This window comes from Tinamus guttatus, unplaced genomic scaffold (assembly GCF_059628265.1).
Source record: "Tinamus guttatus ecotype Peru unplaced genomic scaffold, ASM5962826v1 Tinamus_guttatus_pri_ptg000057l, whole genome shotgun sequence".
In the NCBI taxonomy this organism is placed as follows: Eukaryota; Metazoa; Chordata; class Aves; order Tinamiformes; family Tinamidae; genus Tinamus; species Tinamus guttatus.
The window spans coordinates 105,282-236,065 of NW_028288591.1; the positions used below are offsets into that span (position 1 = coordinate 105,282).

At 60.8% G+C, this 130,784-nt stretch overlaps 13 protein-coding genes across 16 annotated transcripts in view; 3 read left to right on the forward strand and 10 right to left on the reverse strand.

The window, feature by feature from the left end:
- Positions 1-31,283: 31,283 nt before the first annotated feature.
- Positions 31,284-33,929, forward strand: CENATAC (centrosomal AT-AC splicing factor). Its single transcript, XM_088540192.1, has 8 exons — positions 31,284-31,568; positions 31,635-31,800; positions 31,882-31,992; positions 32,459-32,614; positions 33,041-33,071; positions 33,213-33,302; positions 33,414-33,546; positions 33,814-33,929. Exons 1-8 carry the CDS (start codon positions 31,285-31,287, stop codon positions 33,857-33,859), a joined length of 1,017 nt encoding a protein of 338 aa, XP_088396318.1. The 5' UTR covers position 31,284; the 3' UTR covers positions 33,860-33,929.
- Positions 33,930-35,214: 1,285 nt separating this feature from the next.
- RPS25 (ribosomal protein S25) lies at positions 35,215-36,673 on the reverse strand. Its single transcript, XM_088540251.1, has 4 exons — positions 36,659-36,673; positions 36,355-36,582; positions 35,833-36,016; positions 35,215-35,348 (listed from the first exon to the last, which is right to left on the reverse strand). Exons 1-4 carry the CDS (start codon positions 36,671-36,673, stop codon positions 35,254-35,256), a joined length of 522 nt encoding a protein of 173 aa, XP_088396377.1. The 3' UTR covers positions 35,215-35,253.
- TRAPPC4 (trafficking protein particle complex subunit 4) lies at positions 36,664-37,931 on the forward strand. The gene is made up of 5 exons (XM_088540193.1): positions 36,664-36,846; positions 36,933-37,107; positions 37,184-37,287; positions 37,355-37,481; positions 37,845-37,931. The coding sequence occupies exons 1-5, from the start codon at positions 36,672-36,674 to the stop codon at positions 37,921-37,923; spliced, it is 660 nt and encodes a 219-aa protein (XP_088396319.1). The 5' UTR covers positions 36,664-36,671; the 3' UTR covers positions 37,924-37,931.
- Positions 37,932-39,372: 1,441 nt separating this feature from the next.
- Positions 39,373-45,190, reverse strand: SLC37A4 (solute carrier family 37 member 4). Of its 2 annotated transcripts, XM_088540217.1 has the most exons (9): positions 45,031-45,190; positions 44,658-44,890; positions 43,011-43,254; positions 42,141-42,299; positions 41,862-41,947; positions 41,460-41,573; positions 40,754-40,819; positions 40,112-40,250; positions 39,373-39,663 (listed from the first exon to the last, which is right to left on the reverse strand). In XM_088540217.1, exons 1-9 carry the CDS (start codon positions 45,179-45,181, stop codon positions 39,497-39,499), a joined length of 1,359 nt encoding a protein of 452 aa, XP_088396343.1. In that variant the 5' UTR covers positions 45,182-45,190; the 3' UTR covers positions 39,373-39,496. The 2 variants fall into 2 exon arrangements, with proteins under 2 accessions (XP_088396343.1, XP_088396344.1); XM_088540218.1 differs by lacking the exon at positions 40,754-40,819.
- A 1,023-nt stretch (positions 45,191-46,213) lies between these two features.
- On the reverse strand, positions 46,214-58,915 carry HYOU1 (hypoxia up-regulated 1). The gene is made up of 24 exons (XM_088540219.1): positions 58,840-58,915; positions 58,669-58,762; positions 57,612-57,690; positions 57,140-57,294; positions 56,981-57,057; positions 56,664-56,845; positions 56,000-56,115; positions 55,104-55,287; positions 54,581-54,715; positions 53,656-53,738; positions 53,424-53,556; positions 52,916-53,103; positions 52,521-52,659; positions 52,367-52,427; positions 51,422-51,504; positions 50,862-51,062; positions 50,199-50,398; positions 49,716-49,803; positions 49,054-49,176; positions 48,529-48,662; positions 47,874-47,958; positions 47,181-47,430; positions 46,819-46,896; positions 46,214-46,598 (listed from the first exon to the last, which is right to left on the reverse strand). The coding sequence occupies exons 1-24, from the start codon at positions 58,913-58,915 to the stop codon at positions 46,537-46,539; spliced, it is 3,006 nt and encodes a 1,001-aa protein (XP_088396345.1). The 3' UTR covers positions 46,214-46,536.
- Positions 58,916-59,670: 755 nt separating this feature from the next.
- On the reverse strand, positions 59,671-73,991 carry PHLDB1 (pleckstrin homology like domain family B member 1). The gene is made up of 24 exons (XM_088540220.1): positions 73,881-73,991; positions 73,356-73,479; positions 72,873-73,043; positions 70,965-71,090; positions 69,406-70,274; positions 68,160-68,417; positions 67,949-68,086; positions 67,686-67,823; positions 65,234-65,362; positions 64,146-64,301; positions 63,960-64,070; positions 63,777-63,866; positions 63,429-63,548; positions 62,829-62,966; positions 62,377-62,504; positions 62,120-62,315; positions 61,833-61,949; positions 61,654-61,756; positions 61,276-61,561; positions 60,847-60,937; positions 60,601-60,747; positions 60,292-60,511; positions 60,092-60,177; positions 59,671-59,841 (listed from the first exon to the last, which is right to left on the reverse strand). The coding sequence occupies exons 1-24, from the start codon at positions 73,938-73,940 to the stop codon at positions 59,701-59,703; spliced, it is 4,143 nt and encodes a 1,380-aa protein (XP_088396346.1). The 5' UTR covers positions 73,941-73,991; the 3' UTR covers positions 59,671-59,700.
- A 4,683-nt stretch (positions 73,992-78,674) lies between these two features.
- Positions 78,675-84,152, reverse strand: ARCN1 (archain 1 coat protein complex I subunit delta). The gene is made up of 9 exons (XM_010228482.2): positions 83,889-84,152; positions 83,100-83,279; positions 82,688-82,893; positions 82,400-82,561; positions 81,559-81,724; positions 80,268-80,415; positions 79,962-80,070; positions 79,632-79,836; positions 78,675-78,839 (listed from the first exon to the last, which is right to left on the reverse strand). The coding sequence occupies exons 1-9, from the start codon at positions 84,084-84,086 to the stop codon at positions 78,750-78,752; spliced, it is 1,464 nt and encodes a 487-aa protein (XP_010226784.2). The 5' UTR covers positions 84,087-84,152; the 3' UTR covers positions 78,675-78,749.
- A 350-nt stretch (positions 84,153-84,502) lies between these two features.
- On the forward strand, positions 84,503-86,955 carry IFT46 (intraflagellar transport 46). The gene is made up of 9 exons (XM_088540252.1): positions 84,503-84,891; positions 84,958-85,032; positions 85,102-85,195; positions 85,358-85,486; positions 85,872-85,993; positions 86,176-86,242; positions 86,325-86,385; positions 86,483-86,568; positions 86,860-86,955. Exons 1-9 carry the CDS (start codon positions 84,503-84,505, stop codon positions 86,953-86,955), a joined length of 1,119 nt encoding a protein of 372 aa, XP_088396378.1.
- A 1,524-nt stretch (positions 86,956-88,479) lies between these two features.
- TMEM25 (transmembrane protein 25) lies at positions 88,480-90,007 on the reverse strand. Its single transcript, XM_088540253.1, has 5 exons — positions 89,653-90,007; positions 89,302-89,574; positions 89,148-89,227; positions 88,802-88,961; positions 88,480-88,718 (listed from the first exon to the last, which is right to left on the reverse strand). The coding sequence occupies exons 1-5, from the start codon at positions 90,005-90,007 to the stop codon at positions 88,480-88,482; spliced, it is 1,107 nt and encodes a 368-aa protein (XP_088396379.1).
- Positions 90,008-90,318: 311 nt separating this feature from the next.
- TTC36 (tetratricopeptide repeat domain 36) lies at positions 90,319-91,005 on the reverse strand. Its single transcript, XM_088540254.1, has 3 exons — positions 90,906-91,005; positions 90,653-90,841; positions 90,319-90,584 (listed from the first exon to the last, which is right to left on the reverse strand). The coding sequence occupies exons 1-3, from the start codon at positions 91,003-91,005 to the stop codon at positions 90,319-90,321; spliced, it is 555 nt and encodes a 184-aa protein (XP_088396380.1).
- Positions 91,006-93,322: 2,317 nt separating this feature from the next.
- Positions 93,323-123,686, reverse strand: KMT2A (lysine methyltransferase 2A). Its single transcript, XM_088540221.1, has 36 exons — positions 123,369-123,686; positions 119,167-119,236; positions 115,713-118,387; positions 115,183-115,360; positions 114,488-114,722; positions 114,031-114,095; positions 113,213-113,584; positions 112,521-112,594; positions 112,109-112,237; positions 111,138-111,251; positions 110,607-110,753; positions 110,254-110,349; positions 110,002-110,122; positions 109,468-109,581; positions 109,175-109,359; positions 108,451-108,624; positions 107,548-107,658; positions 107,231-107,304; positions 106,924-107,117; positions 106,018-106,124; positions 105,657-105,794; positions 105,257-105,415; positions 104,859-104,976; positions 104,689-104,767; positions 104,283-104,443; positions 103,658-103,843; positions 98,753-103,034; positions 98,066-98,140; positions 97,373-97,437; positions 96,622-96,792; positions 95,975-96,049; positions 95,567-95,736; positions 95,125-95,237; positions 94,522-94,605; positions 94,028-94,157; positions 93,323-93,604 (listed from the first exon to the last, which is right to left on the reverse strand). The coding sequence occupies exons 1-36, from the start codon at positions 123,684-123,686 to the stop codon at positions 93,329-93,331; spliced, it is 11,835 nt and encodes a 3,944-aa protein (XP_088396347.1). The 3' UTR covers positions 93,323-93,328.
- Positions 123,687-126,557: 2,871 nt separating this feature from the next.
- ATP5MG (ATP synthase membrane subunit g) lies at positions 126,558-127,601 on the reverse strand. Its single transcript, XM_088540194.1, has 3 exons — positions 127,471-127,601; positions 127,205-127,365; positions 126,558-126,744 (listed from the first exon to the last, which is right to left on the reverse strand). Exons 1-3 carry the CDS (start codon positions 127,532-127,534, stop codon positions 126,646-126,648), a joined length of 324 nt encoding a protein of 107 aa, XP_088396320.1. The 5' UTR covers positions 127,535-127,601; the 3' UTR covers positions 126,558-126,645.
- A 419-nt stretch (positions 127,602-128,020) lies between these two features.
- Positions 128,021-130,784, reverse strand: part of UBE4A (ubiquitination factor E4A) — a 9,561-nt gene continuing 6,797 nt past the window's right edge. For 2 of the 3 annotated variants that reach the window (XM_088540240.1, XM_088540239.1), the window contains 5 exons: positions 130,390-130,564; positions 130,096-130,276; positions 129,433-129,580; positions 128,865-129,022; positions 128,021-128,390 (listed from right to left, as the gene is read on the reverse strand). In XM_088540240.1, coding sequence (XP_088396366.1) covers positions 128,252-128,390; positions 128,865-129,022; positions 129,433-129,580; positions 130,096-130,276; positions 130,390-130,564 — 801 coding nt within the window. In that variant the 3' untranslated portion in view covers positions 128,021-128,251. Of the gene's footprint in view, positions 128,391-128,864; positions 129,023-129,432; positions 129,581-130,095; positions 130,277-130,389; positions 130,565-130,784 lie in introns of those variants that run through there. The other variant, XM_088540241.1, reaches the window with a different exon arrangement.

The following is a 130,784-nucleotide window of genomic DNA, read 5'->3' on the forward strand; positions in this document are numbered from 1 at the left end:
GGCTCCCCGCGGCGCCGCGGAGCTTCGCGACGGCACCGCTGCTGCGCGGCGGGGTGCAGCGCCCACGCGCCGCTCGCCCCGTCGGGGACGCTCCGGATCGCAACGAGCGCACTGTGGAGGGAGAGGGAGCGACGGGGAGAGGTTTGCGCTGCAGCTAAAAGGGGAGATTTAGTAACTGTCGGAAAAAAATGGCTGCTTTATTGCAGGCAGCTTGTAAACCCTGGAGCCTGCAGGTCTGGGAGTAATTTCTCCCTCCCACGTGCTGGGCTCAGTTTGTACTGGGGGTCGGAGGTCAGTGCTTTTCCAAAGCATTCTGGGAAGCGGGCCAACTGGAGCAAGCTGCTGAACACGCTCGGGCGGCGCAGGCTGCACAGGAGCGAGCGCCGCCGCCGCCGCCGCCGCGCGCTTAACCCTTGCGGCCCTCCCCGCAGGACGGCGCCGTCGCGGCACCCGGCAGCGGAGCCCCCTCGGAGCGCGGCGAGAGCTCCGTCCACCTCCCTGCACCTCAGAGCGTCGCCTTCTCGTCCGCATCCCTTTGAGTCGTGTTCACATCCTTCCGATCCAGGGACAGAACAGAAAATTTCCCCGCTGGCCTCATCTATTCTATCCTTCCAAGCTCTTGTTTTCGCGCCCCACCTGCAATCCCTCCAGCTCCTCTTCCAAACCTGCCTTTACAGTCAGAGCTACTGAATCCTCCTTCATCCTCTACCTTCACTTTTGACTAATGCGCATTCCTCAGCTCTCCTCCTGGGCTTTCCCAGAGGTCCCAGCCCAGGACGGCCTCCACGCTCCCGGCTGCTGTTTCCCCAGTTTCAGCAGGAAGGAGCTGCCAATGCTCCCAGCACCCCCTTCAGTGCGCTCTTGCTGCCAGGCCTCCGCGGTCCTTCCGTCCTCATCCTCAGAGCAGCTCGAGCACTCGAAGCACGAGCCTTGCGGCCACGGCACCGTGCAGGAACCCAGGGCAGCAAGAGCGAGGCCGAGAGCACAGGAACGCCGCTTTGCAGGGAGCTTCCTGCCGCCAGGACTGCAGAAGCACCAGGCCTACGGGTTACCGGCAAGGGGGAGGAAGGCACAGCCCTACTTTCTGCATCCACGGAGCAATTCTTCCCACCAGTCAACCGCAGCAGAAAGAAACATGTTTCCCTTCTCCCGGAAGCGGCCAGGGAATACCTGCAATAGCGAACTTTGCCCGTAGCAGCTGCACAGGACAGACGTGGGCCAGACACGAGAGCAGAGCTCCGGCCCCGGCGCTGCAGTCCACACATGACCTTGCTGCATCTGCTCCAGTCAAGTGACCCGGCTCTTTGCCCCAGACGCTGTCTCAAGCCCCGGGCTGCAGCTGGAGAGCTGCCAAGGAGAGGGCTGCCCGTTTGAATCGCGAGCTGGAAGGGGGCAAGCGTCACCTTTAAGCCTTTAAGTGCGGGATGCGCACGGGAGCCGCGAGCGGGGCTCGAAGGCAGCCCGCGTGCCTCTAGGCTCCTGCCTCCTGGGAGAGGAGCTTTGCTCCCTCCCCAGCACACCAATCCTGCCTCGTGGCACTGCCTGGGGTCACGCTCTCCCCACAGATCTCTCGCCGGCCCCGGGATGCCGGGTGCCAAGCAGAGGGCTGCAGCCTGGAACGGCGCCGCGCGCGGCGGGGACTCCTTGGGAGAAGGGGCAGGGCACCCCTGAGCGAGCCCGCTCCATCAGGCACCACAGGGACCATCGTGAGGGCAGAGACAGACTGTTCAAAAGCATCTCAGAACTGCAGAGAAGCCAGCGCTTCTCCCCTCTCGATGCAAAGGGGCCGAGTGAAGCCAGAGGGGTCCTTGGCTCATTAAGGAAGCCTCAGGCTCCTTGTTCAGGCCAAATCAAGCAGTTCTTGCTCTCCTCCTACAGCGTACTGAGACACAGTCTGGCACTCGGGTCCACTTGAGTCCTCTTAAAAAAAAATAATTGATATGCAAATCAGATGAGGCAGCAGATTAGTCTACTGGCCAGGGGCAACGTGGCATTCCCTGCTTTTGCTTCCCAAGCGCCTGTCACAGCTCTCCCACAGCCCTCCTGCCTCCCGTGCGCAGGGTCACCCGCCAGCAGCTGTTCTCAGGAGCAGAGGGGCTGCCCTCGGTGCACGCAACGCGCCGGCAAAGGGAATGCGGGATGGCAACGGCTCCTCCTCGGCCACGCTGCAGAGCTGCGGCCCCCTCCCTGAGCACCGGCAAGCTCCGTGGGACCCTTGCTCCTTGGGACACGTGCCCGCGACCCGAGTTTGCATGTGCTAAGACAGCACAGCTGGACTCACCCATGCACACTGCAAGGGCAGCCGCAGCCCTCGCACCGGCACCGCTGGGAACGGCGTCGAGAACCCCTCAGCACGCGCGGAACCGGGTCTGGAGGAGCGGCAGGGCCGGCACGCGGCGCTGCTCCTGCGCACGCTCACCTGCCCCCTCGCAGCCACGGAACCGTCGGCTCCAGCTTCCTCTTCGGTAATCTTGCTGCAACCCGAGCCTGGGCAAAGCAATTAACCTCTCCCATCTGTTTGCAGTGAGATGAATACAAAACCTGGCAGCATCCTGGCCGGGATCAACACTCCTGAGGGATGCAAACATCATTCCCGTTCTGAGAAAGGGAAACTGTGGAGCAGCGAAGGCTCTGAGCAAGGCGCTCCCGGTGTCGGCATGAGAACTAGAAAACCCTAACGTGCGTGGTTGAAATCAGAAATTTTAAAGCTATGGACGACGGACCTTCAGGGGCCTGCAGGCAACTTCTGAAAGCTCTGTGAAGTTCTGCTTAAAGCAAAGTTAGTCCTTCTATTATCAACAGAAAGTTTAGAACTTCACCCCAGGAAATAGTGACTTTCAACAAGCAAAATAGGAGGGGGTGAGGTTTGTTTGTTTAACATAGGCTCCCGAGCACAGGTTCAGACATGATGAGGATTATTATTATTGCTTTTTACACAGCCTAAGAGATTCAGGGGAGACTAAATTGCACTAAATTCTCCTACTGTACCCCCAGAGCAGGTGGGGTACCTAGACGGAGCATTACAGTGGTACTGACCCGTGGAAACACTATGGAATGAAAGGTGCTACTGGAACTAGAGCCCTGCCCATGCACTTATCAGTTCTGCGTTTCAGTTTGTACCGGTCTCACAGCAAAGATGACAAACAGGGCCCCGGACTTCTCATTTGTAGCATGAAGGGAAGGTGCAATGCGGCACTTTGTACAAGATTCCCCCTGACGATCAGGAAACTAGCTAAGGGAGACTACAGAAACATCCACTTCAGCTCGTCTAAAACAGATACACACAGGTGGCAGCGCAGAAATCAAAAATACTTGAAAAGCTTGTGGAATATTTTGCAATGACACTTCCCAACGTGCTTTTTAGCTTCTCTAAAGCCTTGTTCCCGCAGGACCTACCGCCAGTGCAGGGCACGGGGCAGCCATCCCGCCGGGCACACGGGGCAGCCGCCGCCGGATCACACGCTGAGCGCGGAGCTCCCCGCGGCCGCGCGGCGCCGTGTCCCCGAGGGCAGCCCCAAAGGAGGCTCCGGGGCTGCTCGCGAGCTCTCCTGCTCACGCGCTGGCTGCCCCACAGACAACGCGCTGAAGGGAAGCGAGGAGCTCGGCTTCCTGCTGCAAGCCCCACCGCAGCCGGGGCCAGCGGCGTATTTAGCTCTCAAATGGCTCTCCCCCAGGAAGCTGTTTAAAGGATGTTTAATCCTGGCCTAAATGTTTCAAAACCGGGGTGAGAAAAGGACTGGATGCTCTGCGGAAATCTCTTGCCAGGCTCCCCTGACTGCTGCAGACAGAGATTTCTCCATGAGAATCAAATTACAGCCAGCAGTGCCCACTGGTCCTCAGCCAAGGAGCGGGGCCGTCAGCGGGCAGCCAGGCAGGCCCTGCGCACGGCCGAGGGAGCCGGAGCCCCCGGAGCCACCGGAGCACCCGGAGCACCCGGACAGCTGCCCCGGCACAGCAGCCTGGCCGCCGGCACGGGCGGGATGCGAGTCCCGAGCGGCTGGAGGAGGGGACCGGCCCCCGGGAGACGCCAGGGAAAAGGGAGAGGAGGGCGCAGTTCTTGTGCCCACATGCCACTCTAAAGGCTGCCAGGCCTGCACAGGCTGCCAAATCAAATAGCCATCGAGAGCCGCGGCGCTGACAGGAGTAACAGGCTGAGCCCTCAGAGCGGGGCCGGCGCAAGGCTCCCTCCACCCGGGGCCACCGCTGCCCCCGTTGACGCTCATCCACGCCGACTGGCAGCAGCTGATGCCTACGGATCGCACAGAAACCTCGACCCCTCCCCGGCGAAGCTCCCCTGGCCGCCGTTTCACGTATTCCAGCCAATACCCCCGTGTCTGTCCGCACAGACACCTCCGAGCACAAGGAGGGAGCCGGAGATGCCGCGGGCGCGCACGACGCACGCCCCGCGCCGCAGCAGGCACCAGGCAGCCCCGGTCAGAACCGAAGCTGCGGCCCACGTGCGGGCCAGGCCATAGCCCCAAGGAGCGCAGGAAGAGCACCGAGCCGTGAGGTTAACACCCACCACACGCTTGGACCGAAAGGTTCTGCCCAGGCAAACCCTGCAGCTTCCTGACACTCGCCTCCTTTATGGGGCTGGACAGAAAGTCACCTTTGTCAGGAGTCACAGAGGAGAAGCCCAAGGCAGCCAAGCCCAAAAAGCAGCATCGCACGGGGAACGCGGCCTAGTTACGGTGCCACGAGGATCCTTCAGGAGGACGGCAAGAGGCTGCGCCCCTGCTCTGCCTGTAGCCCAAACACCTGACCAACGGAGGCACCCGTCGGGGCTGCAGCAACACCCTCAGCACGGAGGGGAACCGCAAGGAAGGCGAGTCAAGCACCCGTCTGTGTCCCGGCGCAGCGCTGTCCCTCCGCTCGAGACGGGGATCGCATGGGGCTCCGCTGCTCTGCATCGAGCACGCCAGCAGCGCCCGATCGCCACGTGCGTTCCCAGCGGCGCGGCGCCCGCGCGTCCTGCTCTCCGTGTCCTCGGGGCCAGGGAGGAGCGGGGACAGCGCCCGGTGCCGCCGCTGCCCTCTCACTCAGGGCCTCGCGGGCCGACATCCCACGTCTACGCGAGAGCGCCTCTGCCCGCTACCACAGTAGAAATAACAACATTTGCATTCAGAAGAACACAATTAGCAGAGATTAAACAGGCAGCGAGCGTGCCGGCAGCGGGGAGCACAGCCGCCGCGCGGCACGTCCTTGCAGCAGGGCACCGCAGCTGGCACGGACGGGCCCTCGCGGGGCACCGAGCCCCGTGCGCGCCCCGGCGCGGGCAGGGAGGCACCGGGACGGGGTCACCCCGTCGCACGCCGATCGCTCGAAAGCAGAGCAGGGGCCGGGAGGAGAGCAGCCATCGCGGTGCACACAATCCTTCCCGTCTTCCCTTCCAAACCCACCTTACCCCCACTCGGCTGGGACCCCCTCATAAAAATAAGAAGAGACAGGCCTTTCCTGGCATTTCCTTTTTCTGAAAAGGCTGTAAAATTTTCCAAGCGGAGCCAGAGCCAGAGCAAAGTTTGTCAGGAGCTCAGCTCATTAGGCGGCTGCTCAAGGAGCCCCGCGGGAGGCGCAGGCTGCGTAATTCAAAACAGCTTGGACCCTTGAAAAGAAAATAGAAACCAGGCACCGCGCGCGAGGGGGGCAGCTCCGCGCTGCGAGCGCGAGCCCGGCGCGGGGAGCGCCCCGTCCGCGGGGCGCGCGGGAGCCCTGGCCCCGGCGGAGCTGCCGCGGCCAGCCCAAGAGGAGCTGGCACCAGGCAGAGGAAATTCCAAGCCTGTTGCTTCTGGCAGCCACGCCAGACCCTGGCGAGGACCTCGGCAACCTGGAAAGCAGCTACTCAGCACTTTTCTTGCCATCCGGAGGGCTTGCTCTGAACCACAGCTTCGCTCCCCCGCCGCCCCCCACCCTGCGTCCCAGCCCAAGGGCAGAGCGCGCTGGAGGCCGAACTCGTTTGCTCAGAAGGTCTCGTGAGCGAGGCCCCCCGAGCGCCCCGGAGCCGCCGCGCTCGCCCCGCTCGCACCAAGGGGTGGGCAGAGCAGAGCAAACTTGCTGGGACCAGCCCTAGGTCTCCCCGGTTCCTGTCGCCGCTTGCCAGAGGAAAGTTCAAACGAGGCTGCGCAGACACAGGACACAAGCAGCTTTCAGCCCAGCACAACCGCTGTGCTTGAGGCTCGGCTGCGGCCGGACCGGCTCTGTGCAGGCCCTGTCTGGCCTGATCCTCCAATGCAGAGCCGCGCTGGAACGCGTCCTGCCGAGGAAGTGGTGAAAGCTCCAGTGCTGCAGGGCTTTCCACAGCCTTGGCCAGCTTGCTGTCGGGAAGAGTCACCCAGACATTCATCGCTCCTTGCTCGTTACTGCCCTTTGGAGCTCCTCGACCAGCTCCTCGCGGCCCGGAGCCTGCAGACCTCCAGGGCTGACGGAGACCTACAGCACAGCCGCTGCGGACCCTTCCTTCCGTCCTGTGCGGGGCGCACGTCGCGCAGCCGGGATGCCCGGAGCTCGCACGGCCGGACACGCGGCGGCGCGAGGCAGCGGCTGCTTCACCCACGGCACAAACGCAGGCGCCTCCGAAGCCGAGCGTGGCCACCGGTCACAAGTACAGGGCTACCCAGCTGATTTCTTTTCTCTCCCCACAAAGAGCACGTTACGAGAGCAGTTTCTCTCCGGGAAGTCGGAAACGCTCCAGTGAGCCCTTATCTACAGGACACGCCAACTGACGCACATTTGATGAGACAGTTATCGAGCCTTGGGTGTTAAGTCAAGGAAGACTCTCCATCAAGCTGACTTTAGGAAAGAATACATCACAACCAAGAGAAGCAGCTTCTGTTAAGGCGAACCGTCGGAGGGACCTCTGTCTGGCTGCTGAGATTGAGGCCCAGGGAAGGTGCAAGAGAGAGGGATGCTCCCCGGCGCTCCAGGGGACCCGTAGGTCACCGGCAGCTCCGCAGGTCTCGGGCACCAACCGCAGCTCTGCGTGTGGACGCTCGCCCACGGCGCGCGGGGCTCGCTCAGCGCCCTTCCCCTCGGCTGCTCGCACCAAAGGCTCCGTCCTGTCCTCGGCAGAGCACCCTGAGCCCCCGAGCCACAAAAGCCATGTCCTTGTCCACCCTATAGAAGACACGGCAGTACCTTCACGGAATGGGGTTCTCCTCAGAGAACCAGGTGCTCTATTCACTAGCCAAAGGACCGGATGCAGCTCCTCTGCAGCAGCTCCCTACATCACAGCGCTCACAGCTGGCCGAACCCTCGCGACGGGAGGGTCAGCGCCTTGGGACCGCAGAGCTCACAAAGCATCGAGCTCCTGAGGTCCTTCACAGGGGAAGCTACTGATCTCGAGCTTCTCCGGGGCCTGGCAAGGCCCCCGTTTGGCTCAGCTGACGGAGGTGGCCGAGGCACTGAAGATGCAGCAGAACAACCAGAAAGAATCAGGAATCCTGGCTCCTAGCCCTAGCTCTGCCCCACATTCACTTCCTGTCTTTGGTGAAGTCATTTCCTTTCACTTTTCCTCTCAAACTGCACTTCCAAGGAGGTGAAAACGCGAGCCCATGTTTCCGTAGGGCGCCAGAAGCCTCTCCGGGTCGCGGCAGCGCGGAGCATCGCGACGCTGGAGGCTGGAAGATGCTCAACCCGCGCGGAGCCGTCGTGCTCACACAAACCCCAGCAGAGCCTGGCATTTCCTGTGCTTACATTTCGAGAAGCGCAGAGTCTGTAAACAGTCAGGAGGAGCATCTTTTACACAAACCATATCCTGGCTTGTTCCTCTGCTCGGTCGCTGCATGAAGCAGCAGAACGAGGAGAAAGGAAGGTGCTCGGCTGAAGCGCAACACGAAGAGCAGCGCGACGGCGCGCGGCCCTGCTCCGGACAGCACGCGGGCACGGCGACGGCGTGCGAGCAGCGGCACCACGGACGAGGGGAAGGCTGCGAGGAGAGGAGGGCGCCCAGGACCAACCTCCGGCAGCCGGGAGGGAGCAGGGGTGTCCAAACTGCCCAAGGGGCCGCAGCCCTGCAGCTCCTAGCAGGTCAGCGGTGCCCCCCGCCACACACACATACACGCACCCCTGCGTTAGGGCCGGGGAAGACGAGTAGGCAGAGGCAAGAACAAGGAGCACTCTGTGGTTTCGCCCGGTATTTCAGGACGTCTCTCCTACAGGAGGAGCTCCGCGCTGCTCTCCAAGTCTCGCCCTCTCTGGCACCGCTCGCCAGGCTGGCCCCTGGCCCAGGCCTGGCTCCGGCAGAGCTCCTCGCCCAAGCGGGAGACGCCCCGGCTCTGGGCACAGCGCAGCCCCAGCTTAGCGCCGTCCTGGCGCTGCTCTCGGCAGCACCCAGGGGCTCCCTCGGCTGGGACTCAGGGTCTCGCGCCACAGATAAAACCCGGGCTCTGACTCCTGCTCCCGGGGGAAGCGAAGGGTGGGACGAGAGCGCAGGCGCTCGGCGTTGGGCAGCAGCCGTGGAGTTCGCGGGGACAGTGGCATTCAGCAGCTGGAGGGGGCGTCTTGCTTTCTGCCCCTCCACCGAGGCAGGATGAGCCATGGCGCGAAAGGGGACCTGGCGGGTGCTGGAGTTTTCCCTCTCCCCACCTTTGAGCGAGTTTCAAGGCACGCAGGGGGAAAGCAGAACTTCCTGATGCCAAGGAGATGACCTGGAACACGCACGGCGAGGACGAAGGGCGCCTCCGATGCGCGCCACGCGCTTTGCCTAGCGCTGCCGCCCGGGGAGAGGCTGGGGAAGGGCGAGACGCAGCACCCCAGCAATAACCCTGCTAATAACCCCGGCACGTTCTGCTCAGAGCTTCCCAGGGCGCTGCTCCGAGAATCGGAGGAGAAGCAGGGGAACGAAGAGCGGCCGATGGCCGGACAGAGGACAGCTTCACAGCAGAGCTCAGGGAGAAGACGGGAATCTTGTTCTTCCACCTTTACCTCCCTCCCCAAATCTCAGAATTCATGTAAGCACAGAACCGAGAAGCAAAGGAAATGTAACGCCTCCATCCCATACATCTTGAGCACAGAAATGAACCCCTGAGGGTAGCATTAATCTTTTGGGGGCAAACACACTACACGTAAAGGTCCGTAGGCAAAGCTCCCGCACGACCGATCACACATGAGAGCAACTCCACAGGTATTTGCCAGTCACCATCGTCCTGGGAGGACAGGAACCCAGTCCAGCAGAGCCGGAGTGACACTCAGGCCTGACCTGCAGCAGGTTTGATTCGCAGAAGGGCCATCCCAGCTATCCTCTCACACCTTGCCGCTGCACCCCAAACAACACTGACAAAATATTGCTGTATCTGTGTATCTTCTGTCTATCTCTGTATCGTTCCACATACCTATGTATCAAGGCTTCTGTTAACAAAGTAATTAAAAAAAATGAAAAAAAGTTACAAAAAGTTAGCTCTTCCATTCTTCCCCCCTTTCAGGGCAGGATGCAGACACCGGCGTAACTTGTGGTGTCTTCTCTGCTGGGAGAGCAACAGCCCAGGAAAAATAACATCTGCGGGGCAAATTCTAGGCTTCTGTTGAACTAAGGTTGTGGGGGAACTGCCCGTGTCCCCGGGAAGGTAACACGGCCAAAAGGAGCAGCTCATTCCATTACGGCTGCGGACGGGAGGAGATGGACAGAGGAGCGCAGCCTCCCTGACGTGCCCCGCGCTATCCCGGGGAATCCACACGTGGATAGAGCAGAAGAGAAGCCCTGCGAGACGGAGCCTGGGGAGCAGCAGCTGAGACGGCAAGGAGCTTGAACGGCCGAGTCGGCAGCAGGGGGCCGTGCAGGTGAGCCTGGCCTGGGCTGCATTCTCACAGAGGAACAGCAAGTTTCGGACAAGCTTTTCCATAGCACACCCAACGGGTGCCTGGGGCGCCGGCAGGGACGATACTTAGCAGTGGGTAGAGAGCCCTAAGGGATCAACCCCTGCGAGCCAACTTGGGGCACCCCTGGAGGCGGCTGCAATCTCACTGCCTAAACCCCATCCCTGAGCACATGAAGCACACGACTAACCCCTGCAGGAGCAGGAAACGCACACAGAACCACAGCGGAGCGCTCCAACAGCCACGGCCGCATCCTTGCCACCAGCCGAACGCGACACAATCACCTAGGACAGCACAGGGGGTGAAGGACACCAACGCCGAATCGTAACGTGCACGGAAAAGAGGTCGGACGCAGAAAGCAATTCCAGGACAGTCTTTTCCTTGGAACTCTGCAACCAAGCGAGGACCACGGGGTAAGCCACGAGGGCAGTACCACCCCCAGAAGGATAGGAAGCAGCCGGCGCTTTCGACGCAGCCAATGCTCCCTGAGGAGGGATCCCAACGCCTCCTGTCCAGCTGATGTGCCCCTTCACACCTCTGCACACAGCGAGCCCCGCCGGGAGGAAACGGACGCACGGCCCTTCAGTAGGAAAGATCATCAAGGAAGGGACGGAAAAGCAAAGTTTTTCCCCAGAACAGCAGGTAGGGAGGAAGTCACGCCAGCTGGGTTGACGAGTCAATAGAAAAGTCAAAGACTGAGCTGAACTTAGGCCCCGGGGATGCCAAGGCAACACCAGCTAGGTGTGCAGGCCTGTGCACTTGCGTTAGCCTAAAGTAGCACCAAAGGGTGACTGGAGCGCGCCCCAAGGAGCTGCCCCGCAGCAGAGGGTGCGCAAAGCGCTCCCGGGCCCGCGATGGCCAAGTCCCCTCGAGCAGCCAGTGCGTCCCCTTCCTACACAGCGCAAAAGAGCCACCTCCCAGGAGGAACGGTGCGAGGAGTACACAGAGCACAGGCCTCAAAGCGTTTGTTTTTGTTTCTCTGACAGACCGAAATCCATGTTTTTCAGTCTGAGCAAGCTTTCATTTGGCTGATGCTAGTTTTTGGCGGGGGTCTGGTTGGAGGAAAGGAATTGAAAACTTTCAGGAGTTAAGAGATGTAGTGGCACCGACAACGTTATCACGTGGAACGCACTGAGCACAAGAAGATGGGTTTCCCAGGGATTGAACATACAGGTCAGGGTGGTGGCGAAGAAAACGTCACACTACCTGTGCAGCTGAAATAGCAGAATGCAGGTTGAAAAAACAAAAGAAAAAATCCGTAGCAATTAGGGTATGGGCACTCCGGAAAAAATTCCCCTCTACGATTGACAGCTATCGCAGCAAGGGCCCACGGAAAAGCATCCTTCTGCTGGGGACACGGAGGGAAGCACAGGGCACCACGCACCTCCCGTTCCTGTGCTCGTGCCACCGCAGGCGTCCAGGGCACGCGTGGCCACAGCTGCTGCTCTCACGGGCACCGCAGTCACAGGACTTCTTGCCTGGGTATTGACACAGACCTGCCACGTGATCCCGGGCAAATCACTTCCTCTGTGACTCAGTTTTCTTATCCCTCCCGCTGCGAAAGCGGCGGAGCAGCGCGGCACGCACCCCTGCGCGGGGACACCGCTGCGGGGACGGCTCGCGTGGCGGCACCGTCACCCGGGCCGCGCCGGCAGCAACGGGACACAACGCGCGACACCGCGGCCCTGCACCCGGTCGGAGCGCGCGGGCACCGCGCACGACAGCGCGGCAGCCTGCCCTGCCGCGTAGCATTACTTATGTGCTCAGATATGCATCCTTCTCACATTTCTACTCCAGCAAGTGGTTGCGAGCAGAGCCGAGCTAGGACAAGCACAGCACCTGCTAGAGACGTTTCCCTAACACAACACAGCAAAGGGCTGCTTAACATCGCTTAGCTTCTGTGCACAGCTCAAGCAAAAGGGAAGAACGCGAGGAGGGCAATTTCCTGCCGTGTTCAAAGAGGCTGATACCTGCTTCACCCTCAGAGAGGGCAGAAACGGCTCTGCAAGGGCACCCTGGGAAGGAGAGCGGAGCTCTGCCCTGCGTGAGTCGCCCTCCAGCACGGACTCAAACAGGAGCACTCCTTGCAACCCCGTGTGAACCGCAATGGCTCCACGCAGGTACCACCCCAATTCCAACCATTCCACATGGTCGGGGCTCTCGCAAAATCCACAGCAGCCCCGGGAGGATTGAGCACAGCGCAAGTCAGCTCCTCACACCCAGAGCGGAGCCCCGATTCGGGATCCTAGGTCCTCATGGAATTAACTAGGAATACCAGTGGCAAAGTAAAAGGACCCCGAAAGAGCAGTCTCAAAAATGCAAAAACAAAGTGGGAAGGGCCAGGCTGGAGGTGATGGCCAGGGCAAGCCCTAAAGAAGGCGGCGTGTTGACAACAGCTCCCCAGCCCACACCTCCAGCCGGCAGCTGCTTTCACGTTATAGCACACATGGCAGCAGAGGGCCGAACCTCCCGCACCAAGAGCCAGCGGGCGAGCAGCACGCGCAGCAAGCCGGCTGCGTGGAAAACCGCCCGACGCACGAGACGGTGCCCTTTTCCGCAAGAACTTCTCGTCAGCGCAGCCTGGAAGCCGGCGAGGCTGCTCCGGTGCTGGGGAACGCTCCGGCGCGGGCAGCTGCGGCAGGACGGCTCCTCGGGAAGGCCGCCCAGCGCTGCCCTTTGCCATGAGCTCGCCGCGCTGCCCGCGCGCCCCGCCAGGCCCGCAGCCCGGCGCGACGCCGGCGCGCGCCCACGGCCACGCGGGAGCGCGGAGCCAGCAGGACGACGCGTCCCGGCAGCCCCCGGCGGCTCCGCGCGCCCGCGGGTGACAGCGGGGCCCGGCCCGCGCGAACAAAGGCCCCGCGGGCGGCACTCACCTCGCTCGCTCGCTCCCGCCTCAGGCCGCGGCGCCGGCGGCGCGGGGCGGCTCCGCGGGCTGCTCGGCGGGCGCCGGCCGCGCGGGGCCGCCCGTGCGGGCGCCGCTCATGGCGCGCCGGGCGGCCCCGCGCCCGCCCGCGCCGCTCCCGCCGCCGGCGCCTCCAGCCCGCGCCGCGCGGCAACTTCCCCGCCGGGCGCAAGTTGCGCGGCGCGTCCCCGCGGCGCGGCCGGGCTCGCGCTGCCGGGGGGCCGCGGGGGCCGCTGCGGCGCCGTGGCGAGGGGCAAGGCTCTGCGTGCCGAGTGCTCCTTTCTCCGCCGGAGCCTGAATAATCATTTGGAGAAACAGGATCATTCACTTTCCTCCGTGCAAGGAGCCAAGCGCTGCCCTGTCAAAATAAGAGCCCCGCTCGCTGCGCCGCTGATTAACCGCTTCCTAATCGCGGCTCCGCGCCGGCCTCCAGCGGCCTGGCGGGGACGAGCACCGGGAGGCGGCGCCGAGGGGCGCGGGGCCGCGGGCATCGCTCCGCCCGCACGGCCCCTGCCCGCCCGGCGGGGCGCGAACCGGGCCGGGCCGGCGCCTCCGGACCCCGCGGGGCACCGCGCGAGGCCCGCGGACAAGATGGCCTCGCTGCCACGAGCGGGCGGCGAGGGAGACGCTGCCGCCCCAGCCACGCGCGTGGCAGGGCCAGGCCGGCGGCGCAGCAAAAGACAGGGGGTCTCCCAAGGAGAGCGCTCCCCGTGCTGCCCCCCTGCAGCGGGCTCGGCCGAGGAGCAACCGCAGAAAGGAGAGGGGCAGCACACCCAGAATCGGGGCCTCTCCCCCTAAAAACAACAAGTGCTCATGGAGAGCAGGGCAGGAGAGCGCCGGCACCGCGGCTGAAAGTTGCTGGTGACCCCAAGCTGCCTCTCTGCGAGTGACCATCCAAAGACCTGCCTGACCAGAGGGGCAGAAACGTTACATATAGCCGGCTATGCCCACAAACACCATTACAGATGGGTGCGAGCTTTGCTGCCTCCGCACCAGCACTGCACACACGTGCGCCCCAGGCTTCCCTGTGAGAGTGTCGGCACTTCCGCTACGGAGCATCCCTCTGTCGCTGCAGCTGGGCGGATCCGCCGAAACGGGAGCTTGCTCCGGTCCACACCTCGCATAGCCCTCCTCCCTTCTACAAGCCCCGCAGCCCACCGGGCGGATGCGCCACGGACCCTCGCTGTGCCGGGGGTCTGCACCGGAGCCGCTCTGCCGCGCGTCCTCCTGCCTACGCGCCGGGCACACTACAAGGCTGCCCCATGCCTGGCACTGGCTGTTTGCTTCTGTTTGTGCCACCAAGTTCTCCTCCCCCTTCAGAAACCCACACCAAGGACCCCAAGAGGGAGCCAGCCTAGCTCTCCTGCTGCGTCGCAAAAGCTTTCGGACACTTACACCATGCCCATGTCCTGGGACCTGACTGGCATCTTCACCCCTCTTCTAATGAGAAGGGAAACGATCCCAAAGGGTTCGCAGCATGGTCTGAGCGAAGGGGGCACTCTGCCCCCTGAGCAAGCCTGCAGCCAAGTGCCCTTGGAGCACCGGGGTGTTGTGGGGGTGACGCAGGTGAGACCAGCGACACGACTGTAGCGAGCTGGCTCCAAACACAGGTGGAAGCAATGTCCCCTGCAAACGCACCGTTTGCTTCAGCTGGGTGGCAGGAATACCGCCCTCGGAGCAGCGTATGGCACAGGGCTCTGGAGCTGCAGCCCAACTGGGAGCCTGCTGCTGCTGCTGCTGCTACAGGCGTGATGAATGCAGCTGAGAAAGGCCACAGCTGGCTGCCTGTGCGCCCTGCAACAGCCTCCCAGCCCGCTCTGCGAGCAGAAGGGAGCTGTACAAATGCACACACATGAGGCTATTAAGCCAGTCCACCCGCTTCTGGATGATGCCAGCAGCATCCTAACCAGGATGTGTCACCTTCCTGTCTGCAATGCACTAACTGTTCGGGGGTGGGCTGGGAGGAGAAGAGAGGGCTGGAGGCAGGGACCACTTGGCAGCATCTTAAAGCATTGCAGAGCTAAAGGGGATCCAGGGACAAGCAATCAATCTCAGCTGATGGGAAGCAGCAGCCCTAATTGGAAATGAAAATACACCTTTCCCTCTCGCTCTGCGTGCATGTACAGCAGCGGCCACGGGCGGACCAGGCCCCTCGGTTATTAACCCTCCCCGGGCTGGGAGCAGCGCAGTAAACGCGGCGCGGGGAGCCTCGCGCGGCAGGCGACACCGCCGTCCCAGCAGGACGCTGCCAGCCGTGTCCTCGCACACCTCTGCCGGGCTGGGGCTGCGTGTGACGCGGAGGGGACGCGCGGAGCCGCCTGCTCTCCGGGCTCCTTCATTCCCTTGCCCTCGGCCTGCCAGGCTGCCTACATCAGAGCCCCCCGCGCCGCTCCCAGGCTGTACACATGAAAGCGACGGAGTGCGACGGGAAAGGTCAGCGGGAGGACCAGCCGCTGGCGGCTCCGCGCGGAGCCTCTGTCTTTAATTAACATCTGCTGGGCTGGCCGCCCTCCCTACACTTGACTCTGACTCCGGCTCCCCTGCCCTCCTCTATCATTACGCCCACGCTTGCTGAGACAGGGAGGGGAGGAGATGGGCAAGCAGCGGCCTCGGAGCCCCTCGGAGCTCCCGCACGCCAACGGCCCTGCGCACCCGGACCGGCCCTGCCCGCGCCTGCACGGGGCTTCCCTGCCTTTGGGCTGCGGAGAGCTGTCTTACGCACTTTCTCCTAGCCAATCGATGCTAATGAGAAGAGCTCGGCAGCTCTGGAGACAAGGGCCTGCCCCCTCGTTACCAGGGCAGGGTACGCGCAGGTCATTTCCCACAATATGCCAATTCTTCTCTCCCCAAGGTAGATTCCCCTAGCAGCAAAAGTTTGGCCTCCCTGGCTCTTGCAGCCGCCGCCGCCCTGCGCACAGCACTGCAAGTGCAACAAGCAAAACTGATGCACAAGAGCTCCGTGTGCCCCAAAACTAGTCTCCCCAGGGCCAAGGAACAAGGGGCGGCTCCCTGGGACCACAGGAGGAATGAGGAGCAGCAAGTGGCACATTTCACTTTGCTGAGATACGTGTCACGCTCTGCAAGGACCCCAGCATGCAACGAGTCCCACCGCGAGTCTCCCTGGTGCAGTTAGCAATGGAAATGCCCCCGAGGAGGAGCTGGCGCAGGTCCAAAGCTGCCCTCCAGGAACACAAGGGTTAATTGTCCAGGAACAGACTAAGCTGGACTCATCACATGATGCTGCTCAGTTGTGAGCTATAAAGCCTGGGAAGTTTTGCTTTGTTTTGAAGCGTGATGCACTACCGCAGTTTCTATTCGACGGTGCACCCTTTTCTCGAGGCACCCTGTGAGCTGAGCTGTACAGCTCCTCGAAGAGAGCGTGCACCCTTCATGCCATGAACGCAGATATATTCAGCCCTCACGTCTCTGGAGTTTTTATTTGGTAGAAGGAGGAGATAGAGCCAGGCCACAAAGTTCAGGTGCAGATTTGAAACCTCCTCAGCATCTGCCCTGTTGACTGCTTGCTTCAGGTGAGCCTGTGCAAATACCTATGTGCTTTGTTCTGCTGAGAAACCTGGGCAAAGAGCTTGGGATGGGCAAGCTGGGCAGCACTGAGCAGGAGACTGAAGGTGGGATGCAGAAGATACCAGGCTGCAGGGCCACAACCACCTGCCTGACCCTCTTATGCTCTTGCTGATAAGGACATACGGCGTAAATGAAATCCAGCTCCCGAGCAACTTGAATGCCCTGGGATTTGTTCACTCCTATCAACTCTCCAGAATGCCAGCCCCAAGCTCAATCCTTTGCAAGACCCCTGTGGGCAAGGCCCTCATTACATTATGAATATGATTAATTAGGTCCAATTAACTGTACTGGAGTTAATGATGTGATTCTCAGTTAGTTGGAGCTGTCTCTCTGTGAAGTGTTTCCCTCGTGGCTCTCTCCAACCCCAGATCATCGCCAGCAGAGACCCTGGAGATGGAGGAGCCCCGATGACTTGGGACGAAGGGGCTGCGAAACGCCCGCTGCAGCAACAACCGTCTGCACTTTGCCAGCCCACGCATGGGAGCACGGAGAGGCAGGAAAGGCTTTGCCCAGTCCCACGGCCATGGGCAGCTCTGGCACAAACAGCCAGGCAGGCCCTTGCTTTGCAGCAAAAGCATCTGCCATAAGACGCAGTGCGAGGAGCCTGTGGCAGCTCCGGTGCCAAACCCGCGGACCTGGACTCGCTCCATGTTTCCCAGGAAAGGCAAAAGTCCAGAGAGGGATAGAAGAGGTTTCAGCTCCGCCCTGGAGCTAGTCTCTGGCTCCAAAGCATTTTGCCAGCTCTGCCCGAGGTGCCACCCTCAGCCCTCCCTGCCAACCTGTCTCTGTACAACCTCCTGGCACCGGAGCTCCCCGTCGCCCTCAGCCCCTGGCGCAGGCTCCAACCCGCAGCCCCACAGGTTCCTGCGACGTCTCCCTCCCTGCCAGGCTGCACTGCGAGCTCCGCGTCTCGCTGCTGCTCTCACGGCACCACAAGCTGCCGCTCAGGGAAAGGGGGAAAAAGGCAACGGAGCAGAGGCCGCGGGTCTGAGGAGCCTCTGCAGCTGCCTTGGCCAGCTGGAGAGTCCCAGCCTGTCCCACAACAGGGCAAGGCCACGTGCCCGCGACGGCCAAAAGAACCCGTGAAACAGAAAGACACCTGAAGTTGGCCACATAGCCAGAGGGAAGCACAAACGCTCTCGTCCCCTGCTCAGCACCCTGTTCGGACTGACCTGGCGGGTCCTGGACCCCCCTCCATTCTCTGAAGGACTTTCGGATGCTGCAGTTCTAAAGGCAAAACGTAGCTTGTGCTGGAGCAGTGGTAGAGGCTGATTTCATCAAGCTAAGCAGTCCTCCTCCCACAAGAAAATGCACTGCTGCAGTCGCAGCGCAGCTGACACGCTGCCTTCCTGGAAAGGCTTAGACTCCCGACGCGTTCCTGTATTCCAGGAACGCAGGGACATTGAGGCATGTGCATCCTGCATGTGTTGCCATCACTGCAATATCAGAATGCTCTCGATGCCTGTGCGGTCCCGAGCACGACACCGTTCCACAAACCTCCTTTCCTTACTGTTACTGCCATGTGAATGGCCGTGCCAGCGCAGTCCTCCCGCGATCTCAGGTGCTCACCACAACCCAGGGGAAGCCTTTTTGGCTCACTGTGTTGTCTGCAGACGCCAGCTATTGCAGCGATTGTGGCACAGGAAACCAGCTTAACTCCTGCTAGGGCAGCCTGGCCTCGGGTGGCCTCCGAGACACGGTTTAGCTGCAAAAAGCTGAACATCCGCAGCAAGAGAGGCCGGCGCCAAGTGCTAGAAAACAGGTAGTTTGGAAGTTGAACCGTCGGCTGCCCCGTGCCATCCTGCCCGCAGGTGAGGCAGGACACGTAGGAAGTGCTTCCAGGGCCGGGCTGCCGACTGCAAACGGCCCTGCACAGACATTTGCTCTGCAGCAGAGCAGAGCTCAGCAGAGCCTGCGGGGAGCAAAGGGTTAAAGCATTTAGCAAGGCCACCAGTGTGATAAATGCAGCAATCAGCAGAGACAGCACCTCCCACTGCCACCCAGGGCTCGCCTGGCTGGGAAGCTGGGAAGGTGGCAGGGAAAGGGGTGGGTGGGGAGGACTCTTATCCTGATATGGCTCCTTCCTTCCAAGTGAGGGTTTGGAAAAACTGAGCAGGCAGGGTTGGCTCTGAAATCACAGCGCCTCAGTGACACAAAGCCGGGCAGATCCCCCCTCCGAAAGGAAGGGGAGGCGGCACCGGGGCGGCGGGGGGCCCGGACACCCCCGCGGGCGCCAGGGGAGCCCGGCGGAGCGGGCGGACACGGGGGGCGCGGGAGGAATGCGGCGCTCCCCCCGGTTTCCCAGCGACATTCCTGGCCGGCGGCGCAGGCACGAGCAGGCCCTGCGCGGGCTGCGGGGGATTTGGGGTCTGTGCAAACAGGCGGGCGGCCCTCGGCGCGGCTGCCTGGCTGCGGCCGCATTCCTGAGCTCCCCTGCGCCGCGGCGGCTCCTCGGGCTGCAGGTGCCCTGCGCCGGCGACGCAGGCGCGCGGGGGGATCCCGCACGGCGGGCGGGCCGCGCGCTCGCACGCCCGCTGCTGCACGGGGTATGCCGGGTTTGTGCACACAAGGGACCGAAGACACGGTGCCCGAGCACACTTGCTTTCTGCAGCGCACGGAGGTACCTGCAGCACAGACAGACGGTGCAGCGCACGCAGCACAAACGTGTCACCGTCCCCCAAAACTACGCAGAGCACCAGGAGTCTGCTGGGCATTGCTCTTACCGGGAATGACCAAAGGCTCGGGATGCACGGACGGGGTTTGCTGTCCTAGCTACTACGGCCTTGCAGTGGGGCAGAGTTAGCAGCGGCATAATCGCTCCCTTGGATTTATTTTCTTCTTTTACTTCCAGTCTCTTCTACCCCAGATGAATCCTAGAAGCTTGGTCATTGCAGACACTTGAGTCTTTCTGTCTGCAGGTTCCAGGGCCAGGATCTGGGCAGTTCTGTGTGAGGTCACAAGCCTGACACAAAGGCAATTTTGTGCAATATCTCTATTAGTATTTGGGGTCACTCAGAATTACTGCTCACTAAATGGGGTCACAGCAGACAGAGTTGGCGAGTTGCTGCTTTGCACCATCTGCCAGCGCGACAAGACCCTGCGTTGCCGGTAGCCTGGACTAGCAGGCACTACCCGCGTTCCCGCACAGACACACGGCCTCTGTTCCCAGGACGGTCACGTGCACCTTAGCGCGAGCCACACTTTAACCAAGCTAATTTCTAGCTGTGGGAAAAACATCACCCCAGCATCTCCTGGGCAGAGCTGACAACCAAGCGGGCACTTTCGCCAGACTCAACAGTTACAGGCTGCCAGAGAGGTCCAGCACTGGTGCACGTGCTAGGAAGGGGCACGATCTGAGCGAAGCCACAAGCTCTACTTGTGTGCTCAAGCTCTGCTCCTAGTTCTGCTCCTTTGGCCTTCACGCATGCTCTTCCGTGCCCCCGTGTCCCAAAGCACCCGTACACGTACAGAGACCTGATGCTAATTTCCTGCCAGGGGAACGGAGCACCTTGGCTTCACGGCCAAGAAAAGTGCCCTTTGCGGGTGCCCCTGCAGACGCCGGTGCACAGCGAATGCCAGACTGCCTTTCCAAAGCGCACAGCAAGGTAAGCGAAGTGCTAGAGGAGGCAGCATCTCCAGACCGCTTAGCACTCCTCCCTCTCTCCAGCACTGCCAGAGAAGAGCTTGCAGGGCCAGTCATTCTTAAGGGAGGTTTTTTCTCTATTTTGTTAAAATGGGGGGAGGAGAAGGACCTGCCATAGTCCAGAGGCAGAAATGGGGAGAAAACCAGTCAGGGGTTCAACTTCTTGCACTGTGTCACTCCGGGACAGGTTCCCAGCCCTCCAAAGAAGAACATCTTGCTCCAGGAGAGCACAAAAGGCGGGGAGACCTTTACAACCGTTCCCCAAAAGCCCATGTCCAAAAGGTGCCGCAGTGGTAGCGCTTCCCCACGTCCAGACCATCAAGTGTTCCTACAGCCCTCCGTGCTCCACGGGGAAGGCCTTGCAGGGGCGGCCGCGGCGGCGCCCGGGCACCCCCGTCCCGCAGAGGACACGAGGGGGAGGCCAGCGCGGCTGCCCCGCGCGCAGGACCCGGCCCCGCCACGGCCCCCCCGGTGCCCCGGGGCCGGCGGCGCCGCCCGGCGCGGAGCGGAGCGGCCCCGCGGGCGGGCGCGGCGGCGCCACCTGGCGGCCTCACCCCGGAGCCGGCCCGGGAGCGGCGCCCGGGGCCAGCGCGGCGGGAGCGGGCCGGGCCGAGCCGAGCCGGGCCGAGCCGGGCCGAGCCGAGCCGAGCCGAGCCGAGCCGGGCCGGGATGCTGCGGGGAGCGGCCCCGGCCCCAAAACGCAGCGCCCTCGTTCCTCGTGGGGAAAGCTGGCCTGCTGCAGTCGGTCAGGTTTCCCCGCACCTCCAGAGCGGGAAAAAGAAAAGCTAGAAAACACGTGTCCTTGCTCCGTTTACCCTATTTTCTCTCTCAGGTGATGCAAAGGAGATTGAGCCGACTCTGGAGCTGTGCATGCCAGAGCAACAGCATGGGTGCAGCAGGAAGGGATGTTTTAATCATGAGGAGAAGCAGAAATTGCAGCTCTAGTGAAAAATGCCAAACAGAGCTTTAGCATGGAGACACAGAGGTGATAAAACGGACTTCATGGCATGAAACACACCCTTGTTCCTGCACTGGATATGAACAGCCAAACAAACACTTCAGTCCAGAGCAGTGGCTTAAAGCTGCTACATGGGCTATTAAATCATTCCCTCTTGCACAGACAGCCCTTCTTTGGTATCTGTGACACGCATTTGCATCCATCCTGATGCTGCATCCTGGGAGCCCCCATGCAGTATGAGACACCTCTGGATGATGGATACACAGCTCTGCAGACAGTAGGTGTCCAGGACACTCTTTCATATCTGCAGGATGCAGAGAAGACCAAGGAGCAGGCCCAATAAGCAGAATTACTTCCCCTAATCCCTGAAGACCTTGCCATTTTCCCTAAATCCTCCTTATAAAAGCGACAGTAGATGGAGCCTGTCCTTGCTCCTAGGGCAGGAGACCGCACAGCCTTCCCCAGCCTCCTCTGCATCCCAGTTATCGGAATCCTGGCAAACTTCCCCATCCTCTGACAGCCACGGCTCCACGCGCAAACACGGAAAATGGGAAACAGATAAGGTGAAAGGGGAAAAGGAGTCTCTCCAGAAGCCAATGAAATGCAACTATGAACATAGTTCCCATGGTAACAGCAGGATCCAGAGGCAGAAGAGGGGATATAAATCGGATTATCAAGGGGACAAACAGGGCCCACCAGCCCAAACCTCTCCAACAGCAGCTCACCTGCCTGCGCGCCCGAGAGGCATCAAACCCTTCCTCACCCTAAGAGGAGCAGGGCCAGGACCCCCTCCTAGGCCAGGAACGGTGCCACAGGGTCCAGGACCTTTCCTCAGACCGAGGTGGCCTCCCGACAACTGATGTGATGTGTTATTTTCGCTGCCTGACATCTTAACCGTAAACGAGGAGTAGGCCCGAAAACGTGCCGACCACAAAACTGCGAGAGAAGGAACTCACGAGGACCAAGGCTTTAACTCTTTTCCCCCGACACCAGGGGAAATAAAATAGACCTGCGTGACGCTCAGCAAGGACTCGGACGCGGCGGAACAGATGGCGAGCAAACTTCGAGCAGCGCCAGGAGAGGACGGCAGCTCACATGAGACGGATTAACCCAGCGCAGCCGAGAGCAGGAGAGCCCGTGCCCCGCGTCTCACCCTGCGGCAGCGTTCCCAAGTTTGGAAACCACCTTCCCAGGCTGGGAAAGGATTAGAGAAGCTCTGCTTCCCTCTGCACCTGGTACCCTGCTCACACTGCTTCTATTGGTGCTGCTCTGCCTGGAAGGGTTAAGGTTCAAAGGCTCCCCGTTTGCATAGCGCACTAGCCCCAAAATACAACAGGTAGCCAGAGACAAAAGTTTATAATAACTGGAGGTCGGGTTTCCCCGCAGATGAATAGGGGGAAAGGAAGCAGCTTTCCTCCTCTTGCCACATGAGTGATAGGTAGCCGGTTTGCCAGCACTGTCCCTGGCAGACAAGAGCCAAACGCTTTAAATTCAGCGCTGCAGCGGAAGCCAGATTAGCTCTGTCCAGGCTAGACAGCACTAAAATCTCCCCAGGCTAGTTCTAAAGAAGTAGAAACACACAGGATCCAATCGCAACCAGAAAACTGATCTCTAGTGGGGCTGGACTGCATTTGACAAACCGGAGGGACCCCTTCCATTCCGACACTCAACAGCACGTCTCACGTCAAAAAAACAGCTGGGTTGGAGATCTCTATTTTGACTCTCCTCATCCTGTCGAGTCTCTGAAAGCCTGACATGAAAGCAGCAGGGCGACCCCGTGTCTCCAGAGGCTGCAGATGGGGAGAAGGGACTGACAGGCACAACAGAGACAGGACTGCTTGCAGCAAGGCCAAGGTCGAATCCAACGCTCTCCTCCTCATTTTCCCAAAGAGCAGTATAGAGCAAGGACAACATATCGTGGTAACAGAGCAAAACAATCGGGAACCATGCAAGTGACACGGGAGAGAGTATTTTACTCCCAACGGCATTACCTAGCAGAGCGGATTATGAACATGTATTTCTACCAGCAATCCTGTGTGCAAGCTCATTCAAGTCCCTGAAATTTCATCACTCACAGCAACGCCAGCAGGAGGGATGAGCACGATTTCTGCAAAGGGAGCCCATGGAGGACCACAGCTCCGGAGTTAATTGAGGCAAAGCTGCTTCGCGTTTCTTGGACGTGAATTCGAGTGGGAGGTGTTTGTTGCTGCCAATACGTTTCTCCCAATATGCAGTTCTTCCACATGAGGTTGGACTGTCAAGCGTTGACAGTGCATCTGTTAAGACTGGCTCTGGAAACCAAATGTTCTTGAAAATAAAGACAGAAACACACTGTGCTTGCCTTTCGGCTTCCCGAAATTCCATGGAGAAAAAAGAAAAGCCATCCAGAGCAATGCACCTGCACACAGATGGCCCGAGAGCGGCAGCGTTCAAAGCACTCCCCTGCGCAGAAGGGGAGACCCACTACAGAAGAACAAGTTTCCCCAGCGGATAAGGCTCAGCTAAAGGGCACCGCCTTGGGACAACGAGACAATAGGAGACTTCAGGGGAAGCTCCCGGATTTTCCGAAGGACAAGGGCTCTTCCTCAAGTTTCAAATTCCTCTCTTTTGTTTCTACTACTGCATTTGTTCCCTGCCTCCAACTACAGCTACTCGGGGCTTCCAGCAAGCAGCCTGAGCTTCTTCAGAACGTGCCCATACTCACGGGCTGGGCAGAGAGCGGCATCACTGAGAGCTACAACCCCTGCAAGCGATGAAAAAAGATGTTCCTCCAAGGTCAGGAAACGGTTCCTTCGGCAGAAGAAAAAGAGAAAGGCCAGTGCAGCCTCCTCACTTGACTCCCTTTAATTAGTAACCCTCTGGTTTTGCAAAGGGCTGCCAACCAATGTCGAGCACTTGGCAAGATTCCTGCGCTGCTGCTCTCCTAACTTCACTTCTTAGAAATGTTTCAAGACCTGAGATGCCATAAGGAAACTGAAGGCAAAGGAGAAAGCGCATAACTGAAATAGAAGGGCAAAAATGCAGTACAGTCTGGTGGACAAGGCAAGATATTACCGAGCGCTCGGAACAATAACTACCCTCCGGAAAACGGGAAGTAACGCTCACCCCCGTACGTCGGAGGCCAGCCAATATCTGTTCCGATGAGGAGAACCACCCCATCAGTTCGGAAAGGAGCCTGCACCGGGGCTACAAACCAACACTGCCGGCCCGGCGCTGGCGAGGAAAGCGCTCGCCGAACCAGCTGCGCGGGAGGAACCCTAGTGCCTCGAGCACCGTGTTTCAAACAAGTCCCTACAAATCCCGTGCCATTTTCTGCAAGTCGGGCTGTTAGACTCAGGGTCCTAGCCAAATTGTGGCTCCGGTATTACCTTCCACCTTCCTAAAATTCCCTCCTCCACCTGGATTTCTTCTTCACTGTGCAACCGCTCCGTGTGTCAGCAGTTACAGTGTTCCACGCCACGGCAGTGCCCATCCATGAGGGATCAGAAAGGACAGCCTTACAGACCGAGTGTGTGGCACTCTCTGGATAGAAGCTGTAGGACTCTTGCGTGGTTTTTGCATTGGTCTGCTCGAGTTTTCTCATGCTACGCCCTCCTCCCAGAGGGTATAGGAATACTGCTAATCCAAGCGAGATCGTAGTGCGGGCCCAACTGGGATTACTATCGGCCTCTTCTCCTCGAGTCACAGCAGTCCCGTGAGTCCGGGGAGGGAAGGAGCTGCTAACAGGTTGGCACGACACATCGCCAGGACTGGATGGTGCCGGCAGGCTTTGGCCACAGAGAAGGGAATGAGAATCCAAGGAGGAACAGAAAAACTAAGGAAATTGAGGGGACCATTTCAGAATCGCAAAGCGTTGCCGGGGGCCCCTTCCCTGCTAAAGACCCATCGCCAAACAGTGCTTCCACAAGGCGCTGCAAACGCTTCTAGGAAGTGCAGCGTTCAAATCCAGCTGATTCGTAGACCTATGCGATAAAAACATCGGAATACTTTCTACCGAACCTCCAGGTGCTCAGAGGTGCTGCCGCTATGAAAGCGATCACCTCAGCAAACCAGCAAGTGTCCCAGCCTCTGGAGAAGGTAAAAATGGCGAAATTCCTCTGAACACAGCCAGGTGAGAGCAGGCAAGGAGCTGTTTATTGAAGCACGGAGCCTGCTGCGCTCACCCTGCCCGGAAGGCTGACGGACAAGCAGGCTCAGACAGTCTGTCCAACGGGAAGCCAAAGCAGTGGGTGCCCCCGCTCTTCTCCCGACTCGGCTAATCTCAGCCCGAGGCAATCGGTCCATATGGGCGTATAGAGTGTTGCAGAACGTCGCTCTTAGATTTGCGGCCTTGAAACCAGGATCAGCTCTCGGACTGTTTGTTTTATGGAGCCTACCAAAACTCAGCGGTGAGCAGTTGCATTTGTCCAGGTCCAGGGGCCAGGAAATGAGCTCTTCATCGGTTGCTACTTTGCACCTCAGGCTCCATAAAGGATAAATCTCAAGCCCTGCTGGCTGCAACGCAATACGAAGGGAATATCAACTTACGTAACGCTGGCCTTAGTCCGCGGGCAGACGGAAAATAGCGAGCTGCCCACCAATGGCCCTGTTGAGAAAAATCCTACGAGAGGCCACAAAACCGTAGAGATTTGCATAATCTCTTTGGAGCAGCGGTTCATAGTGCCATCTTACGTGGCAGACACTTGTTTCCCAGTGGGACTCGGCATAAAGACACGCCGATCCCCAGCGCAAAGGTGGGGGGCACACGTCTGGCCTGTGCTCGGGCCGTCTCTAAAAGCAGACAGCAGCAAGAATTAAGCTATTGAGAGATACTTCGCAGAACCCAGGGCCAGAGGAGCGGCACAGAGGCAGCACTCGAGGTGACTGCAGCACGAAGAAAAGGTGCGAGTGAAGGACTAGAAGTTCAGCGTGGAGCTGCCCACACGAGGACTGCCCTAGTCAAAGATACACCTAAGCACGTCACGCACAACGCAGCCACAAAGCAGAGCCAGAAACCCTCGGTAGGACCGAAAGCGGGAGCGGCAGGAGTGCCACGAGCACCGAGCGCGTCTCTGCTGCCGGCTTCTCCTCCTCCTAAAACGATGCGAGCAAACCAAGCGATTCCCGAGCGGCAGCCCGTGGATGCGTGCAGCGGGAAGGAGGCAGTGTCCCTTTAAATGGCACTAAAGTGTTGTCAATGGATCTGCCATGGTAGGAGAGTTAATCCCCCCCGGCCCCCCCAGCCCCTGTGATGGGATAATTAGATGCGAGGGCTCAGCACAGACGATGCTCCGGTCGCCTAGCAACTAATGGTTTCCCTGGCAACGGCAAAGCGCAGCCTTGGAGCAGCAAGTGAGCAGTGCAGCAGGGCAGGGAGCGATGCCTTAAACTCCCGCCTGATCCGCTCCTCGGGAATCACTCGGAGGCCGGGAGGTATTAGGGGAATGCGAAGGGGGTGCCTTAAAGACGCAGCATCCCCCCTTCAAGGAGCGCTAGAAAGAAAAGGTCTTTTCCGCAGACGAAACTTTCTAGCGAGCGGCCCTCAGGATCGCAGGGACTCTTCCAGAGCTCGGCTGCATCACACTGCATTACGTCCTGCGTGAAAGCTTCTGCCCTGATATGTGGGTCACGCTGCTCCAAGGAGGTGAACGCGATCCTGGCGTCGGTCCTCGCCTCCAGGGAAGGAGGGGCGAACACGCACGTTAACGTGTTGGGATCTGCCCCGTAAGCAGGCGTCCGGGAGGAGATTTCCTCCTGATCCTGCAGCTCTGCAACACGCAGGAGGGTGTCGCGGGCTATAAGACATGGTCTGTCTCGCCAGAAAAAAACAGGGAGCAGACTTATTAACATTCACCCAAAGTCTGTCACGTGTTATTTCTCTCAACACAACCGGTTCCTACAGCTTCATTCTCGTGGCTCTCTGCACTCAGCATCCCAGCGTTTCCAAGCACTGCAGCTATGACCGGTCTCCCTTGATCAAGCCTTGCACACACTGGCAGTGCAAACTGCGAGCTGGCCCCCTCGAAAGCGGAGCAGAGACAAGCTGTCTGTGCTTCCATAAGAGACCCCCGAGACGTGGCACGCGGGGGCCGCAGATTTGAGCAGCAGGTCCTCCCTGCGCTCATGCCCAGGGTGCTGCAGTGAGCACCACACGACAGCAGCAAAGATCGTACAGCACGGGCTCAGAGCCCTGCACCAGCACCATCCTGTGCAAGAAATGCACTCACCCGACGCAGCGGGTCTGCACCACTGTCTGCTTGCAGTGACATGCCAGCGCGCAAAGCTCTGCAAACACCCTCAGCTCTGGTGCCCAGAAGGCAGCATACAAAGTGGCATCTCTGATAGAGGCCCCGCTCCCCTGCCCTCACCTCCATGGAGCCTTGCGCTCGTAACAAGAAGGGCCCCTCACAGCGAGGGGCAACGTGCTGCACTTCTGGGGCACTTGCTGCAGCGTACACAGACAGTGACGTCCCTACTCCCATCGGAGACGAGACTGGCAGGATGCGCTCTACTGTTCAACATCTCTTCTTGGCAAAAAGGATGCAAAGTGGAAGCAATGTGCCTACGGAAGAGGCCCCTTCCGGAGCCAGTGGCCGAGCGGGGAGAAGCTCGAGGCCCTGGAGACCCCCCATGCACCCCCCAGTCCGTCGGCCTCCCCTTCGCACACGTTCCCCTCGACTCCCTTTCTCCCTTTATGACGACTGGCACTTTGTCCTCGTCACAGACTCTAGGATTGCGGCTCTTAGCACCCCTGAGCCCCAGCAGAAGCCACGCCAGCCGTGCCCCTTCTGCACAAGCCCTGCGAACACGAGGGCTGCCGGGGCAGCGCGATGGCCCCCGGTCCAGAGCTACAGCTTCCCCGCACGGGAAGAGCCCCGCGACCACGAGGTGAGTTTATCTGCCGGCCCAGTCACTCGAGGACCTTCCCGAGCGTCAGCCTGTCTGCGACTGTCAGCTCATTTCCCTGTGACTGAGGTCTCCTCCCTCAAACCACTGCCCTCCAGTCAGTGTGTCTCTGATCCACCCTCATCAGAGACCTGCACTTTAGGAAGATATCAGAGCACATTTACAGAAAAAAAAAAAAGTGGCAGAGCATTTCAAACTCTCTTCCCTATTCCTTTCAAGAGAGGAAATCAAAGGGAAATGGCATGCTTTGTTCCATGGGGGGGCAGCGCTAAAGGTGAGCGGCAAACCCAGCAGAACCACTCGTTTGAATCATCTGCCAAGTCAACTTTGAAGTGGTTTGGAAAATCTCAGAGGAGGGGCAAAGATCTGAGTTCAGCTCTTTTGCTGCAACTTCACAGCATTTAAGGATGTGGGGGGTAAAAGTTTGCCCTTCCCCCTCCAGAAAAATAGTTTCTGTGTTCAGAGCGAGCCCGAAGCCAGGCCACGCAGGGAGCAGACGGGATTTGGGGCGGCAGAGCACTGCAGCGGACCGGCAGCTGCCCGAAGCTCAGGCGGGCGCAGGGTCCGTCTCCCTCGCGTCTCCTTGCACGCTGCCTCCCCTGCGCCCTGAGACGCTCCTGCAGGATGCGAGGACCGTCCTTACGGTGCACGGACAACCGAGCGGCACCCTCGCTCCCAGACAGGAGCCTTACCCTCCTACCTGGGCAGCAATAAGCGCTGGGCTTTAATCCCACCTTCAGGAGAGACTTGGCGTTTTCACAGATCCTTCGACCTGTATTTGCTGAGCATGGCTAATAACCATCAAGTATTCAGCTACCTCTGCTGTGCCCTAAGGTCACGAGGAGGCTACAAATAAGTTCAGACATGAGCAGCATCTACCTACATGACATACACAGGGACACACAGGCAGTGACAGGTAGCCACGAACGGACACGGTCTCGGGTCCATCAGCCACAGGACCACTAAGCAGCGTCAACACGGCACGAGTGACCGCAGGCTGGATGATGAGGGGATGTATTGCAGACAACACTCTGCAGCTCAAACCGACGCCCTCCCAAAGCTCAGCTAGGCCAACGAGCCCGGAGGCGACCCTGAGTGAAAATACGGGAGCCAGGTTGTTCCCACATAACATCTCACACCCCTCCAGTGCTACCGAGGCTGCTTGGGCATGCAAATACCCTGACACAGTCCTGCCACGCGGACCGCGTGCCTGCGCTTTCACCGTTTATAACTGCAGCTGAAGCAACATTCCCCACAGTAATTTTCTTTTATATGTATATGTATATATATATGAGGTTGGAGCATCTCTGCCCCTGAGCACTGAGCCACATTTTAGACACCTAGCACACTACTAACGACAGCCCTGATCGCCAAACGCTGCTTCTCCCTCTGTGTCTTCCACAATCGCCGCACGGCACCCGAGGAATTAACCAGAGACTCAGAGGTCACACTCAAATGACAGCACCGTGTTGGAAGCAAAGTTATAAAGCTGTCCTATGCTTGAAGGAGCGAGTGAGCCTACACACCCCCTTAGAAACAAGAGCAGCTCCCGTTTCCTGCCTTTCCAAGAAGGCGTCACACGGCACGTTCGCGTGCACGCACGCGCACAGGAAATCCGCAGTCTCCAAAAGCCTCCCTGGGGTTCTTGGAGTTACAGAAGCGTAGCGGGAGCTAGTCAGACTGGTTTCCATCCCGTCAGCTGGTGTCTGTGCAGATGGGACTGACCTGAGAAGAGCTGGCTGTGAGGAGTCCCGGCGTCCTGAGCCGCTGCGCCTCCAGCTTGTTTCTTACCGCAGTCTCAGCTGTCTTTGCGATGCAGACACTGGCTCGTGGGACCTTCTGCCTGTTCTCCGGGGGGACCAAGTCATCTCGTTCTCTTCGGCTCCGGCGACATGCTAGAGGGTGATCACAAAAACAGAGATGATTTTAGGAGGGAAGCATGAGATCCTAGTTAAACTAGAGAGGATAAGGATTGAGCACTCCTAGACCTCACTTATCACAGATTCGCAGTATTGATTTGATCAAGATCCTTCCCACCCTGGAAAAACACAGCTAGGAAGATTCTCAGGGACTGTAAACGTTGACCCAAAGAACCTAGCATACAAAATGATGGGATTCAGAATCTCAAAGGCCCTAAAAGCGAAATAAGGCCTATTATTCTCTTCTTATACTTAAGGGAAAGGTCTGTGGTTGTTACTGTTTGTATGTAACACATTTCTGGGCTCTGTGTCGGAAATCTAAGACTTCTGTTCCTGGTCCTGCTAGTTTCTTTGCATAGCCCGGGCCACGCATTTCATTTCCATGCTTTCCTCACTCTGTCCATGCTGTGGAAGTCTTTTAAGTGTCCATCAGTAAGCAGTAAACCCTATCACTAGGTTTTCCACCCCTAGAGCAGCACTAACAAGCTCTTTCCACTTTCTTCTTGCTCGGGGTCCCAGCGCCGCTGCCCAGGGCTCCTAGGGGCGGAAAGCCGCGCGCCTCCTCCTCCCCAGCGTTACTCACCGGCTGCACAGACCAGCCATCCTTCCCCGCGGGCACTGAAACTTCGTGGGGAGGAGAGCAGGGCAGCTCCAGTGACTGCACTCGCTGCCTGTGTTCCTCTGCCCTGGCTTTCGGTTGCCTGCCCGCACCCAGCTGGGGCAGAACCGGTTCTGGAGCAGCTTCAGGTGAATCCGTCACCTCACCCGGGACACAGGAACTATCAGCTCTCCCAACCACCCTCTTCTCGCGGCTCTGCCAGCTGTGGGTGACCTGTGGAAGCAGTGAAGGGAACGGCCTGTGGTGCCTTCCAGGGACAAGCCTCCCCTTTGGTACTGCACAGGCTGTAGGGAAAGGGGAGGCATTAATTGAGGGTGCACAGATGATGATGAGCTGAATTAATTGCTAGGTCTCGGATGCTGCATATGAATTTGTGCTGCACAAGAGCTCAATTGCAAACAGAAGGGGAAAGCAACACGGTGGTGCTCAGAGCGGGTCAAGTGACTTGCAGTAAATTGTTTCCTAGCAGTTGAATTGTTTGCTACGCATCCCAAGGCAAGCACGAGGCTGCAGTTCCAGGCAAGGAGAAGGTTTCCATTTGGGCTCCTTCAAGCCCCATCAAGAGCATCCCCACGCACCCGGGTTCCCAGAGCAGAGCCGTGCGCTGAGGAACCCCGAGCACGCAGCGCTGCAACCCGGCGCACGGCATCTCCCACTACCGAGCGGCGGGACGGGGGGCCGCTACCGGGGGCCTCAACACCCTGCGGGGACCCCCGCGGCGGCGGCGGGGCCTCCCGCGGAACCGCCGGGACGAGGCGCCTCCATCGCCACAGCGGCGGCGCATGCGCGGTGGGGTCGGACACAGGGCCGGGGCGGCGCCTGCGCGGTGGGGCGGGCTCGGGGCGGCGCCTGCGCGGTGGGGCGGGCCCGGGGCGGCGCCTGCGCGGTGGGGGCGGGCCCGGGGCGGCGCCTGCGCGGCGGGGCGGGCCCCGTGCCGGTCCCGGTCCCGGTCGCGGCGGGGCCGCCATGGCGCCGCGGTACTGCGGGCTGTGCCGGCGCACGTCGTTCGGCGGGCGGCGGCACGTGTACAGCGCCGCGCACCGGCAGCGGCTGCAGCGCGCGCTGGGCCGCCTGCTCGACAAGGTGGAGGCGGCGCGGGCGGCGCTGCGCGGCGCGGCCGTGCGGCGCGGCGCGGCGGGCGAGCCCGAGCGGCGCGTGTGGTGCCTGTGCTGCGGGCGGGACGTGCCCCGCGACGGGCGGCGCGGCGCCCTCGAGCTGCCGCACGCCGCGCTGCTGCAGCACCTGGCCGGGTAGGCGGCGGCGGCGCGGGCGGGCGCGCGCGGGGCGGCGGGGCGGCGCTAACGGCTCCGCCGCAGGCCCGAGCACCGGCGCGCCACGGAGCGCTTCTGGCGGGAGCAGCGCGCCGAGGCGGCGCTGCGGCCGCGCTTCCTCGTCACGGCCGAGGAGTACGCGCGCTTCAGCGAGGCGCTCGCGCGGGCCCTGGCCGCCTACGAGGAGCAGGAGGACGAGCGCATCCAGGAGGTGAGCGCGCCGGCACGGCACGGCACGGCCCGGCACGGCACGGCACGGCCCGGCCCGGCGCTCACTGCGCCTGCCCCGCAGATGGCGGCCCGGATCCGGGAGGCGGAGCGGCGGCAGCAGGAGACCGTGCGGGCCGCCCTCGAGGTTGGTGGCGGCCCCGCCGCGGAGCCGTATCCAGCCCCGGGGGCGGCCGCGGGGCGGGAGGGGGCCGGGGCGCACCGGGGCCACGGCGCCTTTTTCCTGAATCGACCTCAGGCAGAGCCGCCGCTTCCCGACGGAGCCGCTCGCGACGGCTGCGCTGGACCGCAGGAAAGGTAAGAGGAGCCGCCGCCTGCGCACAGCTCTGCTGCTAAAGGGGACAACGGCGTCATCACCAGATCTTTCAGTCACTCGAGCCCTCACAACCAAACTGTCCTGGGCCAAAGGCGGCTGCCCAGCCGCGGGATGACGCTGTCACCGCTGCACACCCAGCTAAGGCCCAGCAGCCCTAAAGAGCCACCGCAGCAACACCGTATCAGCAATACCAGCACGGGCAGAGCACATCGCTGCTCCTCCTGCGCCCCGCCACGCTGCCCAGCCACACGCACGTTGCTGCCCCTGGCACAATCAAGCTTCACCCCTTCTCTTGAAGCTTCCGGGCAATGAGGACCTTGCCGAGCTCTCGGGTGTCCTCACCTCTCCGGCTGCCTTTTGCCTCTGTATTCCAAGGGACAGCGCTCGCGATGCGGAGCAGCCAGGCCCCAGTGGGATGCAGGAGGTACCTGATCTGAACTGGATGGAACCAGGCCACCCTTTGACCTTCATTGGCCACCAGGTAGGGATGGTCCTTACCTAGCTTTGCTAATGAATGTGGTTATTTGAATAAAGAAGCCAAAGACATTGACACGCTACCAAGCAAAACAAGACTTGCTGAATGCCAGTTGCTGCAAAAGAAGGGCAGTTTGGCCGATTCAGTCAAGTAACTACCACAGAGTTTTGGCCATGCCATGAAAAGCAGAGTCTCCCCCACACACATTCTTAAAAACTCCCTGCAAAACACTTTGTAAGCAAAGTAGGGAAATGCCCCTGGGCCTTTGTGCAAATACTCGATATTTGATAGTGGAATTTGCACTCTTGGAAGCCTGATTTTTCTCCTTCTCTTCCATGTATCACAATCTTTTGTCACGCACATACTAGAACAGACTTTATATCATTCTTAAAACATCAGTTTCTAACAGGTGCCTTGTGTTTCTGCTAACAGGAAACAGAAGGGAAGGGAAATGTTCACACAGGTAATTTCTCCTACTGCTTGACTCTGTTGCTGCTTTCTTTATGAACCTCAGAGCAGATTGCTTGGCAGGGTGGGCTGCAGTTATAGGGCAAGGGGATGTATTTCCCCACGTCAGTGTATGCGGTTTCCCTATGATTTCTAGGAGCCAAACCTCCCTGGCTGATCGAGGAAGAGGAGGAGATAGGAAGTCAACAGCAAATTGGACCATCGTATGAGGAATTTCTCAAACAGAGTGAGTGGCTTCTTGATGTGGCCGATAACTTGAAGCTCACTGCAATACTGCAGAAGAGCAGCAAAAGCATTTTGGCTGACAAACCTTCACTAAAGACAAATCTATTTTCAGAGGAGAAGCAGAAACTGAAGAAGCTCCCAGCGGACCGTGTCGGTGCCAACTTTGACCATACCTCTCAGACGGGCGCCGGCTGGCTCCCTTCCTTCGGGCGGGTGTGGAACCAGGGCCGGAGGTGGCAGTCCAGGTGAGCTGAGCTCAGGGCGTGCGGATGCCACAGATCTGTGTGTTAGCACCTAGGCAGAGGCTTGTCCTGCCCGCAGCTTGAGGTCCGCTCAAAGTCTTTGTCAACTAGCTGAGAAGACTGCTAGGAAGCAGCTCAGTGAAAGAACTCACTGAGGAACACTTCTGTTCTAAAATGCTTTGCCAAGCACTGCTACTTGGTAGGCACTGCAGCTTTCGTTACCACTTGGAAAAGGCTGTTGCATTCTTATATCTATCCTTTCTTTTTCAGGCATCAATTTAGAGCTGAATCGGGGGAAAAGAAGAAAAAAAGGTGATGAGGAAAAGAGCACAACAGAGGCCAAGCTCAGAGCCTTGTGGAAAGGTGGAGCCGCGGTAGCTGCAGCTCTCAGCAGCGGTGCTGCCACCGCCAGGTTTGGCTCTAGGTGCCCACGTAGTTGTGTCCAGGTCCCTGGAGAACAGGGAGGGCCCAGGACAAACCCCCCAGCCGAAAAGTTTGGCGCCAGGAGAGGTAGCACTGGACACGTTCCCCTTGTAACGGACGTATCGTACCCGTCCAGGTACTGCTTTTCCAAGGCCAAAACCATGCCAAGGCAAAAGCTGCCAGCAAGGGACGTCTCCTGCCTGGCTGCTGTTGTGTATTTTTTTTTTTTATTATTAAATTAGGAAGCCTGTCTTATACAGCACAGATTGTACAGCATGGAATTTCTTTAAATAAACTTGTGAGAAACTTTTTTTTTTTCCCTGGTAATTATGAGTGTTGATAGTCCAACAGAAAGTGGTTTCAGAGGCAGAAGCAGCATGCAGGGCTGCAGATGCCCCCGCTGTATTGCTTTTGCTGCCTCAAAACGTAACTTTAAGGGAAAGGAGCCCTGTTCTCCTTTGTGGTGATCATAGCCCTCCCTCAAGGAAAGAAGGTTCAAAAACCTTCTCTGGGATCAGCCGTTCACCTTAGCAAAACACTTAGAGCCTTATTGAGAGCTGGTTACCTGTATTGCCCACCTGATACTGACCTGATGGATGCTGCTTCCTTGCATGCACTGAAATGGGAGGGCACTGCCTGTTTGCCTGGAGTTTAAAGGAACTGTCATAACACTGCCATTAGCACCTTCACTGTCTAGAAAGTAAGAAACCCAAAGTTTACTTTCTATTCCTACTAGGATAACTGAAAACACTTTGTATTATTCTAGCACCCAGCGGTTTTAAAGTTCTTCCCCCATGCTACAATACAAACTGATACCTAGGGCTATGCTAGAAGCCTGCCAGAAACTGGCTGCTATGGGAGGATACCAGTGACCCGTAGTACTATCAGTGGGGTACATAATAGCGAACACATCAATAATGAAACGTACACGTTCTTGAAAAAGGAACAAAGAGTTATTTCAGTAATTTTATTGTGTGCACCAACATAAGACGTATTGTCGGAGGCCGCTGGAGAACCTGCAAAGCAAGAGGGACCCGATGAGACACGGAGCTCAGCACAAAGCGAGCGATCCAGCAGGGAAGCGCCCCGGGGCGCAGCCAGGACCCCCGTGTGCGTGAGCGGTGGCGCTCGGTGCCGAGCAGCGCGCCCTGCTCTCCTCCCGGTGCTGGCCCCGGGCAGCACAGCGAGCTCAGGGAGAGGCCCGTGCTGCCGTTACCGCAGCCAGCACGGTGCTGGCCGCTGCCAGGGCCCAGCGCGGCGCCCAGCGCACCCTGTGCCCTCACCTTCCTACGCGTCTTCCCCAGCAGCCGGCGCGTCGCCACCTTTGGTGTTCCTGGTGTAGATCACCTGGGCTCGGTGCTTGGACACGAGCTTGATCAACCCTGGTGAGAGGAGACGAGGACGTCAGCGCGTGGGGGACGCTGAGCGGCGTGACTTGGGACAGGTCTGGCAGGCGGCAACCAAAGGTGCCCACGTACCTAATAGCTGCTACTGCGCTCACCCACCTCGTAGCGGCCGCTCCAAGGCCCCGTGCAAGGCACAGCTGGGCCAGAGCTAACAGTGGTGGCTAACAGTGCTAACAGGAGCTGGCCCGGCACGTGGGCTCGCACGCAGCTTCTAAGAGAGCCCAGGAGCCCCTGAATTGCAACCTGGTCCCTGGGCAGAATGTTCCTACCGCAGCAGTGCTGCTAAACACGACACAATCCCGCTAAATACTTTGGAGCACTTTGGAAATACAGACTAAGAGCTGTGGCTTCAACAATAACGTGCCAATCTGTGCACATGAAATGTAGCGCAAAGTCCTCTTAATAAAGACAGAAATGTGTCCAGCCAGCGTAGGGTTTTTCCACGATTGGGAGTATTTACCTTTGCTAAGCAGTTCCTGAAGAGCGGCTCTAGCCAGAGAGCCCCGGATCTTGAGGCGTTCTGAGACCACCGCAGGGGTGATGAGCTTGTAGTTGGGCACTTCCTTGCACAGTTTGTCATAGGTGGCCTTGTCGAACAAGACCAGGTTGTTCAACTTGTCTCTAACTTTTCCCTTGGACCACTTCTACTTGAAAGCAAAGGGAAAACACTAAGGCACGTTCCAGGGGAGGAAAAGCGGGTGAGTTGTGGGAATTCCGCTGTGGAATGCCCCCCTCCCCCAGGGCGGCGCGGAGCCCCGAGCACATGGACACGGAGCCGCCGCGCGGTAACGGGCGGGAAACCCCCCGGCGCTCCCCGTTACGGGCGGAGCTCGGGGAGGCCCCGCCGGGCCCGGCCGCTCGCGCGGGCTCCGGCCGCCACGTGCGCGGCTGCCGCGGGCCCCGGCCCCGCCGCGGCTCCCTCCGCTCCGCTCCGCCCCGGCCCGGCCCGGCCCGCGCCGCCGCCCCGTCCCGCCGCTCGCACCTTCTTCTTGGCCTTGCCGCCGGACTTGTTCACGGGGTCCTTGTCCTTCTTGGCGGACTTGCCCGCGTCCTTCTTCTTCTTGTCGTCCTTGGGCGGCTGCGGGCACAGCGGAGCGCTCAGCGCGGCCCGGCCCCGCCGCCCCCGCCGTCCCCCCGCCGCCCCCCGCCGCCCCCCGGGGCCGCGCTCACCATGGTGCGGGGGCCGGAGCGGGAAGCGGGGCGGCTGCTCCTGCAAGATGTCGGCGGCGAAAGGAAGGGGCGGGCGCGCGCGGCTTCCGGCGCGGGGCGGCGCGGCGCGGCGGCGCTTCCGGCGGCGCCATGGCCATCTTCAGCGTGTACGTGGTGAACAAGGCGGGCGGCCTCATCTACCAGCTGGACCGGCCCGCGCCGCGCGCCGACGCCGAGCGCAGCTTCTCCTTCCCGCTCGAGCTCGTGCTGCGCCCGCGCGACGAGCGCGTCGTGGTCGCCTTCGGCCAGCGCGACGGCATCCGCGGTGCGGAGCGGGGCGGCGGGGAGCGGAGCGGGGCGGCCCGGTGGGGCGGCGGGGCGGGCGGCCGCGCTCACCGCGCTCTCCCGCAGTGGGACACGCCGTGCTGGCCATCAACGGCGCCGAGGTGAACGGGCGCACCACGGCCGACGGGCAGGACGTGCTGGAGTTCCTGGGCAACCCGGCCAACTACCCCGTGACCATCCGCTTCGGCCGCCACCGGCTCTCGTCCAACGAGAAGCTCATGCTGGCCTCCATGTTCCACTCGTGAGTGCGGGCGGCCGCGCGGGACGGGGCCGCGGGGGGACGGCGCCGCTCACGCCCCTCCGCGCGCCCCGCGCAGGCTCTTCGCCATCGGCTCGCAGCTCTCGCCCGAGCTGGGCAGCTCCGGCATCGAGATGCTGGAGACGGACACGTTCAAGCTGCACTGCTTCCAGACGCTCACAGGTAGCGGCCCGGGCGGCCCCCGCGCGCTGCCGCCCGCGTCCTCCTCCTTACGCCCCTCTGGCCCTAGGGATCAAGTTCGTGGTACTCGCTGACCCGAGGCAGACCGGCATCGATGCCCTCCTGCGCAAGATCTACGAGATTTACTCCGACTTCGCTCTGAAGAACCCTTTCTACTCGCTGGAAATGCCCATCAGGTAAGGACAAAGCCCACGTGCTATAGGGAGCGTTGCCTCAGCATCTCCTGGGGTCTCGCCCATGCGCTGACAAACGCTGACAGCTCTCTTGTAACCGGGAGCTGCAGAGCACAGCACCCTGCTGCGAGTGCAGGACCAGGGCCCTTACAGGGTCCCGCAGTGCTGCTCTCCTGAGAAATGGGCCCAAGGACCCCTCATCTCCCCAGAACCCCGACCAGAGCCTTTGATCTCACCTCAGAGCCACCCTGTCGCTCCTCTCGACTGGGGGATCTCTCCAGGAGGGAGGCAAAGCAGCTCCCGTCTTTGATAGCCTGTTGTGCAGGTGAATTCATCTCATTCCGCCTTTTTTTCTGAATGTTTCAGGTGCGAATTGTTCGACCAGAACTTGAAACTCGCCTTGGAGGTCGCAGAAAAGGCTGGACCGTTTGGGCCCGGATCATAGAAAAAGCACCGCCGGCCGCACAAACTCTCGTGTTGGAGAGCGGAGCATCCCCCTTCCTCACCTGGCCTCACCCGGGGCTCTGTCCTCCACCCCGTGGCTGCATCTTCCCCAAACGACCCCGTCGACCCTCCGTGTGACGCTTACCTGAGGCAGACTTGGTTCTGTCTAGGTGGGGCCACAGAGGCTTTTTTTGTTCTTGCAGCTCTGCTGTTCCTGATTGAAAAACACCAGTTGCACTTTTGAGGCCCCTACTGCAGTCCTGTTTTACTTTGTAACTGTACATATGTATTTTTCCTGTACAGCTCTAACTTATGGTTTCATGAAGTTGCTTTATGTAGAAATAATAAACATTCCTAAAGGAGGTCGGTGGCTCTTTGTTTTCTGGTGTCAGGGCAGCTTTGCAAGAGCTCCCCGAAAACATCCCTGGAGAATAATCCAGGTTGGAGGCTTCTGCTTTCAGCATTCCCCATAGGACAACCACAGCTGTTTGGATACCGCTTCATTTTTATTTCACAACCGATAGATCTAACAATTAAGTACAAAATGTAATTTCCCTTAACTTCATTAGGGCATCTAAGCTGCTCGGCAAAGTATCTGGGTAGAAGGTTGTTCACGAGGTGAACTTGCTCCTTCCCCAAACCTGAAACACTAAATCCTTTTGGAGAAAAGGAAGAACGTTCACCAAAGTCCTGGTTAAGCACCCGCGGCTCCTTGGCGCGCAGAGGGCTGGTCTGGGGCTCGAGGCGGCTCTCTGTGTCCGAGGGGGCCGGACTGCTCCGCGCAGCGGGGGGACCCGGTGTTGGCCGTGCGCCCCACGGCGCAGGACGTGCTGACAGACCCGGCCGGTTCTGCAAGGGGGGCAGCCCGGGGTCGCTCTTCCCATGGGATCTGCGCCGGCCCCACGAGCTGCCCTGGAAATCATTAACGTGGCCCGTGCACGGCACGGCGGGAGGCCCTCGCGGAGCGCCTTGTCCCGCAGCGCCAGGAGCCTCCGGGAAGGGCGCCGGGAGCCCCGGCACAGCAGCACACGCAGCACCGGCGCAGCCTGATCAGGTAACGCAGGGAAGGCGCCCGGGACGCTGCTCTGCCCCTGCTCCCGGGCAGGGGTAGCAGCGTGCTCAGACCCCCAAAACCCTCAGATTCAGCGAGATTCAAGGAGCTGGATCGACACAGCACAGGCTGAGTGCACAGTGAGGCTGAACTGTCTGTTAATGGTTCAGACTAACAGAGAGACAAAGCTGAGTGTGACAGCAGCACCTGAGGCCAGTCATGTTACAGTACTTTCAGCTCGGTAGCTCAGGCTCCGAAACCTGCTTATTTCACCAGCAGAGCTGCGAAAAGGAGGTATAGTAAGAGGTTTGCCAGTGTAAACTAGCTGAATTGTCACATTTCTAGGGAAAAGGGGGGTCGGTACGAGGAAACGGGCACCTCCAGACACGTGGCAGTGAATGAGAAATTGAGACACTTTTATCTAGGCTGCAGCAATAGGTAACACGCTCCTAGGCCAGTTAATAAAAAACCTTGCATCGCTCACGGCAGCGCCAGGGCCCCCTCCGGAGCACGCGGCTCCTCCTCAGTCGGCCTTCTTGGGAACGCGGCCCATCTTGGTGCGGATGTTCCGCAGCAGGAAGAAGGCCACGGTGCTGCCGGCGCAGGTGAGTTCGGCCACCCAGAAGGCCGTGGCCCAGCTGTAGTGCTTGGCAATGGTGCTGAACGGCAGCCCGGCCAGAAAACCCCCCACTGCAAGACACAAAACAGACTGCTGTGACACTGGAACTGCTCCTTCTCCTTTGCCAACGCTCCTATTTGACTCGTTTCTGCACTTACGAGAATTCCTCCAGCCTGGATCTGAATTTAAAGCATGAGGTAACAACCCGTGCACGAGGGCACATCAAGGTGCAGCTGGGAGTGTTTCAGATGCTCCCAGGGCAGCGGATCTAACGAGTAATGCCCAAACGTTGCTTTGACCTGACTGCTCTTTCTGCACACACACGTGAGCAGCCTGCCCTAAAAGCGGTTCCTCGTCCACGGGAAAACGATGTCCCGCGTTTCGGCGCTGCTCTACGGGCTCAGCTCCACACACACACACGTCTCACGGGCTGAGCGCGGCCGAGCGGGCCTGGTCCCGCATCCCGGCGTCCCCGGGGGCATCCCGTGCCCGCTGCCTCTGCGCGCTGGCGCTACTCACCGTTGGCCATGAGAGCCACGATGGCGTGCGACGTCCCGCACAGGTTGGCGGGGGCGCTTTCGTTGGCTATCACCCCGAAGAGGGCGATGGGGCCGTACGAAGAGAAGCCAAACACGGCTCCGAGAATCAATATCCACAGCTGCCAAAACAGGAGTACAAAGATCAGGCAGGGCTCTCCACATCTTCCCACTGTCACTCATACTTGCACTCATGCATTTTTTCTGTATAGCTCTAAGATTTCGCAAAGGTTCTTTATGCAGAAATAGCACCTCGTTGTCCAGATGAGAAACAGGGACGAAGAGTTAGTATGGGAAGAGCTTGCGAAAACAGAGGGGGAAGACTGTCGCGGGAACAGAAGCTGTGCCCCCGACTTCAGGTCTTGGGCCTCATCTACGGGGCCTTGAACCTGATGCGCAAACATCCTCAGAGGCTTTGATGCACAAATTCCCCAGTTTTACATGCTGACCTTTTCAAGTTCAGCTAGTCCCGTAAAACGCGTTGAGGAAGACGTTTCTTCTACAAGACTTAGGATAATCTCCTCAATGCCCTGGTTTTAAGTTATGTAGCGCTAACCAACCTTCCGGGATAGGAAAAGGACGTATCAGAAACAGGGAGAGGGAGAAAGAAATGCAAAGCAGAAACCTCTTGTTCTTTTAGGCCTGTAAGATCAGCTAGAGGTTGCAAGGCAACGATCCAGACATCAGTTTCCTGATGAAGGAAAGAGGAGAAAGAAACAGAAAAGAAGAAATGCTTGGTTAGCAATCACTCGGGAATGATGGAAGGAGGCACGTGCGCAGCACGGCAGGTTGGCTGACTTGGGCAGCCCCGGCAGTCTAACACGGACAAAGTTAATGCCCGTTCCTGCAGTGCCAACGAAGGAAACACAAACCTACCATTCTGGGGGAGGGTGAGGAAACCAGCCACGCTTCCTCTTACAAAGTTCCTCACCATTAAGGAGTTAGCCCTGCAACCCCGCAAAGATTTTATCACTTACAAACAGTCAGAATCCAAACACACCGTTTCTTGACATTTGACCTTAAAGTTGAAATGTAACCGGCCCTCTTCTCTACACAGCTTTTGCTGTCGTTAAAACCCTACCATTACAATTAATGCTGCAGAATGCTTTCTTAAAAGGTAGATGGACCTTGGAAAGAGCGGAGCTGCCCCTTCTGCGCTGACTGGCAATATCGTGAGCCCTCCAGTGAGAAGGGCGAGCAGCTCCCCTTGCCATTCTCCCGTTTTCCTGCAGGAAGCCACAAAGCGGCCGCCCTCTCCCCCGTGTATCCCGCAGGACGAGAGGAGCCGGCACCACCAGCCCGGGGGCTCCGGCTGCCAGCGCAGGGATTACCTTGGGAGACTCTCCCGTCACGGTGACGCGGAACAGGAACATGGAGACGCACATTCCCGCCATCATGGCCAGCAGCAGCGCGTGCCGAGGGTTCCCGTAGTTCGACAGACCGACCTGCCCCGCGGGAAGGGAAACGCAAGGTTGGACACCCGCAGGGCTCTTCTTGGGGATGCCGTTCAGCATCTAAACCAGCCCTCCCCAAGAAGGGCTCGGGGAGACAGAAAATGAGAGCGGCTGTTTGCCAGCACGAGGCCGCAACTCGCTCCCTGCTCCCTTCTGGGGATTGCGAATCTCCAGGGCACCACCACGAGCTCAGAGGGAGGCCTTCTGCTCCACGGCTGCTGCAGGCATTGGAAAGGGTGAAAAAATAACAATAGGAAAATAAAGGAATCTTCTACTTACTTTGGCCACTGCTCTGTCAGAAAGGTACCCAGCAGCAATGCTGCCCACCAGACCTCCAATCTCCAAGGCACTTATGTAGGAGCTACCTGCAAAGCAGAGGAAGCAAAGAGCAGTCCATCAGATTGGATCACAACGAGTTGCTCCGTTTCATGTTTTCAGACTGTCTCTGCTGTTCTCCCTCAGAGGGAGGTACCCATGTCCCTTCCCTGCACCCAGCTGAGCTCTGCAACATCCCTAGAACTGCGGCCATGGGGGTAGAAATTGAGCTCCGCATCTTACCCACGAGCACAGACTGTCCCCTCTCCTGAATGAGGAAGAGCTGTCCCCAGTCTGAACAGCACGTTTTCACTCCGAACACCACCAGGTAGCCCGTGGAGAGCACCCAGAGGTAGGGCGAGAGCAGCAGCTCCGCCAGGGTGCTGTTGTCGCCGGGGGACCCTGCGAGGAAGATGAGCAGGAGCGTCAGCGCGGGGCCGCAGAGCCCCCGAGCGCGGGGCAGCACGAAGCATCCCCGCGAACGGATCCCGCACGGGGCACCCTAAGGGCAGGGAACACCGCGAGCGGCGGATCTGCCCCAGCCCTGCGCCTGCTGTCGCTTCGGGAACTTGCTGTCACTTTGCTTCATGCTCGCTAAGGTGTTCAGAGGAACAAGCCGTATGCTACTCCCTGAATCATGGGTGCCAATAAACCATTGCGTTGGAAAAAGGACCTACTTGTCCTGATTTTGTCCTATCTTTTCCTTTCTTTTTTCCCCCTCTTTTTAGCTCACTCTGTGAGAGGAAGCACACAGCAAAGATGCTGCTTTTCAAGTGCTACCTTGTTTTTACCTCGGTCCTGCAGAGACATCTACCAATCTACCCTCCTCCAAAGCACTCCGTGGGAAAACAACACTGTTTTCTTACACTAAGAGGTCAGCTTTGGTAGCACGGGTATCACTAGGCAGTACAGAAGATGCTTTGAGCTTCGCTAGCCTTTAAAATCCTACAGCAAACTGGTGTTGCAATTCCCCTCCACCTGTTTTGCTTTCAAAGAAGCATCACGCTCAGTGGGTTGAACAAACATTTACTAACTAGATGTTCTCGGTGAGGACAAAAAAACACCGAGCAGAGTCCACCGCGAGGCAGGGGTCAACAGAAGTCCCACGCTCACCTTTCTTCCCTTTCTTGGCTCCTTGTTCGATGTTGGGGAGCCCAACATCCGCCGGCTCATTTTTTATGAGGACAAGGCAAACAAAAGAGACAACCACGCAGATGAAGCCAGAGAAGGACAAAGTCATACGCCAATCGTAGTGGAGAGCCACGAGAGCAGCGACAATGGGGCCTAGGCCCCCAGCCAAGTTCATGCTTGTAGACAGGATTGCCCACCAAGTCCCAAACTGGGAAGGCTCAAACCACTGTGCAACAACAAGAAAAACGGCATGAGGTCTGCAGAAGAGCGTGATGCGGCACCTGAAAATCCTCAATAACGGCCCGTGCTGAGGGTTCTGGGTGCGTCAGACTCAGATCTACAAAACTAAATAAAGAGTAAAGTGAGTCTCTGCTTTTCCTTATTCTTGCAGGAAACGCCAAACGTTACACGAGCTTGACAGGTGTTTGCACCATGAGCCAACTCAGAGCAATTTCCATTTACAGACGAAGAAACTGAGACACGGGCCAGGCAAATCTAAGAGCGCACAGTTCCGCACGCTCCCTGGCTAGGAACGGTGTCCTCCTGGAAACGCTGGCACAGCACCATAGCGGGTAAGCAGAGAGCCACAGTGTAACTCTAGGACTCGCTGTTGCATGAAGGGTCGGGCATGATCAGCTCTGCATTGCAAGGTGTAATCCAAACCAGAACCGCTTGCGTTACGGTTGCTGACAGGAAAATGTCGGAGAGCAACCGAGAACGAAGCTCTTGAGCAGTTTCAGGAAACACCGTACGTATCGTTACCGTTATCCACGAGCTCCTCTAGACCTACAAAACTCTGTCAGAAAGTCTTTTTTTCTTCCCTCTAACTTGTAAGGTTAGAGGCCTCGTAGAAGGGCAATACAGCTATTCATGTCCTCCTTTCCTGCAAGTGTGTGCGCTCCAGGATTTTACATCCTTCTGCATGTCTGGCATGCAGTCGAGAATAACGTGTTTTATCATCACGGGGAAATTCCCACCAAGTTGGTGTGGAGGGAACGCAGATGGCCTGAGTGCTGAGTGCCTCTTGGGATCTGGAAGTAGCAAGGTTTAGCTGTGTACAGCTCAAATTCTATCCCTGATGGCACAAAGCACAAACCAGTTTGCTCTATGCAGGTCATTTAACACCCGCATACCCCCAAACCTACAGCCTGCCCCACGCTGTTCCATACGTTACTTCCTATCCTGTCTGGAGGGGCTGCAATTTGCAAGCCCTGAGCTCGTGGGGAGTGCAAAGCGACTGGTTTCTTTCCCAGCACGAGATGACGACAACAGCAAAGGAGCTAGAAGACCTTCACCCACCTTCCTCCTTACACCCGGTGCTCCTCACAGCTGAGCAGTCCCAGTCCTGGGTGACATTAGTTATCAGCCCGAGTGGGAATCAGGGCCTGCGAAGGCAGGGGCTGGGGTGCTCTTTGAGCCACTGCAAGGATGCACGGGATCTGGTGCAGGGAATCTGGCTCAAAGGCAGGAGAAAGCGCAGCTGGTGTTTTAGAGCTCCCGGCTCGGCGGGGACAGGAATAGCTGTGAATTCTTCTGGCCTCGGAGCAAGCATTCCCGCAGCGCCCTGCATGCAGCCCGGCGAGCACGGGCACGCGCCGCGCTCCGCTCGCCCCCGCGGCATCCACTCACCTTCCGCAGCACCTTCCCGCAGGGCGGCCAGCCCAGCCCCTGTGCCAGGCCGTTGAGGAACCAGAGCCCGGCGAAGGCCGTCACCGTGGAGCTCCAGGAGAACACGATGTTGACCAGGCCCACCATGAGGAGGCCGGAGGAGAAGAGCCAGCGGGCGCTCAGCTGGTCGGAGAGCACCCCGCTGATGAACTTGCTCACGGCGTAGGCCGCGGACTGGCTGCTCGTGATGAGGCCTGCGGGGCGGGAGGGCGCACACCGGCCGCGTGAGGAGCGGAGCGGGCAGCGCGTCCCGCCGGGCCGCGGCCGGGACGGGGACAGGGCAGCGCCAGCCGCGCCGCTCCCGCCGCCGCGCTGGCAGCCCCGCCGCACTCACCCAGCTCGTCCTTGCCCAGCGGCACCTCGGCCATGACGGCGGGCATGACGAACGAGAAGGTCTTGCGGTTGAAGTAGTAGAGCGTGTAGCCGCCGAACATGGCCCCGAAGATGACGGCGCGGTAGTACCCGAACCCGCGCCCGCCCGCCATGGCTCGGCTCGGCTCGGCTCGGCCCGGCCCGGCTCGCGGCGGCGGCCACCTGCCCGCGGGGCGGAGCGCGGGGCGGACCGCAGGGGGGACTGCACCGCCCGCGTCCGCCCCGCCAGGCCGAGCCCCGCCCCTCCTCAGCACCCCCCCCCCCCCGCGGTGCTGTGCGGACCGCAGGGGGGACTGCGCCGCCCGCGTCCGGCATCCAGGCCCCGCCCCTCCTCAGCACCCCCCACCCCCCCCCCCGGTTCGGGGCGGACCGCAGGGGGGACTGCGCCTCCCACGTCCGCTCCCGCGCGGGAGGGGCCTCCGCGAGGCGGCGGCGGCGCCAACCCCGCCAGGAGCCCCGCGCGCCGCCGGGCTCCGCCGTTCCGCGCCGACCAGAGCCTGCGTAAGAGACCGCCAGGAAGGGGCTTTATTGGTGGTGGATGCCCATGGAGAACAACACCCGATGCACGTTCACGAGCGCGCGGGACAGCGCGTGGCGCCGCCGCTCGTGCGCTTTAGCAGCATGAACAGTCCCAGAGAACGGGGAGACCGCAGCAGGGACGGGACGTTGCACAAGGAAGCCAGTCGGAGTTCACAAGATGCTGCAGGGGGGAAGAGGTGTAGTCAACGTGCCAATTTTCCCTTGTTTTTAATCTAAGCCTGGGCCGCCTCTATGGTCCATTAGTGGTTGCTGTTCCAGCTAGAGAAAGATGCACCACTCTGTTTCTTCTTCCAGCCTCCTTACCCTTCAACTTAACAATTTTTGAGCTTTTGTGGTACAGTAAACAATAAACGGAATCACTTGGTTAAATCTCAATCCACCCTTCCCAGACTCTGCCACAGAGCACAGATAGGGATGGCTTTAACGACAGCCCCCGGAAAACAGACGCACACTTTCCTCAATGCCCAGAGCGGCCCTGAGCCCTAGCGAGCTCTTCCCACCAGCCGCACCGTTCCTTTAGGCAGCAGCTTGGCAACACCTCCCTGGAGGATCCCCCTGACCTCCACCGGACGAGCTGTGGCACAGAGGCTACGTTCAAAGTTCCCTCCTAAAGCTTACAGCAGTTCCTCCGCTGCCTTCCTCTAAAGGAAAGTCACTTCGGTGACTTCAGTAAGACTGTACTGAAACAGAGACAATTGTTGGTGAGCACACTGTCACCTTTAAACACAGAAGAACAGAGAAATAAAAAACAATTCACTAAGTTAGTAGCGGCAAAATCCTGGGGGAAAAAAAAATGTACATCTCTATTGCCTTTTGTTGTCAGACTGTTTGTTGTGTGCCTTTTACATCGTAACTAGCCAGGTCCATAAAAAACAGGAAAGTAACCCTCAAATAAATAGATGTTGACACTAATGGGATTTCAGGGGTGTTATAACTCATCATTTTTCCTGCTTTCTCCTCCGGCTTCTACTTTCTTCTCCTTTTGGGACCCTGTGTAACAAAAGGAACCGAGTTACACACTGTAATAGTTTGAGAGCACACAAAGCGGTCTTAAATGGCACTGACATTCATCAAGAATCCCCAAGCACTGAACAATCAAGAGTACCTGCCACAGTTAAGTGCCCGCTACATGTAAGAGGCAGAAAACACACGTGGGCAGCCTGCACTCCCAGCTAGCAAGCACAGGGCTGTTAGCCACATATGCACCCACCTGAGTCTGCTCCAGGCTCCTCACCGACTTCCTCAGCTGTAGGAGGTTCCTTGGCTGGACTGATATCCTCAGGTTTATCTACATCAAAGACAAAAAGAAAGAACACGAATATTCAGGAGATGAGGTGCAGAGGATGTGCCCACCAGCGAGGCCTGCGCAGAAGCTACGGTGCCTCAACAGGGCAGCACTCACTCCGCTCACAGCGGTTCTCTGTGGGCGCTCGGAGGAACAGCACAGAGCTGCTCCCACTCTCTCCTTGCCAGGCTTTACGCCCCTAGAAGCCCTGGGCAATCTCCCGATTGTGCAGGCAAGGCACCCTCAGAGCTAGCTGGTACAGCAGTGCTCAGCCCTCCCTTCCTTACCTTCGTGTCGCCCCTCCGTGGGAGGGATAGTGTCCTCGCTCTCGGACGCTGTAGCGTTCTTGCCTGAATCAGCTTTTGTGGTGTTCTTCTCCTTTCTGGGCTTGGGTTTTGCAAACTTGGCCTTGTTCAGAAGGTACTGCACTTCCCTGTCCAGGGCTGCGATCTTGAGCTCTATATCCTTGGACAGCAGGACAGGTTTCTCAGCAGGAGACAGCTTGTTCTGTTCAGCCAGCGTCTCATTTTTCCACACCTGGAGGGAGAAGGAGGAGGTGCTTTTTGGGACATCCTGGTTTGCCCACCGCAGCGCACAGTTTGTCAGCATCACCGCTCGTAGGCCTCCTAATGTTCTCAGAGCAACACTGCTTCCCGCTGCCCTTTTTCCAGTTTCTTAGATACCCTGGGGACAGGGCCAAAAGAAGCAGAACGACCAAGAACAGCTACTTCAATAAGTGCACGCGGCCAGACCACTGGGCTACAGCATTCCTGCTGGAGACTGCTGTCCACAGGCAACACCAGGATCATTGTCCTCCAGAGCAGCCTGCGGTCAAGCTGCGCACTGGAGAACACCGAACCCCAAAAGGTGCAGAAACGTCGTGCCCTGTGCCCCGACCTTGAGGGAAAGGGCACCCGCTGCCTGGGACGGGGAGCCCAACTCCTACAGCCCCACCCAGGAATCCTTCACATCTTGATTACCGTTGTTTCATTGATTGTTTTTTCCAGGGTACTCAGCTCCACTTCTGTGAAGATCTGGTCAGACTCTGGAATCATTCGAGCTCCCCTGAAAAATACAAAAAAACCCCGGTGTTTTTTGGTAACCACACAGATCGCAAATGGAGAACGACTCATATTTTTACTTCAAATAATAATGAAAAAAACCCTCTGCACAGTGACTACTGTGTTTTACACTTACACCTGCAGGAAACAGATGAAGAGACCTAAACATAGCTCTGGATGGTAGGAATGGGATACAGAGGCAGCAAGGGCAGCTATCTCAAGGGCAGGACAACAGGGAGGATTAAACAACAACAAAACAACAGCAACAACAAAAAACAAACGACAACAACAACAACAACAAAAAAAAAAAAGGAAAAAAAGGAAACAGGCCAAGAGGGATAGATCTGCCTGGAAAGATCATGCAGAGCTTTGGACCCTTCCCGCTCTTCCAGCTTTAACAGGCTTTCCTCGATGCTTGCTGTAGCACTGAGCACTAAGAAATCGTTGCAGCCCCCTTGCCTTTAGAGGCTAGAACTCCCTGAGCACCTTGGGCAGGAATTGGCGCATCCCGGTTTTGCTGCCCCCTCTTATGTCATCAGCCACATAACCCTTCTTTCTGACAACTTGCTCTTACTTGAGGAAGATGCTTGAGTGGTTGAGCAGACTGTCTAGGGCAGCCAGGCGTTCTGGCCACTTTCTCCTTTCCTCTACGCGGAAGAAGAGGTTCCTGCAAAGCTTCTTCAACTCTGCAAGTTTGTCTTTCAGCTCCTGCAAATGGGGGAGAGGAGAAAAAAAGATCATTAGCTTACCCAGTGTCAAACCTTTTCTCCCGTAGTAATGCTGTCAGCCCCCAAGGCCAACACTGCAAGTTTTATAGTTCTCTTCCAAACATACTATTTCCAAATAGTAAAGCAGGAGCCACATGACTAAAAGCTTTATGTAGATCAATTAGTTTCTACCAAAGCTATTCAGGCCCACGCGTGTGAACGTCCCTGGAAGACGGAGGTCCAATTATACTCAGTGCATAATGCATTGAGGAGGCAAGGAGTTTTCAAAACCCAGATAATGAAGGAATGAGAATGGATCTCTGCTCTGTCATGCTACACAGAGATGTTTATGCCAGTTGTAGCAGACTTATCTTGACTATGCACAACAGTACCTTAGTTGCAGCTGCATAACCCTCCTCCTCCATCCAACTGGAGGCTTCGCTAAGCTTTTTGGAGATTTCTTCCCTCTGCTCCTCTGTCGAGACAAGCTGATATTCCTCTTGGTAAAGCTTATCCTGAAAAGAACAAAGCAACCTCCTGTAAAATACCACTGTCTGTGCAAGCACAACCGACCAGGTCCCCTCCACCTGCAGCTCGGCAGCGTGGGGCACTCCTGGGGTGCTCTACAGCGACCAGGACGTTTCTATTTAAATCACTCACACACCTCCCCTCCAAACGTACGTTCTTGCTCTTAGCATCACGCACGATATAGGATGGAAAAGGTGCCACAACTGTCACTTCACGCACACTTCACATTAGTCACCCTTTTCTCTGCCACAGCCTTTGGGTATCAGTAATTTCTTTCCAGACAGAGCACGAGGGCTCCAATGTTGAGGAAAATTATCTTGAGGAAATCTCCCTACTTCACATGGGGTGGGGTAAGCCAACTTCAGTAGAAAATGCAACTGCAGGACAAGCACTGGGCTCTTCAAAGCAGCCTTCCCCTACCCCAGCCCAAACACAATTCCCCCACATCCACATACGCCGCAGCACACGAGCCACTTACTTACACCTTCTTTCCAGGATGTCTTATTTCATTATAGCCCTCTCTTACCTGGGTCTCAAAGATGAATGACTCCAAGCTGTTGGCCGATTTTTCTCTTTCCTGTTTCTCTAGATCCCTGATTGTCAAATCTTGGAGTCTAACATGTAAACAGACAGGAACCAAAGGTAATGTTACTATTTGCCTCGCATTCCTCTGGCTGTTTCCTCCTCGTCCACCCAGAGCTGAGTGGCCACCAGAGTAGGCTGCGTGTGATCTCAAGCTTTGCTGCTGCAAGCTCTGAATGCAGACACACGCACCCGGCCAATGCAGAGCTGGCAGCATCCACCCTGGAGACATTTTCCCCCGGTTCACTTATGGAGCTGCCAACGGAGGGAGCTAATCTCCGAAAGCAGGGATCAAAGCAGATCTGCTTCAGGAGCACAGTGTCATTTTGGCATAGGGAATATTTGGAAACCAGCGCCTCCTCTAGTGCCACAGCAACTCACTCCCTTTACGCAGTGCTTTACAGTCGCACGCCGATTCTAAACTTACTTCTTCACTGAGCTCTGGAGCTCATCCTCCAACGGATCGAGCACATCATTTACATCCAGTTCCATGGTGATCTCATGCACAAGCTTCTGCTTCTTGGGTGCTTTGATCTTCTTTTCTTCCTCTGTTTTGGTTGTTGTGCTGTCACCAGAACTTTTGGAGGGTTCTTCCTCTTTCACGGTTTCTCTGTTCTCTTTGGGATCCTGTAACAGACAAAATAAGTTCTCACATAAGGAAACAGATTTGCAACACCTGCCAAACAGTCTGACAAACACTTCTCGGGCAAGTGACCTCAAAGGACATTTTACTCCAGAACACACAGGTTGTTAAGAACAAAAAAGCCAGTCAAGTCTGCAGGACGAGGCTGGTGGCTTGCATGAAGACACCTGCATAGGAAAAGCATGGAATTCTGCATGCAGACAGGGTTCTTCTTACCAACCCCCTTCTCAACAAAGAGTGGGGGACAGAGAGGCTTGCGGAGAAAAGAGATTTGTTTGTTGCAGCTGAAACCAACCTAGGCAGTTCTTCCCAAGACAGGGCACTGGCAGGCAAAAGCTTTCCTGAGCACCAGCCACTAAGCACCAGAGGCTAACGGGAGGGTTATTCTTCCAAACAGACCCTTCCAGCAGCAAAGCCACAGCTGCATTCCCTCAGTCTGCCGCTTACCTGAGGCTCTGACTTCTCTCCTTCGTCTTTTTTCTCCGACTCTGTCTTTGGAGGAGCAGTTTCTGGTTTGTCTTGACCTGGAGGTGGTGACTGCTGTTTCTCCTCTCCCTGCTCTGCACCAGCATCTTCCGCACTGCTCTTCTGCTCCTGTTTCTCCCCCGGCTCCTCTCTAGCACTTTCTGCTAGGCTCTCTTCTTCTTCCTGGTCACCACAGGGAAGTAAAAGGGGAAGGAAAATACTTGCTTGTACACGGGAATGCCATGCAAGTGCTTCACCAAGCAGGTAATCTGCACTAAGCTCTGCTTCACCAGAAATAAGTGCAGCCCATAATGCCAGCACACCCCTTCCTGGAGTTGCCAGCAGAAGGCCACAGGTTTCTCTAAACATATGCCACAGGAAGTTCAGAGGAATATGGGCTTTTGTGAAAAATGCATGTTCGAAATTCTGAAAACTTGCCAGAAGCCAGGAATTCTGCCCATGGAAACCACTGCCTCCTTAGCACCCGAAGCACGAGCCAGGTATTCACCCTCAGGTCACCAGGGTCAGCCCCTCGGGCTCACCTGCACCGGGTCTGTCAGGTTCTCGCCGGTCTCCAGCGTAGGGCCGCCCCCGCCAAACAGGCTCGAGATGGTGTTTCCAAGCTCTGCCAGAGAGAAAAAAATTCCAGATCATGCTCAAAGCAGCCCAGGCAAAAGGAGGATGGAGACCAGCTTCAGCTCCCAGGTCTTCCCGTCACGACTGCGGTAACTACCGAGGAGCCTCCTGATCAGTTAGCTACACGTACTGCAGCCACTCACCCTTCCCTTGGCTTCACCTTTGCTTTTTGTGTACTCACACACACACGCACACAGAGTGGGACCTCCATCTCTGCAAGAACGTGACCTGGAACTCATTACTTCAATTAAAAACCGTCAAGCCTCAACCTACGATTGTACTAGCCATCCCTGCTTCTCTCCTTCATCGCCGTACTACGCCAATTTCCTCCTCCCTTTCCACAGGGAAATCTTGGCTCTCTTTAGAGCCTGGACAATGCAAAGCACAGATCAGCAGCATCACAACTCAGAGAGCCAGAGGGGAGAGTGCTGCAGGGCTACGGATGTAGGACTTTCCTTCAGGACAGTCCCCCTGCATGAGCAGCTGCAGCTGAACAAGGAGAAACAGCTCTTATTTTTCAAGTTGCAATGCATGCCATAGTCACCTTAGGAGTGTATGACATCTCAGACAGAGCTCCCTGCAGCACCCAGCAGCCACTTGCAAAGGGCTTTTAGGTATTTTGGAGCTGTAAACATAATCAGAGGCTACAGTTAACTGCCCATTTCCCCACCTCCCCTCCCCTCTCCCCCAGTACATGATTCTGACTCGGCTCAAAGAAATGGGATGCTGGCAGTTATCCCAGCCACAGGGGATCAAACACCCCTGTTTTTGGTAGGTTGGTTGTTTTTTTTAGTTTAGTTTTGTTTTGAAACACAAAACAGCCACTATGAATATCAAAGTTCAGCACTTACTTGTCAGTGTTGATTCCTCTTCCAGCTTGTCTTCCACCAAGGTCTCAAACACAGATTCCACCTTGGAGAGAGAAGCAAGGGGGTAAGTACCAGCAGGGACCACCACCACCACAGCAGTGACAGAACTGGGACAAGCATCACGGCAGGATCTTACCCGGTCAAGACTCAGTACGCCACTCTCATCCATGTTGAAGTGAGCTTTGATGCCTTTGGACTCATAATCCGAGTGCTTCTTGAAACTGTCCCCAACTCCCTTCAGCCGCACAGTAGTCAGATTCAGAGACCCAAAGATCCTGGGGGTACAAAGACAAAAGCAGAAAGAGAAACTTTACAAAGACGACGACTGCAGAGCAGCTAACCACTTCTCCCATTCGTGTCTGCAGTGCTGGACAAGTGCACCACGCACGGCTAAAGCACAAGCTGGAGAACAGATCTGCAAATGTGTTACAGCTACGAAGAGGCACACAGGCCTCCCTGCCCACGAGCTCCTCGGGGCAGGCACGTGGCACTGCCCCCGAGCCGCCTGCTCAGGTGCTCGCGCCAACGCACCGCGCGTCATCCCGGCTCAGGAAGGACAGATCTCCGTAGTTGACGTAGAACTCAAAGTCGTCCGTGTAGCGGTTGAAGGTGATCACTTTGCGCTGGGGGTAGGGCGCCATGCGCTGGAACAAAACCCTCTTGTTGTGCTTCAGGCTCTTGGATTTATCCTCCTCCTCGACCTCCCGAGTGAACTCCACCTGCATCACGCATGCAAAGAAAGAGTCAGACAAGAACCAACCTCTTCCCCACGGTTTCCTGTGTCAGAGGGTTCCGCAGCACCGGGCAGCTGTATCTCCTGTAGGCAGCTGACGACAGACTAGTATTTTTCCACCGATATGTCTAAATGCCTACAGCCATCTCAGGACTCGTTAGCTATAGCACTTGCATTGTTCCAAAGACTTTCCCCTGCAGAAAGATCTCCCCAGCTTCTGTAATATACAACTCTACCCGGAACGTAGAGCCCGAAACAGCCCTGTTCACCCATACTTTGCCCCAGAGAAAGCAAGCAAAGGGTTACCTGGATAGGAAAGAGCGCCGCATCCCGAACAACAAAAGGCTTCACCTTAAAGGCTTTGCTTAAGGCAGCTGCCTGGTAGACTGCCCCCATAGCAGCAGCCTCATCCGCATTGATGTTCTTGCCCAGCTCTTCTCTAGGGAGGGAAAAGCAGGAGACGTAAGCTTTGCAGCCGCGGACAGGAGCCATGACTTGTCAAGAGGAGGCAGATGAGAAGGGGGCCTCACATACTCACTTGCCCACAGCTTTCAGCAAAACCTCCTGCACTTTGGGGACCCGTGTGGCACCGCCAACTAGAATCACCTGGTCAATTCCACCCTAGGGATTGGAAACAGTCACCTTGTCTTGAGAAAGCAATTTTGGAAAGCTAAGTTCAGGGCTTCCTTACGCCACACACCAATGCGGCGCTTTGAGAGCCACCACGCTACATCTCACAGTCCCAAAGCCAGGATGTGGGACCTGGAATCAAGCCTATCAAGCAGGGCTGACACGGCTCCTGCTCCGTGCCACCCAAAACACAGGACTTCACTCAGAAATCGTCGGGCAGACTACAGTATACATCAGAGCAGCCAGCGACTCGGGCAGCGCAGAAAATAACCAGAAACACAGAACCTAAGATGTGATTCAGTGTCTTGCACTGCATACCAGAGCCAGTAAGCGCTCAGGAACATCCTGGCATCTTGAAACGTGAGCACTTAAGAATGCCACGAGTCTGCAAAGGGCTGCATCACGTTTGGGTTCAACTGTAGTCTGCATCGGGGCTTCTGAAGGCAGTGCTCAAGGCACATGCCTGAGCAGCAGTACTTCTGTTCCCAGGCAGTTGGAGATAAAACTTCACGAGTCAAACCAGAACCAGCATCCAAGACAAAAAAGAGATAGTGTTAAAATACTCCAACACAGAAGTAGAGGTTCCACAACAGGAATAAAACCCTCACCCAACTCCTTTGTTGCCGGTGGTTACTGCAGAAAACCATGCCAAAGTCCTGTTTGCCACTGCAGCACTAACTTCTCTGCAGTGCCAACACTGCACTCTGTTAAGGTAGCAGGCACGTGCACCCCTCAGGAGCGTCAGACACAGTAACCACCAACAATCATATCGTGACATGTCAGCAGATCCATACACGGAAACGTCGGGCTTCTTAATGCATTCCTAGACCTACCAGGTCCATCTCGGCGCTGCTCAAGGCTTGCTGCACAGGTCCTGGGACTCGCTGGAACAAGTCAGAGCACAAATCCTCAAACTCTTGTCTTGAGACCTTGGCCTTGAAGTCAATATCATCCAGTAGTCCCTCAATCTGGCAGGAAACAAAATCAGACAGCATGACTTTAATTCACAGAGCGCTCCCCAAGCGCCACCTTTGCTCAACTTCCCCAGGGTACAGAAGGTTCCAGCTCTGTTAATGCACCTAGGAGCTGACTGCACTCCCCTGAACCCTGCCCTCGCTAAGGTGAGGAGAGGGACAGAAGACTCTAGATGTAGCAGACAAGGTTCTCCGAGATCCCAAACCAGTTTGGTTTTTTTAACCACATAAAACATTGCTAAGCCTCAGTGAGCCCCTCCACTGAAGTCACTAATTTTACTGTGCTGCCGAAGCCTCTGTGACCCTGCTTCTACACCCCTCTCCTTACGACACCCCACACGTGCCCCTAGAGAGCCCGGACCCCCGCAGCAGACTGCCAGACCTGTGCCATGTGGTCCACGTTGGCGCTCAGGACGGTCTTCAGACGGTTGGCCTCCTTCAGGAGCTTGGCCATGGCCCGCGGGTTCTTTCGGACATCCTTTGAAGGATGCTGATCATTGAAGAGTTTTGCCAAATAATCCCGGAGCCGAAGCTCCATCTCCAGGCCTCCAAGAGTACGATCAAACCTGAGCAAAAAGAAACAAGTGGTGATAAACCTCATTTATTCTTTCACAAATATGCAGAAAAGAAAGCCTCCAAAGTAGCCGCAGTGCCACCAGCTGTGAACGATTACAAAAGAATAGCAGCTCCAAAAGTAACAATACATCAACAAAGAGGAGAGTCACCAAGACAATAACTTTAAACAGGCAACTTCAAAACGCGTGCAATAGAGCCCTGATTGCTAAAGATGTCAAGCAGCTGAGAAGCCAAAGGAGAGCTGTCCCAGGACCTTTTTAAAAGAAATAGGAGCATAAGGTTTTGCAGTCAAAAGTGCTGAGAAGATGCGCAGGGCACCTCTCCGCTCAATTGGTAACATACAACTGCATTTGCATTCACATTGCACTATTGCAACCTGACATAATGGACTTCTGTAACGTCAGGAAAAAAAAAAAAAAAAAAGCTACACTAACCTGGCTTAAGGCTATAAAGAGCCCCAAGTCTAAGGCAGATGAAGCACACCAGTTAGCCCTTCCCCCAGCCTCCCTCACCTCTTGCACAAGACAGCGATACCTGAATTATTGGTAACTTGAGCCTCTCAACTGTGAATGCTTCCCACTCCATTGCCCGAATTACCACATTTCAGTCTTGTTCAAAAGTCTGCATTTAGAAGAGACTGCAAAACAAGTGCTTCCTTTCCCGATCCCTGTGGGTTTTCCGAGACTCATGCTGAATTCTTACCCAATGCCAAGGATCTGCAATTGAGGTTGGGTTCCCGAGTCCTTAGTTTTCACCGTCTGATAAGCGACAATAGTACAAGTGGTACTTCCTGCTCCCATGTCATAAAACATGATGGTCTGAAAAGAGAAGTTAGGATAGCGAGGCGGAAATTCCTGGAAATCCTCCGCAAGTAAAATACAGACAATGACGTATATTAGTAGATAATTAAATAAAGGATCTGCGGTTTTCCAGGCTTGTAACAGGTCAAGACTATCTGCTTGCTGAACTGGCTTTATGTTGTAGGACAGAGCGGAGCGGCAGGACTCAGGCTTTGGTCAAAGTACAGGCATTCACTGCCAGACGTGATGCAAGCAGACAAGAAAGCCTTTCACTTCCATTCCACAGAGCAGGAAAAAAAAATCCTAAATCCCCATCACCTGCGCTTCACTCCAGCGCTTTCAGCTACAGCAGCATTTCAGAAATCAGCTGAGCTTTACACACCGTGGCTCTCCTATGGCATTCAAGGGGGTTTTATCTCTTCACCTTGTTCACAGGTGCACAAAGCCAAAGCAGATGGGCTAAACAGCACGCCCACCTCCTCAAAGTCCTTCGCGTTCCCCCGCGGCGCAATCCCCGCGCGCACGCAGGGGCGCAGGACCCTCCGCGTCCCCCCAACCGCATGTACCTGCGCGGTGGCGTTGATGTCTTTCCTCCGGAAGACCCCGTAGTTGAGCGCCACGGCGGTGTTGTCGTTGATGAGCTGCAGAACCTTCAGGTCGGCCATGCGAGCAGCGTGCAGAACCGCCCTCCTCTCGGCCTGGTTGAAGTAGGCAGGAACCGTGATCACCGCGTCCTTGATGGGCTGCTCTGAAACAGGGAAAGGAAGGTGGTTTTCATCGGGCGGCCGTGCTCCGCGTCCCCCTCCTTTAGCCACAAAGACACACGTGCACAGGGGCGCGAGGAAACACCCGGTACCGCAAGAAACACTCGAATCCTGCCAACCTGCAAATTCTTCCGCCAGACCACGTGAATAGTTCAAGACCATTCCCAGCATCTCTTCTGGAGAATACTGCATCGTTCTGCAAGAAAGAAAATGACAGCAGTCAGCTACAGAAGCCCAACAGCAAAGCCCCCCCAACAAGGAGCCCAGAAGTCACGTACTGGGACAGCTTGAAAACAACCGTCTGTCTCCTCTCATCCTTCACCAGTTCATGTTCTGGGAATCGGGATCGGTACAGTGCCACTTGCGGGTTATCCACGTGCTTGCCCAGCAGATCCTGAAAGTATCTGAACGCCACCTTGGGGGTCCTTATTGACTACCAAAAGAAAAAGAAAAAGTTACCCAGCTAGATTTCTTCAGCTCTGCTGCGGCCAAACTTCTCCCTTTCCACAAACTGGACTGCTCTTTGCTATGGGAGTTTGGAAAGCAAGACTGGTTAGGGAAAAAAAAAAAGAAAAGGAGAAAAAGAGCCGATACAGAAGGACAGTAAAACACCGCATGGATTAGGAGAGAGATACAAGAGAAAAATCAGGCTTCCTAACTCAGACCTCTATCATGACGAGCCCAACAGAGAGAAAATATTATCTGAGCATAGGAACTGCACTGGGCATACTGAGTAACAAGGGCTCTTACCATTCCTAGCGCGCTATCGCCGAAGAGACGCTCATTTTCTTTCAAGGAAACGGCCACAGGAGTTTTCCGTCGAGATTCCCTATGTAGGAAGGGAGGGATAACACAACTGACAGCGGGGGCCACCAACACTGAGTTTCCAACACCGAGCACAGGGAGTCTTTTCAAATTCAAAAGGCAAATTCCCAGGAACGGCCTAGGCAGAGCAGCCTGGTTTCCCTGATCGGAGGGGCCGCAGCAGCAGCCTCTCCCTGCAGAGCAGGACGTTCCTCACGACAAGTTACCAGGGAGGGCTCCTTGCTGCTCCAGCCCAGGCACCAAAGCACAGGGAACACTGTCTCACTGTGATAACTACTACATGGCTTCAAGGGGCCCACAAGGTTCAGGAGTGTTTCAGCAAGCTCTCCGCTTCAGGATGCCTCGGAACGTGCTACCAACCCTCTAACGAAAGGCTAAGTACACAAACAGGTAAGATTTGCTGTAAGTAAAGCCAGCTCCCGGTTTTCCGGAAAGCGCTGCTTCGTAGCCAGACACTATCATCTGCTTTAGTTTTCCGTCCCCCGGTGGGCAAAGGGAGACAGTTCCCTCTCTCCACTAGTGGCTGCAGAGTGAAATGTCCATTCGTTATCCGTTGGAGTCTAAACACCTGGAGAGGGAGCATGTTCCTCACAGCACATCCTCTCCCGTGTGCGCTTCATTTTCTAGTGCACCGTCCCCAGGGCTGGCTGGAGCCAAGGGCGAGTTTTACTTCTTCAGCTGCAGGACTGCTGCCGTGAAGCAGCAGAGCCTCTCCGCTCCCTACGGGGAACCGAGAATCGCGGTTCTCGGTGCAACTACGCGGCATTACCGCCCTCAGCGCCTGGAGCGCGATGCCCTCCCGCCTACCCGGGCCTTGCAGTTTGCGGCTTCAAAGACCCACGGAGCGCCCCGCTAAGGCCTCGCACACGCCGAGCTGCTGGACGGCGACACGCAGGGCCTCCCCAGAGCCCTCCCCGCTGCCGGTGGCTGAGCCGGGGCCCACGCACGGCCCGGCCCGGCCCGCCCGCGCGGCGCCGCTCACTTGTTGAGGACGATCTCCATGGGCACGCCGGGCTTCACGATGGCGATCTTCATGGCCTCGCTGCCCACGTCCACCGACATCACGGCCAGCGGCTCTGCGGCACGCGGGGAAGCCGCGCGTGAGCGGGGCCCGCGGCACCGGCCCGCGCCTCCCTCCCGCGCCCGCCCGTACCTGTGCACGGCAGGCGGCAGCAGAGCAGCACCCAGAGCAGCAGCGAGGCGAGCGCCGCGCCGGGCCCGCGCGCCATCCCCGCCGCTCCGCTCCGCTCCGTGTCCCGTCCCGGCTCCCGTCCCGCTCCGCGCGGCGCCGCGGCCGGTGCTGCGGCAGCGCCGCCGCCTCGCGCAACGCCCGGCCCGCACGCGGCGCGCGCCCATTGGCCCGCCCGCCGCGCGCCCGCCAATCACGGCCGCGCACGCGCCCATTGGCCCGCCCGCCGCGCGCCGGCCAATCGCCGCCGCGCGCGCGCCCATTGGGCCACGTCGCGGGAGCCGGAAGCGGGCGCGGCGGGAGCGGAGGCGCCATTGGGCGGGCGCGGTGACGTCACGCGGCGCGCGCGCCACGGCGCCCCCTGGCGGGCGGAGGCGGCCGCCGCGGCGCGCGCCCCCGCCGCCCCCCGCCCCGGGCGCGCACGGCCACGCGGACGCCGGTACAAAACTCTTTATGGCGGCGCGCGGGCTTACAAAAGGCGTACAAAGGCGGAGGCACCGCAGCGGGGCCGGGCCCCAACGGGACAGCACGGGCCGAGCCGCCCACCGCGGGCGGCAGCTCCCGCGACAGCACCCGGCTGGGCTTCACGGGCACGCAGCAGCGCCGCCCGCACCTCTTGGGGCTCTCTTGTCCAGTACAGCCCAGCACATGGGACACAGAGTCCAGTCCTGGCCGTGGCAGCGAAGGGGCGCGCGGGTGCCCGAGCGCCGCGCAGGAACCGTCCTCCAGCGCAGCCGGGCAGCAGCTCACGAGGGTGGCGAGGCCACGCGTGGGCAGCAGCGCCCGTGCGGCACCGCGGGGGCCGCTCCCGGCCGTCCCTGCCCCTCAGTTCATGAACTGCGTGTACCCCTCTGCGCCCGTGACAATGACGTCCATCCAGATGCGCATGGCTTCGGCCGACGGCGCCACCATGTAGTAGAGGCGGTCGTGGGTCTTCACGCAGAAGGTGAGCGCGGGGTTGGGGCTCTGCGGGACAGGACGGCGCCTGAGTGTTTGCAGAGGGGCCCGTCCCCGCTCTCCCTGCGCCCGAGCAGCAAGGGGACCCCAGCCCTGCGCGGCCCTAGGCAGGGGCAGCCGGCGCTGCTGGGCACCAAGACACCCCGCAGGGACCCGCTGCCCCCGTCCGCCCTCCCTGCTGCGCCAGCCGCAGGAACCCGCTCCCTGCACCCGCAGAGCCGCCCTGCTCGGCTCTGCTCCTGCCTGCGTGGCTTCGCACCTTGGCAGCGCTGCGGAGGTGGTCGTAGTAAACCTCCTCGATGGCTTGGAAATAGATGACGCCCTTGAGCTTGGTCTCGTGCTTGTCTGCCCGAGAGAAGGAACAGGTCAGCGCTAGCGCTGCGGGCAAGGGCACAGGGGCCATGGCGAAGGGCGGCCAGCACGGCAAGCGCCCCCAGGGAGCGGGCGGCAGGGACCCACCTACGTAGTAGGACACGGTGCGCTTCATGCGGTCGAAGACAAACCAGCGCTTCTTCCAGGACTTGATCTTGCCGCCCATCTTCACCAGGTAGCCCTTGCACATCTTCTCCGTCAGGATGACGTGGTAGCAGGTGTCCACGCTGTGGCCGGATGACTCGATGTGCGTCCGCAGGTCGAAATCCTCCTTGCGGATGGGGAGGTACCGCGTCAGGGGCCGAGCCTGGGAAAAAGCAACGTAGCCCTGCAGCTGGGCCCGCTGCGGGCACGAGGCCTGCACGCGCGCCGGGACGAGGCGCCCCGCTGCCGCACCTGCGAGAAGTGCTTCTCCCGCATCTTGACCTCCTTCTCCACCAGCTTCTGCCGCCGCGCCGTCTCGTCCTGCAGCCTCCTCTCCAGCTGCTCGCGGCGCCGGCGCTCGTCCTCCAGCGCCTGCCGCCGCAGCTCCATCTCTCGCTCCTGCAGGGAGCAGGCGCTCAGCCCCGGCGGCACCGGCAGCGGCACCGCGGCACCGGGCCCCATCCCATGCAGGCGGGTGGCACCCGCAGCCCTGCTCACCCGGGACTCCATGAGCCGCGACTTCTCCGCGTGCGCCTCCTTCAGCATCTTCTCCATCTCCTCGATCTTGCCCGCCTCCATCCCGCTCGTGCTGCAAGGGAGGCAGAGCTGCCGCCGCGGCGCAGGCCCAGCACGGGCAGCGCGGCCCCGCGGGCTCTGCTGCTGCAGAGCCTCCCTCTGCTGCGCCAAGGAGCAGCCCCGGGGAGCCGGGGCCGCCTGCGGAAAACGCAGGCCACGGGGAGCGTGGGATGATGCCCACGGACAGCCGGAACAGCCGGTACGCACACACACACCAGCAGTGCCACGTGCCCTCTGCAAGCCCACGTGTCCTCCGGGCATCCTGCCTCCCTGCCACGGCGGTGCCCACAGCAAGGGGCTCCTGGGCCAAGCAGGCTTGTCCCTGCGTGCTGAGGGGGAGCCCGGGATTACCTGGACATGTTATCGGGCGAGCAGGCCGAGTTGTTGCCCGTGGAGATGCTGGTCTCCATGCTGTCCGAGCTCTCCAGACTGAGCGTGTCGTACGCGTGGTCCAGCTCCTCGGCCCGCGGCCCGCTGCCGAGCGGGAGGTGATGGAGGATGGAGTGATGCATGAGCGGAGGGTAGGAGGGGAAGGGAGGCTGCCCGTGCAGCGCTTCCCACTGCGACTGCGCCTCGGCCGCCGCCTTCTGCTTCAGCTCCGCCAGGCGCCGCTTCTGCTCCTCGATCACCTGCTGACCTGCACCCCGGGCAGCGGAGCGGGGCTCAGCCGCGCGTGCCGCGGCCTGCGCCCGTCCCGGTGCTCGCGCTGCTGCAGCCGCCCTCGCTCACCCTTCTGCTGCAGGGCCAGCTGGCGCTTGGTCTCGATGTCCTGCAGCGTGGCCGCCAGGTTGCGGGGCAGGCTGCCCGCGCCGCCGGGCGCGTGCCGGGGACCCTGCGATGGGACGGCGCGCGCTGAGCACGACTGCGGCCCGTGCCCGCAGCACCCGCGTCCCCCCGTCCCACCGTACCTTGGGCGAGGGGCTGCGCCGCAGCGCCGCGACGCTGAGCTGCGAGGACGAGGGGGCGCCGCTCTTCATGCGCGGCGCCGCGCCGCCCGCCTCGCTCTCCGTTTTGGCGCGATAGACCTGGCACGGAGAGGCGGCGCTCAGGCGGGGAGGGACTGAGATCCCTGGACGGGCGGCACGAGCCCTCCCAGCACCGCCCGTGCACGGCACCGGGCCCTGCACGGCGCCCGGCTCCGCGTCCTGGCAGGCAGCGCCCGCGGCCCCGCACGCGGTGCAAAGCAGCGCGTTACCTGCAGAGGCTTTTGAGAAGAGTGAGCTTTAGCAGGCAGCGGAGGAGGAGAGGAAGGAGGAGAGACAGGGGGAGAGGCTTCGAAGGCAGCCATGGCCTCCTGGTACCACTTCTCTAAATCAAGGCCCGGGAGCCACGCGGGGCCCCCGGGAAGCTGCTTCTCCATCTGAAGAGAGAGAACGCGTGAGGCGGAGGAGAGGCGCAGCAAGAGCGTGGCGATGGCGAGCGCGAGGCCGCAGCGTCCCTGCCCCACAGCCGGGCCGGGGAGGCAGCACACGAACCTCTGCGGGGCCGCATGGGGAGCAGCGAGGCGGCGCGGGAGCAGGAGCGCAGCCCGCGGCCGCGGCGCCGCCCAGGATCCCCGCGAGCTGCTCTACGGTCACGTACTGCGCAGAGAGAAGCGGAGTGAGCGCGCGGCGGCGGCTCGCAGCAAGGAGAGGGGCACGCGAGGGAGCAGCAGGCGCCACCCCAGGGGGACGGTGTCCAGCCCCGCAGCCCCAGGCTGCCCGTGTGCCTCCAGCCTCCCCGGCACCGGGTGCTGCCACGTGGCCGTCCCCGGCACCGCGCGCTCCGAGCTGTCCGTGCGCTGCCTGCTCAGCGCAGCCGCTCTGCTCTGCGCCCCGCGGCACTGCGGCCGGGGGCGAGGAGAGCGGCGAGCCGAGGGCGCACGAGGGAGCCCGAGCGGCACGAGCGTGCTCGGCAGCGGGTACCTCGTTGGGCGCGGGAGGCAGAGCAAGCGAGCAAGCGCGCGGAGCAGCAGCGGGGGCAGCAGCGGCAGCTTTAGTGTCCGGGCGGGGGCCGTGCGCACTGCCGCAGAACCTGAAAACGTCAGACATCCTCATGTACTCCTGGAAAGCCCCGCGAGGGGAAGGAGGAGAGTTAGAGCCGTGCGCTGCGTCGCGGCGCGCGCCCCGAGCAGCAGCAGCCTCCCTGCGCATGCACCTGCACCCGCCACGCTCCGCCGGCCACGCAGCCGCCGCGCACGGGGCCCCGCGAGCTCCGGGCACCCCGCAGAGACCCCTTGGCAGCGCTGTGCTGGCCCTACAGCTGCAGCACGAGCCGGAGGCCGCCCCGCTCCATGGAGGAGCAGGCTCTTCTCACGTGAGTGGAGAGCTCGGCCTCGAGGGCCTATGCCCGTCTAGCTAAAGGAGAAACCGCCTTGCCGTGCCGCTCGCCCGTGCTTCCCTGCGCGCCTTGAGTCCTGCCCCATCGCACGTTAGTGTGGTTAAGGCTGCGGTTCCCCCCCGCTCTCTGCAGCGCGCGGGCCCGGGGGACGCAAGCGAGCAAGCCGGTGCGGTTAGTGCCGGTACCTCGAGTGCCCCGGGGCGGGAGCGGGCGCAGGCAGGAGCTAGCGAGGCTGCTCCTAGCAGTGGGCTCGGGGGCTGAGCTCCCTCCCGCAGCTCGCAAGCCTCCGAGATATGGAGTGTCTCCTGTTGGAGGGCAGAGATTGCGTTGGCGAGGCGGGCACGGCCGCCGTGGCCCCCAGGACTCCCTCCCGGTGCCGCCCCGGAGGCGCGGGAGCAGGGAGCTGCCGCAGGGAGACACGAGCACGTGGCGGTGCGCAGCCCACAGCACACGGGCTCGGGCCATGCCAGCGCAGTGCCAGCGCCGCGCATGCGAAGGCAGCAGCTCTGGGGCAACCCCACAGCCCCAATTACCTCTTTGAGCGCGGAGGACAGTTTGGGGAAGCTCCTGCCGCCGGTGACCAGCTGGTACCTCCTCTCCAAGGACGCCAGCTTCTCCTTCTCCTGCAGGCATGCCAGGGCAGAGAGCAACGGGAGTCAGAGCGGAGGTGCAGGCCCCCGCGCCGGACCCGCTGCCGGTGGCAACGGTGCCGGTACCTTGTGCAGCAGCTGCAGGACGCCGCTCCTCTCGCGGGCCAGGCGCTCGGCCTCCTGCGCGCTCTGCAGCCGCACCTGGGCCGCCTGCGCGTCGAGCGCGGCCAGGCGCTCCTGCGGGGCGAGCGGGGCTCAGCGCACGGGGCGGCGCGGCCAGCGCGCCCGCCCGCCCGCCCGCCGCGCGCCCACCTTCCTGCGCGCGATGCCGCGCTGGCACTCGGCCTTGCTCTGCAGCAGCTGCTGGCCCCGCGTCTCGCGCTCCTCCTCCAGCCGGCTCTCCCTCTCCAGCTGCTGGAACTCCAGGTCCTCAAAGAGCTTCGCCTCCGTCTCCAGCGCCTCCGCCTCCTTGGGGCACACAAGCGTGGGCGCTGCTCAGGGCAGCGCTGGCACCGCAGCGGCTGCGAGGGCAGCCTGGTGCGCATTGCCGCCAAGGGGATCCGCTGCGCGGGCAGGCAGGGCCAGCCCCGCACAGCGATGACACGGACGTCCCCACGCAGCCCCAGCCGACAGGGGAGCTGCCCGTGCAGGGAACACAGCAATGCATGGTGTGCGACACAGCCTCATGCCACCTGCAGCTGCCACCGGTCCCCTCTGCCCTCTCGTGCTGATGCATCACCCAGGCTGCATTTAGGGTCTGTAAATCCGCCCTGGCAGCCACAGCCATCAGCAGGGCGCTTCCCTCCACTGTTTTTCCAACACGCAGCCCAGGTTTCCCGTGGGCCCTTCTGTCCTGCGCCCAGGGCCGCACACACACAGCACCGTGCCCCCCGGCAGGGCAGTGCTGGCCCAGGCTGCAGCCCCTGGCGCCCAGCGCGGTCCAACGCGGGGTGACTGCAGGCAGCCTGCGCAGATTGCAAGGCAAGTGCGCGCAGCCGCTCGGCTTAGGACACCACGGAGCGGGGAGAGGCGCTGCAGAGCGACGCGAGTACAACCTGCCCCGCGCAGAAGGAAACGCTCCCGGAGCGGCTGAGAACGGAGCGCGCCGACACAGAGCTCCCGCCTCGGAGCGCGCGCGTCCCTGCCGCGTCCCCAGCCCGCGGCCGCCGCGGCGCCGCTGCCCTGGCGGCTCTCCTGGCTGCGGGCACCCTGCTCCGGGGGAGCCCGGGGCTGCCACGGCGGGTCGGTGCCGGAGCCGGCGCCGGCGCCGCGCTCGCCCCGCTCACGCTGCCGAGCCGCCCTCGAGCTTACCGGGTGCGGAGCGTTCGGCGCGGCCCGGGCAGCGCGGCCGGGGCTGGGGCGGAGGGAGGTGCCCCGCTCCGGGGCGCTGAGACACTGACCCTTCGCATCTGCTCCTGCAACTGCTCCCGCATTGACTCGGGGCACTTATCAAGCTGGCTCTTCGACTCTGCGTAAAGCGCCCGCAGTTTCGCTAGCTCCTTCCTTTCTGCATCAAGCTTTGCCCTTTCCTGAATTGGGGGAGAACAAAACAAAAGAAAACAACAAAACAAAAGAAAACAAAAAAGAAAAGAAAGAAGAGAGAGAACACACTTCTCAAATGGGCGCCATGCAGAAGCGGCAGTGTTAGAAAGCGGCTCCGGCACGGGGAGGAGGCAGCAGCTCCCCGGGAGCGGGGAGCGGAGCCCGCTGCCCGGCCAGGCCGCCCACAGAGGTTAGGATGCCGTTAGTCCTTGGGGGGCACCTCAGTCTCCTGTTGCACCTCAGGTGGCCCCGCTATGGGCTCCCGAGCACCCGTGATCTTGCTGTGGGTCCGCAAATGTGCTGGGACGCTGTGCAGCCCGCACAGGGCTCCCGGGAGCCGAGAGCTGCCACAGGCCACAACACGAGCAGACAGGGATGTCAAGGATAGCAGTTCTCTCTAAGGAGTACTCAGTGCCCAGGCAGGACCGGTGCACGGGCTCAGTGATCACTGCCCGCCCTGGTGTGCAGGAAGGGCTGCCCCCAGGCCAGGTGCTGGCAGCGCAACCAGGAGACTGAGACCCAACCCCGCTCGGTTAATCAGCTCGTGGGCCCCAAAATGCCCATCCTTCCCGCTAGCAGGTTAGTGGCAGAGCAGACAGACGGGGCACCGCGAGAGGCAAGGGGCAGCCCCAGCCCTGCACCTGGTCCCTGCGAGAACAGCACCCTCCGCATCCTGCCCACGCCGGAGCTTCGGCCCCACGGGCACTGTGGAGAGCCCCTGCCCACACCGGCATGTCCCAGCAGCAGGAACAGCCTGCCCTGAGCTCCACGTCTCACCAGCCTCTGGCAGCAGCGAGGAGCGCGCTCGCGTTTCAGACGGGCGGCTCGCACACAGCGCAGAGCGGGCCGCACGACGGGCCACCCGCGGGCCCGCCTCGGCTCTCGCGCCCCGCGGACCCCACGGCCGCCGGCACGGCTGCTCCCCGCTGCCCCAGCGCCCCGCCGCAGCCGAGCACCTTCACAGAGCAAAGGCCGCCGCCGCCGGGGACGCTCCCTGCGCACACAGCGGCGCAAACACCTGCTGCAGGAAGGGAGATGACAGACGGCAAGCGCGGGCACTGCGGCCGCCGCACCGCAGCTGCCCCGGAGCACGGGGCGCGCACGGCACCGGAGCAGGGGGTGCGGGAGGGCACGGTTAGAGCGAGTTAGTGCGGGCAGGTTAGGGAAGGAAGCGCTTCGGCCAGCAGCCGTGGGGAGCTCGGGTTCTCCCTGCAGCTCTCGGAGCTCTGCTCTTTCGGGGGAGCGCTTTGCAGCAGACGCTCATGTAAAAGGCTGGAAAACCAGACGTGGCCCAGGCTGTGATGCCCGGCTCCACGCTTGCCTGCTGCTGCAGCCCTATCAGCGGAGCAGCGCGGGCTGCAGACATTGTGCCCGCTGGTGCCATGCGGAGGGCAGCGCAGCCGCGAGCTCGGGCGCACGGCGAGGACGAGCTCCTGCACCCCGGGCAGCGGCTCCCGGGCAGGCAGCCTCATCACGCGCAGCCTCCACCGGCCTGGGCCTTCTGCACGGGGCCAAGCGCCCCCGCGGCGACTTGGCGGCAGCAGCGGTGCCGCCGACGCGTGCCGGGGCCCCGCGAGCAGCGAGGAGGGCGCCAGGGACCGGCGTGCGCCTGCCGCGTCCGAACCGGGTGCGGGGAGAGGCCGGCACCCCGCACACGACGGTGCTGCACCAAGCAGGGCCGCTGCAGCAAATGCGAGTGCGGCCCGGGAGGAGCGGGCAGGAGGGCGGCAGCCCCCCGAGAGCTGCTCCCCGCTGCAAAGCCCAGGGCCCTGCAGCGGCGGCCTGCCCACCGCTGCGAAACGCTCTGCAGAAGACGACACGGCCTCTCCAGCAAGCAGAATGCCCCAGCAGTCACAGCCACCGTGCCCGAGCCCACGAGGCTGCCCGATGGACGAGAGAACCAGCAAACTCGCTGCAAGCCTCGCGCAGCCCCGAGGGCAGGAAGTGTCAGGAGGGAAAGGCCAGTGGTGCTGCCTCCCAGCAAGACCCAACACGCGCAGGAGACGGCCACCAAAACGCACCCCAGCGCCCGGCCCTGCGTCCCCTGCAGAGCCCTGGAAAGCTGCACGTCAGTGCCAGGCACCCGCACAGACAGACACCGCCACAACAGCAGCCCGAGCCCCGCTGCCTGGCTCCAGAGACAGAACAACAGCCCCCAGGGGCACCCGCAGGCCGCGCAGCCGCCGTCTTGCTGCAGGCCGGACACACGGTCCTGGCCACGCGGTGCCAGGACAGGCTCCGGAGGGTCAGGGCTGGATGGGCTTCCCGCAGCCCCAGCCCTGCCGCTGGCGGGTCCCTGCGTGGGGCTACCTTGTCGCGCTCCCTGCGGATGCTGGCGTCCAGGTGCGAGAGCTTCTCCTGCAGCTGCCACAGCACCTCCTGCTCCTGCTGCAGCCGCGCCACCTCCGACTCGCGCTCGCCCTGCAGCAGCGCCCGCTCCAGCTCTGCCTGCACACACAGACCCCTCAGTGCCCGTCCAGCGCTTCTGGGCTCCCCCAGACCGAGGGGCACGGGTGGCCTCGGCACGGCAGCTCCAGCGCAGCGCCCACGTGCCAGCCGCGCCGCCCCCTCACCTCTCGCGACGTCTCCTGCAGCTGCTGCTCCAGCTCCTTGACGCGGCCCTTGAGCTGGTCCAGGCGGCCGAGCACGCCGGCCCGCTCCTCCTCCAGGCGCTGCGCCTCCGCGCCGCGGGGACCCGCCAGCTCCTCGTGCTGCGCGCGGCGCGGGTCAGCGCGGCGCGCGCAGCAACGCGGCCCGCGGGCCCGCCCCGCCGCCCGCCCTCACCTCGTGGTGGGTGCTCTCCGTGCTGCTGCACTCCTCCTTGAGGTTCTCCTCGTCGGAGCGCTCCAGGCTCTCCGCGTGCCGCAGCGCTCTCGGCTCCTCAGCCGCGCGCCCCGGCCCCGCAGCGCCCGTGGCCCTGGGCGCCCGCCGCCCCGCGAGGGCCTCCGTCTCGGCAGCAAGCAGCGCGGCCCCCGGCTCAGCACCCTCCGTCTTGGTGTACTCGGCGCAAAGGTTGAGGATGGTCTCCAGGCGCTGCCGCTCCTGCGGGGACACACGCTCAGCGCCGCCCTCCGGCCCGCTCCGTGGGCACTCAGTGCCGCGGGACTCGCAGCAGCGGCACCACTGCGTGCTGCGACAGCTCCAGACACTGCAGGCTGCACCGCACGTGGCTGCACTGCCCGTGCCCATTGCACGCGCAGAGAGGGCAGGGGGGCCGCGCTGGGGTGCTGGTGACAGCCCCGGTGCCACCACCCCAAGCCCCCAGCCCAGCACCGGGCCGGCTTCCCGGCACGGCCACAGCAGAGACAGACTAATTAGAGGCAGCGAAGCCTCCACGCTCGCCGCGCGCGGCTATTTCGGGAGGGTGATTCAGGCCGTCTGGGCACAGCGTGAGTCAGGGCCGCGCAGAGGCGGCTGCGGGCCCGGCGGGGCGGCACCGCTGCAGGGACCCGGCCTCCCCTCCGCGCTGCGGGGCAGCACCCGCGGTGCCGCAGGGCTGCGCGGGGCTGCCCGCGCCCTCCGGCCACGCTGCACCCGCGGGCATGCAGCAGCGCAGGAGCCCAGTGCAGGGCCACCACGCGGGGCTGCCCGTGCCCTCCCTGGGAAAACAAGGGCGGCGCAGCCGCGCCCGGCAGCTGCTCGCTCTGCAGAGCCCTGTCCCGGCCTGAAATAGAGCGGCGCGACGGGCTCCCCGCTGCGAGCAGCCTCTGTGCAGCCCTCAGCAGGCTGCCCGGGCCGCAGAGCCGCGGAGGGGACCCTGCCGCCCGCTCCCGCTGCGAGGGAAGGGTCGGCACCGCGCCGGGGGGCTGCCCTGGCGCCAGCTGTGTGCGCCCCGGGGCGCCAGCTGCCGCTGCGCACGCTAATCCCTGCGGATAAGCCGGGAGCCGCGCTCCGGGCGCGTTACTGGTGAGCTGCTGCTCCCAGCTGCAGCAAACCCCTGCTGAACAAACCTGGGCTTGGCCATAGGGTCCCTGCGTCCCCAGGAGCCCCCCTGTCCCTGCGCCCCGTCCCGTCGCGAGCGGCGGCTCACCAGGCGCTCCATCTCCTGCTCGCGCATGCGCTCCTGCCGCTGGTGCCGGTGGTACTCCAGCAGCTCGTCCTCGTTGTCGCTGATCTCGGTGATGCTGTTCTTGCGCTCGCGCGGGCCGGGCAGCGGCCGCAGCTCCCCCGAGAGCTTGCGGGGCGCGCGGGGGCTCTGCCGCGGCGAGGGCACGGCCGCCAGCGAGCCCGTGCTGTACGCGGGGCTCAGGGTGCCCGGGCGCCGCGCCGGCGGCGTCTCGGCCGCGGGGCTGCCGCTCCGGGCGCTCCTGCCCGCCGGCTCCTCCCGGCCGCGGCGCCGGGCGCGGGGGCTCTCTGGGACGTCGCGGGCCGGTCGCGGCGGCGGGGACGGCGATGGCGGCGGCGGCGCCGCGGGGCCGAGCAGAGCCCCGGGGCGGCGCGCGGGGCAGGGGCTGAGCGGCGGCAGGTCCCGCAGGCTGTCGGGGCCGCGGCGGCCCAGCCGGGGGCTCTCGGGGGGCTGCCGCGGGGCGGCGCGGGGGCTGCCGGCACCGGGCGGCGGGGCCACGGCGTGGCTGTAGCTGGAGGAGCGCGCGGGCACGGCGGGCGGTGCCGCAGGGCTCCGTGCGGCACCGGGGCTGGCACGGCCGGGCAGCGAGGCAGCGTCGTGGCTGGTGCCGGCCAGAGCAGCTCCCGGGCTCGGCGGTGGCGAGAGGGGGCAGCGCCCGGCCCCGTTGGGCACAGCGCGGCCCGAAGCTGGCGGCGGCAGCGGCTCCTCCATGGCCAGCGAGTCCATGATGTCCTGCAGGTCCCGCTCGATGGAGCTGACGAGGGAGCTGTGGCTGGGCCGCGGGCGCTGCGGCGGCTCGGGCGGGCGCGCGCCGTTCACCAGGGCCTCAGGCTCTGTGGGCAGAGGGGACGTCAGCGGGGCGCGGGGACGGACCCCGCTCGCTCTCCCACCCACCGGCTCCACCGGGGACGCCGTGCTGTCCTGCCAGGTGTCACCTGGAGACCAGGCACGCGATCGCACAGCGCCCCAGGGAGATAACGCAATCGTGGCAGCCCTGAGCACACGCCGAGGTTGCAGCCCGGCGTCGTGCACCATCCTGGTCTGCTCGCGTGCAGTCTGTTGCCGTTCAACCACCCGCTCCCACGCGCATCTCCTGGCCATCCGCCACCGCGCGACATCCCGCGTCAGACGCTTCCGCTTGCCGTGCTCCCTGCCCGGGAAGCGCCTCTGCTGCGGCAGCGCCGGAGACGCGCGCCCCGCGGGCCGGCGCCACGAGATAAGCAGCCGGCCCCTTGTGCCCGCAGCCAGGGACACGGCCTTGGGGCCGGCGCCGCTGCGCGTCAGCAGCGCTCCCACAGCCGCCCGCGGCCACCTCCATGGGAAACATCCTGATCCCAATCCACATCGCGGCGGGACGAGCAGCGCGGCCGCAGCTGGCTGGGCACTGCTGCCGCTCGCTGCTTCGCAGACACCGTTAACGAACGGAGCCGCGCGTCGCCGGACACCTCCGTCACCAGCGCGCGTGGGAGCTGCGAGTGCCACCGGCTGCAGCCCATGAGCGCGCCGCGCACGGGGTCACCTACTTGCTGGGAGCCCGCAGAGGGCCGCGGGGCCCTGGCCGCCCGCGGGGATCATGCTCTTCATCCACTTGGCTTCCGCAGGGTGGTTGAAGCGCAGGAAGGTGGCCTGGCCCAGGCAGATCATGCACCCTGTGGGACAGAGCGGGGACTTTGGCGCGAGGCTCGGGGCAGAGCACGGCCGCAGGAGGCCGGCCCGCGCTGGGGCTCCCCGTGCCCCCGGGCTGCCGCGGAGCTGCCGCGGAGCAGCCCAGCTGCGAGGCGAGCCCCGGCACGGAGCTCACTGCGCTCTTTGTTGCTCGAGCGGCAGCTGGGCGGGAGGAGGCGGCCCCGGCAGCAGCTGGGCCCGGCCGCAGCCCGGCCCCTCGCGCGGGGACACGGCTGTCCCTGCCACGCGCGAGGGAAAGGGCAGGGCGGTCTGCGGCCCCGGGGCCTGCACCGCACACACACCTGGCCTGCAGCCTGGCACCCCCTCAAAGCGCACAGGGGCACTTGGACCCCGTAATGCCACATCCCAGCGCTGCTGCTGCAACGGAGGCAGCCTGGGCATGGAGGTAGCCGAGGCCATGCAGGTAGCCGAGGCCATGCAGGCTCTTACAACTGCACCGTGTTCCCTGTCGCCTCTGAGCAGGGCCGCAGAGCCCAGACCTGCCCTGGCAGGGGCCTCTCACGGCGTTTCGCAAGGAAATGCCAACGCTTCTGAGCAACGAAGGGAGAAGCACCAGGAAAGCAGGGTGCCAAAGTCCCGCACCTCCACCCAGCGCAGCTCCAGGTGCAGAGCAGAGCCGGCAGGAAAGGCCAACCTGGTCTGCACGGTCGTGGCCAACTCCGCGCCCCGCTGCTGCCCGCGGTGGGAGCCCCCGCGGTGCCGCCCGCTCGTCCCCCAGCCCCGGCCACCCTCCGGCGGGAGCTCCGCGGGAGCGGGCGCTGCGGGGAGGCGGCGCTGGGGCTGGCAGGGCGCTCCCGGCACACCCTGCTTTGAAGCGGCTGCCAGCGCCCCAGGGAGAGGTTTGCTCTGCGCGGCAGCCGCAGCTGAAAATCCCTGGCCGCGGGGGATGTGCCGCGGAGCAGGGAGCGCCAGGCCGGTGGCGCCGGCTGCGGCGGGAGACACGGCGGAAGAGACGGCGACCACTCGTGCAGCCTGGCCCTGCGGAGCTGCTCCGTGCGGCGCAGCGGCCCAAGGCCGGCGCGGGGTGCACGGAGCAGCACAAGGCTGCGCGGGGGCTCTGCACCGGGGCTCTGCACCGCTGCCTGCGCAGCACCACGGGGCCCTGCGACCCCGAGCACGTGCTGGCCGCAAGGTCCCCCTGGAAGGGGCAGGAGCGCTGGGCAGGGAGGTGCAGGTCAAGGGCCCGGACTGGAGCGGCCGCGACGCGACGCCGAGGGTCGCGGCAGCAGGTGCTCCCCGCGGCGGCACGCGGGGAACGCGGCGGGTGGCGGGGGCCCGGGAGCAGCGCGGGCGGCGGCAGCGCGCGGCGGGACTCGCGGCTCCCGCGCTGCCGCCCGCCCTTTGTGCGCACAGACCCCCCTGCCCGGGGCTGCCCGGGAGCGGCACCGGCGCCGCGGACGCCCGCGCAACCCGACACCGCGATGGCGGCGGCCGCGCGGCCCCGCGCGCCCCGGGGCGATGCCGGCCGGGCACCCGCCACCGCCGCCGCCTCCCCGGGCCGCGGCGCCCCCCGCCCGCGAGAGGAGCCCCCCGCCCGCCCGCACTCACCGCCGCTCCCGCCGCCGCTCCCGCCGCCGCTCCCGCCGCCGCCGGGCCCGCCCCGGGGAGGGGCCGCCCGCAGCGCCCCCCCGGCCCGCTCCGCTCCGCTCCGCTCCGCCCCGGGCCGCCCCGCCGCGCTGCGTCCCGCGGGGGCCCACGGCGGTTCCACGCGCGGGGAGGCCCCGCGGCGGCCGGCGCTGCCCTACCTTGCGTGAGGCGCGTGGGCCGCTGCAGCCGCACGCCGTCGATGGCACACGCGTTGCCGCAGGGGTGCAGCGTGAGCGAGCCCTGCGCGTTCTCGATGTAGCAGTGCTGGGGCGCCAGCCCGGGGCCCTGCAGCACGATGTCCCCTGACACCGAGCCGATCGTGGTCCGGCCTAGGGACAGAGGAGCAGCTCAGCACCCACCAGCGCTGCCTCACGGCCTCCATCGCCACCCTGGAGCCCTCCCAGCGCAGCGAGGCGCCTGGCAGAGGCCGGGCGCGCTCGGGGCACAGGCAGCGCCTCGGGGACGCTTGGCCGCGCGGGAGCCACGGGCAGCTCCAGCAGTGCCCGCCGTTGCTACGAGCAACCGCCCGGAGGAGCGGCTGGCTCCTCCGCTCCGCGTTTAATCCGCGCTCTAATCCGCGGCCGGGCCCGGCGCCGCGAGCAGGTGCGGGAGGCGCCGCGGGCGCCGTGCGGGGCACTCACCCTCCTCCAGCGGCAGCAGCGTCACGGCCGTGCTGAGGCGCCCGCTGCCCAGGCTCACCAGGTGCGGCTTCTCCGTCTGCACCTTGAGCCCCTGGCCTGTGTCGATGAGGTCCAGGGGGCTGTTCTGTGGAGGCGACGCGGCCGTGGGGCACGGGCCGTGGAGCAGAGCCCTGCGCCCCAGTGAGGGGGCGGCCGCAGCCCTGCCCAGCCCGAGCAGGGCAATGAGGGCCATGGGCATGCACAGGGATTCGCCTACGCGGCGCCTGCACCCTGCATGCCCCCTGCCCCCTGCAGCGGGCAGCCCTGCAGAGCCGCTCCATGGCGCTTGGGCTGCATCTAACGGGATCTGCGGCGGGGGCTGCTTAGCTCAATTGGCTTTAGTGCCGATCCCCTAAGAGGATTGGGCCGAGAGGCCTGGGCAGCCCCTGAGCACCCACGGGGCAGCTGCGGAGCATGGGCAGCTCTGGGCAGGTCTTGCAGGGGAGCAGGGAGCTCAGATCCTTCGGCACCCGTGCACGCACCCACCTGGATGATGGTCTGCACCCTGCGGGTCGGGCTGGCAGCGCTGCGGCTCGACGCCTCCATGGTGCCCACGCGCGCACGCCTGGAGCTCTCGGGCAGGGGCGGCTGCTGGGGATAGAGGGGGTGTCAGAGAGGGGCTGGGGAGCTGCCACGAGCAGGATGGGTGACACCAAGCGATGCCCGTGCCGAGAGCAGCCGGAGCATCCGCGCTGCCAACCTCCCCAGCCCAGTGTCCATCCAGGCCCGTGCCGCTCCCAGGGCTGCCCTGAGCCCGCAGGAGCGCGCGCCCGTGTCCCACCGGGGCTGCCACGCCGCGGCCTGGCCCCGCAGCGTCAACACGGCAGCCTGGGGAGGGAAGCGGTGTCGCGAGCCAGCAATTTCCTGCGCCCGGCGCTCAGGCCACTTGTTGCGCCTTGGCAGCCGGGACGCTCCGGGGTTACTAATTTTACCGTCTGCGTCTGCTGCCCCCGTCCCTCCCTTCCGCCGGGCCGGGCGCCTGCGCTTAACCCTTCCCTGGTGCCGTGCGGGAGAGGCGCTGCCCGCGCGGCGGCTGCACCGGACCAGGCACCGGCCACCGCAGCTCCCCGGGGAGCGGCTCCCACGGCGCCACCGCGGCCAGGGCTCGGTCCTGCCACAGCACCCGGCGCGATGCAGCCCCTGTGCAGCGACGAGGGACCCTCCCGCAGCGCCTGGCTGAGCGGGGCCGGCTGGGAGCGAGGGCGGCTATTACACACTGCGGAAAAAATGAAACGCTGGAAAACAGCAGGGCCGGCTGCAGGGCTGGGGCGCAGCCCAGCAGCCCCGCTCTGCTGCGCTCCGTGCGAGCGCTACCGGCTGCCCCGTGGCCAGAGCTCCCGGGCACCGCGGCTGGGAGCAGCTCTGCCGAGCGGCGCAGGATGCTCAGCCCGCTTGGCGCCTTCCCGACGGGCACGGGGAACGCGGAGGCTCCCAGACCCCACGCAGCCCCCTCGCTCACCCTTACCTGCCGCCTGGTGCCGGGCTGGCCGCCGAGCGGCAGCCTGCGTGGCACTGTGCCCATGTCCCCGCGCGCCCGCGGCACCGCCAGGCCCTGCGGCCCTTTGCCCGCTCCGAGGCCCCGCGGCACGGCCGCACGGGAAGGAGGAAAGGCGACGAGGGGCCGGGCTCCCGCATCGGAAGGGAGCGGGGCCGAGGTGGGATCGCGCGCGCCGTTAACCCCTTCCCAGCACGGCCGCCCCGCGGCGCGGGCGCCCCGTCCCCCCGTCCGTCGGCAGCGCCTGGCCCTCGGCAGCGCTCACCTCGCGCCGTGCAGCCCCTCGCGCGGCGGCGGCAGGAATGCGGCGGGGCCGCGGCGGCGGCGCCCCACCTCCGCGCGGGACAAGGCGCCCTTTCTTCTCGGCCGGGCGGCAGAACGCCCGGCTTGTTCCCGCCGCGGAGAGGCGGCCGCAGCAAATGCCAAGGGGTCGGGCCCGCGCGGCGCAAAATAGCACGCGGCCCCCGCGGCCCCGGCACGCAGCCCTGCCGGACCCCCGCCCGCGGGGCGCCGAGGAGGAGCGGCAGCAACAGAAAGGCCTTTCTTCGCCCCGGCAGCCAGGCCTCACCTGGGCGGCGCGCGGTCACGCACGGGCGCTCCGCTGCCGGGGACAGCGCGTGCGGGGGACGCAGCCTCGTGCCCGGCAGGACGAGCCGCAGCGGGTCCCACGGGTGCCACCCTGGGGCAGCCTCCTGCACTGGTGCCGGCTAGGCCGGCTCTGCCCAGCTGCGAGCAGGACACCCAGGAGCAGCGGGACAGGAACAGGGGGCCACTCGGTCCATCAGTTCGTCCCTCCCCACGGCCGGATGAGTCACGGGAGGCTGCGGCGTGGGCGAGCAGCGGGAGCAGGGCGCACATCCCCGCGGCCGGCGGCCAACTTGGCTGTGCGCGGCCGCACAGCTGCTCGCGCGGAGCCGCTGCCCCTTCCCACAGCCTCCGGCCCCGGAGCGCGTGGGAGAGGCCGGCGCGGCTGGCACCTCGCGGCCGGAGCGGAGGGCCGGGGTCCTGCTCCCTGCCCGCGGGGACGCGGGGCCGGGATTCCCCGTGACGCGGTGCCTGGGGCCGGCCCGCGCGCCGGCCGCGCTCCCGGGGCGCGGCCGCCCCCGCCATCCTGCCGCGCGGCCCCGTCCCGTCCCGGCAGCGGGGGCGGCTGCGCGTTGCTGCGGAGACACAACACGCGGCTGCAGCGGGGCCCGCGGGAGCGCAGGAATCCCGGCCGCGCCCGCTGAGCTCAGCGCTCGGCCGCGGCGCTGCCGCGGGCTCTGCGCGGGCAGGAGCGCCCCGGGCGGCTGCAGCCCGGTGTCTGGTGGCCCCGCACGCTCCAGCGCGGCTCCCCGCGGCTGCACCGAGGTGCCTCCTCGCCAGCGACAGCACCGGGGCTGCAGGGCGGGACGCGGGTCGGGACTCTCGGAGCCGGAGCCGCAGCCCTGCCCTAGGCCGGTCCTGCAGCCCCCGGTGAGGATCCCGGCACGGATCCCGGCACAGGAGGGCTCGGGGCTGAGCCCAGGCAGCCTCCAGGCAGCAGCCAGCAGACGCTGGGGCCACCATTGGGGCTGCTGGGGTTGTCATCCCGTCACTAACCCCTGGGACACATCTGGGCTCTGCCAGCGCTCCGGGCTGTCCCATGTCCCCTAAGTGCTTTGCCGCAGTGTTGCTGGGGGCTGGGGACGGTTTCCTCGGCCCCGTCTTGTCCCCAGGGTGCAGCCACCCCAGCCCGGCCGCCCCAGGCAGACCCCCATGACGCGCGGGGCCCAGCGCAGCCGCTGCCGCCCCGGTGCCCTTTCCCACGGCTCCCTCCGCGCCTGCACGGTGCCCCGCGGCGGCCCCGGCCGCGCGGTGTCACGGGAGGACAGGCGGCCGCAGAGCCTCGTCCCGCGGGTCAGCGGCCCCGCGCGCAGCCCGGCGTGGGAACGGGCCGCACGGGGCGGCCGCTGCCCTGCGCGGGCAGGACGGGGCCCGGCGGCTCCGCGCGGCCCCACGCAACGGCGGCACCGGCTCATGCAGCGCCCGGGGACGCAGCACCACCGGCCACAGCGCTCACCTCGCGGCGCTTCTCACTTTTCCGGCTGTTCCTTCTGAGCACGAAGCCCAGCCCAGGCTGAGGCTCCCAGGAGCAAACGCAGCCCCTCACTCGAGAAGGTGCCAAAAATTCTTGCAATGTGCGAGATCTCCGAGCTGCTCCAAGGCCGGCTCTGGCAGGAGCAGCTACGTGGAGCGAAGCAAAGCAAAACAAACAGCAAACACCACCACCTACCTGCACGCGAACACGAAACTCCTCTCCGTTTCCTCGTATTTCAAACGTGCTCCTTCTGGCCCCAGCTCTGCATTTAAAGCGCGGGCAGCGCAAGGCAGCACGGCGCACGCCAACACAACGGCACAAGAGCCCATTCAGGCGCTCGTCTCGAGCGGCTCTGGAGCAATGGCACGAGAATGAATCCTGCACACAATTCTGAGGCGAACTTGGCTTCAGGGGCAACAAGAGTGACATTGTGCTCATCTACTGCTCACCTCCTCTGCGCTGCTCTGAAATCATCTCCCATGTCTTCTGGGCGAGCGCGGTAAGAAAGCGAGGCGAGCGAGAGGAATCACAGCGTGTCTCCTTTTATAATACTCTTTATTTGATTAAAGAATGTGTAGTCTTGTATACACTGGAATGTATCCTATTCCCTAGGCCATTATTGTACAGGGTTACAAAAACTGTTTTTTTTTTCTCGTATCACCCTTGAAAATTAAGAAAAACGCTCCTTGGGTGCTTGAACTAACCTCGACGCCGTGGTAAAACCATACAGACTGCTGAACACAAGGGGGTTATCGGGGTTCCAGGCCGACGTCGCTACGGAAGAGGCCGCTGCCCTCGCTGGGGACGCAGCGCCGTGCCGGGGCCGTCCCCTCGCCGCGCTGCCGCCCGCAGAGGCTGCTCACGTCTTTGGCAGAGGGTTCCCTGGCGCGGGTCCTGCCGGAGCACGACTCGGGTCTGGGGCTGCTGCGCAGAACCGGCGGCGCCAGGAGCAGTGGCCCACGCGGCCAGCGACAAGCGCGCGTGCAGGAGCCCCTCCAGCGGCATGAAGGTGGCATCAGCCCGGCGCGCGCTCGGGTAAGTGCCCTTCCTTCCTTCCTTCCTTCCTCCTCCAGGGCAGAGGAGAGAGCTCTCGCCGCAGACAGCTCCCCGGGCAGGGACCGCTCCGCACGCGGCTGGCAAGGAGCACCACGGCTCGGGGCAGGACGCACGAAACCCCTGGAGAAACCCGCCCGAGGGGCACGGCCAGCGCTGCCGCCTCCGCTCGCTGCAGGGCCACCACACACCCCCAGGAGCCTCAAACCCCGGGCCACGCAGCGAGGCAGGGCCCACGGGCAGCACGGGTGGCACCGAGGCAGGAGGGCCGCGCGCGCCCGCCACGTGCCCACCTTGGGAACGGGAGCCGCCTTGCTCCCCTCCTGCCAGGGAAACAAAACGCCCTTGGGCACATTATCTTAGTGCCGGCGGCATCCACAGAAACACACGTTGAAGGCAGAGGAGAAATAAAGCGGCAGCACCAACAGGAGGAGGGTGTGTGAAGCCCAGAAGAGGCGGAGGCTGACGTCGAGCGCGCGCTCCGGGCGGCTTCGTGCGGCAGGAGGGGCAGCGGCCGCAGCCGGGGCCTCCGCCGAGGGCTCCCTGTTCTGCCAAAGACGTTTGCAGCCTTTCCCCGTGCTCCTGTCCAGGAAACGTCCGTGGGGCAGGACCGCTGCGGATGGCGGACAGAGCCACGAGTCCGAGCAGAGGGAGGGCTGCGGCGTTCCAGACATTCAGAATAAACTGCGGCCTCTTTTATTTTTTTTTTTAATTTAAAAATTTCCTTAGCGATTCCCCACAGCCGGCACTACAGGATTTCATACTTGTCCACCAGGAAGGTGGTCTCAGCAGAAAACCTTACGGGACTGTTCCCCTCTACCTGGGTCACTTTGGTAACCTGTGGAGACAACGCACACGGTTAGGCGAGCGTTCCCGAGCGCCGCGCTCCGGCGCAGCCTCCTGCTCAACCGGAGACAGCCCGAGGCCAAGGGGAGCCCATCGCTTTGCCAAGGCCTCTGTGCTGCAGGGAAGGTGCCTTCCCAGGAAGCTGTCTCACGAGAGCAGCCTGCACAGAGCCCTGCAGCCCTTGAGAGCTATGGTGCAACGCAGGGCAGGCACAGAGCTGTACGCCCAGAAGTCGTTTCGCTTGGCAGGGCAACAGCTTCTCCTCCTAAGTCAGCTCGGGGGGCACATCACAAGTTCTAGGCAGCTGCCCGTAGCAAAACTACTCCTCGGTGCCAGCGAAGGTGGCTAAGAACATAATGTGTACAGTCACGTGCAGGCGCTCACCGAGCGGGGCAGCACGAGGGAGCAGCAGGGAGAGCTGCGGGATGGGGACACAGGGACGAGGCCCTGCCGCCCTCCCTGGCGGTGCCCTCTCCCTCAGCCGCGCAGGGGACGCGCTCGGCTCGCACAGAATCCGAGCGCGGGCAGAGGGACCCAGTGACAAGGAGCTGCCCCGCGGGAACACGCTGGTCTCCTCCTCTGCCACGTTTGTGCACAAGGGGACGGCCCAGGAGGGCAAGCAGCAAAATAAGCCAGCGGTGCAGGCAAGCAGATGCCACAGCTGCTGCCAGGGAGGCACAGGGCAGCTCCGCTCCGCATTACGGGCAGGAATCAGCCCGTTCCGCGAGGCGCCCACAGCGCTCTGAGCATCTGGGAGCAAGTCCTGCGCGGGCAGCGGCCCTACCTGTATGTTGCAGTAGTTCTTTTTGGAGACGAAGGAGACGTGCACTGGGAAGAAGTCGTTTGGCTGCCCTGCTATGCTGAACTCCAGGCTGCCGCTCTTGTTTTTGGCATCGATCACTGGCAGGCACCACTCGAGGAGGTTTCTCCGGCTGTCGTGGCGATACTCGCCGTCGATCTCCCCGATCACCGGGGCCCCGACACCAGACCTAGGGCGGGCGAGAGGAGCCACACGAGCTCACGTGCCTGCAGCGAGCGGAGCAGCGGCCGCAGCAGCAGGGAAGGGACGGCGCGGGCTGCGGAAGGCCCCGCGCGCCCGTGCGACGCTACTCACGGCAAAGGGATTGTGATGATCACGTCGTTCAGCTCCAGGCTCTCCTCTTGCAACTCGTACTCGATGTTCACGTCGCAGCTGCTCCCGCTCTCCGACGGCCAGCAGTTAACTGCGGACACAAGAAGAGCCCGCTAAACCACGAGCAGTGGCACGTGCGGCAGGTGACGAGGAAACGATGCCCATGGGGGAGCAGGACACGAGCTCTCTGCAGAAGGGACCTTCCCGGGCACCCCCAGCCCAGAGGCTGGGGACAGGGGGGACAGACAGGCGACGCGCGGGCACTTGGCCCCGCGCGGCCCTACTCACTGGTGAGCGGGATGAAGGACTCCTCGGTGGTCTGCAGCCTCCACTTGAGCACGCCCACGTCGCTGTTCAGGGGGAAGGACTTCTCGGGGTTCTTCAAGCCGATCTGCGACTCCGCGGTGAAGAGCTTCTTGTCCACGTTCGGGTGCGTCTGGAAGGGGAAGGGGCGCCGGGCGCTACGGCCACACGCTGCTGCCTGGAGCAACCCCTCTTTGCTGCCGTCCCTCAGGGGCCCCGCTGCACCCGCTATGCTCGTCACCCGAAATCCCTTCCTGGAAGCACTGATCCGTGAGGAGCAGTACCCGACCCTGCGGGAATTCAGCCCAGCCAGGGCCGACACTTACAGACCAGCTGTAACAACTCTTAAAACCCAGAGCGTTTCTCCTCACGCTACCTCAGAGAACATCCTGAAAGCTCCAGAATCCCACTTCCATCACCAGACTCCATGCGTACATTTACTCAAACGCTGGCAGCCAAACTGTATTTAAATCACCGCAGCAAATGCAAACAGCTTCTTGAAAGCAAAGGATTTTTGCTCATTACAGTTCAAGTTACGCTAGAAAGACAAGAGCCAACGCTGGCCTTGATTTTATCTTCCCCAAAGCTGCACGTGTGGGAGTCCTGCTAGGAACTTGCTTAGAGATGAGCTGATAAGGAACCTACTCCCTTTTCCCGGGACTTGCAGCCAGCTAAGCCCTGAGCAGCGCTGTGCCGAAGGAGGAGGCAGCACCGCAACGTTCCAGAGGCGACTGCCAGAGCTCAAGGAAGCAGCAGAAACCCGGAGAGAGAAAGGGAAGAGCAGCTCTAGGATCCTCCCGGGCTCGTGGTACGACCTGTACCCGGGGGCTCCAGCTCTGGCAAACGCTTTGGATATTCCCAGAAAGGGCAGGTCACAGGAAGCAGCAGTGAAACAGCTCTGCAGATACTGAACACAGTGTTTGCCAGTGCAGTAACCTCATTGCAGCGCTCCTGCTGCACAGCTGCACTCCCTGGATAAAACAGCATCAAGCAGCACGCCAGACTGCTGCAGAGGGCAAGAGGGGTCGGGCAGCGTGCCAACGCGCATCAGCACGGAGACAAGGCTCTGAAGGCATCAAGAGACGCACGAGACGGGACTTTCAAGCAAACTTCAGTCCTCCGAGCAGGAGCTGGCGCTCCACGTACGCGAGAGGCTGCTGGCATTTTCGGAGCAGCTGCTGCGAAGGCTTGGGCAGAAGTGTGGCACGCTTTCCCCTGCTTGGCCCTGGGGAGCAGCCAGCCCCGCTCAGCAGCGGGGACACCCAGCAGCCCTTACCTGTAGCTGCACCCCCCTCTTGTCTTCGTTTTCCACGTGCAGGCGAATCCGGGCAAACTTCTCATCGGAGATGTGCAGCACGATCATGCCATGTAGTTCCATATTCTGCAGCCCTCCGTCACGGCCACAGGTCAGGGAAATCTTCTCTTCTATCTTCATGTGCACGCTAGAGAGAGAAGGAAGCAGTGTGCTGCGTGGCTCGAGCGGGACGGGAGGTCAGCGCCCAGCGAGCGAGGGGACAACTGCGGGGCACACGGATCTCCGGATACAAGTACACCAGGAACACGAGGCCGGGCCGGCAGCGACGCGGCAGCTCGGCACGCGGGTCACTGCGCACCCCGAACACGCAGCGCCTTCCCTCGCGCCTACGGCTGCGAAAGGTTCTCTAGCACCGCACGGAAAACACGGAACGACTGCCCGTGTCCCGCGCCACAGTTACGCAGCAGGTCTGTGCGTCTGGGGAGGGGAAGAAACGGCCACCGCGTCACCTTATGTGAGGGCTGACTGTGGGGCAGGAGCAACACTGCAAGAGGCAAAGGAAAATCTCCAGCCTCAGCTGGAGCTAAACCATGGATGCGTATCCCGCTTCAATCCCAGCACTGCCTAATTGACAGAGGGATCTGCCTCGTCTTTTCCCCTTTCTTTTCTCTTTTTGCTGTGCTTGCTGAGACTGTTGCCTGCTGCCTGTTTCCAGGAGCGATCAGTGATCAGCACAGGGGTGTAACAGCAGAAACCCCCCGCTGTGGGAGCCGAGCGGGGAGATCCCGCCAGCTCTGGCCGTGACGCTGGGAAGGGCAGAGCGCCCTGGGAATGCCGCTGGCCACGCCGGAGCCAAACTCACCTCTCCGTGTTGACAGCAGGAGCGAGAACTTTGGCTGCCTCCGCGGAGCGCTTCCCGACGGAGCTCACGATGTTTTCCCCTTCCGATTTCAGCTTGTCCACAAAGTTGTCCACCTCCTTGCCTTTCGCGCCGAGTTTCAGCGCTTTGCTAGGACCTGAGGGCCTGAAGGACAACACGCACGAGTGTCCCCGAGTCCGGTGGCGGCAGCAGCCTCGTGAGCCCTAGCCCGCTCCCGGAGCAGGATCCCCCCCCTGCGGAACACTTGGCCCCGGCCCGGCACGCACGCACCTGGCAGGCGAAGGCACCACTTTGGGCTTCTCCGTCTCGATGATGGTCTCCGTGATCATGGCCGCAGCGGGGCCCCCGGACACAGCCGAGCTGCCGAAGCCCCCGAAGCCGGGCGCCTTCTTGCCCTGCCTCTCGGCATCCCTCCTGGCCTGCTGCAGCTCCTTCGCTTTGCGGCGCATCTCCGCCTTGGCCTCGCGCTCCTGAGTCTGCAGGGGACGAAAAGGGGCCATGAGAGAGCTTGGGGATCTCGGTCGGTGCCACGGAGCAGCCCAAACTCAGCACGTGCGCTTCTAAAGCCCCGGGCCGAGGAAAGGGGATCGCTCAGCCCAGAGAGCAGCACGTCCTGCACCCGTATCCAAGGGGGCAGAGCACTTCTGCATTAACAGCAGCGTTTCGCCGGACGCGCGCTCACCTCTCGCACGGCGCGGAACACTTTCTCCTCGTGCGAGTCCATCTCCGTGAAGGTGCGGATCTGCGCCAGGTTGACGTTCTCACGGTAGCCCAGGGCCACGATTTCATCGAAAGCAAAAATCAGGTCAAAGCAGTGCTCGGAGATCTCGTTCTCCTCCAGAGCTCGACAGTACTCGGGGATCTAGGCAGGGAGAGAGGCAGGGAAGGAGCGTGCGGGGCAGCGCAGCGGAGCACGTGCCAGCGTTTGCTGCCCACCTTCCCCACGCTTCACGCTCGTGCTAGACCCCCGGCAAGCCGTGCTCTGCACCGAGCTCCTAATGCTCCTGCCCCTCGTTGATAAACAACAGGCACAGCTTTAGCTACGTTGTTCACACCACCCTTCCTAGCTCCAAATATTTAGACAACCACTTAATTCCACAACGCAGAGACTCAGACAGCCCTAGACAAACAAACCCCGCGCAGCTGCAGAGCTTCCTGCAGGGCCCTGGGCAGGGCACGGAGTGGCTCTGAAGGCTGCTATCCAGGAACGTCTCCGGAGCAGCAGCAGACCCGGGGCACCCCCGTGGCACTGTGACCCCGTGCTCTGCCCTTGGAGGAGGCTGGGTGCCCTCTTAAGCGTTTTGTGGCAGCTCGAGCGCAGCACCACGCCTGCAGGGCCTGCACTCACCGCTCAATCGCAGGTTTCCTACGTGCAATTCCCAAACGCTGCAGGAAGCCTCAGATCGCGCGCGCCGCCGGCTCCGGGACGGAGATCCCCCGGCGCGCTCCCCGGGCCCCCGCGCGCCCTTACCACCCGGGAGAAGAGCCGCAGCGTTTCCAGGTCCTCCAGGATGTTGCTGTTCTTGGTGGTGATGAGCACCATGTAGAGCTTCTCCATGGGCTGGTACACGTAGCGCACGCTCTCCGTCTCCACGAAGGTGTGCTGCTTGCCCGTGTTCATGAGCTTGGGGAAGGCGGCCAGCAGCCCCTCGATGCGCGTGCGGGTCATCTCCACGAACTGGCGCGACACGATGGCCTTGCCCGCCTTGGTGCACACGGCGGCGGCCAGCAGCACCTGCGGGGAGCGCGGCGCTCAGGGCCGGCCCTCCCGGCCGTTACCGCACGGCGGGGCCTCCCCCGCTGCCCGCCCCGGGACCCCGCGCGCAGCTCCCCGGTGCGGTGCCCACCATGGCGGCGGCGGCGCCTCTCGCTCCCTCCGCTCCGCTCCGCTCCGCTCCGCGCGGCCCGGCCCGCGGCAGCCCCACAAGATGGCGGCGCCGGGCCACGTCCGCAGCCGGAAGCGGCGCCGCGCACGGCGCCGGGGCGGGGCGGGGCCGCCCGCCCGCAGGGGGCGCTGCCGCCGGCGCCGCCGACCACCGAGAGCGCGGCCGGAAGGGCGCCCCGGGTTGCCATGGCGACGGCGCCATGGCGGAAGCGCGCGCGCTGGAGGTGAGCGGGACCGGGACCGGGCCCGGGATGGATACCGGGACCGGGCCCGCCGCTCTCACCGGCCCCGCGCAGAGCCGCCTCGTGGAGGACCAGCCCTACGACGAGAGCCTGGAGCTGCCCGAGGCCGAGGAGCCCGCGGCGCGGCCGCCCTCGGGGCGCCGGCGCGGGCGCCGCGCGCTGCCGCTGGGCCCGGCGTGGGCCCGGCGCGCCGAGGGCAGCCCCGTGGCGCGGCCGCGCGAGGAGGCGGCGCCGCGCCGCCCCGCGGGGCCCAGCGACGACGAGGAGGACGACGACGACGAGGACGACAGCTCGGACAGCGACTCGGCCGACGACGAGGAGGAGGAGCGCGGCGCGGCGCCCGCGGGGTGAGGGCGGCGGGCGGCGGGGCGGGCGGGCGGGCGCAGGGCGCTCACCGAGCCGCGCCGCTCCAGGGCCTACAACCCCGCCGACTACGACTACCTGCCCGTGTCCGGCGAGGTCAAGGAGCTCTTCGAGTACATTCGGAGGTGAGCGGGGGCAGCGCGCCCCGCACCGCGGCCTGCACGGTCCCCGTGCTGAGCGCGTTCCTCCTGCAGGTACACCCCCCAAGCGATAGAGCTCGAGCACAAGCTGCAGCCCTTCATTCCCGACTTCATCCCCGCGGTCGGAGACATCGATGCCTTTCTAAAGGTGCTTGCTTGCTCCTGCTGGCAGCGGATGGGCTTTGCTGGCCTTGCCGGGGAGCGCAGCCGTCCCCACCGCACGGCCCTGTGCCCGGAGCTGCGCGAGCTGCAGCACCGGGTGCCCTCCGACGCTCATGGCCATCGATGCTCAGGGCTCCTCTCTGCGCAGGTGCCGCGTCCGGACGGCAGCCCCGACAACCTGGGCCTGCTGGTGCTCGACGAGCCGTCCACGAAGCAGTCGGATCCCACGGTGCTCTCCCTGTGGCTCACGGAGGACTCCAAGCAGCACAACATCGCTGTGAGTGCGGGCGCAAAGGGGACGGTTCCTGCACGCCACAGGGAACAGACCTTGCTGTGGTCTTGCTTTGTGCCCGTAGGAACACAGCCTTGCAGCAAAACTGGTAACCTGGCTTTGAAAGCACAGAGAGAAAACACCCCAAACCCCCCAACCCTTTCCCACCTTTAGCCTCAGGCACATGCAGACCTTGCTGCCGGGAGGTGTTTGTGCAGACCGTGCATCCGTGTGCTCCCTTTGGCTGCAGTTCACCCTCCTTTGCGTGTCCCATCCTGCCCCTTGTCAGCGTTTGTGTCCCCGGCTGCAGAACGCAGTTTGCAGGGTCTGCAGAACACCCGGTCTGCAGAAATCCTCAGCCCTGTGTTTGCAGGCTGCTTTCTGTCCTTAGCAGCAGGTCAAGGTGAAGAGCATAGAGAACGCAGAGAAGAACCCCAAGGCTATCGACAGCTGGATCGAAAGCATCGCCGAGCTGCATCGCTGCAAGCCGCCCGCCACCGTGCACTACAGCAGGTGAGCGGCCGCTGCTCCGTGTCCGTGTCTGTGCGGGACGGCAGCGGCGGCACCGGGACCGCAGCCCATGGCCACCCTGTCCCACCGCTGCCGGAGCCCGACCCCGCTCGGCCGGGGAGGCCGTGCCCAGGGCCCGCGTTTAATCCTGCGGGACGTGTCTGCCGTTTCCCCTCCCCTTGCAGACCCATGCCTGACATCGAGACGCTCATGCAGGAATGGCTGCCGGAATTCGAGGAGCTCCTGGGCAGGGTACGTTGGCCAGGCGGTGCCGGCGGCTCCGCGCTGCCCCGTGCGCGGCGCCGGGCGGGCCGCACAGCGCCCTGTGCTCCAGGTGAGCCTCCCGACGGCGGAGATCGACTGCAGCCTGGCCGAGTACAGCGACATGATCTGCGGTGAGCGCCGCGCGGCCCGCGGGCACACGGAGCAGGGGCAGGCAGGGGAAGCTGGCACCGCCCTGGAGCTCTCGCGGCCTCTGCTCTCCGTCCACAGCCATTCTGGACATCCCCGTGTACAAGAGCCGCATCCAGCCCCTGCACGTCCTCTTCTCGCTCTACTCCGAGTTCAAGAACTCGCAGGTGAGCAGCGGCAGCCACAGTCCGGCCCTGCGGCTCGGGGCATTTCCAAACGCAGCGTTCAGCAGCCCGGGATAAGTCCCGAATATTGTCCCCAGGGAAGTCACAGGGAGTCGAGCACACACAGGGGCTTGCTCAGAACTGGACTGGGAACCCCGCAGGGCAACCCGAGGCTCTGGGTGTCTCCTGGCCACCCTGGTCTCACAGAGGAAGTTGGGCTCGTGTTTTCAGAGGCTGCCTGTGTTCCAGTTATTGAAAATTACACCTTTGTGCTGGTGGGTTCTTTTCCCGCAGCACTTCAAGTCGCTGGCAGAGGGGAAGGCGGCCGGGAGCCCCCCGTCCCACGCAGCTTCCCAGGTGCCAGAGGCAGAAGTGCTCAGCTTTACGTGAAGCGACAGCGCCAGCCCCAGCTCCTGCCCCGATGGCTGCTGCACACCGCCAAAGTTTGACCAAAGCAACTCACAAGGCAAAGCACCGCACTCCAAAAGACTCCCATGTTTTAGGGACGCTGCTGGGGAATCATAGGGTTAGGTTTGAGCCCGCACGTGTTGCAGATGCTGCCTCATCCCTCCCTTTTGATTGTTCCCAAGGAATGCGACATGACATTCCCTCCAGCAGGAAGCAAGAGTCTCCGTGTGACACCTTGCAGACCTGTACAACAGCCCTGCCGAGTGCTACAGCTGCTGGCAATAAACTCCATGCTCAGACACCAAACCGAGTCGCGTACTGTGCGCCAAGGTCTCGCCATATCCAGGAACCCCCTCTGCCCATTGCTATTTAGCCTCTTTCTCCATTCTGCGCTCGCTGTCTTGCACATATCAGTATCAGAGCTTCGTTTCTGCACGTTCTGCCAACCAGCGCTCCGGGAGGCTGGGGGGGGACAGGGCTCTTTGCCTACCTTGTGCTGCATGCAGGTGGCAGCGGGTGACACGGGGCACGTATTCCTTACAGGCTTCAGGTGGGTCCGAGGCTGACAAGAGCAGCCTGTTAAAAGCTGGAGAGCTCCTACATTTCTGGTTCCCACCGGCTCTTTTCCCGGAATGTGTCAGAGAAGCGAAGGAGGATGAGGAGGAATAAGCCGGACGGTGCCAGTCGAGTTCCTTTATTGCTGCTGGGCAGAGCCCCAGCGCGTGGGCCGCGCTGCCGACCCTGCAGCGCCCGGGCTGCCGCCTGCCCCGCGCCGGGAGCAGCTTCGCGGAGCCGCTCTGCGGGCACCGTTGCTGCGTTTGGGTCATGATCTGTTTCTAAAGGGCTTGAGATGGATAAAGACAGGCCTTGGCTGACGGCAGAGCTACTGGGAGCGAGTGAGGGGGCTCCTGTCTGCTCGCTGCTCCCGGCGCCCCGCGTCGCTCCTGGTCCCCCCTTTCTCCCTCTCGTGGCACCTCCCCAGATCAGGGGGTGTCACCCATGCGGCCCCAGATGGCACCTGGTCCCCGGCATTTTGGAGCATGGGGGATTGGGGCAATGAGAGCGCGTTCTGCCTGAGGACGGGCCCATTGGCAGCTGCACAAACACCAAGCGGGATGCAGGACACCGTGCCAAGCCCTGGATCAGAGGGGTGCGGGAGTCCAGCATTAGCCAGGCCCAGGCCTCGGCTGGGAGCTCTGTGCCCGGCGGGCAGCTCCTGCCCACCCGCGGCTCCAGGGTTGCTCCCTTGGGGTTGCTCGCCGGCCCGGCTCACCAGAACCAGCTCCGCTCCGCGGCTCCTCGGCGAGAACGGCCGGGCTCCAGGGCGGGCAGCACTGAGGACGATGGACAAAGCCCCGGAGGCCCCGGAGGCTTGTGCTGCTGCTAGGCTACTAGCCGGAGCGCTGGCGCGGCCCCCGGGATGGCCGGGATGCCGGGAGGCGGCTGCGGAGCTCACGGACACCCCAGGGGAGGGTCGGCCCCGGCTCGCGGGCCCCACGCTGCGTCTCAGAGCCAGATCTCGTCGCTGCTCGTGCTGGACACCTTGTAAACGTAGCCGGTTGCGGGGAAGCGGATGAGCCCTGCAGGACCGAGAATGAGTGCTGGAGTCTCCTGGAGCAGCCGCGGGGACCGGTGCCTCCCTGCACGGCTCCCGAGGACGCTACGGCCCTCACCGAGGCCAATAAGTACCGGGACCTTCTCCGGCTCTGGCTGGGTGCCCTGCTCCGCCGCGGCTCCGGGGCTGCCTGCGCGGAAGGAAAGGGTGGACGGAAGGAAGGGCTCGGAGCGAGGGGGGATCCGCGCTGCAGACGGCGGCGCCGGGACCCACCTCGGGGCTCCCGCGCCAGGTCGCTGAGGCGCAGGTCGGGCGGCAGCGACCGGTGCTCGCGGGGCAGCGGGGAGCAGCGGGAGCACCTGGGTCGGGAGCGGGGCTGAGCGTGGGCCGCGCAGCCGCACGTCCCCAGGGCGGCAGGTGCCACCAGGGCGCTCTGCGGAGCCAAGCGCCGCGGGAGCCGGAGGGACGGACTGACCTGGGGGGCAGAGGCAGGGGCGCGGGTCCGGGCGGCGCTGCGGGGAGACGGCGTCAGGGAGCGGCGTCAGGGAGCGGCCGTGCCGCGACGCCGGCCCTTACCTGCGCCCGGCTTCGCGCTGCGGCGGGCGGCCGCGCAGCCCAGGCCCAGCAGGGCGCCCAGCAGCGCGGCCGCCCCGGCGGCGACCGCCAGCAGCGGCAGCTCCACGCGGGCGTCCAGGAGACCTGCGCGAGTGCCAGGGCCCTCAGTGCCGGCCTTGTCCCCATCCCTGTCCCCATCCCTGTCCCCGCGGACCTACCCCGGGCCGGGACGGAGGCGTTGGCGACGCCGAGGCTGTTGGCAGCGTGGATGGAGATGGTGCCCGTGGCGGTGCTGAGGTGGAGGCGCACGGTGCGGTTGGCGATCACGGGGTGCCCGTCGGCATCCAGGGCCAGCAGCTGGGAGGCATTGGCCACCGCGCGGCCGTCGGGGCCGAGCCAGGTGACAGCAGCGGGCGGGTTGGCCTGTGCCAGCGCCAGCAGCACCACGAGGAGCCCTGGCCCCGTGTCCGCGTGCAGGATCTCGGGGGGGACTGTGCGCACAGGGGCAGCCGTCAGCAGCGCCGGAGCGGCACCGGGGCGGCCCGTTCGCGACAGCACGGGGAGCTCACACTGCACGTCGAGGCGGATGGAAGCATTGGCGGCACCGGGGGCTGCGGGGGCCAGGGCGCACACGAGCTGCTGGTCGGCGCGGTGCGCGGCCAGAGTGAAGGTGCTGGGAGCGCCGGGCTCGGCGGGGCTGTCGGGCTGCTGCCCGCGGCCATCCAGGTACCAGGCGAGCGCGGCGGCGGGGAGCGGCGCCCGGCACGCGAAGGGCCGGCGCTCATCCCCGCGCAGCGCCTGCCCGTCCACGGCGGGGCCGGACCCAGCGCCAGGAGGAGCCCGCGGGGCGCCCAGCGCGCGCTCGGCTGCAGCGCAGAGCAGCAGCAGCAGGGCCGGGAGCGGGGAGCCCCCGCGGTGCCCCATGCTGCCGGGGCCGCGCGGGCCGCAGTGCGGCGCCCGGCGCAGGCCGCTGCGGGGGCGGGCAGGGGCGGGCCCGGCTCGGCCCCGCGCTCGTCCTGCGGCCGCAGCGGTGCAGCGGCGCGCGGGGCTCGTGCACGGACGGGGCCGCCCTCGGCAGCGCCGCGAGCAGCCGGGCGGCCTCCAACCCCATTCCCGACCCGCGCGCAAGGCGCAAGCTACACACGGGGCCTTGGTGCTGCAGGCGGGTTTATTAGGAGGGCACAGAGCCGTGACAGCAATGCAGGACCCCGCGCCGTCCCCGGGCCACCCTGCGTTCAGGGGCCGCTGGCGGGGCCGTCGGGGCGGCGCAGGGCGCCCAGCATCTGGCCCAGCATCTGGTTGCAGAGCGCGGCGTAGGGGTTGAGCAGCACGAGCTGGCGGCGGGCGAAGGCGCTGCCCAGGCGCGCGGCCTGCGCGAAGTCGCGCCGCGCGTCGTCGTCGCGCCCCTGCAGCCGCCGGATGAGCCCGCGCTGCACCAGGCTCTGGTGGGCAGCGCGCCCGCGGCCCAGGGCGATGGCCGTGTCCAGGTCGCGCAGGGCGCCTGCGGCGGGAGGCCGAGCTGCAGCCGCTGCCCCCGCCACGGGCCGCCCCCGGTGCCGCCGCGCTCACCTGCCACGTCGCCGCGGAGGCGCAGGGCCTGCGCGCGGTTGTTGTAGGCGGAGGCGCGCGCGGGCAGCAGGCGGACGGCCTCGCCGAAGCGCTGCAGCGCGGCGCCCAGGTCGCCCGCCTCGGCCGCCGCGACGCCCTGCAGCTCCAGCGCGCGCGCCCGCTCCAGCAGCGCCGGCACGAAGGGCTCCTCTGCGGCGCACGCAGCGTCGGGCCCGGCCCCGGCCGCGCCGCGCGCCCCCCGCGCGCCCCTCACCTTCCTCCGGCGGCTCCTCGTCCTCCTCGGGGCCGTCCTCGAAGGGGCTGCAGGGCTGGAAGATGCTCCGCAGCACGGCCTGGTCGTTCGCCGTGGCCATGGCAAATGTTAACGTTAACATTAACATTAACATGGTTAATGTTCACCCGCCGCGCGGCCGAGGTGACCCGCGCGCGGCCGCCCCCCGGAATGAAGCCAAAGGCACCCTCTGCAGCCATAAACTTGACATGTTTATTAATTAAACTATCACTTAAATAAAAAAAAGTGCATAGAAAATAAACATGTTTAAAAACTCCTTTGTTTTTTTTTGTTTTTCGTTTTTACAACTATGTACACTTTTTATTTTTACATTCAGTCTTTTGCAGAGCTTTCAGCATTTTTTTAACTGTTAAAGTATTTCCTTCTTCCCTGTGGCAGGGAGTTAACACTGATGGACTTTACACACATTTCCTCTTTTTTCTCTTTTTCTCTTTTTTTCTTTTTTGTCTTTTTTTTTTCCTTTTTTTTTGTTTTTTGTAGAAAAAACCCAAAGCTCGGAAGAACACAAGAAGGAAAGAAAAGAGTCGTTATACATGATAAGTTGCCAAGAAGTGTATTTCTAGAACATAACCTTGCTTTTGCAGAGCATTTTTTTTTCTTTTTTAAGTTTTTGAAACAATTATTCACCTACCTGTACTTACTAAGGACTGTTAAGTTCAATAAAAGAAACACCACAAGTAATAGTTCTGGGTTGAGAGACAAAGCCACAGTACCTTGTTCCAAGGATACCAGGAAAGCACAGAGCACATTTTCCGAGATGCAGGTGGTACCCCGACATTCATAACCGAAAAGAGCAAAGGAAGGAAAACCCGGGTTGTACAAGGACCGACTGGGAACACGAGGGGCCGGGAAGGGCTCGGGCTGCCGCCCGGCTCCTCCCGCCCCGGGGGCGGCTGCAACACAATCCTTACCTATAGTGTTAAGAGAAGTAGGAGCCATGGACCGATACTGAACTAGGCTTCGTTACACGGTGCGTTACTATATTAGTTCCTATATATATCGTATTTATAGTTACAAAAGACCAGAAGAGCCGGCGCGCGTGCGGTGTGCGGCCCGGCGGCGTGGATTCAATGGCATGATTGAGCCTGCGCAAAGAGCGTCCTCGGAAGAACCCGCTATTGCTTGGAAATGAAGGAAGGAACAGAACACGACGAGGGACAACAAACACCCAGCCCTTTGCAGTGACCCGCTTTGCTCCTTACAAAAACACCTGCTTTGTACAAAGGAAAAGAAACGCCCGGGGGCTCCGCGGGGAGCGGGTCCCGACAGCATGATCCGTGTCAGTCCTGGAGGAGATACATTCATGGCGCGGGGCGGCCGGGCCGCGCGCCTCCCGCCCGCGCTGCCTGTCAGTGCATCCGTCCGCCCGCCCCGGCGCGTCCCGGCGGCCGCCGCGCCGGGGCCGGCCAAACCTCCCGCAAACAGTTACTGAAGTCACCAAGGCAGAACGAGAATAATTATAACGACGATAACCGAAAAAATTAATAATAAAAAAAAAAGTGTCGCCCTCTCTCTGGGGAAAGGATCGGACTGTGTCCAGCCAGATATTTCCTATAACCGTCCTATGAAAATAAAAAAAATATTAAAAACAGATTCTTTTAAATTAGGATAACACCACTGTTTAAAAAGCCTCATCATAAGTGCTTTTCCCTATGAAGTGCTTCTCATAGAAAAATATACAAAATATATTTACATTTATAAAACCTTAAATACTAAACTGTAAACAGAACAGAGCAAAACCCACCGTGTCCCTTTGCTCGGCTGGGGGCTTCTCGCGTCTCCTCTCCCGGGGCAGGGCCCTGCGGAGGCTCCGCTGCGGGGCCTCCCCCGGCCTCCCGGGAGGCCGCTCCGGAGGGGCAGCTTCCCGGGGCGCCGCTGCTCCCGCTCGGCGCCAGCGGCTCCCACCTGCAGCGAAGGCGGCTGCCGACGCCGCCGATGCGGGGCGGCCTCCCTGCCTCCTCCGCCGCGCGAGCCCGTCCCCACCGAGCCCCGTGCCCTGCTCGCGGCTCTGCAGGCTGCCGCTGCGCCCCAGGTGCCCACGAGAGCCCCGGAGCAGCCGCGGCACCACTAGTGTTTGCAGAGGGCGGCGCGGGACACGGCCTCGCCGAGGGGGCCCCGGTGCCGCCCGCCCTGCCGCCCCGTTCTGAGAAACGGCCGGCGCTGCCCGGGCACGAACGAGACCAGCGAGAGCAGCACGAGCGCGAGGAGCCGCTCCAGGCGCCCGCGTCCTTCACGAGGGTGAGTGTGCGCATGCGAGACATGACGATGTGGACGCTCACAGAGAGGCACGGCCGCCCGCGCAGCCCCGAGCCCGGCCCGTCTCCGCTGCGGCCTCCGGCTCCCCGCGCGGGGCGGGCGCCCCCGGCCCCAGGGCTCGCCCCGCTCTAGTTCAAGAACTTCCTGCACTTCTTGGCGCCGCAGTTGCAGGGCAGCTTGTTGCTGGCGTCTTCGATGGGGAACTTGTAGTCGTAGGTGAGCTCCTCCCCGCGGTAGATCTTGCGCATGGCGAAGATGACGATGTGCTTCTGCCCGTCGATGTTGATGACCCGCGAGTAGCAGTTGGGCTCGCACGAGTGGTTGATGAAGCGGGCCGCGTTGCCGTGCATGGTGGCGTCCACCACCTCGGAGTCGTCGATGCGGAACATGTAGCAGCCGATTCCCTGCGCGCGGGCGACACAAACGCAGCGCGTGAGGCCTTGCCGGGCACCGGAGCGCAGCCCGGAGCTCCCGCCGGGGATTCCCGTCCCGGGGCCTCCTCGGCTCCCTCTCACCCTGCCGTGGGCCCGCCAGCGCCCTGCCCCATGCACAGAGCAGAGGTTACGGCGCAAAGGCTTCCCTGGGCCTCCAGGCTCCATCCATCACCTGCCTGGGGGACACCCCTGAGGTGCAAAGCGCTGCTCTATTCTAGGACTCGGCAGTTCTGTGCAAGTTTTTGCAGAGATGCCGTCACCCCTAAGGCCCCGTAACAACCGAGGTGTCTCCCTGCTGTGTGCCCTTGTCCTTGCTCGGAGGAGCAAATGGAGGAAGGGGTTGAAGAGGCTCCTTAAGAGCCTTCTTCCCTTCCAGCAAAGCCCACGACTCACCTTGCTGTCATAGTACTTCTCCCGTTTGTCAGTGAGGATGGAGCGAATGACGTTGCCTGAATATTCAATCACCATCTCGCCCGCATCGATGTTCCTTTTGCAGAACAGACCCCGGCCGTGGATGGGAGACCTAGAGAAGCAGCAAGGGAAGGGAACACTTCACTACAGTACAGGTGAATCTTGGCAGTTTAACGTTACAAACTGCACCGAACACAGGCAATTTCGCTGCAGGGACTCGTGCTATTTCACTACGCTTCCACCCCACGGCGCTAACGCCAACAAGACTGGCTCTCCCTGGCCACCTCCGAGCAAACGCCCTCGCCACGGCCCAGCCGAGCTGGCAGCAATAAGGGCTCTGTGCTGAGAAGAGGTTTCCCAGCGCTCGCAGAGAGGGGAGAGCCGAGAGGCAGGAAAGGGAGAGAGCGGCTTCTGGAGCGCTCGGTGCTGCAGCGGGATCCTTTGGAGCTCACGTCAGAGCGGGAGCAGGGCCCTACCTGTAGACACCGACCGCCTCCTTGGAGGTCTTCTTCAAGTGCCGGAATCGCATGGGCATTGGCAGGTCCATGCTAGTGGCTCTCCTAGAAGCAAGAGATGCTGGTGAGCCGTCGTCGGGACTCGAGAGCCCGGGACACCTAAGAGCTGGGATATTTTCCAGGACACAAACATGCAGGTACCGTGATGCTGCAGCCTTACGGCCATTGAGAACACAATCAAAATCCAATCAGGGCAGGGATTATTATTATTATTTTTTTCTAACTGTACCGCTGCTTCCATACCGTCTATCTGAGACCAAGCCCGACCTGCTAAGCAGCTGCCCTTCCTAGGAATTCAAGACTGATTGCTTCCCCCTTTTTCTCCCCAAATTCTAATCACAACGTCCTACATGACGAGCAGGGGGTGCCTGGGAAATCAGGAGAGAGCTGGTGCGAGGGCTCGCCTTCGGATGCCACCCGCTCCCGTGCTGGCCGTGGGGCCTACCCTCTGTTTTCCACTGCTTGCTATCTGTCCAGCTTGCAGCACATAGATAAAACTATCAAATGAGACTTTTAAGCCCCACGTACTTTCTGCCTTCTGAACTGTTAAAGCCTGCTGCATACCTGGCTGATTTCAGTTGCACCTCCTCCTCCTCCTCATCGTTGGGATTGTATTCGGGCGGCTGTCGGTGTTTAGAAGCTAAGAAGTTAAACATATCGAAGGCAGATTTCCTGTAGTTCAAAAAAGATCACATTAGGTTTGTTTCATTGCCTGAACGTAATGGTTGCCACCACAGTTTGACACTCTTGTGGCTTTACAGCTCTCTCAAAGCCTCGTAGGCGCCAGGACAACACACAAGAACTGCTGAGAACTGTCAGCAAACCCAGCAACCAGGAAAGCTCTGCGAAGCACAACGCGCACACCCTGCAGATGCAACAGCTTTACGCAGGCTAATTCCTGGCCCTTATTTTTGCAACAGAGCACGAGACCTTCCGCCCTGCCGCGGCCCGGAGCAGGCGAGCGCCCTGCTCGAGCTGAGCACGCTGGAGCTCACACTTGCCTCAGGTGGACTTCAGCCCTGGCGGAGCCGTGCGGGTTCAGAGGAGGTTCGTTGGCCTCCTCTGGCTTGTGAAATCGGAACTTGTAGTTGTGGCAGTGCTTGGCTCCGTACAGCTGCTCAACCAGGAACACGACGGTGTCGTGGATAATGCCCAGCATCCTCAAACCGTTCACACCTGCAACGACAAGCGGGGCGCAGCGAGAACACAGCAGCGCACGGCAGCGCCCGCCGCAACTCGCACGTCCTCCAGCTGCGGCAGCTACGTAGCTCCGAGTTACACTGTGAAATCACTTCATTTGGGAGGAACAACCCTCCATGCATCAAGGCAGCCCCAAGGCAGCGCGTGCCGAGAAAGGCCCCGGCTGCTCCCGCGCGTTTCCAGCGGACGGAGAGGCCTCTGCGTCGGGCATTACCTGCAAACGACAGCTGCTTGAGGCGGGCGTTGGAACGGGCCTCCTGCACCTTGTCCGTCAGCGACTTCCAGGCATCTGCAGTTACACAAGGAGAGCACAGAGATGCACAAGGGAGCACCCATGCCCGGCGTGCTGAGGAGTCACAAGGCAGCTGCCCCTTGCTGCCTTATTGCCCCACACCTTCTCAGGCTTCTAGAGAAGCAGCCTACGATCTGTAGCCTGACTACTGGGTACACGTGCAGCTTGCTACGTTCCAATATAATGAGCTAATTAGAGAATATGGAGTTTCCATCCCTTACAAGGCCTAGAAAGTAAAACCTCTGCATCTAATATGTGTGTGTGTATATACATATATATGTACACACATCCACACCCACATATATGCACATACACACATGTAGATCTATGTATATAAATATGTACATACATAAATGTATATACACACACTAACATGTATCTAAAATGCAACCCGTGCATTGTTAGGAACTAGGATTGTTCTAGAGCTGTATGTCAAGAGAATAATTTAAAAAAAAAAAAAAAGGCTGCCTGAAGTTGTATAAAACCAGGTCACAAATCCTCAAAAGTTGTAGCTTGACTTACGGCAAGGAACGCCAAAACCAAGGCAAGCCAAAACGCAGGGCTCTCACCTTCGATACTTTCTGCACAAATCTGAAAGCCGTCATCACTGGAGATCTCAAAAACCAAACCTTTCTTTGGTTTCTTCTCACCAAGACACTCCTTCCTCTTCTGTTCTTGCTGAAGCCAAAACATAAGAGGGGAGCTGAACGTGCTCTCCTCTTCCTCGGCAGCTTTGGGGCCTAGAAAAACACAGAAGCCAGTGTGGAGATCCTGAGTTGAACCAGGTTTTTCCATTGGTTGCTCCATACGCCTTTCCACTGGTACGTGACTGCTTTTCTAAGAAGAAACTACCAAGTTCAAATTTTATTCTGCCACGATGACTAGAAGAGCAAAATCTCCACAAATACCAATTGGCAATAATGAGGAGAGGATACCCACTATTTACGAGTGGGAGGTAGCAGTGCTACCCGTGTTGTACGTAAGTGGCATTGGATTGCGGAGCAGTTGTACTTTCCAATTGGATCTGAGACGCTTAACAAGTACCCTGGAGCTCTCCCGCTCAGTTTCAGCAGTAAAATGTGTCGAGATTTCCACAAACTACACATAGACACAACCCTGGGTGCAGTTGCCATTAATAGTGGACAAACCACTCCTCCCTTCAAAGCAGGAACAGCAAAATAGACTATTAGCTCTGAGATTCTCTCTGAGAGCCCAAGAGAGGGGAAAAAAAAAAAACAAAAAAAGATCAGAGCTCCGAGGTACTCTTCTCTTCCCAGTGTGAGAGCCCCAAGACTCAGTGCTTCCCGCAGAGGGACGTACCTGCGTTTTCTTGCTCATTTGCCAAGCTTTGTGCTGATTGAGACTCTGGGAGGACAGCCATTTGCCTTTGGAAGGATAGAAAATGAAGACAAATATTTAGCAACTTGCCTCATTCCTGGTTGTCTATGACTAAGCCAGATGCAAGCACGCATTTTTTTCCCCTTAATGATTAGAACACCAAACAGATCGTGAAAGTTTCGGATTTAACTTCTAATATAGCCTGGCACACTCTTATTGTCCTGAGAGCTGTCTAGAGTGTGAGTTTGGAGAGTGGAAACTAACTGCACCGCACAGCTGTAGAGTGAACAACTCTGCACAGAACAGCATTTGGAGAGACCAATCTCAGCCTTTCCTTTCCCTGTCCCCACCACCACAGGAACACCTGGATGTTACCCGTAAATACAGGAGGTATGATACATAGTGAGGCCCTATTCACTAAGAGAGTTTGCAAACGAACTGTGCTCCCTGGCACTCATTTGTGAGGCAACTATGAGGCAGCACTGGAATTTAGCTCAGCCTGTGACCTGCTTCCCCATATCGCTGCTATATCTAATTGAAAAAGGCTCCAGACTGCTGCTAAACACGGCTGGTCTTTGCAGAGCGAGGATATTTCAAAGCAGCCAAGAGTTGTCCCGCTCGGCACGTGTTTCCTCGGGGCCACCAGCTCCAGGTGGGAGCGTGGCCGGTGCTTACCCTGCCGACTGGCCACACAGCTTGTGGGGCGGCTGCTCCACTGCATCCTGCGGATCTGCCTTGCCAGCAGCCAGCCTAGAACAGAGAGAGGAGGAGGAGTAGTCAGGGTTTGCGGGGAGCAGCGTGTGTCATAAATGGGAACGGGAAGCGAGAGGGCCCAGGAGCTGCCACCAGCTAACGGGCAGCTCGGCAAGCTACGGAACTGGTGACAAGTGCTGCGAGGACAGGAGGGACAACACGGCGCTTCCAGCACTAGGCCTGACTCAGGACTTTGCCCTTGCAGCGAGAGGAGTAGCGTGAAGCTGGGGAAGAGAAACGTTTTTGAGCAACCATGAGCAATGAGCCCAGGGGTCAAAAGACACACGGTACCGTGTTGACAGCTACAGAAACCATTTACAGAGCAGGACAGATAGGCATGGATTGGCCACACAAAAGAACTACTACAAACACTAAGCTAGCCAAAGCGTTTGGGAACAACTACTTAAAAAAATGCACTTAGCGCAAGACAGTAAGACGACAAAGAGGGAATTAAAAATTGATATGGAACCAAACAACGGTTACCAAGAAATGTGTTGCAGGTTACCAAAGATCTGGCCAAATAACATTGCCTCTTTAGCACCCACGATCATTTTTGGCAGTTCTGGGCAAAGCTCCCGAGGGGTGGGCAAGGGCCCGGCGCTCTCTTACCCTGCAGCGGCGAGCGGGGCGGGCGCCGGGGCCGCCCGGTCCGGCGCGCGCGCCTCGGCGGCGGCGGCGCCCCACGCGTGCGACGCCTTGTGCTTCTTGCCGCTGCCCTTGTCGCCGGCGGGCTGGACGCGCTTGGTCTTGGCCTTGAGCTTGGCGGGCGCCAGCGCGGGGCCGGCCGCGCAGGGCTGCGCGGGCGCCGGGGAGCCCGCGGGCGACGCGGCGCTGCCCAGCGGCGCCGAGGAGCAGCCCTTGCCCTGCTCGGCGCCCGGCGCGCCGGCCGCGTCCACGAGCTGCGGGAAGGCCGAGAGCGGCGCGGCGCCCAGCTCCAGTGGCGAGGCGGCCGCGCCGGCCTTGCTGCCCAGCAGCTGCGGCACGTGCTGCAGCGGGAAGGGGCCGTCCGCGTCGGCCGGCGCCTGCGCCACGGCCATGCCCATGCTCTGCGCCGAGGGCAGCACGCAGATGCTCGGCGCGGCCGTCATGGGCGCTGTGGAGGGCGGCGGCGCCGGGCCCAGCGGCGGGAACAGCCCCGAGGGCGGCGGCAGGGCCATGTGCTGCTCCGGCAGCCCCAGGCTCTGCTGGCTGGCCTTGATGAGCAGGTTGCTGATGGAGCCCAGGTCGCCCAGCAAGCCGGGGCTGGTCAGCGTCACGGAGCTCTGGCCCAGCACGTGCCCCGGCACCGAGGCGGCGGCGGGGGCGGCCGTGGCCTGCATGGACACCACGTTGAGCACCGAGGAGCCGGAGGCCAGGCCCGGCGCGGGGCCCGCGGGGAGGTGGCCGGCGTCGGGCCCGATGACGCCGGCCGACGTGCCGACCGCGGCCGCCGTCCCGCCCTGCGGGAGCAGGGACGTCTGCTCAAAATACATCACTCCCGACTTGGACCTCTTGATGATGTTGGGGACGGTGCGATGCGAGGCGGAATTGGCGATGGTGCCCAGATCCAGGGGGTGGTTGGAAATCTGGGAAGGAGCGAAATTGATGAGGGTCATGTTGGAGACCATGTCGGGAGGAGGCACCGCGGCGGCGCTCCCGGAGGGCGCCAGCTTCTTGTTCTTGCGCGACTGCAGGCGCGAGATGGGCCGCTTCTTGCCCAGCGCGGCGCCGGCGGGCGGCGCGGCAGGGCCCAGCTCTGCCCGCGGGCCGCCCTCGGACACCAGCAGCTGCGGCTCGCCGGGGGGCTGCACGCCGATGAGCAGCCCGGGCGAGGGGCTGCCCATGCTCGGGGGGAAGGCGCCCTGCGAGGCCGCGGGGAAGGGGTGCAGGTGCTGGTGATGCGACATGGGCAGCAGCCCCTTGCTCGCGGGAGGGAAGAGCGACGGAGACGAGGGCAGGCTCGGGTTCAGGCCCGCAGCCAGCGTGAGGCCGCTGCCCATGGGCCCCAGCACGGAGGCGCCGCTCTCCATGACGCCCTGCGCGGAGCTCACGGACGGCGTCAGCTGGATTTTCTGCGTGACGCCGTTGGGCAGCGTCTGCAGCACGTAGAGCGGCTGCATGTTCTGGTTGACCACCAGGAGCTTCTCGGCGGCCGGCTTGAGGTGCGGCGGCGTGGTCTGCACGGCCGCGTTGGAGATCTGCGAGGGCCCGGGGCTCTCGGCGGAGCCGGCCCCGTACTTCTGGCTCTGCAGGGGCACGGTGGGCGACACGGGCACCTGGAGCGCCGGCGTGCCGCTGCTGCGCGCCAGCTCCGGGCCGCTGCCGTGCCCCGGCTCGACGGCGCCGCACGCGGGGCTGCCGATGTGCTCGGCCTCCATGTGGCCTTGGATGAAGTGATCCGGAGTCATGTGGCCGTCGGGGCTGGGCGCCACGCCGGGGCTGAGCAGCGCCGCGTCGCCGTCCCCCGCGGCGGCCTTCTCGGTGACCGTGACTCGCTTCTCGGCGGGCTCCGCGGATGGCAGCGCGAGCAGCGCCCGCTCCCCCGACGAGGACAGCGCCGCCTCCGAGATGACGGCGAGCCGGCCGTGGTTCTGGCCGGGCACCGTGGGGCTGCGCGTGGTCAGCACCGACAGGTCCGACGGCAGCTCCAAGGGCAGCTCGAACTGCTCCTCGGCCGAGATGGAGGACGAGACGCTGCTGTCCACGGGCTCCGCCGTGGGCAGCTGCTGCGAGAAGACCTCGAACAAACCCATGTCCTTGCCGCGGTTGCTGTCGAGACCGAGGCCTTCGCCGAGCGTTAGGAGCTCCGACGACGACGACTCCGGGCTCTCCCCTAAAGCCTGCATGGAAGGCGTGTTCTTGAGGACGAAGTCCATGATGTCCGAAGGGAGGATGTTCCCGCAGTCGTCGCTGTTGTTGTTGTCCGAGTCGGACTTCAGCAGCTCCGTGTTAAACGTGTCCAGCAGGTTCTTATCGGAGGGCGTGCTGGCGTGAGCCCTGCGGCCCGTGTCCAGGGAGCTCAGCTGCGCTTCCAGCGAGTCCGGGCCCTGCGCTTTAACCCTGCTCACGGGGTGGCAGTTGTCAAGCTTCGGGTCCGCCTTGTGGCCGCCGGCGCTCTTGGCGACCTGCACTTTCTCTCCAGAGTCTTCCGAGCGATCCAGCTTCAAGTTGTCCGTCCCGTTCTCCTTGCCGCTCCTCTTACTGACCTGGTTGACTTTTCTGCTCGTGGCCGTGACGCTTGTATCGCTCTCAGTCCCGTCGTCGACGCCATCCAGCTGTGAGATTTTGGGCAGGTCGCACTGCTCTTCCTCCCTGAACAAGCTGTGGGGCGCCAGCCTCTCCTCCGCGCTCGAGGAAACCACGGTCCTGGTGAAGTTGTAGTAGTAGAGGTCGTCCTCATCCGACGTGCTCAGGTCGTCGGCGCCGTCCACTTGCCCTTCGGCAGAGCGCTTCCCTCGCTTCTTCCCGGTGGAGTTGCTGTAGAAGGGAATGTCCTCCTCCCCATAAGACCTCACGCCGTACAGAGGAGTCAGCCCGAAGAACATGTTGGACCGGGCGCGAGCGCTTCTCCGCGGGTACCTCCGCTTGTAGGAGCCCTCCTCCTGAGCCTTAGCTCCGTCCTGGAGCAGGAGGCTGTTGTCTTGCACGGGTAAGCTCTCGTACGCGTTATTGGGGGCTTCCTGCGCCGGGGCTTCGCTCGGGCTTCCCTCAACGGCGGCGCCGCCGTCCGCGTTTTCCGAGGCCGAGGAGGGCTCGGCCGGAGCGGCCGCGTCTGCCCCCGCGGACTGAGGCTCGGCGTCGCCGTCCTGCTGCGCGTTCTTGGCCTGGCTCTCGCTCTCCATCTTGAGAGGCGTCAGAGTGACCTTCACGGTGCGCTTCCGCGGCGCCGGCAGCTCCTTGGAGGCCGCCTCCGCCTGCGCCCCCGAGCCCTTGGCTGAGCCCAGCGCCGGCGGCGCCTTCTCCCCGGCTTTCTCGGCAGCGACGTTGTTGCACAACCTCTGAGCGCTTTGCTCGGCTGCGAGAGCCGCGCTGCCAAACTCGGCCTTCGCGTTTCCTTCCTCACTGCCCGCCGCCTGGCTGGGATCGGAAAGGGATTTCGAGGAATGCTTCTCTTTGAAATTAGCGTCTCTCGCTAACTTCTTCCCCTTCTGCCGCCTGTCGCGGGAGGTGGAAAGGGCCTGCTCGCCCGCTGCAGGAGATCTGCTGTTGACGCCTGCAGCCTTTAAGCCCTTGGCTTCCATCTCGTCAGCCAAGGCCGTTTTCTCCAACTGCGCAGGCTCCACGTGCTGCTCCCTGTCCTTCCTCGGGCCTCTCTGGTGCAGAGACGGAAAGGGGATGGTTTCAGGTTCCTGAAAGGTTCCTATGCTAACGTTCAATTCTGTGCTCGACGAGCTGTGCGCGTGGGCGGCCGCTTTAGCGCTTCCTCCCGAGGAAAAGCCGTGAGCTGAAGCGTCCGGGTCCTTCGAGGGCAGCATTTTCGCCTTCTCTCCCTTGGCAGGCGTTCCTTTGGCTGCCGCATCTGCAGCGCCAGGCTGTTTGGCTTCTGTGCACTGAGGTGCATCCAGCTGGTAAGCCTTACTTCCCCCTGCGGCCGTGGCTTTCTGGGAGCCCATGCTGTTGGAGCAGCTTTGAGCTGGGGCACTCGGAGTGCCTGAATTCCCTGAGCCCGCAAAGCGCTCGGTGCTTTTTACACTCAGTTCCTGCTCCGCAGAGGACCCCACGCCTGAAACTGAAGACACGCTGTGCTTGGAGTAAGTGTTCCCGGCCCTCGGGGGCGAAATCATCCGCAGTTTGGACTGCTGCTGGGACAAAGAGGAGGTGCTATGTCTCCTGGAACCGATGCTCTTCAGCCCAGAGGACAGTAGAGGGTCTCCCACTGTCACTATTTCATGGGTCACGGGGGTAGGACTCCCTGGGGAAAAATAAGGCAAGAAAGACTGTCAAGCGATCTGAATTAGTCACAATTTATATATGCGATTCCTTCACAAACACGAGAAATTATAAAAACCTTTGAACCAGACAGTATTAACATCAGCCTGATATGTGAGTTATGTATTCAAAGTCGGCTACTGCCCCTCAGCGTTCACTGGGCAGAGGCGAATACCCCGGCGTTCTGTGTCGCAACTTCAGGGGCGAATTGTCACAAAAACTTTTGCAACAAAACAGGACTTCTGTATGAGGAGTAGGTGACTTCGAATACTCGACTTTCCATTCTCCCCAGGAAACTTAGAGAGCGAAGCAGCAACTCTTCGCCCATCGCTTCTGCATTAGGGCTAGAGTTGTGCCAGAGTCTTCCTTTCCTCATCCCAGGCACAGCTTTGTTTCAGTTGTGCATTTCCTTACAGGGGCATTTCCTGCTACTGATTTCCCAAACTTTCCTTCCCTTAAATCTGCTGCCATTTTCATGGTTTTCGCTACAAAGAAAGAGAAAACTAATCCTCATGTGGAGGAGGATGCCTCAAAACAAAGCCAAAAAGGAAAAGTGCCAAAAGCTTAACAGCAATCCAAGCCAACAGCCCTTGCAGAAGGCAATACCTGCAGAAGGCAAAGGCCTAGAGCCAGGAGACCTCTGCGCCGATGGATAACTGGGGGTCCTGATCCGAGGAGCCTTTGAGGCTACTGGATAGTAGCTGGAGCCGGGCGTCTGAGAATGCAGGGGACGGTCCGGGGACGGCGGGCTCACAATTTCAGGTGTATTTCTGCTGTCTTTGGAGAGAGTTTCTGCAACAGCACAAATGAGAAACGAGAACATAAGCCATCACTGAATCTTACAGGCCATGATCTGCTGGAGTACACCTTGTCATTACTTTTCCCTCAGGGAAATTAAACATCTCCATTAACTAAACACAAGCCCAAAGACTATTGCTTCCTTGCAATCAGATAATGTCTGCTTTCCTCTTCCTAAAGAATATTTTCAAACATTTATAGGAAGAAGCATGGTTAGCGTAGGAATCATAACAAGCTTTGTGGCAGGTTCTTTATGAACTGCACTTTGCCTTGGGACAACGACATCTTTGACTTTCACGAACACCTGTAACACTAACAACAACAAACAACTCTCCCCAACCTCTAAAGCCGCTCATGCTCTGTCTTTCTGCTGAGGATCACCACCACCAAAGGCATGCCTGGAACATACCTTCAGGAAGCCCTTCCACCTTACCTGCGGGAGGTAGGGGACTATGAGCAATGGTTCTGTTATCGTCGTGCTCTACGGTGCTGTTGATGTCGGGTTCCACGACAGGGGGTCGGCACTCCATGATCTTGCAGGTATACACGCAGCGCTTGCGCGCGTCCGTCGTGCTCCAGTACACCCTCGAGCACCTGGGGGCATTGCACACACAACCATGTAGCCAACAGCCGAGCAGCCCTCAGCGTCTGGAGCTTTGCAACGCTCAAAACGAGAGGTGGGAAAGACTTAGGACACAACGTGCTGCTCCCCCAGCTTCAGCACAAGGTTCTGGGGCAGCTTATGAGGGCTGCAGCCAGTCTGCAGGGAAGCCGCCTCTGTGCCAGCGTGGCATCTAATTTGGTAAGAGAGGATGATTCATGGAAAAGCTCATACTCACTGATAGCCGATGGGAAACAGCTTGTCCTCACAGTCCGAGAGGTCATTGAGAATTCCTAAGCAGTCTATAGTCATCGACCCTGAGCAGAAAGGGGCACAGGAAACGCTCTGTGAGCAGCACAACCCTGACGCCAGGAAAGATGGAATGAGCGTTCAGAGACTCCATCTTACCAATCATCATATGGATGTTCTCCGGTTCCAGGCCGCTAAGAAACTTCCTTCTCAGACTGATCCCTTCAAAGTCCACAAAAACCCTCCTAAGAACTTCAAATCCATTCTCAGGAACCACCTGCAACACGAACCCACAAATCACCTCGTTAATGCTAAAGGAACCATTAGGCAATGCTTCCTTCCTATGTGCCATGCGGTCTGCTTTACTGCAGGCCCAGTTTGGTCTGTAACGTGGCAGTTCCAAGGGCCCCTGTGAAACCTTCCCACCTTAGCTATAGCAGCACCACAGGCCGGCCCTCGTTCCCAAGGAACATGCTCAACACTGACTTTTAAAGACTGTTTATGGCTACAGCCATCCTAACCCTCAGGCCAAGCAGGGTATAAGAGAACAATCTCACCTCTCCTTTGATCAAGTCACGGTGCCTCTGGCAGTAAACTTTCTTATCATCCAGAAAGACACAGTTCTTGGCTCGTGAGCACATGAAGTGGTAGTTACTCGTACAGGAAGTGAGGCAGCAGCCTACCGTGGCACCTGACTTCTGGCAGAACTCGCATCTCTGCAAAAGGGAAAGGAAAAGCTTAGATGTGGAACCCACAAGCTCCCTTAAGCGTCACACTGAGCAAGTGCGAAACAGAATTCCAAGCCTCTTCAGTCAGTTTTCCCAAAGGCAAGCAAAGCAAGGAGGGGGACAGAGCAAAGAGCAACATCAACAACAACAAAGCCAACACAGGAGGAATATTTTAGATGGTTTCCAGCCTCTGTTTGGCGCAGGCAGTTTAACCAAGAGTTATACCCACCAGCTGCTTTCCCCTGATCACAGCCATATGCACGTTTTTCAGGGAACCATCATCATCCTCAAATACTTCTGCTGACCATAAAGCACAGTTCACATGTGTCCATTCGTTCTGGCCAATATAGAGGAGACGCCCAGCATCCTGAAGAACATAAGGCAATATTACTTTCCAATGTTTTGCAGACACAACAATGCACAAAGGGACCCAGGGGTTTGGCTGTGCTGCATTTGAACTCAGCCCCAGAAAAGAACCCCTGGCTCACGAGGGAATCACCCCCACGTGCCAGTTCCCAGTGTAAAGGCTGAAGGGCCATCGGGCAGAGGGGACTACGACCAGGGCACCCAGAGCAGAGACAGGTACTCACGTTAGCGCTGTCGTCCCCGTATTTCAGGCACAGCGCGCACTGCCGGTTGTCTTCCACATCTGGGGGTGGATTCAGTTCAGGACTGTCCTCTCTGCTCCGCTCAGAACCTTACAGTTAGAAGAGAGAACATTGCTTATTCTTGAAGGGGAGGGAGGCAAAAGCTTCTCTGCAAAAGCTGCAGCAGGTGAGCAAAAGCAGAAGGGCCAAAGAGCACCCTAGAGTTTCAATAACGAGCTGTAAAGCAAGGAAGTGCAGGCACCAGCCTCTGCACTGCCCTCGTCTGCGGGAAGAGAGGCACAGGAACAGGTATCTGCAGGCCCGAGCGCAGCCCCAGGAACCCAGACAACTGCTGGAGCTTAGCGTTATCCTGTGCCTCCAGTGCCCCTCCTAGCCAAAGGGAAAAAGGAGCAGTTACAGGAGGGAGAGGGGAGGAAAGAATCGTCACTGCCAGGCTGATCTGTCCTGTGAGAACCCCTTCCTCTACAGCTACTGCTCCCCCGTCACGTCCAGAGGTTCCCTTTCTTTTTCGTTTTAGTTCTTTTCTGTGTGTGCGTGTACGCCTGCCCAGACCCACTGCCATGCATATTTGTATTCCTCCTTTAATTCCGTGTCACGCACTGTCCCTTCATTCCCGCTGCCGTCTCCGCTACCTCCCTTGCCTTTTCCGCAGCCTCCTCCCGGGCTTCCTTCGCACGGCTCTGCGTGGCATTCTGCACGCGCTGTGCGTGGTACCACACAGCTAACAACCCCAAACGCAGCCAGGGCCAGGCGCTCAGCTCGCTGGCTGACCCTGCAACACCTCACACGCAGAGGTGCGACACCTCGCCCACGGCATGCAGGCAGCAGAGCCCTTCCTTCGCTGCTGGCAAGCGCTCTGGCTATCGCCGCCGCAATCTGTTTCCTTACTAGAGATGGGTGGCGTGGGCGGGTGCAGAGGAGTCGGTGAATCTGGCTCTCCCGGCCCTTTGGGCTTCGGAGCTGGGATGATCTTCTTCATGAGAGGGGGCTGCTCCGTGCGGCTGTTCTCTTCCCGCTCCTGCCACTGAGCGTAGTTGTGGTCCAGCGACGGGGGCAGCACCGCGTTCGGCAGCATCCCGCTGCTGGAGAGGCGACGCGGAGGCAGCGTGAGCGCCGGACGCGGCCCGCGCGGCCGCCCGCCTCGCGGTGCCGCCCCTTCCCGCGGCGACAGACCGGACGCGTAACTGCTACTTACTTGCTCGTGACTTTATTCGGCTCCCAGAATCTGGATTTTTTAACGCTGAACCATGGAAAAACACGCTCCATTTGCTGAAGGGGAACAACACGCAGTTAGAAATGTTATGCAACATACCTAAAAATCCCAAGAATTTCAGCCAAGATTCACTGCTAATGTATAGCTAGCAAGATTGCATTAAGAGCTCTGAGAAGGTATTATTAAAAATCTTGGAAATGCCCAAGCAACAAGGAGCGATGGACCTTGTGGATTCCAAGAGCAACATAAACAGTGAGATGATAGAAAGCACATTTCAAAGTAACTGCTGTCCTGCTCACCCGAATAAAGAAGGACTTGACCATGCTATTGGCTTTTTTAACTTCTGGCTGCCCTCCATCCGAATTAATGGCTGCTTGAATTATCTTCACAATATCATCACTAAATTCCAACTATAAAAGAGCCACAAAATTTCATATCAGCAGGATTGTCTCTTGCACAGCTATACCCGCCCCCCTCTATTTTTTAAGGCATCAAACGGACCTCTTGATGACTAGAGCACCGATGTATGCAGAAAAAGAATTTGGTAGTAAAAAGCAAGGAGCTGGGGTATTTGCAAACTGACTCACTGAATTGCTGAACAAACACAACCGTAATTGCTCGTTGCCTCCTTAAATCTGAATTTGCCCACCGACTTTCGCTCCAGCTACCTGCCATGCTTGGCCACAGCCTGACACCAGCGTGTTGGCAGTGACGCTCTGCAATACAGACTTGGCCTTTGGGTCACAGGCTTGGGACAGAGAAGGAAACAACTGGTCCCCACAGCAAAAACTGACTCGCTTCTTATTAGCGGTTTGTGCAAACCGCTCCTGAAGAGATTAAGCCTCCAAACAGGAATTATTAGTTTCCAGATAAGGGACCGTCATCTGTGTCATTTGCCTTGGCTTTCTGTTGGACGCTGCACATAAGACGTGACCTAGATCCTGCTTCCCTGGGCACAAACGCTTGGCTACGAGTAGAGGTGCTTTAACCAGGTACCCCCGTTGGGTAAAGGTGCTCGTACAGCAGCGTGATTTATGTGTGTTTGGGCCAATATCAACAGGAGTGCCAGGCAGATTTGTTTTTAGCGCCCCATTAACCCGTTTCCTTGTTCACAAAGAGAAAGCTTCAGCGTGCTCAGTCACAAGTAAAGCAGTTCACAGGATGTATTCTAACTGGAACAAAACTGTAAAACTCTGGCATACCACAGACGTGTAACCTCCTTGATCCATCTTCCTTTTCACTCCTTCCAGATCGAGAGGTTGCTGCTCCTCCTGCTTGCTGACTTCGGTCAGGACAGGAGGGTCCGGACCCTCAGGAGAGCTCCTAGACGGGATACTCTCTTCCGTCTCGGGATTTAAATCCGGCGGCTTGGCTGCCTGTGCACGACAACAAACCAACAGTTGCTCGTTTGGAACCGGAGCGCGGCTGCTGCTCACAACGCGCTCTCCTGCGCGCCCGCTTTCACCTTAACTCTCAACACGGCGAAAGAAGGGGGAGTCCAAGCCCGTGTTCCCCTCTAACACGCACAGCGACACTCACAAAAAGACACATAAGCAGCTTTTTGCTGCCGACTACACAGCAGGCAGACAGATCGGATACAAATTTTCAACTCGTTTTTCAGGGGTCATATTTCTGAATATGTATTTCAGCCGCCTCCTCTTCTCTCAAAGAGGTGCTTTCACCCCAAACCTGCCTATTCTTTCAGCTATCCTATTTTTTTTTGTCCTCAGAAATCACACCACAGATACCCGAATCTATAAGTTTTCATAAGAAAGAACAAAAGAAAGAAAACAGTGATAAGGAACGCTGTTTTAAGGACAGGAAAGTCACTTTACGAAGCGTGGGGCGCAGGAAGAATAAAATGCAGCAGAGCCCCAGGCAATGAAGCTTCCAGGGAGCGCCCACGAAGAGGAGGCCTCAGCTCACCTGCCTGTAACGCAGCAAGTGGCTGGTGGTGCGGGAGTTGAGCAGGGCTGTGAGCACCTGCCGCAGCGACGCCTGCAGCTCCTTCTCCAGCGCCAGGCGCCACTCCGCGGGGTGCTGCTCCGTGCAGTTAATGCAGGTGTACGCCACGCTCTCGGGCAGGTTTGACAGGATCTCGTACATCTCGTCTGCAGGCAAAACAGAAAGGAAGCCCAACCGGAGAATAACCATCTGAAGTACTTCCTCACAGAGGGATCCAGGGAAACACCCCTATTCCGTGCCCTTGCTGGCCTTACCTGAAAGGTTTTCGCATTTCGAGTGCACCCAGCGGTCGCATTTGCCACACTGCATCATCTTGCTCTCATAGTCATCATCATCATAACACTTGTCACAGAGAGGACAGAAGTTTCCTGCAAACAAGACAGCTTTTTAATCATCACTTCAGCTGATAAAAACATGAATTACTAGTTTAAAGTAATAAATCAAAGTCAAGATTCGTGTAGAACATCAGTTTCTCAGCTGCTACCCAATGCCCAGCACCAACAGGTCTCTAATAATGGCTAATGTATTTGACAGCGCTGAAATTCTGGAGATCTCAAACTCAGTCACTAAAACAGCAGCGACTTTGGTAGTGTAAAACCTCAGAACTAGGTTTCCACGCAGGTTTTTTCATACAGGCTCTGAGTCTTGAGCACAACAGTGGGCTGCATGTTTCTGTTTAGACCGTGGACAAGCTGGTAGGGCCTCATTTCACCCTTCTCTGGGGCTGTCCCATCAGGAGACACCTGAGTAAGTGCATCCCTGCCCTAAGTAACCCCAGAGTTTGGTACCTTTAGCGAAGAGTTTGGCACAATCATGACACAGCGAGAAGTCGTGCGACCACTGCGCATCCCACCCTTTGCCTGGGGTTGTCGATCCACAGCTCTTGCAGCGAACACACTTGGTACATATCTGGAAAGAGAGACACATTTGGCAGGAGCCACTTGGCTTTGCCCACTGGCTTCCATTCCTTACTCCTAACGATACCTTTCCCACTTTTTGTTATTTCGCGAGGGCAAAAGAAAGAAATCCAGAAGCCTCACCCAAACCTTCTTCTTCTTGGTGGGTTTTGTGGGGTAGTTTGGGCCCAGGCACTCAGGGTGATAGCTGTTTCGGCACTTGTTACACTCCAGCAACTGCTGCAAAAACAGTGGGAAAAAATACGTTTGATGAGAACCCGCAAGGGAGCGATGCCCAATCCTGGGCGTATTCCTTCCAGGTGAGACTAAGGGGGGCTACAGGGGAGCGCTGCAGCCAAGGCACTCGAGATGACTGACTTCAGCCCAGCAGCGTGGGGCAGAGCTCCTGCTTCCCGCTGCTTCCTGGCCCGTGTCTCCCGCTGCCCCCGGCCCGCGCGTCCCGGCAGGACAAGGCCCCCGCGTGCCGCCCGGGGTACCTTGGTGGCCTGGTGCTGTCTCCCGCACACGTGGCAGAACTTGCAGCGGCGGCAGCACCAGTTCTCCAGCTGCTCCTCCAAGGGCCGCTCGCTCTCCTCCAGGCAGAACTTGTGGAAGGGCTCGCAGCACACCTGGCAATACACAAACTGCAAGACAGGGAGGCGGCGCTTAGCCACTCGGCCGCTCTCCTCGAGCCCCGAGCGCGGCCTCGTGCCTCCGCTCCACCTCGGCGGCCACCCCGGGCGTTTTCCGGCACGGGTACGCGCTGCGGCCGGGTACCCAGCAGGGCACGTGGCTACCAAGAGCAGGCACCGAGCAGCCACCACGCAGGGAGCGGCGGGACTGACAAGGGAAGGGCTCCGGGTCCAAACGGACCCGCACGCGATGGTGCTCACATTAAAAATCGTAACCCCCCCCCCTTTATTTTTCCCCCAATTTCCTCTGGATTAGGGGAATTGCACGAGGGCGTTGTTCGTTCTGTAACAGGGCACACAATTGCAAGTCATCGACAGCAGAACACAGTGCTTTACCTCCACATGTCCACTGCTGGCACAGAGAAAACAGACCACCCTGGGAGTAATAGGTACCGAGGTGACGATGCCTAACCCCCCCATCTCCCAAACATTCTCCACTTCACAGTCCTCCTGAAAGCACAAAAGGACACGTCAGCATGCAGAACAGAGAGAGGCAGCATCAGTACAACGCGCTCACGCTGCCGCTGCGCGCGGGCTCGGCCTGCCGTTACGTGCGCCAAAACCCACGGTATTTTCACTGCTACCTTGGTCTGCTTTGCAACGCACGTCAAGAGAGTCACATCTTACCACTATTCTTGGCAAACGAGCTCAGTAATAGACTACCCTTGGCTCTGCAGAAAGCAGCCTTAACGAGCAAGACAAGGCTTTCCACGAGTGCAGAATTACTACTAAAAATGAATTGTCAGAATAATTAGTCTTTATTAAAACTCTGTATTCGTAAAAACACTTTGGAGATCTCGCTATAGTCTCCAGTAGTAAACCTTATAGAGGGACTGAAAAATTCAAATAGGAAAGTATAAAATTTTATTATTTCAACAGCTCTGGCTCAGAAAAGTACATGATTTGATCAGTTTAAACACCCCAAATATACCCAAAACATTGTGAATTACAAATTACTAACATTTTCCCCAAATCTTGTTGACTCAAGTGCTGGTAAGGTTTTATAGTTCCATCTTAATGGAATAATTCTTCGTAAACCTCAAATGCTTGCTCATCCTCACTGTGAGGGTTAAGGTTTTAAAGGTTTAATTGTCTCTTCGTCCAGTACTCTAATCGTAAGAAAAAAAAGGCAGAACAAACTTCTAAAAATAACCAAACTGATGACGTGTCATGAAGGCCCCTACTTACAGCTCTCTCTGAAGGGGACCAGACACGCAAACTCAGAGGTCTCTCTCAGCACTCTTGAGGGACACTGCAGCTCTTAGGGTCAGCTAATACTGAAATACTTAAAACATTCGGTCCTCTACCTTGAAATCCACCCGGATCCTGTGGACTCCGTCTGTAGGTGCCTTTTGCTTGGAACTGCTTCCATTAGTCAGAGTGCTGAGCAAATTGAGCGTGCTGCTTTCCGGCTTGCTGAGAGGAGGGGGCTTTTCCTAGGCAAGCGAAAAGCAGCCTCCGTTAATCCCAACCCCAGGCATTCCTCTTGGACAATAAACCGCAGGAAATGCTTCAGAAAATTCACGGGCAAGAGAACCCCACCACCACCAACAAAAAAAAAACAGCACAGAATTAAGAAGTTTTGAGCACAAAGAATTGCCAAAAGGTCAGTAAGGATGATACACGTCTACCCAGACAGCTACAACTCACACAAGTTTCGGCCTCTTGAGATGTATTGAGTGCAAAGGAACGCAACACAACACACCAAATAGTATTCACCTTTTCTTTAGGTTTCTGTTTCACAGGGAAAGTTGGACGAGGAGCAATTTTCTTCTGTTTGCTTTGTTCTGTGCCTAGGGAGAGGGCAAGGAGTGAGTAATTCAAGTGACTAGCAACCACCTGCAGAGAGAAAAAGCACTACACAAATCTCGTAGCGCGAGATGAATGTTAGCTTGGAACTTCCCTTCGCCCTTGCGCGACTGCACATCACCAGCTGTGACTTGAACCTCTCCTCAAGACAGAACGTGGGACTTGCCCTGCTAAAACCCCAGGTGTCTCAGGGGCCTAGACACTGAACTGCTGGAGCTGCCTCTCGTGTTGCTGCTCATTCTGTTATGCACCCCACACAATAGCAGGCCATGCTTTAGTAGTGAGAGATGACGTGATTGTACCGCACGTGCACACTGGCAATAAGAAGCTTATTGCTATTACAACGACTAGTTAAGATTGCCACGACTGCACGACTAAAAATCGTATTAAAGATGGGCATCCTCTCAGCCACCTGCGTATGTGCAGGATAGTTCAACAGAAGGACCGCAATTCTAGGTGAAGTCCCCTCAAATAACTTGCTGTAATTTCAGCAGGTCGTAAAGCACTTACCCTTTTAAAACCCCACTTTTCAGCAGTGTTTACCTCATCTGCAGCTGTACTTATTCGATGCAAGCACACGGAAGGCAGAGGGGCACATTTACCTGTTTCTGGCTGCGGGGGCTGCTTTTTCTTCGGCTCAGCAGCGGCGGGTTTGGGTGCCTCCTTCTTGGCGGGGCCGGCGCTGGGCGGCGGGGCGGGCGGCAGCTGCGCGGGCGGCGGGACCTGCTTGCCTGTCCTCCTGGCGCCCGCCGCAGGGCCCTGCTTGGGCTCCGCCGCCGGCGCCGCCGCGGCCCCGTCCTCCTGCTTCTCCTCGACGCCCTTGCGGGCCGGCTCGCTGCTCTTCCTCGCCGCAGCCTCCTCTCTGGCCACGGCCGGCGGCGCAGCCGGCTTCTGCCCCGAGTCCAGCTGGTTCTTCCCAGAGTGGCTTTCTTTCTTCTCGTTTGCCTTGGATTTCTTCTCTTTCTTTTTTGCAGCTAGGAAGAATAGCATCAATATGGTCACACGGATGTAACTGCATCACTTCCAACAACACACAGCACTTTTAGGTAAAGAAGGAGGCATATTGATGTTGTTGTTGTTCCTTTGTGTGAAGGAAAAATCAGTATGGCAGAAGAAAAACAGTTTTGTCAGTAAAACTAATGCACTTGACTCCCGTTCCCACCTCTGTACCAACAGTTTGGGCCTCTACTCTGACAGATCAGGAAGCAAAATGCTTCGGCAGTAAAGCACCCTCACGGCTTAAGCGCACAAAAGAGAAGGCAGGTTCCGTATGGCGGATTTGCAGGAGTTTGGAGCCACCACCTGATCCCGGCCACGGTAACCTGCAGGAGGCCAGCACTGACGGTGCGAAGAGAAACGTTTGAGATACAAGATCTGTCTCTCCAACGCTGCACTCGAGGAGGGAAGTCCTTCAGCCTACCTTTTGCTTGCTTCTGAAGATACGCTTTGGATGGCATCCACTGCAGGTTCTGGCATTTCCTCATTCTGCGAAGAAAAAGTGTTGTGCCAGTGAAAAACGAGAAGAAAAATCCCACCAATCAATCAACATTCCCAACAGCCTTTTCCAAACATTTTTAAGTTAAAAAAGAAGAAAAAATAATAAAAAAAAGAAAGAAGCTTTTTATTTTCCCTTGCATCCTCCTCTCGGTTTGCCACACTCCGCAGTGTTCAGGTTAATGAAACCACCAGTGCAAACCCCCTGTTGCACTGGAAACCCCTCCATCGAGCGCATTTCTTAGGCGCTGGCATTTGAGAGGTCTCGGGAAGCTTCCTCAGACTCTGCCTGTCTCCCCATGTCTCTTAGATCCAATCTTAGCCCCGCCGCGCCGCAGCCTTAGCCCGCGCCGCGTTCCCGAAGGCCTCGCAGACACACTCACTTGCAGCACTGCTTCTTTATGTTGCGCCCGCCGAACTTGGGCTTGTCCAGACAGTTGGTGCAGACGCCGCAGTCCTCGGGGACCTGGCAGCCCGAGCACTGCCCGCAGCGCCGCGAGCGGCGGCCCTTCTTCACCGGGGGCTCCTGCTGCGCCTTGTTGCGGGTCACCGGCTTGATGGGCTTGATGGGGGGAGCGAGAGGTTCGGCCTCTTCCGAGCCAGCTATCGACGACTTATCTGCCGAAAGAGCCAGCAACGTGAATGCCCCTTCAGGGCTTCCTAAGCGCCCGGCTTGCACATGGGATTCCTTCTACCAGGCACGAGTTCCTCTACTGCTGCACACACACACACACGTGCAAATATACGGGTGTGCCTGGATACAGCTGCATAGCCACACACGTACATCTAGATCTGCGTGTTTGTGTGCATATATATATATAAACACATATGTACACACACACATTTCAGGAGACTGAGAACTTAGCGCTCATAGTTTTATAAAACATAGTTACGGGAGCATTTTAATTAAAAAATGAGCACCATTCTGTTTAATCTACCTTCCCCTTGCAATTAATTGAAGTGCTCAGTTGTTCAGATACGTCCCCACATATATTACATGGGAAAAGAGGCCATTAGGAGAGGATGGAACAGAACACGCGTCCGAACGCAGAGACACAAGGCAAAGGGGGGCGCGCACCATCGTTGCCCATGGAAGACAGTATCTTCTCCCGCTCTTCCCACGGTAAGGCACTCAGAGTGGGCATGTCGTCGGGAAACACGGCGCGCTTCCGGCCCAGCGCCACCGCCGCCCTCCGGCACACGTGCTTGATCCGCGGGCCTCGCACGGACGCTTCCGAGGAATCGCTCTCCTGTCCCTAGCGCGTGAGAACAGCATTGTAAGAAAGGGATCAAAATGCGATCGGAAAACAGGCAACAGAAACGTCAAGGTAACCTAAGAACACCTAAACTGTATCCAAGGTTGCACTTCATACGGATCAGAGTAAAAATAAGGACACGGTCCTCTGAGCCATCAGCTAGGAAGGGTCTTTTGGAGGTGAGGGGAACAGGGAGGAAAGAGAGGAAAGCGCTGGGAAGCTGCTTTTCCATCACATCCAAAGACCCAGGGAATGTCGCTCTCTCCCAAAATTAAGAGATCGCTCCCCTGCAGAGTTACGGGGTCGGGAGGAAGAGCCACGGAGCCGCTCCACAGGCTCGGGGAGGCCGTACCTGCGCTTTCGGCGGGTCGGCCTGCTTGAGGGACTTGCTCTTCTCGATCTTGTAGAGCTGCGCCTTGGCCTTCTTCAGGAGGCTGGCCACCCGCTTGTCGGTCATGGGCAGCTTGTCGGCTTGGGCCAGCATGGAGCTGATGGAGGAGGCGGAATGTTTGACGGCGCTCGCCGACGGAGCCGAGAGGCGCAGGGCCTTCTCCTTCTCCAGGGCCGGCGCCGCGGGGCTCAGCTCCAGCTCGGATTTGTCCGAGCCCCCTCTGCCTTTCTTGGACGGCTTGGCTTTGACCGCGGCCGTGTCTGCCGGGGCGGCCGCGGCAGCGTCTGCCGCGGGCTCTACCGCCGCCGACTTTTTCCGCCCGGCGGGCTTTTTGGCAGAGGATGATGCTGCAACATCTTCACTGACAACTTTTTCTTTGGGCATTTTACCTACAGGAAACAAAGCAGAGCTACTCTGAATTTCTGACCCTTTCCTCCTTTTCTCTTTCCTTGACTCCCGCTTGTTTTCCTTTTCTCTCTCTCTGTCTTTCTCTCTGCTCTTGTCCTTCTCCACGCTTTTGTCAGCATCCTTCTCCTTGGACAGCTCCTCGGTGGCCCTGTCCTTGCTTCTCCCCCTCTCTGTCTGGGGACTCGATGCGAACCAGGGAAAGAGAGGAGCGGGGCTGGTAGATGAGAAGGGCTCTGCCGGAGCGCTCGGCTGCTTCCTCGGCCTCTGGCTTCGCTCCGCCGACTCCCCGGGCTGCGTGAGGGAATGGGAGGGAAAGGTGAAAGTTGAATTTAAGGCACTAGTGGCAAGAGAACTAACAGAGATGCTAGTTAATGAGGGAGAGACAGAAGCCGGTGGGGTGAGAGTTGCCAGCTCAGAGCTGCTAAGTCGCCCGCTTCTCGTCCTCATGGAGTGCGAAGGAGACCGGGGTTCCGAGCGGATGGGGCTGAACACTCTTCTCTTCCGCTTCCGAGAAGAGCCGCCGGCGGCGGGGGTCCCGGCGGCGCCGCGGGCGGCCGCGGCGGGCAGCGTCACGGACTCGAAGATGCGGGAGTGCGCCTCGCTGGGCGTGAAGCGCGGCGCGCGCAGCAGCGGGCTGCGCTTGTGCACGTCGAAGCGCGGGCCGGGGTGCAGCGAGAAGAGGCGCGCGGGCGCCGGCGCGCCCGGTGGCGAGAAGCCCGACGCGAAGCCCACGTCCTCCGGCGTGAGCGGCGGCGGGCGGAAGTTGTCGAAGATGGGCTTGCGGATGAGCCCCTCTTTGGCGTACTTGGCGGAGGAGAAGTACTGCGGCTCGGAGCGGGAGTGCTTCAGGGAGGTCCAGCGGAAGGTGGGCTCGCGCAGGATGGACTTGCGCTTCTCCTGCACGGGCGCGGCCGACGCGGGCAGGAAGGGCGACGCCAGCGGGATGGTGGGGGGCATGAGCCACGGCGTGTGCTCCGCCAGCCCCGACGCGGCCTGCAGCGGCGGCGGCGGCGGCGACAGCAGCGGCGGCGGCGGCGACGACGAGGGCTGCTGCGGCGGCGCGCTGGGCAGCGCCGGCAGCTTCTTGGCGCCCCTCTGGCCGAAGCTTCTCTCGGCCAGCGAAAAGCGCCGGTTCCTCCTGTCGCCGCCGTCGTTCTCGGGGGACTGCGAGACCGGCAGCGGCGCGTGCACGTCCGGAGTGTTGCTGCGCTCCTCGGAGAGCGCCTGCATCTCCTCGGAAGCCTGCGAGTCCGTGGAGGTGTCGACGCTGGGGCTGCTGGAGCGCGAGGAGTCCGAGGACATCTGCGAGGAGTGCTGCGACGCGGCGCTGGACTTCTCGCTGGAGCCGCACGACGTGGCGCTGAAGCGGCTGTTGGGCGTCGATTCCAGCCGCGATATTTTGATAGGGGGGTCGTAGTCCTCGTCTTCGATGAAGCGCTTGGGTGTTTTGATGATGCGGGAGGAGATGGCGCTCACGACCGGCATGATGAACTGCCGGATGTTCTTGAGCTGGGTCCGGCCCTTCCTGCCCTGCAGCTTGGCCGCTTCCTTCTCGATCTTCTTCTGCGCCCCCTTTTTAGCTCTCTGCAGGAGCTGCTTGGCGATCGCCGCGTCGGTCCGTTTGGTGGAGGGGATGATCCTAACGGGCTTGATGCGGCGCGGGCTCTGCCTCACGGCGGCCTTCTCCTCCTTCGGCGGCGGCGGCGTGCCGTCCTTCTCCTTGCGCGCCCGCTGCGGTTTCTCCAGCTGCGAGTTGAGCACCGGGGCAGAGGAAGCCTTGACGCGCTCCGACGCCGGCGGCCTGCCTCTCCTGCGCGCGATCTGAACGCTTTTCCTCCCGATCTGCAGTTTGGCCCCTGCCTTGAATTTGGATTTTAGCGGGGAGAGTTTGCTAGTTCGTAACTTCTTGATTTTCGTGGCTTGCTGGAACGTAGTGGAGGGTGACCTTTTGATTTTTTTCAGGCTTTCTTTCTCCTCTTTGCCGCTTCCCTTCTGAGCGTCCGACGCGTCCTTGACTTGCGACAGTTTGAACTTGACGCTCGCGAGCGTCGGCGGCCTCCCGCGCCTCTTCTCCCCGCTCTTCGATTCCTTCCTCTTGGCTTTCTCCATGGACGCGGTTTCGGACTTGCTCGCGGGGGAACACACGGAGGACGAGTCCGACGGGACGGCCGAGCTCCGGTCCGAGCCGCTGCGGGGCCTCCCGCGCGGTTTGCGCGGACTCGACTTGGCTGCGAGGGAAGCAGAGAATGCAGAGCACACGTTAACCTCCGCGAGCGCCGGGCCGTGCCATCCCGAGCCTTTGCTTAGCAGCCACTGGCCAAAACTATTTAAGTACATTAATAAATAAGAACGCAGCTCCATCGTGATACCGGTAAGGAGCTCCCTCAACAGAATCCTCTGCCCCCACATGAGATATGATTTAAACAATTCAGTTTAAAAGAGGCACGCTTGCCCGTTCGCAAAACTACAGATGCTCGCGCACTAAGCGGGCAGCCCCCCGGCTGTGAAGGGGAGCAACAGCTCTTAAAGGCAGGTACGATGCCTCAACCGCGTTAAAAGGCAGTTGAAGGGGAAAAGTCCCCTCCTGCAGTTCCGTGCACCCGCTCTGCTAACAGACAGGTCCGTACGCCACGAGCAACGTGCCCGGGGAGGCTGCCGTACGGTGAGGAGGCAGGTTGTGGCTTTCCAGGCGCCATCACTCCGTGCTCGTGGAGCGCCTCAGTCCACAGCCGGGACCCAGCTCTGCCCAGCCCGGGTCACCCCGCGGGCTGGACAGGGCCCCTCTTTCCCCAGGGAAGCAGCCGGGCTGCAGCGCTCTCCATGGTGGGTGGAACGGAGCGCTGGGGCGGGAGCGCTGCTTCATTTCACACACACACAGGTTCAGCTACAGCAGGTAATTACCCCATAGCAAGGCATGCAAAGGTACTGCAACAAGCAGGAGAGATGTGCCCAAGCCACCACAAAGCAAGAGAGGAAGGCAGCTCTCGACGCTGATACATGGACGTACCTGTGGGGGACCTGGTGGGGCTCTGTACTTTGACCTCGTCATCCGAACCGAAACCTAGGAACTGTTCATCCTGCAACGAGAAAGCAGTCTTAGATTTGCAGGCAAGGACATTAACACGTTTGAGCAGGTGAGGAGATGCCAAGGATCTGCCCCGGGCGGGCACCGTGGCCGCAACGAGGAAGTCCCTGCCCAAGGGACGCGCGGCGGCGCCGAGGATCCGCGAGGATATATAATAAATTCTTAATTTGGCTACTGACAGGATGCGCCTTCCAGCAGGGGAAGATTTCAGCTGCTGAAACAGAGGTTTAGTTTTAGTATCGTACCATCCTCGCTGCACTTCTACATGCCTAGTCCTGGCCTTTATTTCTTTGCATGCCACTCACCTGAAAACTTGCCTGCTTCTTCAGGCACTAAGCTGGGAGCTACAGAGCACGGCCCTCGAAACGAGCACCAACGCAGCTGCGGGTGGCGAGGCAGGGAAGCAAGCGCATTGCTGAGGCCCAAGTGGAAAAGGATTAACTGGAAACACGGATGTTCTGCAATTGGATTCTTGAAAAAGAGTTGCCAATCGCCTTTGCAGGGGCGAGGGCGAGAGCCTGCGCGCAGGAAGCGAGGGGAGAAGAGCGAGAGCTGCACGGGCGGCCGGCGGGGCCTGCATCCTGGCAGCGATCATTTCTTCTTATTTCCAACTAAGCTGTCGCCCCAAGTGCCTACAGCTGGGAGCCCTATTGCAACGGCAATTCCATGGGCTTCGTTTCCAGCCACAAGCAGCACGAGGACCGTGTCACTCGTGTTTGCGCAGTGATGCCCAGGACTGGACCCGTGACCTCAAAAGGGCATTTTTCATACTCCAAGAGACACTTGCAACTCATCCGAATTCGACAGGATCAAGGTGGCCGGTAAATCCCGGCCAGTGTTTGCAAGGCCAAAACATCCCGTCGCTGGAAACTCGTCACAATTCGGTTCCGAGGCAAACGAGGCCGGAACCGGCCCCCTCCAGCTTTGCCACTGGGTCTGTAAAGCACAGAGACAGACAGCGAGGAAACACCGCAGCAGTCTTGAACACGCCCCATGCACCTGAGAAAGGCACTAACGACACACAAGAAAGGTCATTCAGGAGCACGGACAGGAGGATGAGAAAAGGCGGGACACCGCGTCCCGCTAAGCGGCCACGGAGCCATCTCCTGCTCCAGACAGCGAGGCCTCCCCTGCTTCTCCCAGGAAAACACAAGGCTCTGGAGTGAACGCGCTCAACCTCCAGGCTGTGAGCACGTGAACTTGGAGGTTTTCCTTCGAGCCACCTGGCTGCTTGCAGAGGAGAAGGCTGCGAGCAGCTCCCTGTGCACATGAACTACATTAATCTACTGCAACGCTCCTGAGCAACAAGATTTTCCACGCAAGTTCTGACCGAAGAGCTCAGAGGAAAATCCATGGGGAGATGAAAAACACCCTGGGGGTTTGGACTTGGGGATCTCTCTCCAAGGAGCAGAGTAAAAGCGATAGCAGTGGGGATTCCTAAAGCCGCCCAGGACCCCACGAAAGGCGGCAGCGAGGACGGCTGCAGAGGGCGGCGCGGCTGCTCCACGCAGCTCCCAGAGGGGCTTCTCGAACCTCGACGCAGAATCGGCCGCACGGCGAGTGACTTCCCTTCGCGGCCCACCGTGGCGGTGGCCCCGCTAACGCGGCACCTCGTCTCCTCGCAAAGAGCGCGGCTATTTATAGCGGCTCATTCAGAAGCTCCCTTAGTAACTGCGGCACAGCAGCCCGGAGGCTGCCGGCGCACCCGCGGGCACCGCGCGCCCGTCACCGCGGCACGATGCTCCACGGCTGGTTCCTAAGGTCATCCTTGGAACGGCCGCGCCGCCGCGGGCAGCACGCGAGCAGCAGGAGTCTGCCCTACGCTGCGGGAAGAGCAGCAGCAGGGGCTCAGAGCACACGGGAACCTCCGCGCTGCTCCTCCTGATTAGCTGTCATCGCTCTTGTCACCAACAAGAGCGAGCCGACGTCCTATGAGCAGCATCCTTTCCAAGCCGCGCGCCCCATCCAAGCGGAATCCTTCCCTCGCGAAGCTTCGCTAAACCAGCGCTCCGAGAGCTGCGAGCGCTCCGCGAGCGCGACCCTGCCAACGGCAGCACCTGCACGCTCGTCCGCGGGGCGCTGCGGACCCCGGCCACGCGCAGGTGCCACCCGCTGAACGTCAGGCGCTCTGTACGGAGCACGCACCGGGGAGGGGGCCAGGAAAGACCCCGCGCTGGCTGCCAACGTAGCAACGACGCCTTCAGCACTTGCTCTGGCCCCAGGTGTGCTCGCGCCGGCAGGGACGCAACAGCCACGCGCAGGCCTCGCTCACGCCGGCCACGTAAGCGACGCGCGGGGGAAACGCAGCCGAGGCCTTGCTAACCTTGTAGAAATTCCACCCATTACTCGCCATTCACACCAAGCAGAAAGGAGAGCACGGAATGATGGCCAGCTTTTCCAACCAGCTTTATTATGCCAAAAATCCCCACTCACCCTTACCGTGCCAAAGTCAAATGTCATCGTGGTGCTCCTTTCAAGCAAGCTGGTTTCAAGATAACTCACTGAAAAACTAAACCGCAGCAGAAGCGAAGGATTCATAGAGTCACCAGAAACCGGGGAGGAGGCACTGACATCCTTTTCCTCTCTTTACCTTTCTTTTTTTTTAAAAAAAAGCAATGCAGTAACAATACAACAAAATAGCTCCCTCAATATCAGGATTTCACTGAAGCAACGAACACGACCCAGGTAGAGCAGAGCTACAAGCAAAGTGCTACATTCTGCAGCATGGCCAAGATGTCAAGGGAAACACCGCTAACAGTCGCTCTGGAGGTCCACGTCCCTCCTCAGTCCACTGAAAGGCTGCTCTCAACGCATGCATTTGTGGGGAGGTGCTTGCGCAGCCCAAGACCAGAGCGCAGCGTGCTGTTCAGAAGTCAAGAGAAAGCAACCAGAATGCAAAACGTACATAAAAGCGCAGCAGAGCTTCTCCCGCTTTGCTTTGCTCACTATAGATTCCTAAACTCGGATTGTTAACTGAGAGTTCATTCCAATGCTGATTTTAATTGGGCCTCGAGTGCGGGAGAGAACAGCGCTGGTGCTCGGCCGTGTTCTGGAGGTCCTAACAGACGGAGGACTCTCTCCGAGGGAAAGGGACGCTCCTGTAGCGGGGTGGGAGGAAAAGCTGCTGCCCTAAAGCTGCACTGAGGGGCAGGAGCACCTGCCTGCGGTCCCAGGGCGCTGCTAGCCGCTGTAGTGAGAACGGGCAGCCAGGGTCTGCTCCTGCCCTGCTCACAGCGCCGTGCAACTCGCCCTGCAGCACACGGGTGGCACACGGGTCTCACCAGCACTTTCTGAAGCAACGCTCCGGCCCGCTCTCCTAGCACCTCAACAAAAACTCCGTAAGATCCAAGCGACGCTTTCTTTTCGACTGCGAGCACCAAGGTTTTACTCAGCTATTATATTTTTAAGCAAACACACCCTAAAAGCCAAAGTCGCAAATATCTCGTAAGATATTTCAAATGTGTGAGATGCAAAAACACACGTCAGGCAAAGTAATTGAATGGAACAAAATGCAGTATCATCCTTAAAAAGGAGAGAAAGCCCAAGCAACTCACCGGCCCCCCACATGAAAACTCCTGAACCTGTTAACTTTGCGGTCAGATTGGCTTGCCAGATTTCAGTAGTTTCGGCTAGCAAAGTAGCGCTCGTGAGGTTATTAACTTCTTTTAAGCAGATAACTTCTGTCGAGCAGCAAATCCCATTTACCCCAGCCTATTACACACGTTGCAGGGAACAACCTGTGGGACCTCAGCGCGGAAGGAAGGGACCGCGGCGCGCAGGGGGGTCACCCCGCATCACGAGAGGGCACCGCGAAGGCCTGGAAAAGGGGGCAGAGCCGCGGGACAGGCCGCGATTCCCGCGGGAGGGCGGCAGCCCGCGCCGCTGTCAGGCTCCGCGCGGGCAGAGCCCCGGCCCCGCCGCGCGGATCATGGAGGCGGCCTTTGTGCGGCGGCAGGTAGGCGCGAGCGGGGCGGCGGGAGGTGTGTCCGGCGCGGCGGGAGGAGCGCGGCGCGGCGCGGAGCGCGGAGCGCGGGCAGGGGGTGTGGCGGCCCGGGCGGAGCGGGCGGGCCGGGCCGCGCCGCGGGCCGCGCCGCGCCCGCCGCCTCCCTCCGCGCCCCGCTCACCTCTCCGCTGCCCGCCTCGGCGCCGCAGGCCGCGCGGAAGCGCCGCAGGTTGATGCCGATGGCGGCCGAGACCTGGAGCGCCGCGTCGAAGCCCGGTGCCAGCCCGGCCGCGGCGGGCGCCGCCGCTGCCCCGCCTCCGCCGCTTCCCGCCGCGCCGCCGGCGCACGGGCCGCCGCGCTCGCCCTCGCCCGCCGCCGGCTCGGCGGCCCGCAGGCTGCGCACGGCCGCCACGCGCAGCCGGGTGCCCCCCAGCCCCCGGCGGCCCCAGCAGCCGCTGCCGGGCCGGGCCGGGAAGCGCCACCGACCGCTGTGCGCCATCTTTACTGTGAGGCGACGAGCCAGAGAGCGGGGCCGGGCCGCGCCCCGCGCCCTGCATAGCGCCTCGCCGGCCCGCTGAGGGCCTGCATAACGCGGCGCCGCATGCAGGTTGCGGGGCCCCGCCATCCCGCCGCCCGGGCGCGTGGGTGAGTCATGCGCAACTGGTGCTCGCCCGGCATAACGCCGGGCGCTATGCAGGGTCCCGGGCCGGGCGCCCTGCGCGGCTCCCCGCCCTGCATAGCGCAGCTCTCCGCCATAGGAGTCGCTCATAACTCTGAGGGCGATACAGCTGCGGGGCTCCCTGCCAGCGGGCCCCGGAACCTGGCTGCGGCATAACGACACCATAGGCAACCAGCATAACCGCGACGGCAATGCCGAGCGAACGCGCGAGACGCTGCCGCCCCGGACCGCGCATGGGGCATAGCGCCTCCGCCAGCCCCCGGCATACCCGCAGGGCGTATGCGGGGCGCGGGGCCCCGCGCGGCACCGGCCTGAGGCGCGGGCAGGCGCCGCCTGAGGCGCGGGCAGGCGCCGCGCGGAGCGGGGGCCGCGGGGGGACAGGCCCGGGGCCCGCCGCGCTCACCTGCTGCGGGCAGTCGATCCGCGGCCCAGCAGGTGCCGTCTCCGTTGAGTCGGTAGCAGCAGCAGAGCAGTTCACCCTCCGTAAGAAGCTCTCGGCGATCCTTGGCATCTTGGCACCTCACGGCAGCGTCCTGCACAGGCTGTGCAGTGGAGCAAGAGCGGGGCTGAGTTCCAACGCATACCTGCTTTATTCATAAAGACAAAAGAAAAGCAAATGCATGAGTATCGGCTATTAGGAAATCCTACGTTTGGGGGGCATGAAGTGCCTATTTCTTTTACAGCTCCATTGTCAATTGAAGGAGGAAAAAAGTGACTGTGCAGGCAATAAAGTTTTTTTTTTTTTTTTTTTCGGAAATCACAGAAGCAAGCAAGCAGGGGCTGTGATGTTAAACAGGAGAGCTCGTCCGGCCCGTTTGCTTGACAGGCGCAGCACAGTCTCTGCTTGTGTCACCCTCAGAACGATGCTGGCCTTGTGCTTTGGGAGCGGGACCCGGGTGCTTCCTCATAAGGCCTCCTATAGACGAAAAATAATCTATTAAGGTTAGGCAGGTTCCATCTCTCTAGGGAGCGTGAACGGGCCTGGAGCGTTTCCAAGCTCTCTCATGCTTTGCTCCTCAAGTTTAGGTTTGCAGATGGATGAAGTGTGACCGCCCTGCGTGCAGTGCTGATACACAGGCTGCATCGCAGGCTCAGCCGCACGTGAGTGCCTACAAACCGCAGCTCCTGGGGAGAGCCGAGCACCCCGGCAGCCACCCACACCCATGTGCTGCATTTCCTCCTCTCCGCCACCTGCCTCAGGAAAAGAAAGGCATTTTGTGTGGAGAAGGCTGTGTGGACTCCAGGCAGACACAGCTGTGTGCAGCCCCTGCTCCCATCCCTGACCGAGGAGATGGCAAAGTCCCTAGGAGAGCAGGCACAGAGCCACCGCATGTTGTTTGCTTACTGCCTCCAAATACCAACACAAGGAAACGGGCAACTGCAGCTCTGCCAGGAAGAGGAAAGGGTTGAGCGAGGAAGCAAATCCCGCGGCACGTGCACCCATCGGAAACGTGTCATCTTCCATCGTTGCCACCCTGTCACTGCACAGGGGGCTCGTCGCCTCCCCTGCACAGCCTCAATCAGGAGCTCCGGAGCTCTCCCGTGCTCCTGCGGCCGGGGAAGAGCAATCCCAGGCTGCTAGCACAGGGTGTCAAGGGATTTGGAGAGTCACACGGGGCAACCGAGCCACAGGCAGGCACGTTCACCAAGAGGCTGAGCACAAGGCTGCAGGGTCAGCAGAGAGGGATGGCAGCCGCTCGCAAAACCCGTTCCCAAGAGGCAGCGGGCCCAGGGCAGCCGGAGCGCAGGGCTGGCTTTGCGTGTCCCTCTCCAGCGAGGATCACCAGCACCCGCGTGGCGACAGGTCCTCGCGGGAGGGCAGGCGCCGGAGCTCCCGTCGCCTTCTCCCAGCCGAGTTCTGTGCTCCGTGAGAGCAGGCCGAGCTGCCGTCAGCAAGCCCAACCGAGCTCCTTTGCATCCCAAAGGCAAAGCTTGCTCAGTCTTTACTTTGGAGGAAGGTGGATTTGGCATTTTTGGTGCCTGTTTTGTCCTAACCTGAGCCTTCCTGAAACAACTGCAGCATATTATAATTTTTTTTTCCTGAAAACCTTGAAAGGGACCGTGCTCCAGGGCGGTTCATCTTACCCATCTTTTTGCAGATCCCTCTACAGAAAGTGCACACAGCTGAGACCTCCTGGAGAGCTTACACCCGTGGCAGCTTGCGATGTAAGGTAACACGTCTAGTTCTGCTTACCCTCAAGGATCTCCACGCAGCCGGTTCCTCCTCGGAGCAGCGGAGCGGGTGTGAATGATGCTCTGCACCACACTAGCTCTGATGCCAAGGTACCTTGTGAAGGCTGACAACACTGGGATTTCTTTCTGGCTCCCACTATGGCTACTGTTAAGTGAATGCCAGGAGCAAATGAAAGCATTTGCACTGCAAATTGAGAATTCCAGGTTTCAAGACTCCTGTAACACCAAAGCAGATTGCACAGTGAAACAGGACACACGTATGCCAAGAACTACTACAGAGGTAACAACCTGAGTTTCAAGCAAGGACAGCTTTACTACTGCTTGGGAGAGATTCCCATTTCACAGGATTCCACAGGCGGAAGCGGGTCGGGGTCCCGGCGTGCGGCAGGGAAGGGCTTCAGGCAGCGGCGCTTTAGTGGAGCCCGTCTCCATCGCAGCAGCGTGGGCACAGGTTGGGGACGGGCTCACGTCCCACACGCCACAAAGAGACCACCACAATTCTGCATCAGTTCCAGCTTTTATTTTCTTAGATACTGTTACAGACTGGGGGCAGGAGGACGCAACGCGGGACTACCGAGCACGCTCTTCAGACGTTGTATCCAATGAGGCCGCCTTTGCCTATGATCTCGCCAATGTAAAACCACATGAGCACCTCTGTGGCCACCAAACCGTTCCTCAGGGCTTCCTGAAAGACAGAACACCGCAGGTCAGAGCCCGTGCTGCCAGGACGGCTTCCTCCTGCTCTTCTGAGCGAGCTCCAGGGTGGGCAGCAAAGCCATCAGCCGGTGCACGAGGTGACAGCACAACCAGGAGCAAGGTGTGCAATCTGGGGCTTATTGCGTTTAACTGGAGAGGAGCTAGAACTGCCCTGTTCCTTGGTCTATCCAGAAGGAACTCTGGAATTGTCGTAATTTTTTTTTGAAGTCCATCACTAAATAAAGCAGATCCTCAGAGCCTTAGCCGCGGCATCAGCGCGGCCGCCCGGCGTCAGGACCCCCATGGCCTGCCAGGGGCATCGGTTTCACAGCGAGCAGGGAAGCAGGTGGCAGCGCGGGGCCGAGCGCTGCCCAGCGGGGCCTGGGCTGCGCCGTGCCCCGGGACAAGCCACGAGAACCCCCGCGCAGGACGCGGCCTCCCGCACTTACCCGCACGGTGAGCTGCGCCAGGCGGCCCGCCTGGAAGGCGCGCACCATGGCCCGCATGCTGTCGATGGCCTGCGGCACCTCGGCCGGCGTGGGCGGCGCCAGCTCCACCTTGGCGTACGACCAGAACGTGGCCAGGCGCGGGCGGGAGTAGGCGAGCGCCGCTGCGGAGAGAGCGGAGCGGAGCGCGGCTCAGCGCGGCCCGGCACGGCACGGCCCGGCCCGGCCCGCCGCCGCGGCCTCCCCTCGCGCCGCCCCGCGCTGCTCACCGGACACGAGCTGCGGGCCCCGCGTGGCGACGCGCTGCACCAGCCTCTGCGCGGCCTGCGCCATGGCGGACGAGCCGAACCGAACCGAGCCGAGCCGAACCGCCCCGCCGGCGCAGCCCCAAAGTCACCCCGGCGCCGCGCAGGCGCCGCCCCGCCCCGCGCCACCGCGCAGGCGCCGCCGCCGCCGGGAGCCCGCGCCGCGGGTTCGAGACCCGCCCCCGCGCGGCACCGACGGGGCGGGCAGCGCCGCCCGCAGCGGCCAAGGGGCAGCCGGGTCCCGCCGCGGAGCCGAGAGCCACGGGCTGCTCCCGGAGCACCCATGGACACGCGGAGCCCCTGCGCCCTCACCCCTGCCTGCACCCAACCGCTGCTGTGCGTCAAAGGCCTTGTTCTCACGGTGGACAGAGGACTGCACGGCTAAGCAATGGGGCAGCAAAGAGCAGCAACTGAGTGGGAGGAAGGTTTTTGGTATCACGGAGCACAGAACGTGGCAGTCCTGAGAAACAGCCAACACCATCAGAATACAGGGACAAGCAAAAGAAGCATAAGCTGTAGTGCAGTGGAATTTTCTAATATTAAACAGTAAGTCTTGAAAGGAAAGTCGAAAGAAGGGAGAGAAGGGAAGGTCCCAGGAGAGATTTCAGGTGTGCTGGCACTGCACTAACAAATGCATTCTGGATGGAAGTGGCAGCTTCACGGATGCTCGGGGCGCCAGCCACCACCCCTGCAAGGCATTTCTCTTGTGGATGATTGTATGTCTCGAGGTGGAGATTTCTCTTCATCAGTTCAGCGTGTCGTCCAGCTCCTCCTTCTGCTTCTTCCTCTCTGCAAGCCACTGCTGGATCCTTTCTTTAAGCTCTGTGTTCGGTCTAATCTGGTCCATAGTGAGGGGGCTCCGATTAAAAGGATCTGTCTGGTCACTGAAAAAGCAATAAGGAGATTACTTTTCGGACAGACCTCCCGTCCCAGAAGAAACAGGAAAGGGAAGCAGGAAGGATCAGCGTGACCTGCCTGCTGTTAAGTGAAATGGATTTGCTCCGCTAAGACACCGACAGATGTTAACGTCATTGGATAAGTAAGTGCAACACAAAGTGGTGTGACGTGGAGGTATCTCCCGTCAACTCACCTCCTTCTAACAGCGCAGTAAAATAAGGACAAATGAGGAATTGTTGGGGACGTATTAATAGAGGGAAACATGCAGTTATTCTGGCCAAGAGCGGCAGTTACTCTGGAGTCCGGGACACTGAAGTAAGTGAACGACGTGGGAATGCGGGAGGCCGCTCCTGAGCCGAGCCGTCCCGCGCTGCCGGGGACGCTCCGCGCGCTCTGCCCCGCTGCCGGGTCGGGGAAGGAGGCTGAAACGGAGCGCGAGCCGAGGGGGCTGCCCTGCCTACCTGAGCAGGTGCCTGGCTATGGTCGACCTGTCCACGGTGACCCGGGACGAGGGCAGCACCACAGGGTCCGACATCAGCGTGCTCATGATGGGGTCCAGGAACTCGTCGCACGCATCTGCGTACGTCTCCTCTTCCTGCTGCTGCCGGTCTGCGAGGGACTGAGAGGACAGAGCTGCTGAGCGCCGGCTTGCCCAGAGCTGCTCCAGGCCTTTCCCAAGCACCTAGAGCTGTGCTGGGCAGAGCCCCACATCCACCAGTCCCTTTTGCTCACAGCTGGGAGCAAGAGAGCACCGGGACTGAAAAATCTTTCACTGGGACCAAGAAACATCACAACATGGCCAAGCATCTGCAGGTACTGCGGGAGCCGCATGCTAAAACATCAACACATGTGTGTCGAGAGGGAGCCTTCTGCATTGCCAATGGGCACTTGGGACAAAGCAGCCGTTCCCAGGATTCCAGCTTCACAGCAGAGATGCTGTGATCAATCGAGGGAAAAAGATGCCTATCTATCTATATATACACATATATAACTTTTTTCTTTGTTTGATCAACTTGCTTCGCTTCTTACCTTGATCCTCTCAGCCAGGTTGCTGAAAGCCACTATCATGTTGCCAGGCTTATTGATCTTCTTGAGAACCCGCACGGTCTGGGCGAAGAGCGTCGGCGAGTAGGAACGGCCGTCCTTGGGCACGGTGGCACAGAAGTTCTCTTCGTCCCTGCAGCACAAGCGACAAGAGAGCAAGGGCGCTCCTTTAGAAGGCTGCAGGACACCACACTGTCTGCACAGCTGCCTGACTAAAGCGAAGGGCTGAGACGGGGAAACCAGAGACAAGCCTGACCTGGAACTGCGCCCGTTTTCCTAGCGTTCAAGTTTCCCGGGACCATGCCTGAAGTGCATTCCTACTAGCTGCGCTGCAGAGGACTTTCCTGGGCAATTTTTCAGTCAAAAAATTCCCCAAAAGAGACGCTCCCCTCCCTGACAGAGGGAGCACGGCAGGAGTTCACACGAGTACAGTGGCAGTTCTCAGCCTCGTGCAGACACTGCTATGCACACCAAGCCACACTTCAAGCTAAACCACGTTTCAGCTTTGTTCCAAGCGTCACCCATGTGCAGACTACAACCAAGTCTCTGTAGCACCTCTAGGAGTGCTAAAGCTCAAGCAGCTGGAGGCCACTGCTCTCCAGGAGCATCTCCTGCCATCCCCCGGTGCAGCTCTCGCTTGTCACATACCCAAGGTTTAGGTAGATGGTACAGATGTCAGACACGAGCTGCTGCGGTTTGAAGTCAAACTCGCTGAAATCCTTGACTTTCAAGGCTCCCATTTTAGGGCCAACCAGGTGTTGCAGAAAATAGTTTAGCATGGAGATGATGCGCTCAGCAAGAAAAGGATGCACAAACAGGGACTTAATTTCTGCAACAGAAACCAACACCCCCCTGAGCTTCACAATAACGCAGCCCTGGGACACCTTAAAGCAAGGGCTCCTCCTCCCGTTCCCCGTTCCCCGGCCGACTCGCGCTCCGTACCCGACGTCAGGAAGGCCAGCGTGCCGATGGTTTCGTTGGACATGATGTTGTGGAAGCGCGCCAGCTGCCCGAACATCTGCAGGCTCGACTCCTTCTCTCGCCGGGCCTCCTGCGACAGGCTGTCCCACTCGCCGCGGTCCTTCTCTATCTGCTGCACCTTAATCTTGCTCAGGTACTGCCAAGACACAACGGGGCAGCGCGTGGAAGCGGCGTCTCCGCTCAGGGCTCATCTCGGACGCAGGCACACGCGACAGAGCGCTCCTTTACACCAACGGTAGCGAGTCTGCGAGTGCTCCAGAACCGTGGGGCTACACCCACATCCCCTGCCACTGCTGCCAGTCTGCAGTGGCTTCTAGCATGAGGAGACGCAGCCTCCAACACCCTCTGCAGCAGCC

Bases quoted from the DNA above. Each gene is read 5' to 3' on its own strand.
- ARCN1 (XM_010228482.2), bottom strand. From the start codon at position 84,086: ATGACCCGCACGCGCATCGAGGGGCTGCTGGCCGCCTTCCCCAAGCTC. The intron at 81,725-82,399 runs GTGAGTTTGGCT...TTCTCTCTCTAG, and splicing joins CCTGCTGTCAACACGGAGAG to CGTGCACATGAAGATAGAAG. The intron at 78,840-79,631 runs GTAGGGCCGCTG...TTGTCTCCACAG, and splicing joins AGAACTACTGCAACATACAG to GTTACCAAAGTGACCCAGGT.
- IFT46 (XM_088540252.1), top strand. From the start codon at position 84,503: ATGGCGGAAGCGCGCGCGCTGGAGGTGAGCGGGACCGGGACCGGGCCC. The intron at 85,196-85,357 runs GTGCTTGCTTGC...CTCTCTGCGCAG, and splicing joins ACATCGATGCCTTTCTAAAG to GTGCCGCGTCCGGACGGCAG. The intron at 85,994-86,175 runs GTGAGCGGCCGC...CTCCCCTTGCAG, and splicing joins GCCACCGTGCACTACAGCAG to ACCCATGCCTGACATCGAGA.
- HYOU1 (XM_088540219.1), bottom strand. From the start codon at position 58,915: ATGGCGCGCGGGCCCGGCGCGGCGCTCGCCTCGCTGCTGCTCTGGGTG. The intron at 50,399-50,861 runs GTAAGCGGCAGA...TGTCTGTTACAG, and splicing joins GAGAGAAGTCAGAGCCTCAG to GATCCCAAAGAGAACAGAGA. The intron at 47,431-47,873 runs GTAATCAAGATG...TTCTCCCTCCAG, and splicing joins AAACAATCAATGAAACAACG to GTGTGGAAAAATGAGACGCT.
- PHLDB1 (XM_088540220.1), bottom strand. From the start codon at position 73,940: ATGGAGGCGTCGAGCCGCAGCGCTGCCAGCCCGACCCGCAGGGTGCAG. The intron at 70,275-70,964 runs GTAGGTGACCCC...CTCTGCCCACAG, and splicing joins CCTCTGCGGGCTCCCAGCAA to AGCCTGAGGCCCTGGTGAAC. The intron at 59,842-60,091 runs GTGCGAAGCCAC...CCTGTCCCGCAG, and splicing joins ACCTCCGCAGCGCTGCCAAG to AGCCCCAACCCCGCGCTCAC.
- RPS25 (XM_088540251.1), bottom strand. The intron at 36,017-36,354 runs GTGCGAGCGGCG...GCTTTCAAGTAG, and splicing joins GCGGCAAGGCCAAGAAGAAG to AAGTGGTCCAAGGGAAAAGT. The intron at 35,349-35,832 runs GTAAATACTCCC...TCCTCTCACCAG, and splicing joins TCAGGAACTGCTTAGCAAAG to GGTTGATCAAGCTCGTGTCC.
- KMT2A (XM_088540221.1), bottom strand. From the start codon at position 123,686: ATGGCGCACAGCGGTCGGTGGCGCTTCCCGGCCCGGCCCGGCAGCGGC. The intron at 103,844-104,282 runs GTAAGGTGGAAG...GTGCTGTTGCAG, and splicing joins TAGTCCCCTACCTCCCGCAG to AAACTCTCTCCAAAGACAGC. The intron at 96,793-97,372 runs GTACGTCCCTCT...GTGTTTTTCTAG, and splicing joins AAATGAGCAAGAAAACGCAG to GCCCCAAAGCTGCCGAGGAA.
- CENATAC (XM_088540192.1), top strand. From the start codon at position 31,285: ATGGCGCCGCGGTACTGCGGGCTGTGCCGGCGCACGTCGTTCGGCGGG. The intron at 31,569-31,634 runs GTAGGCGGCGGC...GCTCCGCCGCAG, and splicing joins CTGCTGCAGCACCTGGCCGG to GCCCGAGCACCGGCGCGCCA. The intron at 33,303-33,413 runs GTGAGTGGCTTC...ATCTATTTTCAG, and splicing joins TGAGGAATTTCTCAAACAGA to AGGAGAAGCAGAAACTGAAG.
- SLC37A4 (XM_088540217.1), bottom strand. From the start codon at position 45,181: ATGGCGGGCGGGCGCGGGTTCGGGTACTACCGCGCCGTCATCTTCGGG. The intron at 41,948-42,140 runs GTAAGATGCGGA...TCTGCTTTGCAG, and splicing joins GGGACAGTCTGTGCTCGTGG to GTAGCTCCTACATAAGTGCC. The intron at 40,251-40,753 runs GTTTCTGCTTTG...CTGTTTTGGCAG, and splicing joins CAGGCCTAAAAGAACAAGAG to CTGTGGATATTGATTCTCGG.
- TTC36 (XM_088540254.1), bottom strand. From the start codon at position 91,005: ATGGCCACGGCGAACGACCAGGCCGTGCTGCGGAGCATCTTCCAGCCC. The intron at 90,842-90,905 runs GTGAGGGGCGCG...CGTGCGCCGCAG, and splicing joins CGAGGAGCCGCCGGAGGAAG to AGGAGCCCTTCGTGCCGGCG. The intron at 90,585-90,652 runs GTGAGCGCGGCG...CTCCCGCCGCAG, and splicing joins CCTCCGCGGCGACGTGGCAG to GCGCCCTGCGCGACCTGGAC.
- TMEM25 (XM_088540253.1), bottom strand. From the start codon at position 90,007: ATGGGGCACCGCGGGGGCTCCCCGCTCCCGGCCCTGCTGCTGCTGCTC. The intron at 89,228-89,301 runs GTAGGTCCGCGG...GCACTCGCGCAG, and splicing joins CGCCTCCGTCCCGGCCCGGG to GTCTCCTGGACGCCCGCGTG. The intron at 88,962-89,147 runs CTGGGCTGCGCG...TTGGCTCCGCAG, and splicing joins TGCTGGGCGCCCTGCTGGGC to AGCGCCCTGGTGGCACCTGC.
- ATP5MG (XM_088540194.1), bottom strand. From the start codon at position 127,534: ATGGCGCAGGCCGCGCAGAGGCTGGTGCAGCGCGTCGCCACGCGGGGC. The intron at 127,366-127,470 runs GTGAGCAGCGCG...CTCTCTCCGCAG, and splicing joins GGGCCCGCAGCTCGTGTCCG to CGGCGCTCGCCTACTCCCGC. The intron at 126,745-127,204 runs GTAAGTGCGGGA...TCTGTCTTTCAG, and splicing joins TGGCGCAGCTCACCGTGCGG to GAAGCCCTGAGGAACGGTTT.
- TRAPPC4 (XM_088540193.1), top strand. From the start codon at position 36,672: ATGGCCATCTTCAGCGTGTACGTGGTGAACAAGGCGGGCGGCCTCATC. The intron at 36,847-36,932 runs GTGCGGAGCGGG...GCTCTCCCGCAG, and splicing joins CCAGCGCGACGGCATCCGCG to TGGGACACGCCGTGCTGGCC. The intron at 37,482-37,844 runs GTAAGGACAAAG...TGAATGTTTCAG, and splicing joins TCGCTGGAAATGCCCATCAG to GTGCGAATTGTTCGACCAGA.